This window comes from Euprymna scolopes, chromosome 5 (assembly GCF_053919585.1).
Source record: "Euprymna scolopes isolate OS-2025 chromosome 5, ASM5391958v1, whole genome shotgun sequence".
Lineage (NCBI taxonomy): Eukaryota > Metazoa > Mollusca > Cephalopoda > Sepiida > Sepiolidae > Euprymna > Euprymna scolopes.
This window is the reverse complement of record NC_136486.1, coordinates 66293040-66437218: the sequence shown is the minus strand read 5'-3', so window position 1 is coordinate 66437218 and position 144179 is coordinate 66293040. Positions and strand designations below refer to the sequence as shown.

Genomic DNA, 144179 nt, shown 5'->3' with positions numbered 1-144179 from the left:
TTGCATCATTGACCATATGCCTACGTTTTTTTTTTTAATTTTTACTTTCAGGCAGTCAGTGGTAAATTTCCGTTTGTTCCAGTACAATTACCAGATATAAATGAGGATGAGAAAATGATATATTTCATCATTTCTGAATATTTAGTAAACACGTGGCTCTATACTGCACATCACGATAAGAAATTGAAGCTGCAAGTATCTCCGGAAATGGTAAGATAAAATAAAACATACCTCTTATTCTATAAACTTTATTAAAAAAAACGATACCCAAAATCAAGAAAAAAATATTGTTACTGCTTCAGTTGGTTATAGCACGGTTACCTCCTCCGTGTTCCATCCGACTCGAATGCTTTTAAGTAAGCAATGATAATGTGCATATGATCCTAGAATATCAAGTATATTAGTGCACAAGATGCTGCAAAATGTATATTATAGTGCATTAAAGCAACACCATATAGAACTGTATGGCTTTTGACAGGGTTTGGCATGAGGGTCTCCTCAGGAAAATCAGATCATACGGTATCACTGGTAGAATACTGAACATAATTAAATCCTTCTTAGATAAGAGAAAAATCCAGGTTGTCCTCGACGGTCGTATATCTAAACAATATGATATAAATGCGGGGGTGCCCCAGGGTTCTATCCTTGGACCTCTATTGTTCCTGATATTCATAAATGACCTCCCCGACAAAATTGCCTCTGAGATGGGTATATATGCTGATGACACTACACTCTATGGCAGACACGACAGGATGACGAATGAACACATTTCTAAAGAAATGGCAGAAACACTAGAGGAAGACCTCCAATCTGTAATGGAATGGGGACAAAAGTGGTTGGTCGCGTTCAATGCTGCCAAGACTAAATTAGTTTCATTCAATAATTACAAGAAACGCTCTCTACCACCCATAGCAATGGTCAACGACTCTTTATCTGAAGGTCCATCTTTCAAACTCCTTGGCCTACCGTTTACAGGAAACATGAGTTGGAACAATTACATTGAAGGCATTGCCAGGGCCGCTGCAAGAAAGGTGGGCTCTCTCTACCGTGCTAGAAAACTACTAACACCCGAAAGTATCCTGTACCTCTATAAGGCCACCATTCGCCCATGTATGGAGTATTGCTGCCACATCTGGGCTGGTGAATCTGCTACTAGTCTCTCGCTCCTTGACAAGGTTCAAAAGGGAGTCGCTCACCTGATAGGCCCTGAATTTGCATCTAAGCTTCAGCCTCTGTCCAATCGACGAAATGTTGCATCCCTCTGCCTTTTCTACAAGTATTTTAGTGGTGAATGCTCTGACGAACTGCAATCACTTGTGCCCCCACGACGTGAGCACCATCGACAAACCCGACAGGCTGCTAAATCCCACCCCCACACTGTAGAGATCCCTAGATGTAAAAGATATTTTTACTCTAATAGTTTCTTCCCCAGAACCGCTAGACTCTGGAATTCTATTCCAGGTCCCTGCTTCCCCAACAGTACTGACGTGCAGAAGCTCAAGTGTAACGTGAACCGGCATCTTGCTGCCCAAATCCCTACATAGTACCTCAGTAGTTGTTGCCCCTCATAGTAGCCTCCTACACCAAAGTGGCAATTTGCCTTGTTTGGGGTGAAAATGTAATAATAACAAAAAAAGAATAACCATACGAAAGGTTACAAGTGAGGAAGACCAGGATTTGATGATGATAAAATAAGATTGATATTGTAAAATGTGGTTTGCTATGAATTCATCGGATATGTCTTCATGAAAGAGAAAGACATTTAATAGATTACAGCTTACTATTGTCGGCTACAAGTAGTTAGCATTATAAAATCGCTTTCTGATTACTAGGGCTATTACAACAGAATTAAAACATCAAGGAATACCACATTTCAAATAAATTTTACGTTCTTAGTTCTCCGAGAAAATGGCGGGTACCGATCACGGGCAATTCTCAGTCTTTAGTTAGTAGAAATTAATTCTATAAAAAAGGAATGGTTAGACAAAACTTGCTCTGTTATAGTATAACACTTACTTTTTATGAAAAATATACATACACTTTTAACTTCTCTTATCAATGCACAGAAAACACACACACACATATATATTTATATATAGATATTCATTTATATATATATATATATATATATATATATATATATATATATATACACACACACACACACACACACACATATATATATATATATATATATATATATATATATATATATATATATATATAAGCTTATTTATATTTTCAGTTTAAAAAAGAGGGGAAACGTAACATATTTAGAACGAAATGTCCTGGTTCAATTTGTATTGGCACCTTCTTTCCGAAAGTAAGTACATAATTTTTCTTAAATATTTCTAAAATCATTTTTTATTGTTATTGTCTACGTTGTGCATTCTGTAAAATAATATTCAATTGTTACCACACATAATCACATTCTCTCATTCGAATTAAATCGCTCCTTGTGTTATATATAATAATAAACAATTTTGCCAACAAATTATTGTTGGAAAATGTGTGATGCTGATATAAAGTTGTAACCCTATGTTCTTCACCGGAAAAACCATCAGAATAATCCTGATCATCCTGCAATATGTGTCATCTGTACAACATGCATGCGTATATTAAAATTTTAATTGTAGTCCTGATGAAAACACAGAAAATATATTTACGAACATATAAGATGTATTTTATTTTCCGCATTAGGACGTTTTAAACCATGTAATCACAAAAATATAGTTATGAAGCCCTCTTTGAGGAACTTAATTTAAGCCCGATTTAGTAAATTGAAAAAGTGGTCAACGAGCGAGTATGCATCATTTTTGTTCAATACTCCCAATATCTGATCTACTACAATGGCTTCATAAGTAATTAATTTTCTTCCACTTAAATGATACTTGCCAGTAACTAGGAGAAAAAGCACTACCAGCCAAAGCAAAGTTAGCTTTCTTCACTTGGTTTATATCTTCCAACCAACAGTGTTTGCCACTCTCTAGACTGATTATGACCGAAACATCAAAAACTTGTGTCACTAAGTGTGAAAAGTAAATATTTACAAAAAAAATAATAATAGCCAACATCTTTAAGACTTTTTCTGAGAAAAAGCGGTCAAGTAAAATGTAAATATTTCAAATATTACATGATAATTATATATTTAATGTATTCTTAATATTATCAGAAAACTCCATGTAGCTTAATTTTCGCAACTATATTTTCATAATGTAGTACTTTGCTCTAGGAATTAGACATTGTTGAAGTAAATGCTTAAAAACGTTACATCAAACGTATCTCATAATTGTTGTGTGGATAAATGAAATATTATATATGCATTATAAGAAAGTTATTCACTCTACACACGCACACACACACGCGCGCACACACAGATATATATATATTATATATATGTATATATGTTGATATATATGTAAATGTATATATGCATACATATATATATATATATATATATATATATATATATATATATATATATATCGACTTGTCATTATTTTAACGATGATTACATACGGCTATAAACGTCTCCAACCCACTCAATATTTTTCCTTAGAAACGTCGCACATATTTTTAGACATAAACTAATAAAGTAATGTTATTTATTCATAATTTTATTTATAAACAGTAATCTATGTGAACGTATTCAGCTTCGTCATCCAACATTTTAAATCAAATATATCTAAGTTAAAGAAAATCAAAAAGCGAAAATACACCATGAAAAATCCCTTACAACCCAGGGTGTTGATAAAAACGAACCCTTTCAATTTCATTTAACAAATAAAAGAAAGCATTGAAAAAATATTGCGTATAATTCGAAATACATCGTAAATTATCACAGCCACAATTAAAAATGAGCAGAAAATAAAAGCATTACAAATAAAATTGCATATAAACAAAGTCATGTTTATACATAACCAAAAAGAAGTTGTTTTTTTCTAAGGGAGTAACCGCATATCAAGGCCCGACAGTCACTCAAGGATAAGGTGGTCACTAGGGCAGTGTTGTAGTAATCACCTGTGATTGGAATTAGGTACATTTAAACTATTTACATGAAACCTTGCAACAAGAACATGCTTATATTAGAGTTGAATACGACCATGCTGCACTCAGCAGGAAAGGAGACCGGCGTAACAGTTCTATAGGCGGGCAGTCTAGGAAAAAGGAAAACTTCAGATTCACCTGAGCCGCTATTAGGACTGGTTAATAAAAAGATGGACCCATAATACCAACTTCTAAGATTTTGGGTTATTTGTATAAACGTTGTAATACCAAGTTAATTTAACTTGCGCAACGGAATTGGGATTTCATTCAGAAAAAGATCAATGATACTTATTAAACGAACGCAGACCTCATATAAAATTGTAAAGGATTGGCGATATCGGGCGTATCATACAATGGTATAAAACATACTTAAAAAACGCCACCAAAACAAAATAAAAAATGAACGCTACTCAGATGACCATGGGGGCACGTTACTTGTTAAAAATGATCCGATCGCGCCATTTTTGAGACGTCTGATCTCGGCCCATTCTAACTAGAACAGGAATGATTCGGGGGAAAAACATTGACCCACTTACAATGAACCTGAAGCATTAAATATATTAACGAGCTTTTTTATTGTGAAAGAAGGCGTGTGAATGGTGTGTTGTGGAAACTCATTCATACAAAAGATACGAACCACTGCGTACTGTATAAATATACCGAGAGATACCGGCTCTTTTGTGTATATTGACGCCAAGTGCTATGACTGTTATTCATTGCATATTCTGTTATTTTTGTCAATACAAATATCTTTTCCTAACCCTTTATTCGTTTTATGCCTTCCCTAGTGACACTTTATGCCACTAAGGTAGGTAAACTACGTTATTTAGAAATATCGGTTTTGCGTATATCAATTGTGTCTAACATATATTGTAAAGAAGGAGTTCGCTTAGGTCATATAATTTAATAAATAAATTCACATTTTATTCATTTTAATTTTGCAGATTTCTGAGGAGTATCCAGATAGCATGATCGCATTGAACTTCGAAACGTCTAATTATCCAAGTGCTCACTTCGAACCAAATCACATTCAAATAAAAGTTCCTGTGACCGCAGAGTTTTTCATACTTCGTCCAGATGAGACAAAAATAAAATTTCATACAGCCGAATTGGTATTATTTTTAATTACTTTTACTGAAGAAATATTTATTAAAAACTTACAATACATAATACAAAGACAATTATGAAGAGACATGAGTAACGACAAAAAAAAAAAGAATATGATAATGAACCAATCAAAAGCCACCGAAATACGGTGGCATTTGTAATATATATCATCACGGCTCGTGAGAAGACAACTGATGTCATCGCAAAGGTTTAAGCAAGCAAGAGCAGTTGAAGGGTTAGACGGTCGATAATGAATAATTTTTTTTTTTACGAAAACATTAAAAAACTTAAAACTTGCATTAAAAAGAGAATAATAAGGAGCACGATGATTCCTTTTGTACATTAGTCAATACGAATTCAAAATCGAATTCAACATGAAAAGTAGTATTTTATGCGTTAAATTTATTAAATATTTTGTTGTTTCATGGATTTAAAACTAAAATACATTCATTATTTACTTATGAATTACATTATAAAAGTGGAAAAGCAAGGCACATGAGTCAATATGTAGAAACAACGGAAATGTAGTCAACATAAATAAAAATATTTATATAAAATTACTTAAGTTTGAAGCAGAAAACAATGAAATGTTGTCAAGAATAAAGTAAGCAAATCATAATGATTATAAAATCAAATTGAAAATCAAATGATACATATGTTTTAATGAAAACAAGCAAAAATAAATTTTGTTAAAAGTCAAAATGAAGAACAATATATTTCATAAAACTAAAATTAACAATAAATCATTTTGACAGAAAAACTAGCGATAGACTGAAGGAAGAACGGTAAGATCGTACAAATAAAAATAAATTAAATTCAAACAAATAATATTAATATAAACACACCAAGTTCATAGTACAAAATATTTAAAAAATTTAATATTAAAATATTACAAAATTTATTGTAGAATTTAATTGAAAGTTTGATTTGTTAAATAATATTTTCATTCTGTTTTTAGGGATACAAATATTTTTCAACGGTTCCCTGTCGCCTTTACAGTTAAATAATCATAATATATCAATAAATAAATAGTAAATAATACATAATAAACTCTAATAATACTAAATAAAATCATTTAATTATTTATTTGAAAAATAATTAATTTTGGTACAGTTTTTTTCTTTATTTATCGTATGACATCTTAAATGTTACTAATAATTTACCTATTAAAACAATCTTACGTCGCTATATACACTTGGAAATAACTTTTCAATAACTTGCGATAATACTTTCTGTTAATTACCTTTATCTAACTGTAATGGGTGACGAAAACATGATGTATCTGGCGGGTTAAAATTGCGTAAATATTCGAAATAATAAACAAAATAGTAATAGAAATCCACCCAATAAGTATCACCGTAAGATATCAAAACTTATTAGGTGAATTGCTATCATTATTCTGCTTATTGGTTCGAATTTTGAGCCAGTTTCGACGTTCTGAAGACAGCGTGTTGTTCTCATTAATCTTGAATTCGTGTAAACATGACTTGGTCTCTCGGGGGAATTCGCGACAAGAGTAATCTATCTTTATTCGGTGTTGCTATTAAACGTTATCTACTTCTGGTGGTTTCGTGGAATCCGTTGCCAAATTCAATAGACAAAATTAATAACACCAGAAGTTTGCATGACTAGTTTCTCAGCTTTTTTATTATGAAGGCCATGCGAAATACGCGAAAGTCATCGAAAAATACTATTGTATGTATTATAATATTAATCTGATAAAAGTATTGCCGATTCGCCAGTTTTCTTCTGCATTTTATTTGTTGATTAAATAGCCTTATTGAGTGGTAACAGGTGTTTACCCCGTGTGCATTATCTATGGGTTAAAGTGAATACTCAAATAATAATAGAAGGGTGCTTGTTTTCCAATTTCTGTGACGTGATCCGCTAGTTCATTCTTGTTCACACGCCAGAAGACATGATACCTACTGATCAGGTCATCTCATGCCGAATTCATCGCGTAGAATATGCAAACTTCTACAATTGGTTCAGAGTCTTATAAGGTTCCTCATTTTCTGGGGGACATTCATAACCTTCTAATTAATTTTTACTTCACCACTTTATTTTTTGTTTTGTTTTCGATAAGGGGTAACTTTGTAAGTAAAAATGAAAATATCTTCACACTTCCTTGCGTTGAAAAATATCGCACCATTTGTTTTATTAAAAGTAGAAATGTTGTTGTTAGCTAAACCATGATAACAATTGTGATGAACTTTCAAAACATGTAAATCTTTAACATTTACATTCCAACCAGCATTATTTAATTAATTATGAGAGTTTTAATTTGAACATATAATTGCACAGTTCTTTCCCTGTCCTTTAATTGTAAAACCATGGCCGTTTAGTTTGTCTTTTTTCTTCCGCTCCAAATAATAACATAACGTAACGGAATACTTGACAGCTGGTAGCGATTTGTATATTAGTAAGCCAAAATAAAACTTAAATAATGAGTTTATCTTTTGATGGTTAAGCACAATTGATATTCATTCAACGTTTTGGGGGATTAGAAAAGGAATGTTGATTGTCTTTTTTCTAAGAACATGAGACTTACTTCACCCGGTTTTGCCCGTCAGAAATTGCCATCAGTTGTTTCTGATAAACGGAGAATAATTTCTCTATTCTGGCTTAACTATTTTTTTGAGTAAGTGCAATGAAGATGTGATAAATTTTCTCCTACTTTTCAAGATTATTTAACTGGCAATCTATTCTTGAGTCGCTTTTCATATTAACAGATTGTGAGTTATTTTCACAAAAACAGAACTTTTGGCCGATATTGTTCACCCGTAAATTTGGACTGTAATTACGTTTTATTATCTGTGTGCTCATCCTAAGCTCATTTATAATGTGATGAATTGTACTTACGATAATGTCACCATTCAAACCGTGAAATGTTTATCGGATACACAATACACACACGAACTGACTAGGAAAAGTAAAGGTAAAATTGCTATTCACAAATGTTGTTACAAAGTTGTTTCCTTATCAAACATACTGCTTAGCTAAAAGTCGACGCCACATACAATATTTTGTATTGTTATTTTCTTCTGCCTTTTTGTTCCAGTAACCATTTTTCCTGGCTTAAATGCTAGACACGAATAAAAGTAGATGCGTTTCTGGACAATAAGACTAAACCTGGAGGGTTGCAGATGATATGATCAGAGGAAAATTTATTATTTAAGAGGAAAGCCAGATAAATAGTTGTTCATAAACGACATGAAAACGATCATTCGGTCAGCTGAGATACAGTTACTTTGAATTGTGTTTCCTAAATAATTCTTGTAAAAATAAATTTGGAAATATTATTTTTTACTTTTAAGTAAATAGTAGAATTACAATCTGTTTTACATTGGTTGTAACTTAGGACAACCTCAGAGAGACTACTAAGATAATCAGTTGACAATCTAGGGACATAAAAACTGACAGAACATAAAGTCCAGCATATTGTGTAAACATTAATTTTGGAAGATCTTGAGTTTGTCTCAACCGCAGCATAAAACATCGTAGCAATAGATATTTTGTAAGTGAGGAATAACAAAATTCCCATAACATCTGAAAATTCCCATAACATCTGAAAATTTCAGCTATCCTTACTATGAATTTGATTGGAACGTTTGTAATTAAGTAAGATATTAATAGGTCTTAATGCATTTCTGTGAAATTGCCGTATCCTTTAAGCATGGCTATGCTATATATTAAAAAGCTTTTAATTTATTTTTATAGGTACTATTTTCTGAAGTGAATACAACAATTGCAGATGGAAGTATATTATTTACTGTCACTAACACAACGTACGTATATTTATTTAATCTTTTTACCCCGGAAAGCATATGTATCTGGGACAATCTGAGTACCGTTTACTATAATAGATTGACTGCTCCACCAATGACGTAATAATATGTAACTATCTTTATTTGCCAGTTTAAAAATATTTTGCAAACAATTCTAACATGTATTCTCATAATGTTTTTATACATTTTAGCAAAAATTAATTGAATAAATAAAGAGAAATCAGTTGGTAATATGAAAACATTACTACACGTAAATAGAAAATCTATTTACAATTAGTTATTCCTGCATGCTGAATATTATCAGCACAGTTTTAAACAAAAAATAAACATGGTTGATAATATCAGCAATATTATGAATCTATTATGAATCTACCTGATAATTTATTTGATAATATCTTTAGGACGTGGCTGGCATAGAAACAAATAAGAGAGATATGAAGGATTTGTAATGTGAGTCCTAAACCTTTTTGATGGGTGATAAAATTTTAAGAGTATAAGAGGGATGTGTGTACAACAGGGGCATTGAGTGGTTTTGCCTCATTGACACAATAGATAAGGGTTATCTGGTGTGTAGACGTGTAAGAGTTAAAAATACTTTATAAAAAGATAAAAAAGAGTGTTTGATACGTATGTGTTATCAATGTAACGAGTAGGATTACGTACTTATTCAAGAATGCAACCACATCCATTTTGTCTGAAATTGCATTTTTTAAACGTACGATTATCTATGCATTTATTACTCATAGTATTATCCGTTTTTCAGCATTCAGAAGAAAAATATATAAGGATGATTTAACTTCAAAAAAGAAATATTAAAGCTTCTTTCATTTATATTTTGATTCCTTTAAATGTTCAATGTATATTAATACAGTCGTTTCTAAATCTAGATATATTCCTGCTTTATTGATTGCACATAAGATAAAGTATAGAATACAACATTTAACTGTAATTTATGCGAAAAAATAAAATATAGCTTAAAAACAAAATATTCAAAAATTAAAATTCAGTAATATGAAAGAATAGAGTTAGGTTCACCCATGAAAACATTCTTCCGGTAAAAATAAAGGTACTATCATGTATGCAATCTAATGTTATTCATTCATTTTCACGACTACGGAATGTATCATTGGATACAGGTTTAATATCCATATAAATACAATGTTGGAAATTTAAATATATATATATATATATATATATATATATATATATATATACATATACATATATGTATATATATATACATATATATATATACATGCATATATATATATATATATATATATATATATATATATACTTTAAATAAACATATGTATAAATTAAAGAGTTTATTAATTTAAAAAAAAAATCCTGGTGGTTTCTCCCCCAAATTTCTTTAAAACAAAACATCGAAAACAATAATAAATCTGAAAGAAATTTTATTTTTTCAGTATCTTAGAAATATGAGTATAAATATTTATGAAAGAAATAGTTTTACAAATATATTATTTAAAATATAAAATTACAGATATAAAGTTTAAAAATATTTTATTTTGAATACTTGTATGGAAAATAAAATAGATATAATACGCTGACACTGTTATTTCTTGGTTCAGCTAGGAAACAGTGTTGATGCGTATGACGTGATTCTGTTCATAAAAGTATGTGATTTGAGTTGTGTAACTAAACAATATTTTTTTCTGTTTTCAGACAACAATTCTGTAATAAAAGTCATAAAATAATTTTGAAAAATGCGCGATGAAGACGGTTAAAAGCCTAGTTTTATTGTTACAAAGAAAACAGAACACGGAAATATTGTATCAAAATATATTAAGAAAAACAAAAATTTGTTTATCCTGACAAAGACGTGATGACATCCACAAGTTTGATTTATAAACAAAAAAAATGTTGTTATGTTTAAGAAATGCGTTAAATTTGTTTATTAAACTTAAATTTAAAAATTTAAACTAAAACAATAATTTTATAACGGATAGAAATATAACAAATCATTATATTACTTGCATATCTTCTTGATTGGATATTAGGCATTACACTGCCTTATTTTTCTTAATGACAATGAGTAAAGGACAATGTGTCTATCCCGATAAAACCGTTATCACGTCAAAAAGTTTGATTCATAAACAATCAGGTTTGAGTTTACTGTAATACAGTGCCAGCAAATAGAAAGTCCGCACTTCTATTTTTTTCCAAAACTGCAAATTGAAGCTAAATTTAATGTAGCATTTAAGCAACCCATACCTCATTTGATTGGCATTTTATTTCACAAGAATATAACCTGTTCATATTTGATTTTTAATTGAAATGTTCTAGTGGTAACATCAATGCAAAAAGAAAGTTCGCAGCAACAAATTCGATAAAAACTAACCCCTATTAGCGCTCCTAAATCAGTTTAAAATATACTCCAACAGGCAACAAAACATCTCTTATCGGAATTGTTGTTGGTCCACGTTATACAACGTACCATTAAGTTCATATGCCACTACTTTCTCTTAATGATGGTGAAAATCTCATTAATCCTCACTTTTCTGGTGTATACAATCGGGAAATCGGCTGCAGATTGAAATGAGATGAGAAAACGGCACGAAAGACTGTGCAAAATCACCAAAACAAATGCAGTGTTCGTGATGACCATACATATGGTTCTAGTAGAGTCACTTCTAACAGTGAAGATAATGCTATCAAGATCCACAGCCTAAGAAACAGATTTAAAACGGCTACTCAAATTCAACAACAGTGCAATCTTGTTAAAAATGTTCTCTTTCTACAGAACATATGATGGGAATGTAATTTGTGAGGATATGTTGCAAGACGCAAGCCAATGATTCCTGTAAAGGACAAAAAGCGGCGTCTGGACTTCGTCAGATGCAATCATGATCATGACTCTTCATATTGGCCCAAAGTGCGTTTTAGCGACAGTAACACGTTCAATAAGCAATGATGGTAGACAGTACGTCCGTCGGAGGAAAATCTTAGAATTTAATCCTGGGTGCTCAGTTTCAACACTGCAAGGTAGTGGCGAGTCAGTTTTTGTGTGGAGCATTATTAGTGCTAATCGTCCAGGGAATGTACCTCGCTCGCAAGGTCGAATTAATTCGACCAAATACATTAATATGTTAAATAAGCATGTTCTATCCTATTTGGTCGGAATTTGGATGAGAATGTCATCTTCATACAGGATAATGCTCCAATTCACACAGCTGGCAATGTCAAGAGGTTTCCGGAAGACCATGATACTCCGTGGTGCATTGGTCTTCACAATCTTCAGACCTCATTCCTTTAGAAAACGTATGGCATTACATCAAGCAACAGCTACGCCATGATAAAATTTCAGATTTGGAAGATCTTTGGATAAAAATTGAAGGAAAGCGGGATTCATTTTCCTCAGATTATTGCCGCAGTCAAATTCAAGGAATTCACAAATTGCAGAAGTGTTATGCTACTAAATATTAACTAGTTCATTGTGTTCCTTTCACATGTGCATGGCATTACATCCAAAAGTTACATTTAAATAACAATTTTCCTTGTGAAGGCTTCCTTTTTGTCTCCTCAATTTGGATTATTTTTTTAAATTGACGTGAACACTAGACTAATTCAATTGAAGGTCAAATATGAACAGATAAAATAATAGAAGAATAAAAGGTCAATCAAAGGTATAGTTTTTTAAACAGTAACATTAGATTTTTCTAAAATTTGCAGTTTTTGAAAAAATTACAAGTAAGGCCTTTCTTTTCGCCGACTGTGTAGATCTCAATCAAAAAGGATACTGATCTCTTTAAATTCTTATATCTGCTGCCTATTTGACCTTTCTTTTTGATTTTCAGATTTAAACTTAAATATTTAACACACACACACATGGTACTTTTCTTCAGTCTTGACAGACTATGCCTTTACGTCAAAAGTTTTGCAATCTACAAGAACACCTCTCTTTAGTCTGCATAGTTAAATGCAAGTGGCAAGCGGATGTTCAAGACGACTGGAAAGTATGCCGATAAAAGCGCAGAATAAATAGTTTTCTCAAATGGTCACCCATCTGTTACAATCTGGCAAAACGTATATTAACTTCAATGATATGATGAAATTTAGTTAGTCGCCGTGATTGTGCATATAAATATAAATACACACACACGCACCTCCCCCCATATATATATATATATATATATATATATATATATTATTTTCACTTTTTTTCAGTATCACAATAGAAAACCAACCAGACGATTCTGCTTCTTCTGATGTAAGTTTACTTTTTGCACTTAACACAGGAAATATATAATATATAATCCTTATATATTTTTACTCACGTTAAACTTTAAAATTAGGTTGTGTTTATTCTTGTTAACGTTCCTGAAAACCATAAATCTGCACATTTTCATATTTCCCTAGAACAACCAGAGCAATAATAGCATAGACATGCAATTTTCGATATTTATTTTTCGTTTTTTTTATTTGTTATCCTCTTAAATTTGTGGACTTCTTTCTCTTCAAGCAAGGCGTATTGCCATTGAGATGTAAGCGGTTTCTGTGATTAGGATCAGGATTTATAATGGGCATCCAAAGTTTATTATTATCAAGCAAGATGTTTATTCACATTGTATTGACATTTCTGCATGACGATAGGATCTGTGAAACAATAAAAAGTACATTTTATTAACCAGAAGCTGAATTTTGTAAATTTGGTGCTGATTTTTCATTTGATGTTTCTTTGTGATAGCTTTATCCTCAGTATATAATATATGGGCATTAACCTCTATAATTCATAATTGGCTATTTTTAATTTTAATATGAGATTGTTTATTGAATGCATGATTTTTTTAATATGAAAATGACAAATTTAAATTAAGGATAATTATTTGGAAATTGATATTTATTATTTTTTAGTTGAGCTTATTTAATTATTCTGTGATTTTTTGATTTCAAATTAAATTTATTACTGTAGAGTTTCTTTTTCTTAGCTGAGATTCAAAATTTAGAAGTTGATTAAAACTAAACTAGAAATGCACTTAATGTGCCAATTTAAATTTGAGTTTAGTATCTTTATGTTTAACATTTACTAAATCTAAAACGTACTCTTTTATTTATATGCTAATCTCGGTCAGTTTAAGGTTTATTTTTTAATTGGATGTAACTCAGTCTTAACAGCAGTTGTTAATTTTAAATTCAGCTGTGATTATTTGATGTCGATATTTTTCGATTTTATTTTAATATTTATCAATTAAAAAAGTAATTTTACTCATTTAAAGTTCGATGTTTTAAAGTTGAACTACAGACCGTATTTTGATAAATTATAATGTTGCATACTAAAGTGTTACAATATTACAATATTTCAGCTCTTTGGATTGAAAACTATTTTAGAAGCGCTTGTAAAACTTGTAGAAGCTATTTTACCTGGTAAGTATATATCTGTATATTCCTAACCATATAGTAATATGCATTTTACAGTCTTTAACAAATTTTAATATTAAATGTAATGACAACATGCCTATGTATTTGAAGGGTCTGTAACTAGTTTTTAGCATATGAAATGTTCTTTATAACATTTATTTCATAAAAAAGAAGGATTAATATATTGGTCATACAATTTACTCAGCTTGGATGTAATTGTTTTAATCACAGATTGAGTTTTCAATAATTTAAAATCTGAAAAAATGTAAAAACAAAATATCAACTTAGATTACTCCAGCTACATTTCTGTTTTCTATCTTCGCAAATTTGTCTTTATTCAAAAATATGTGTTTATATACAGTTTAGATAGTTATAAATAAACATGTAAGAAGTAACGATATTTATTGGATTTTAGAAAAATATATTTTGTATCGGTCATAATAATTATTCGATGACATGTTTCCATTGCAATTACAAAAATACATGTCCATTATTGAAATTGAAAAATTATTTTATATAATATATTGACCAGTTTTATCTTGATAATATAGCATGAGATATACTGGAATACTTTTAATTTACGAGGTTTTACTTTAATTTTTGTATTTGATATTTGCTTATAAATGTTAAATAGAATTATATAAACATAATTTGTTTTTGTAAAGAAGCGGTGCATTTTTGCTTTTTTGAATCGTTCATGATAAAGTTGGCAAAAACGTGTACATTCAAGATATTCTGTTTCATCATTTTTCCCACCTTTGTAAATATGTTTGCTGGAGTCTTACTTTTTTCTATTAACGTTTTGTCCCTGTCAATGCAATATTTGCCCGTTTTTTAATGTATGTTTTTTATTATTTGTTTGAATTTGTTTCTAAAATATCAGGATTTTTGTGCAAAACTACAAGGAAATACCATCAAAAATGTCCACATGCTTACCCAATAAGGCAATAAGTCCAAATACATTAAAGCTTATAGTTTTAAGACTTAATCCTCTAGGGAGAAAAAAGAGAAATTCTCTTTGATCAGAAATAACAGTTTTATGGATCATTATGGAAATACATTTAATTTGTAAGAAAGTTATACAGATAACGTGTTTGACTAGGGTAACAACGGTACTAATAGTGTTGCTCATAATGTTGATAATAATAACATTGAAGACCAAGTAGATCAATGTGCTTAGGTTGAGTATATGCATACTTCAAAACACAATGTGCAGCATATTTACTATATCTAGGTCAAAATTAACGCGTTTAATTATATGTTTTGCAACTTAGTCAATTTTAGTTCTCAAGAGAAACAAATGTAATTGTTCTTGGAGGGATAAATACATGTCTATTACAGTATTGAAATCACATTCTGCAAAAGGTTTTCCATAACCTCACTGAGCGAAATTCGCAAACACACATTCTGAAGTATTGGCATTTTAAAGTGAGTAGAACATTAGTGAAATCATAGAATTTACCGATCACATATAGACCTAAAAGAGCTAAAGTTTCGCCCCTAAAAATAGAAACTTGTGAAGGTATTTTGTAGCGAAAAAATACTATATCGAAGCTATTACATTTTAAATTAATGTTGAAGTCTGTTATGCATTACGATATAAAAACCTAGTTTGAAGCCACAAAATGCAGTCGCGAATTTGCCAAAACTGTCAGTGTCACGATTAAAAGTGAGCCTTACGAGATTTCTCAATTTTACAAATGCAGTACGCTGCTATCAAACAATGTCATGTCCAAATACGCACCACATTATGTAAAAATGTGCAGCTATTCTTGAACGTTTGACACGCAAATAATGTCTTCTAAATTTCAATCAAAATATTGCAGACATTCCAAGATACAAATCATGATATCCCTGCAGTGTAATATGCTGAATTAAGTCAAAACTCTTCTAACAAATATGTAGCAGAGCCTAACTTCACTGAACCTTGGAAAAATTAACTTCGTTATACCAGAATTTAAGATTTCTAGCAATAGAACTAAACAGCTGATCTATCGCCCCCTCAGCTTCCTTTTTCTTTTCTCTTCTACTGAATATATTTTAATTAGCATCTCTTAACGCATATATTATGCATGAATAAATCAGGGTTATCTATGCTCCTTGCCGTTGATATATTCTAAGTCTTAAATAATTTCTGGTATGAAGGGGTTTTCATAAAAATTCAATCATATTGTTTATCTTGACTTATACTTAACATAATCAAATCCTTCCTAGACAAGAACAAGTCCAGCTTTCATTGATCGGTATTCGTCGCAATATCATGTTATTAATTCACGTATGCTCCAGAGGTCGATCATCTGAACATTATTATATTTGATATTCACAAATGACTTTACTCATAAAATTGTTTATGGAATGAGTATAATTGCTGATAACATCGTATCCTACATTCGAAGCGTAGGAAAAACGAATGTACACATATCCAAGGTCATGGATGAAACTCTAGAAAGCGACATTCACCCTGCCGTGAAATGAGCCAGTAAATAGTTGGTAACATTTAATGCTACTAAAACAAACTTTCTTTGCTTTAACAACTACAAGATCTTCCTGAACAACCGATTGCCGTGACATATAACCCTATATCTTACAAAGAATCTATAATACTCCCTTGCCTAGCTGTTACAAGTACCATGAATTGGAAGAAAATAATGAGGATATTAATAAAGCTGATGCAACGTAAGTGGCTCATATTACCGTGTTATAAAATTACCCACACAAAAGGGCATCCTATATCATTACAAATTCACACTTCGTTCTTGCATGGATTATTGCTGCAACATCTGGGCTAGTGCGTCTACCAGTAATCTCTCACTGATATGGTAGGGTACCCAAATAGGGCAGCAATGTAATAATTTATACAATATCGTCCAAGCTCTTATCTCTGTCAATCACCACATTCGAGTTCCTGCGCTTTTTCTGAAATACTTAAATGGAATATGCTGTGATGAATTTATAGTGCTTTTGTCTCCTCGACGGACATAAATCTGATAAACCTCACACGCGGTAAAATTCCACCTCCTCACTCATGAAGTTCCTAGTTACCTAAAAGTCTTCTATTTAATTAGTTTTTTTTTCTTTGGGAATTGTTAACTCTAGAATTTCCATTCCTGTTTCCTTTTTCCCTTAGTGTATTAATATATAAGATTAAATGTAATGTAAACATATTTTGCTGCTCAACTCTCTAGGGCCCCTTGTTACTCATGATCTTAAATAGTCGCTACTTAAGTTTCAAGTGGCAATATAACCGGTAAAATAAATTAAAAAATACCTTTTCTCAGTTGATAAACAAAAGGAGATAAAACTTTGTTCATTGTTATGAGGTGTCTACCTAATGAATGAACTCATATAATCCCACACAGTGACGGCAGTTAATTATTAAAGAACTTATATTAAAAAACCGCATCATAGACAATAATGATTATGAAAAATAAACATATACTGAAGAAGTACGCTCACTCCTCCCAAAATTAAGGACTGACGAACAGTCATCCCTGGATTATATGTTACTCTAGAAAAGTAGCAACTCGATTTTGCTGAAGCTTATAAACTTCTAACAAACCGATTTTACCCTAAAATGTATGTTCAACAAAAGGTGGAAATGTCTGAAATTAACTAGAAAACGAAATGGAGAACAAGAAAAATAAATGAATGAACATTTCGCATCGGTCTGATGTGGGAAAAACACTCAAATGTTTACAAAATAATTCTAACCATTAGAAAATGAACCATATTAAACCCTACAAAAATTAGTTAGAAGATTGCTTAAGACTAACAATTATAAAGCAAACCCACATTGAAGGGTAAAAAATTGCTCACGTAAGTAGTATACATAAACTGATACATTTCAATTCTGGTTCAAAAACAAGTCAAACAAAAAAGATTTGCATCAGTGTGGTAGAAACAGAGGTCACATCAATGAACATCACACAAATGTCAACTTAGTCGTCTTGCTCTTGTAAAGCTCTTCTTTAGTTTGGAGATTGGTCATACTGTTTTAAAAATTGTCTGACTTGTAGGTAAATTGAGCATAATAATTCAGATTGCAGAATGAATGAAGAAAAACACTCTTGGAAATTCCAGAAGAACAGATGAGCAGTACTGCACGAATATATGAAAATACGAACAAGTAAATATCCTGAATAAGTACGCCAAATTTGCAATTACACGCTGGGTAAGATTTTCAATAATTCGCATACAGATTATCCCAACAATGCAAAAAAGCAACAGAATTGTTAGACCAATTCCTGGAAAATAATTAAATTCGAGGCTAAAATTATTGTCACCGTTACGTTTTATAGAAGTACTAAAAATTGAATATGTTTGTTAAGAAACGTCATTTGGAAAATACATGACTTAGTTTAATGTTAAAGATTTATCAACCAACACTTTTGACGACAAAAATATTAAGTTAGAGAAATTCCAGGAAATTAAAATCCACTATGCGAAATCCCTTTGAAATAAAACTATCTATGAAAAAACAGCCAATTACTTATCAAATGAAGTTCATAAAATTACTCAACACTGGCGCTGAAAAAAATAACGCATATGATTTAAACGACGTCGAGAAATAACGAAGATGTTAAGAGAACAATTAGAAAATGTTCAGAAATAAAAGTATTATGAACACAGAAGTATTACAAGGAAGTTGATGTAACAGTTAGTAAAGAAAGGTTGATGTTTAAAAATAAAGGATAAAAAAAAACATCAACCGAGCCGCAAAAGGCATTGACAAATAGGAAGTTCATCCGTCTATATCAGCTTCCAACTTTTCAGCTTCCTTGAAAATTAAATATGCTTGAGAAACGGAATTACAATATCATTCAGAATCTAATGAATATATATATATATATATAAAGTAATTCTAACCTTAAATTTAACTGCAACGGATTGTAGATATGGACTAAAAATCTGTGACCCTACACAAAAGTCTGCAGGTCTTATCTTGATATACTCTTGGATAAAAGAATACTTACATCCGTGTTAATTTAAGGTTATGGTATGCCCTTCCCCATTTATTAATGAATGTGTTTCTAAGTGATTAGAACACAGGTTATGCCCGAATCTTTAACTCATAGCAGTCGAACTGACGTGTAACCGTACTTTTTATTTGCTGTATTTGTTCTCCTGTTCAATATAGTTTGTTTCTACTAATTATCAAGTTGTGTCTTTCCTCCGAACCATTACAGAACCACGACATATATGTTACTGATTTCCGTCCAAATTATTATTCAAAATAATAAATACGTTTTATTTCATGTATCCGCTTACGCGTGTGTTAATCTGTCTATATTTTATTTCCATTTGGATGATTTGTTCAAATTAAGATAACTAAAAGTACCTAAGCAAAGCTAGGGGAATTTGACCTCACCTTAATTGCTCTTTTCTGTATTGAAAACAGTTTTACTTCATTTAGCATAAAATTTAATGTAAATCTATGCACTTAATACTTATTTGAATACCTCCTTAAAATAACACTGGAAAATGGAAAATAAAAACGTAATTAAGACCTGAGACCGTATCACAGGATCTTAATACATAATGCCACATAGACCTTCCAGCTTTTACCAAAATGTAGTAATATAACATAAATTCATTCTAATATAGTTAAAAAGATGGAATGCGTGTTATTATCGATTGACAAACCTTCTGTGAAACTATTTTTATTATTATTACCAAGCTTCCCGCATTATCTTGGCGTTTATTTCGATATTTCTATTAATGCATGCATTATCATAAATCCAATTTTCTATAAATTATTATAGTGTTCCCATCATATAATACTGATTTTAAGACTTGGAATGAATATAATTTGGGTAACATCAGCTAGATTAAAAACAAAGCATTAGGTTCTCTAACGATATTGCTATCATCTCAGCTAAGGGCACATATATAAACATGATATAAATTAAGGCAGTTCAGCATCAAATCTATACTTTTGACCCTTAGCAGCATTTATTCGAACTAAACACCAAATGTATATGTCCAAATACTTTATATATCAAGTGTCAATCCGTAGATCAAATTCGAATAATAATCTTGTAAATGTTCTTCCACAGACAGTCAAGTTCACTTTTATAATATATACGTATTATTCAATAATATGATATTCTTCCCCACAATTTATTAAACTTTGTAAAGCTGAGACAACTATTAATCCTTATATATTTTTAAAACGTTACTGTTTTCCCCTTTACACCAACGGATGCCACATACAATTTACTTAATCCTACCATATTAGCCAGTATTTTATGTAACTTTATAAAGGCATTCCCGACACAGCCAGTTTGCAAATAAACACCAAGATTCCATCGGAGGAGCTACAGCAGCACTATCGCATTAACCTACAGAGAAAGTAGTCCCGATTTTCCCCTAATGCTGAAATCTTCCTATGGATCCCTATAAACACCGCTAGGGTTTATATACACGGTATGGATAATGTGGTTACACATTCTCAACTGATTCATAAACTAATAGCGCAAACGTAAAATTCCATCTGTCGATTCGAAAAATAATAAATTATCCCGAACAACATTGTTGCTATTCTGATTGGATCAGATCAGACCGATCTCTTAGTCCAGATTACAATTCTCTAAGCTTGAACTAACACGCAAGCAAGTCGTTATCCTATATATTTTCAACCGATACAGGATTCCAGAATTTAAAATAAATAAAGCGATTACTGAGTCTCAACAAAATTATTGGCTATAATTCTGTAATTCAAATACACTAAGAAAGTAAAAGTGAATGGAAGTGATGTTATACATGAGTATATGTAAGCTAATGAAAATCGATACTTTCAGAAACGAATGTAAGGAATTTGCTTACTGTAGCCAATGTGATATTTTACATCATTCATATGGTTCGAAACTTGTAATATAAATACAATAATATTTTTTTAAAAAGTGTCGATAATGTGAGCAACTGTTGATGAAATACACACTGGTATAATATAGAAATAGTATATAACAATTCTGATAAAAGTATGTCACTTATCAAAAAGTATCAAAATAAATGTGCGTGGGAGTACTAGTATATTATACGTAAGTGAATCTTATATCAATTCTTCTAAAGACAACTTTCTTAAATTTAAATCTAAGAATTAATGACATCGAATGAAACAGTAGCACATGTCTCGAGACTAGTATCAATAATTGACGTGAATCAAAGCTGAATCAGATTTGCATATTTATTGTAATAGAGAGTTATAACTGTCAATAAAATAGAGGACAATTTTGCTTCACACCTTATCTAAAGAAATACAATGCCATGTGATGTTTTTTTTCATCGAGGAATATATTAGGATTATGTAAATATTACTAATCAATTGTAATATTCGATTTTATTTTCAGGTCAGCAATTTCCTCTTGTGGTGCCTTCCAACACGTGCCTCTCCAATTCAAACATAAAAATCGTAAAGGTAAATTTTATTTTGTTTCAATTTTTAAGCTCAAAGCTCTTGTGCTACGACGACGTAAATACCCCGACTAACTCGACAAGCAGCAAAATATCACCACTACACTGTAGATATCCTTAAATATCGGAACACAATATACTCAAATATTTTCTTCTCTCGAACTGCTAGAATTTGAAATTCACTTCCTGATGATTGCTAAACTGACTGTTCAAATATACAGAAGTTAATGTGTGACGAGGATATATTTTCGCTTCTGCACTCCTTATATATAATCATTACAATTTTGTCCAAAACTGTAGCCCATTAGATCAAAGTTTCAATGTTCTTTGCGGTGCAAAAACAATCATACAAAATTAATTTATAATGAATAATTAGATATATAAAACTTAAATTCAGTTTTGGAGATAAGGTCACTAAGTATAACATATATTTCTCTTGTCTCAGATCGGCTGAATACTACTACTGCTTTTTCTAATTTGACATTATAAATAATAATTTATACTACTACATTACAATTAACTAGTTCTAATCCTACATTACAAATAAATACTTTTAACGAGTTCTAAGGCTATATTACAATTAACCAGTTCTAGTACTGCATTACAAATAACAATTTATCATACTACATTACAAATAACACGTTCTAATACAACTATAAACAATTAGTCCTAATACTTTATTACAAATAACTAGATCTAATGCTACATAACAATAACTAGCTATAATACAACATTTAAAATAACAAGTTCTGATATCACATAATAAATAATTAGTTCAGATACTATATTAAAAATAACAACTTCTTAGAGCACATTACATATGACTAGTTCTTATATTATATTCCATATAACTAGTTCTTATACTACATTATAAATAACGATATCTTATACTAAATTACGAATAACAAGTTCTAAGACTGCATTACTAATAAATAGTTCTCATACTACATTTCTGATAACTAGTTTCAAAACTACATTACACACATCTAGTTTTAATACTACATTAAAAAATAACTACTTCTAATACTACATTACAAACAACTAGTTCTAATACTACAAAGCGAAATACCAGTCCTTATACTACATTACACATAACTTGTTCTTATACTATATATAAAATATCTAATGCTGGTATGAGGTTACAGATAACAAATTATAATACCACGTTACAAATAACTAATTCTAATACTACATTACAAATAACTAGTTCTTATACTATATTACAAATAACGAGTGTTTATACTATATTACAAATAACTAGTTCTTGTACAGTATAACAAACAACGAGTGCGCATTCTATACTACAAATAACTTGTTTTAATACAACATTACAAATAACTAGTTTTAATACAACATTACAAATGACTTGTTCTAATACTACATTGCAAATGACTAATTCATCTATATTTCTGTTATGTTATATAAGGAGCATCCTTATGAGAACAATGTTTGTTTTATTGGAATAAACAATCTTCCCCCTATTCTTTATTTGTAAATATCAAATATGTATTTCACAGGTGCTCAGATATTTACGTGGTGACCAGGCTCCAGTAGAAACAGGGAATAATTTGGAAAAAATCTTTTAAGACCAGCATTTTTATGATTTCTTTTTTATCTGAGTAATTACTTTTTTATTTTAATTCACCAGTTTTGACGCCTTCTCCTGTGAAAAATACAATTCAATCAATCATATTCTTATAATAAAATAATTTCTAGATATATAGTTTGTTTGTTTTCTTCAATTAATATAATATTACACTACTTTATTTTAAACGTATACATTCTCTCGTGGGTTTCTACCGCTTTTATTATAAATAAAAGTAATTTGATCTTGCTTTAAAAGAGTGAGGAAAAAACACTCACCTGGCATCCTCTTTCCCCCTATCTGAATTAATCACGACTATGCATAAAAATAAGGTTTATTTTAATAATTGCAGCATGCCTTATATAGTTACCTACTGTCCCTATTAAAATGATGTTTATTTTAAACATTGGAACTTTGCATATTCTTATGAATTTGATTGATCTTGCTATACAATAATCTGTATGTTTCATGCTATTTCTGGAAATATATATTGATTATCATTATTTTTTTATATTTTCAATATTTTACTTATATCATAATTTATTATTTTTTATTTTTTTATTTTATTTAGTTATCATTATCATTATATAATTCTTAGTTTTACTAATATATGTGTTGATATTATTATTTCTGTTCTGTTAGTCGTTATAATTATTACCATTATTATTTTTATTTATTTTTTTTTATTCAATTTTCACCCCAAACAAGGCACAGCGCCACTTTGAAGCAGGGGGCTACTATCAGGGACTTAATTAGCGGGGTCATTATGAAGGGAGATGAGTAGAAAGATGTTTGTTGACATTACACTTGAACTTCTGCATATCGTTGCAGTTGGGAAAGCAGAATCCCGGAAGGGAGTTCCAAAGACCCGCAGTTCTGGGGAAGAAACTATTGGAGTAAAAGGCTTTGTTACACCTAGGGATCTCTACTGTAAAGGGATGAGACTTAGTAGCTTGTCGGGTTTGTCGGGGGTAGTTACGTCGGGGAGGTACAAGTGTTTGCAGTTCGTCAGAGAATTCACCATTGAAGTATTTGTAGAACAGGCAGAGTGATGCAACATCTCGTCGATGGGACAGAGGCTGAAGCCTAGATGACAGTTCAGGACCTATCAGGTTGGCGACTCTCTTTTGAACCATGTCCAGGAGCGAGAGACAAGAAGCAGATGCACCAGCCCAGATGTGACAACAGTACTCCATACATGGGCGAATGGTTGCCTTATAGAGGTATAGGATACTGTCAGGCGTAAGTAGTTTTCTAGCATGGTAGAGGGAGCCAACCTTTCTTGCAGCAGCCTTGGCAATGCTCTCAATGTATCTATTCCAGTTCATATTCCCTGTAAACGTTAGGCCGAGGAGTTTAAAAGAAGTACTTTCAGGTAATGTGTTCTTGGCCATTGCTATTGGTGGTAGAGAAGGTTTCTTGTAGTTATTGAAGGGAACAAGCTTAGTATTAGCAGCATTGAATGTGACCAACCATTTTTGTCCCCATTCCACTACGGATTGGAGGCCATCCTCTAGTGTTTCTGCCATTTCCTTGGATATGTGTTCATTTGTTTTCCCCTCATATCTGTTATAGAGAGTGGTGTCATCGGCAAATATACCCATCTCCGAAACAATATTATCAGGGAGGTCGTTTATGAATATCAGGAATAATAGAGGTCCAAGGATAGACCCCTGAGGTACTCCCGCATTTATGTTGTATTGTTTGGATGTACGACCGTCGAGGACAACTTTGATTTTTCTATTACTTAAGAAGGATTTAATTACATTATGAATTCTTCCAGTGATTCCATATGATCTAATTTTCCTTAGAAGACCATCGTGCCATACCCTGTCAAAAGCCTTAGATATATCGAGGTCCACCGCTCTACCTTCCCCTGTTTTATACAATGAACGGTATATACGTTCAGAAACTACAGTTAAGATATCTGCTGTTGAACGGGCTTGCCTGAATCCATATTGCTTGTCAGTCAGGAGTTTAGCAGCTGTTAGGTGCTGGACTAGGGCTTGATTAACTAAGGACTCAAATATTTTGGCGAAAAGCGGGAGGAGGCTAATGGGGCGATAATTTAGTGGGTCAGTTCTTTCACCAGAATTCTTGAAGACTGGTACCACAGAGGCGGTTTTCCAGCAGTCGGGAAAACAAGATTCGTTAAGGCATTTATTGTAAAGTTTGGACAGAACTGGAGCAACCTCGGCAGAGCATTTTTTTTAATAGCACAGCCGGGATGAGATCTGGTCCACACGCTTTTGAGGTGTCTAGGTTTTTTATAATAGCATGCACCTGAGAAGGGGTGATTTTTAAATCGTCTAGTGAGGCGTCTGTTTGCAGAGGAAAATCAAGGAGTGAGTGGTGTAACGAGTTCAGTGTGGAGTTTGAGGCAAACCGACTGGCAAGCAGATTAGCCTTGTCAGTTGCCGTGCAAGCAACCTCATGATCGTTTGATAGTGGGGGAATAGTTGACTGTCCATTATTTACTACGCTGTTGTAGATTTTCCAAAAATCCCGGGTTCCTTATTTCTGTGCTTCGATGCGTTTTCTGGTGGTTTCAGAGTAATCTGTCTTAGCTGTCTCTATCACTCTCTTACAATTATTTCTAGCTTCTATAAACCTCTGTTTATTTGAGCTGGACTTATGTCGGTTGGATCTGCGGAATGCATGCTGCCTTTGACAAATGGCAGCTGCACAAGCAGAAGTAAACCATTGGGGGGAGTGGGTCTTGCTATAGAATTTCCGTGCGGGAACATGTGCTTCAATAGCAGTTTTGAACCATTCAGTGGTCTCATTTGCACACTGTTCCGCTGGAAGAGTAAAGCTATTTTGCCATGGGGCATCTCTGATGAGCTCCCTGATGGCTTCTCAATCAGCCTTTTTGTAATACCTCGTTGTTTTGAGTAGTGGGTCTTCAGTTTTAGGGCGAGAATTTAGGCTGATTTCTACCATTATCACAGCGTGATCAGCATTCCCGAGTGGGCTGTGAGCATTTGTTGTACAGTCATTGGGAACCGTTGTCAGAAAGAGATCTAGAAGTGAGGCATGTTGATCTTGCTGGTCTGGGAATCGTGTCGGAAATGTAACCAACTGAGATAGGGAATGGGATATAAAGAAGCTATGTGTTGCGCTACCAGCTACGTCTGTGTGATTAGAGAATCCTAGCCAGTTACTGTGGTGGACATTGAAGTCACCAAATACATGTATTTGTGCGCTAGTATCGAGGGAGAGTGATATATCTATGCTGTCTGAGACTTTGTTTATTAAGGTACAGTCTTGCTTTGAGGGAGAGCGGTAGAGAAAATACAAGTAGCTAATATTGTGTTGCATATTTAGTCTGAAGCACATAAAGGCATGGTCCTTTGATTCTAGTTTTATTTCTCTAGTAAGGGGGAGGGTGTTACGAATATAGACTCCAAGTCCATGCATATGTCTGTTCGAGTCCTTACGGTAGAGTGGGAGATAACCAGGCATGTTAAAGTGGTTAGAGTGAATGGAAAAGTGAAGGTTGGTTTCACTTAATGCTTAGCTATCCGGGGTGTTTACAGGGAGAAATGACTCAACATCATCTAAGTTAGTTCTAAGCCCGCGGATATTAGTAAATGCAAGCCTCAAGGGAGGAGGCAGGTTGGTTTTCTTTGAGTTTGGTCCTGGTTTAAACGTAACTTTTGCTTGAGCTGTCATTTCATTTTATTTTATTTAAAAGTTTCAGTTAGGGTGAGTGAGTGAGGGGGTGCTGGACAAGTAGTTGTGCAGAATACCAGACATGCAATACAAGTGGACCATCAGCTGTCCTCATCCACAGGATTGTGGCCTCATGAAAGCCCACCGAGAATGAGTGCAGGGTCCCTATTCCATGCGCGACATGGCACTACAACCATCCCGATATTTTACAACTGTTGATGGAGCAGCCGCTCTAACCGCTACCAAAGAGTTAGGGCTCCTGTACTATCAGTCGGAAACAGCAGCCAGGAACTATCAATCCGGTACCCTCAATCCATTAGGCAAAGCCAGCTCAGTCCAACTGCACCGACATATATGGCTGGTAATTTTATTTGATATCGCAATAGTCGTGTACCATCGATTTCCAGTTGACAATGATTTTCAATATTGTAACAATTATCATTGTAATCATTCATTATATTTTCTATATTATTATAATAATTAATTTATTTCATGATTATTAATGATATTATTTTATTGTTATTGTATAACGCTGTAAAATTAAAGAAATATTATTCAGAAATTATTAAATGTCATTATTTTTTTTACTTTTTATGAGTTATTTGTTAATAATTATTGTTATGTGTAGCATGCTATCATCAAAGCATTTCCAATGATAATAATCTGTTTTCTTAATAGTCTCAGCAACAACACATCTCACCGGTATTTTAGTACTTTTCAATTCCTGGTAGTTTTATTTGATATCGCAATAGTCGTGTACCATCGATTTCCAGTTGACAATGCTTGTGATCTTCAATAAGATGTAGGTGGAAAACACATTCCTGTTCTTCTTCTTCTTTTTTGTCTTCTTCTTCCTCTTCTTCTTCTTCTTCTTCTTCTCTGCATTATCCTTATGCTTTTCTTCTTCATCATCTTCCTCTTCCTATTATCATTTTTAATATTGTTGTTGTTGTTATTATTATTATTATTATTATTATTATTATTATTATTATTATTATTATTATTATTACAAGTAGTATCAGCAGTAGTGGTAGTAATGAAAGTAAAGTGCGGTTGGTGAGTATGGCCAAAGCGAATTCTATGAATTATTTAATGTTTTATCACCAGTAAATATAAGTAAGTTTAAATTTAAATTTGTAACCCAGCTAAATTTCAACTTACTAATATCTATTGTAAATTATTATTTTTTTTTGTAAACTGGCACAATCGTCTACCTTCTGTTTTATTTATTGTGTATTTGTTTTGATGTCTGGCACACATATATATATTTCTTGATGAACTTATATTTTTGGATTTATACTTTCTCATTATTTTTGTCTTAATTCATTCTTTAATTTATATCTAATTTTTATTATCATTATTAATATAATTAATGGTTGTATCTGTCTGGTGTGTGATTTTCTATTTTTCTTTTTGTTTTCTTTTTTTTTGCCAGTTTTTTTTATTAATATATATAGTTTGTGTACTTTTAGTAATTGTTTTATGTACTTTTAATAATTGTTTTATGTACTTTTATGAATGATCCTATATGGTTCATGTACTTTTCTTAATTTATGGTGTTGTTTTATACCTGCACTAATTCCCCTTTATCCGTTTTTTTTCTCACTCTTTCCTTATTTTTCGTGTTTCCGTCTTTTTCTTCCCTTTTTATCCCATTTTTTATTTTTCACTTTCGGCACACATCTTACTCTTCACCCTTTAATTCCCGCTTATCTCACGATAATAAACGTTCTTACTACTTCTTAAGAACATGTAATATGAATTACTGGTAATTATTTTTGTGATTGCTCAATCCTTGAATATTTCCATTACATACAAAGCTTTTGTATAAGCAACATTGCCAGAAGACGTCTCGAATTACTAGTAGTCGGCTGACCGAAACATACACATGAATGTGTAGCGACATGTTAAACAAATAAAAAAATATATCTTGTCCGACTACTCTGGTATTGAGCACGCTTATATATATATATATATATATATATATATAAGTTAGAATTTTTATATTTAATTATTATCTAGAAAAGTATAATTTTCAAAAATCACATTTATTGTCTGAAAAACAAATACAATATTCGAAGTAAAAAAAATATTAAATTTTGCGTTCGCAAGAGACATCTCCTTTCAATCTAGATATTACATCGAAGATAATTGGATTTTTCCTTGAATGTTGCAATCTTCACCGAATTTTTTAAAAATATCATTTAAACACTTACCCTGTAAATTAGTAATCTACTCTATCTTGTATATTGACTAATTTTATAAAGTTGGGGTTGTCTTAAATAAAATCTTACCCCCTGAAATATTTTGTAAGATATATATATATATATACATATATATATATATATATATATATATATCAAAATGATCTTCACATATTGATATATATTTAATTTCTCTAATGCACCTTCTATATAATAAAATGAAATCATGCAATTATCCAAAGATAGAAATCAATAATGGAAATTTATATACATTTGCTCATTATTTTACTTGGTAAAGTACCATAAATTTGAACCGGGAATAAAGCTTTTTGAAGCGTGCACTTCCCACGCTCTTACTCTCCAAATTCTAAACCCTCCTCTTTGTAATATTCTAAAAAACACACTTGGATATATAAGCGTATACATATAGACATATATTTTTACCAAATGTATATTAATACATAAAGATGTGTCAAATCCGTTAACAAGCACGCTTATATATTACAAAAAATATTCGTGCATACACACGCACCCACGGACATTACATGGTTGAACTTAAGCTCAATCACATTGAAACGTTTGACATACAAACTCTCAGTATGTAACCACGTAGTAAATATAACACATTCATGCAAGTTACATATATATATATATATATATATATATATATATATATATATATATATATATATATATATATATATATATATATACAGGCATACTTTCGATGAAAATTACACTTACATATAATCCAACATACACTTACCTACATAAAATAAATGGCATTAAACCATTATAAGCAATAAAAAAATCGGACAAGACGTCCTTCTCTACTTTAATTGTGTGAACAACAGTCAATATAGAATAATCTACATCGTCTACACATGTTACTATATTTATCAATAAAGTGTAATTAATCGAGGTGTTATTTAATTAATTTCAACAACATGTAATTAGACATTTCGAATGGTACCTATATGTTATGATCCTGTTATATGATTCACAATGAAAATAAAACATTAGCATAGAGTAATAATATGTATTGACCGGACCATACAACAATGGGAGTTGTTCGCTCAGTCAACGAACGATCCTGTTTGGTCTAACGGGTATTCACTCCCGCCTTCCTGCTTCGTCGATATTTGTTGTGTAGGGATCAGTTTATTATTAGATAACACAGATATCCCGCCACAAGCTTATCAAACAGATTAAATATTTCGCCATTATTTTACTTAGCCAATCACAACGTAAATTAATTTTTTAATATCCACATTATACACATACTAAATCATACATAATATATAAGTAAATTTGGATAGTGCTGTTACTAAAAAACATGATCAATATTGGTTTTTATATTCTGTACGGTACAATGAGTGTGATTTTTAGATGATGAACATTAAATATTACTTTATAATTAATTATTATGGTGCAACGAAAAGACTCAGAAACATGGAAATTAATAATATATTAAATAGAAAAAAAAAACGATGATAGATTTTTTAAGAATCAGTCTTAACTGAAGGAGAAAGTAAAGTTACGACTGCCCATCTCTGGCTTTGTTAAGACTACTGAAAAACATGATCTGACCATATGAAGTGACATCAGGAATAGTCCATTGTCAGAATTTGTAGAAGTGCCACACGACTATCCTCCTTCAAAGCTTTTTCTTCGTAAAACTGTGAATATTTTATAATTTAGGAGCGGACATCAGTGGATCAGTGATATACCTTTTTCCAAACTGATCGTCGTTGTTCGGGTGTTCATTGGGGAGGGTCGAAACCGAATGACTCAAAAATGGAATAAATGTATTCTTCCCCCAATGTTGGTGTCGCTGTTGCCGTCCAAGCAACATTTTTACTTGGTTCTGGTGGCGTGTATATGTATGTCTAGGCCATTGTCCGATATATACGATGTCTCCCGTCCTCCTAGTGAACGTATCTACATCTCAGATTGAAATGTTAGTTTTGTAATTCTAGAAAGTTTTATCCATAGTTGAAACGTTTACTAGGTACGAAAATAGTCACTTGCGGTGTTGTTTTATTCAATAAGAGTTTGTAAAAAAAGGTCCTCACATTTCGTACGAAAATGATTTCTGCCGGTGAGCCCATTATTGGAGTGTTTGGACTCGTTATAATTCTATACACGTGCAAGAAATGTTGGGGGCGGCTGAATCCGTCGCTGAAGCTTCAGCCTTCTTCAGTGCCCTTTTAAGAGTACCGTCGAATCGTTCCGACTACCCATTCCAGCTATGATGATATTGAGGAGCGGTGATGTGATTGATCTGGGACGTATCGCAAAGGCTTTTGAACTCTGCAAGTGTAAGCCGACTTCGTTTATCGTTCATAATGCTGTCTGCTACACCGAAACGTGCAAACAGTTCATGTTTCATAGTTTTCCTATTTTGAACCTTTTTCTCCTTAATTTCACAGGTCACTTGGTGTAAGTATCGACTACGATTAAGTAATTGTGATCATCGAGAGACCTGCAAAATCGATGTGGGTCTTCCGACAATATTAAAACGTGATGCGAGGTGCTTTTGCAGCTAGGAGACAAGCTTTGCAAAAACTACTCCTCTTCCTTATGTCTTTGTCTATGCTAAATCAGTAGACGTAACTTCTCATTACGTTCCCATTCGATTTTCCCAGGTTGTCTCCTTTGAAAATCCTGTAGAATTATTTTCTGGAGATTTCCGGAATTAACCTTTCGCTATACAGTAAAAGCTCGTCGCAAAACTATAAAAGTTCTGAAACGTTGCTGTCTTTCATAGCGATTATGATGTTGCTATCACAGATAAAGTCGTCGTTTTCAGCTTCTGTTTTGGTTTCGAGTACTGGAAGCTCTCTTATTGTGTTGCATACTATCCTTTTTATTTCGTAATTGGTACGAAGAGCAGCAATTATGCCATACTCAAAATGCTCCTTTATCTTTTTTTATTAGTTGGGATATGCCATTAGTATGGCTAATGCATTTTGATGACACGTACTCCAGCTGAAATTTATAATTGAGTAGAATTACCTCTATTTTACGAGTCTGTTGGCAATATACACATGTTTTTTTGTTATTACAACTTGATAGTATTTTGCAAGTCACAGAAAGGTTTGGAACGCTTGTATATTATTGAAAGCAGGCATGCTCTTTATAACGTCTGCCTACTCAGAATCGGAATGTATTCCATTTTTATGAATTATGTAACTTTGGTACTTTATATCGTTCATGAAAAAGTAACACTTGGCTTCTTTTACTTTAAATTCAAAGTTTTCAATTCTTTTAAAAACCTACTGTCTATGCTTGCGATGCTCGCCTGCGAATCTACTGACAATAAAGATGTCATCCAAGTAAGTGTATGTGAAGCCGATTTCGAGCAGCATAGTATTCACGACCTGCTTAAAGGTCTCAGATGAAAGCTTGCCTTCGAAAGCTACCCTCTTAAACAGTTAGATTCTCTAGTCTGTATTCCTGCAAATAAATTTAGATCATTTCCTCCTCAACGGAGATGTGTAGATATGCGTCACTTAAATCAGCCCTTGTCAGATAGTGTGCCCCGGTGAGATCGTTTAATACCTTCTCGTGTGGGAAAGCCATATATAGTGATAATCTTTCAGAGCCATATTCAGTCCCCTAAAAATTTGCACCGATACGGATTTTGTTGCTCTTTTACGTAACGTATACCGTATAAGCAACCCATTGACTAGTGCTTAATTTCGATAGTATTACAACATTTTAAGCCGATCAACTTCCTTATCAATTTCTATAAGGCTCCAAAGAGGGCGTTTCGCTTCTTCTTGAAAACGAGTAGAGCGTTTTCCTCAGCTCAAATCTGACTTCGTACATCTTCAGGCTCTCGATTTTTAACCCCTCCCTTTAATTGTTGTTCCTCATTAGACAAGTTGTCTAAGTTATGGCGGATTATTAAAAAAAATTCCCACGGCTTATATCTTTCTATTCAATCTGTTTCCATGAGATTTTAATGTGTCTTTTGCACAAAGACTCTTAATTTTCTTGGTACCATTTAATGCCATAAGTGTATGCTATCTCTTACATTTTATTTCATTGCCTGTCATTGTACGAACTGATTTGTTAGTTCTTATCATGGGTGTTTTCAAACTTTTCCCCGATATGGTAATCCTTTTGGTCTGTTACTAGTCATTTGCACGTACGACAAGCCTGATTCCTCGATATTTCCTGAGTAGTTCTTTTTTACGCTGACTATGCGTTGTAAATTTTCCGCAAGCGTTTAGAGTGTGAGCCGATGTTCGCGATAGAGTTTTGAGAGAAGTCGTCTTATCTGGGTTTTTTTTTTACCAAGACAAGAGTCAGTGCAACAATCAAGCATGTTGAATCATCCGATGAAAGTACAGCCAGAAAAAATCGTCAGTGTTTGTTAACAGTGGGCATGAAGGTGAGATAATCTTGATCGTCGTGTTTCGCTGGGTTGAAAAACTTTAATCTCTTGTGAGAGTGTGTCGTATTTTGGCTGAAAAAGTCAGATGAGAGCTAGCCGGAGAATTCCAGTTCGCTCGTTCTCCAGGGTAGTATATAGTCACCGCACGTATCATGTTCTGTGGCCCTTAGTTTCCTCAAAAGACAGTAAACCGGTTTGACATTGCTCCACCCTTCGCAATAAATAGTTAATACGTCTTCGAATGTTCTTTAAAAAGTATTAGGATTCCATCTGGTGATGCGGGTTCTGTTATAACTGTGTACCGTCCTGTTCAACATTAAACAAACTGTTCCTCTTATCCTCTCTGTTTAAGTAAAAATTTCTACTCCAACATGATTTGTTTGTGTTGCTGTTTATTTTCATTTTCTGGCAGTCTCTCTTGTAATATTCTTTCTTGCTCCGTGTGAAACTGCAGAAAAGTTGTAACTGGGACTCTTGTTGAGATTGCAACAAGAACTACTTATTTTTTTCTTTTTAGTTTTCCTCAGTAAATGTATGATTATTGCCCTGAAATATTTCACCTTTAATATCTTCTCCAAGAAAACGACCAAAATAATTACTTCACGTTTAGAATACTGGAAAAACTCTCGAAAAGAAAAATGCCTTTTCATGTGTGTGTGCGTGTGTGTGTGTGTATGTGTGTGTGTGTGTGAAGGCTACACTTTTATTATCATTTTGAAGTTTTCAGAGATAAGCCTTTAAAATAAAAATAAAAATGGGGGCGAAAAATTTCTATCTTTAAAAAGTTTTACTGTAAAAAAAAATGGACCTACTGTTTTCTAGATTAGAAAACATGCATATTTTCATAAGTAAATAGTCATTGCAAACCCTTGAGCACAAAAGTTCATTTCTTTTGCTTCTGTAACTGAAAACTAAAATGATCACTTTCAACAAACAGTTAGGAAAAAAAATTATAATACATTTCAAAAACCTGAGTCGATAAAACTCTAAAACACAAATGTTATGTTTACCTTTCCTACGTTAATTTTCGACAATAGCAGAAAGTCATTTGCATAACATCTCAGCCCAGCATTTTTTTCTTTGCAATGAATTACTGGGCGAAAATAGGTCATAACTTTAAGAACGTGGGCGAAAATAGGTCATAACTTTAAAAACGAACAGTGTTTTGCCTCATTTTTTCTTTTGCCACATAATTTAAAATTTCCCGGATAAAAAAAATGCTTTCTTCAAAAGCCCGGTTTCTTTCTTTTACTTTTCCTCTACGACAAAACAGGAGTGCACTTACAATCTAAATATATATACAAATAAATATGCTTTTCTTACGAGTTTAACGCTTCGTGATTTTTGTTGAAACGTTTTTCCAGTTAATGTCAGTTGGTGTGTTCTTTTTTTTTAATTTCTCAAGTAGTTTCTTTTCAATATTCGTCAGTTGTTATGGTTAGGTTCGGATCCCGTCGTCGCCAGTTGTTATGTGAATACTGGGGTATTCTAAGTTTATGTGCCCCCTAATGAGTTTTCGAAACGTCGACTTAAGTTGTAATTAGGGAAATATTGTATTTAATAATGAAAAAAATCGGAAACAGTGAAATGAATAATATATTAAACAGAAAATATCAAAAAGCAGGTTAGTATAGTAGAGAATTCTGCTGAACTGAAGGTGGCAGTAACTTTACGACTCCCCCCTCTCTCTCTCTCTTTCTCTTTCTCTCTCTCTCTTCTCTCTCTGAGTTTTGCGTTCATATTACTTACAAAAACCTGGTCACCGAAACGACATTAGGAATATTCCATTGTTAGAATCTGTAGGGTGGCACCTAAACATAATTATAGCGCTGATATAATACATATATTAATTATTAACTGATAATTAATTCTTCATACATAGTAGGTATTTCAATATATACTTTCCATGATATATAATATTTTATGTGATTTAAATATTATACCTAGTAATTCAAGTTTATATGAAGTGCATATTAACTTATTAGTTTTCATATTAAAACCAATCTGCCTATTATACTTCGTAATATATTCATATAAATATGTATTTAAAATTAACAAAACTTTGATTATTTTGTTTCTTTTTCAGAATGCCATTATTGTTGAAAGTGACTTGGCAATTACATCTATTTAATCTACACCATGTGGAAGTGGAATAATGAAGAACAACGTTTCATACTGTAATTTTATTTGTTAAATTTTTTTGTTTTTGGTTTAAAATAAAGTTTATGTCAGGATATATATAATAACATATCTTTTTATTGATTGTTTTCTTTTTAATGGAAAAAAAAGTTCCGACGAGTCATGAACTCAGGATATGTAACGAAATAAAAACTACTGTTTTAAGGTCAAAAATTTACTAAGGGTGTTATATGGTAAGAATATATACTGAAAATCCATTATCTATTTTCACTATGTTCAAGGTGATAATTTATTGACTTAATTAAAGTGTAGTATTTTAAATAAAAATTCTTTATTTATAAAATCAGTTGAATAAAATAAAATAATTCACGTTTATATATTTGTTTAGAGATTATTGTTTTGTTTCCTTTTCTTTTATTTGAGTTACCTTATTTTGCATTTTCCAGTAAATTGTCTAAATATATTTTTAAATGAATGGTCAAATAGAAACTCGCAAATAAAGGTAATACTTAATTTATTTCCATAATCCATTTGGTAAAAATGATTTAGGATTTACGCAGAGTTTATTATTTATTATTATGGTTTCATATATGAAACCATTTTATCATACACACATGGCTATCTATGTAAATATGGTTGCATATGGTAAAATGAAATATTAAATCATTTAGAACTGCTTTAAAGCTTCGCCGCTTACTCATTGTTCGACCAACTTTTAAACTATTATTACAGATTGTAGATCACGTTGCCATCTATATTGGGAAAAATACAATTTTCCTTCTGTAAAACAAAAAATATGACCAGTAATTACCAGAAATTTAAAAACAAAAATAATTACCAGTAATTACCAGGAAATTTAAAAAAAACAGGCATATACATAAATTATCAAATATATATATATATATATATATATATATATATATATATATATATATATATATATATATATATGTATATATACATACATATACGTATATATGTGCATATATATGTATATATATGTGTGTATATATATATGTATATATATATATATATAAACTAACATAAAAAACATATAACCTATGTTTAAAATATGCCAGGACGTTCCCTACTAAAATAGCACACACACATGAACGGGTCAACCGGAGATCGGCAGTAATTGACCGCTCATTGGCTGATAAGGAATGGTTCGGTGGAAACTAGAAAGCTGATTGGTTTACTAAAAACACAATAGAAGGTGCGTATATAAAAACGCAAGACAAACAAAAAAAAAGTCGCATAAGCCTGAAAATTCCTAGCGTGGATGAAACGCAGAATATTCTGTGTAGCTTAATCCCTATATATATTTTATAACTGACTATATAGCTATATTGAAGTGGATGAAGCGGTTTTATAAAATATTTCTGAGATAAGTAGAAATACAGCACGACTTTATGGTCGGATTTTTCTATTGAATATATATATATATATATATATATATATATATATATATATATATATATATACACATTCGTATTCTTGTCTGTTTGTTTGTTCACAATTTTATTTATATATACAACAGGTTCCTTTCTCCACTATTCCATTTATTTCTATATATGGTATAATTCTTGCAAGCTATACAATTAAGAGATCATCTCATGTGCATATTACATTAGGAAAAATCGCTTTTATTAAATAGTAATATCTTAATGAAAGTTTCTAAAATTTCTGACGAGGGTTTTGTTTTAAGTGTTCTCTTTAAAAATTTTATTTATTATATTTTAAACAATAATTGTATTGATAATGTATTTAAATTAATTTGTTTGGACCTATTATTCCAGCATTGTTTTTCAAACATGTTTTACACTCATTCGCCCATTACTATTCATCAACTTACATAATTTGCTAAACTAAATATGTTTATCGTTTGAAGAAATAATTCCCTGTAGATGAAAAACTATTTGGCTTTTATTGTTTTCTTTTTAAGATTCAAACAAACAAAAATACTTATGAAAAAAAAACTGAACATATTGTATTTGTTGTTTTCATTATCCTTTAAAAAGCTATACAGACATCGGTAAATTTTTACGATGTAACCAATCGGCGTTTAACACCTTAAAAATAAAGACCTACTGTCCCACTCTAAATTCCACAATGTACATATTTTTATTTTATTAACGTAAATCTCATTGATTGCAAACTTTACTTTCTAATAGAAGAAAGGTATTTTTTACGCCGTGATACAGCGTCGTTCAGCCGCCCCCCCCCCAAAAAAAAAATTGTGGGGGGCCCAATTCCGTTAAAACAGCCTTAATAAATAATATGAAAATAGAAATTTTGAAAAATAATAACATTACAGCGGGAGGATAACTTTTCTAAAAGAATTTTACATAAAATGAGAACCAGCTTTTTTGCCACAATTCGTTCACCGAGACATGTCATCTCTAACATGTTTTCAAGTTTGACGCTTGGGGGAATTAGTTTTGCTAGATATTCATTTTTTAAGCGTTCTGCCTACAAGACTATATTTCTTGCGATCGAATAAGCACGCGCTGAATTTTTTTTACTGAATCAAAAGTTGTAATGATTTATTTTTAGTTATTTATCTTTTTTTTGCGGAACGAGTTTTCTTTGCAGTGCTTAATATCCGAAATATCTGGTGGAGAGAGTATCACGCGCTTATTCTTTTTTTTCTGCAATTACATTTACATGTCTTAATCTATTTTTGTCATTTTTGGAATTGTTGTGGGTGTATCTATTTTACCATCAGGAAAATTGTTAGTATAGTAGAGATGTTCCAAACGGAATTCATGTCGACCGAGGCAACGCTGGGTATGCATGCTAGTATATATATAAATATATATATATATATATATATATATATATATATATATATATATATATATATATATATATATAATCAATCTGCAAAATATAGAATAGATCAAATCAATATTTTAAATATCGGTTCGAGTATGTAGAAGTAAGCTAAGACCAAAACGTATTCTATAAAGTTCATGAGTCATTTAAAGGTGCTTAAACCATACAAAATTAAGTATTAAAATAGAAATAAGTGCTGCATGAACAATGGGATACGTCAGCTGATTCAAGGAAAAATGTGACTTTGAATTTTTTAGAAAACCGTTTATTTTATCTGAACATGTTATACATATCAGGAGGGATGAAACCCCAATGAATATCCATCACAAAGAAACTTGGTGTCACTCTCTTTTGCCTTGCAATATAATAATATTTGTATGATACCCAGAAAATATTCAATTACAACAATATTAATTCCTGTATACATATGATTCATAAATTTCTTATGATCAAAACATGATGTATATGCTATCAATTAGACACGCTCTGAAAGTAATCTGGTCTGAGGTTTAATTAAAAAACAATTTGAAAGTTACTAAGACAGGAATAGTACTATTAAAACGAGCGACACTTTGTCCATTTAAATTCATACTTCTACATAGCAGCAGCCATTCTTAATTGCACGTTTACTAGCGATGAAATGGTGGAAAACATTATTCGCACACTAATATTTAGAATGCAGCCATGATTTTTTGTGATTAAATACTTCTTGACATTTTACACGTTTTTTGAGGAGTATCTCCAAAATTTAAGTTTAGCACTTACATCGTTATTCAACCAGACACAATATATATATATATATATATATATATATATATATATATATATATATATATATATGTGTGTGTGTGTGTGTGTGTGTGTGTGTGTGTGTGTGTGTGTGAGTGTGTGTATGTGTATGTAGAAGGCTATCACAATGCCGAAAATGAGTTATAGTCGGTGTTGATGAGTGGAAACAAAAACAAGTGGCAATTTAAAAATCAATAAGTACATATATATACAAATATATATACGTTTATATATACATATATTTATTCTATTATATTAAGTATAAATGTCTTGTTATGTCTGTGACCATATCCAGTATATTTCGGGAAAAATTCCCCTTTCAAATGGTAGATGTGACAGTTCGTTTCAAAGCATTTCGAATGAATATATATATATATATATATATATATATATATATATATATATGAGTAAATACAAAAGACTGTTTAACGCGAATAGAGATGCAAAAGATTCTTGCTACATTTTTACGCCAAATTATATAAACTTACAAAAGTACGCTCTATATTCGAATAATTACTATGATTATTATGTGTTTATATGTGCAGAGTGAGCAAACGAAGACATACGCTACATCTCTATTTTATAGCTCTAAGTGGAAGTGAAGAAAATTAAAGAACATTTTCTGTATCAACGGAATACAACCTAATATATATTTTTTTATATTTACATATATACAAATATATATATATATATATACATATATATATATATGATTTCATACATGTACCTTACATATTTTTGAATTCTTCTATTCTAGAATTAAATGTTATTTTACAACCATACGATCGATGTAATCTCTGATTATATACAGATGCATATGGAGACTCATATCTGGATAAAGTTATTGCAAAATCGAACTTTTCTTTAAGATACAATATCAGTGCAGGTGATTCTCAAAATACAATTGGATTTCATTTAAGAAATCTAATTAATCAAATATGATGGGACGGAAGCAGTTATATCCTGCGAATTAAATGTCTTGTTCGAAGTCATTTGCAAATTCCCGAGTTTGACACAAACATTCCTTATTTCCAGAGAAGGATTTCCTAGTTTGACAAAATACACCTAAAGATGCTCATAGTTTAAATAGCATTTAATCTGTTAAAATAGAATTCAAGATGAGGTAGGTAAAATCAATCTTCATTTAAAAACAAATCTGCTCTATGTATGTTCAGAGAATAGATGTTTAAAAGTATATATCTACAAAACAGTAAATGTTATTTATGACCAAATAAAAAAGATAGAGTCACATCTATTTACAATCTAATTCTATGTATGATAGAATTCAGATTGTGCTCCATGCCGGCGACTGTCATTTTTTTTTTTTACAAAAATTGCTAGAATACTGTTTAGACAGTAATATGTGCAAATTTTAGCTGACGTTATAAGAAAGGGATATATGATCAAAATGGTTTCCCGTGTTTATCTGCTAGGAATGTTATTTGTAAAAGCATGAATCGAAAAGTAGAACATCGCTTATTCTCATAGGTACGAAATGCACTGTTTTCATACACACCGATAGTTTATTGTTTTCATCGGCAAACACACCAATCAAATAACTCACATTTCATCATTTTTCATACTTCCTGGATATGTTACTGATTTCAACAGTAATTTTTCATGATTACCCCACATAATTCACCCCGTCCTTCTAAAGAAATAAGTCTAAGGCTTTTTCTCGGCTGTTTATGTCATTATAAAAACAGAAATAATATAACTTACATATCATAACTTTTCATAATTCTTGGATATGTTACTTATTTCGACAGTCATGGTTCATGAGTTACCCAACATTATCGACCCCCTATAACTAAAATAATACATTTGAGAAACTGTCTGGGCTGTCTATTTAATTACAAACATACTAATAAAATTACCCAGCTGTCATCATTTTTCATAATTCTTGAATATTTTACTAATTTCGATAATCATTTTTCTTGAATTAACACTAATTATAGCCCCGTTCTTACTAAAATTATAACTTTAATACATCATCTTGTCTTTCTATTTTATTAAGAACACACCAAACAAATAACTGAAATTTACTCATTTTTAATAAATCTTGGATATGTTACTAATTTTTACGATCATTTTTTATCATGTAACCCACTTAATTAACCCCTTCTTATTAAAATAATAACTTTCAGGCTATATATAGGTTGTTTATTTCATTATAAACACATATACATTTACGACTATATCTTGACTGTTCATTTCATTATAAATCACTTTTCATATTTCTTGGATATGTTGCTAATTTCGAAGATCTTTTTATTTCATGATTTAACCCACATAATCCCCTTCCTCTTACTAAGTTAATAACTTTGAGACATTGTCTGGCTTTTTTTTTTCATTACTAAAAGACTAACTTTCAGAGAATATCTGGGCTGTTTATTTCATAACAAACACACCAATCTAATAACTCACAGGTCATCATTTTTCATAATTATTGGATATGTTACTAATCTGGACAATAATTTTTCATGATTTTACGACATAATCACCCCATCTTCCTATAAAGGGTATTCTGTTATCACAATCCACCTATCTTATCCGACCCCAGGTATTCTCCTAGGAAACAAACCTATCTCATCCAATCCCAGGCAATGTAAGGTATTTTGATAGTACATATACCCACCTGTCTTATCCAATCACTGGCAACGCTTGGTATTCTGCTAGTACAAATATCCAGCTATGAAGCCACATAAAAGAGAGTTCACTGGCATAATATTACAATGATTGTATATTAATCTAATGGTATTAGACAATAAAGCAACATTTAAGGGATGCCACTTGCATATTATAGTAATGCTTGCATATTATTCTAATGGTATTCTACAACGAAGCTACATCCAAGGGAGATCACTTGCATAGTTTAACAATGATTGTATATTATGCTAATGGTATTTGACAATGAAGCTACACCCAAGGGAGGTCACTTATATAATATAACAATGATTGTATATTAATCTAATTGTATGTGACAATGAAGCTACACCCAAGTGAGGTCACTTACATATTATAACAGCAATTGTATATTAATCTAATGGAATTCGACAATGAAGTTAAATCCAAGGGAGGTCACTCGCATATTATGGCAGTAATTCTTTATTTTTCTAATCGTTTTTCATGATTTAACCCACATAATCCCCTCTCCACTTGCTAAAATAAAAACTTTGAGACATTGATACTGGTTATTTTATGATAAACACACCAAAAAATAACTCACATTCTATCATTTTTCATAATTCTTGGATATGTTACTAATTTCTACAATCATTTTCGATGATCTAACACGCATAATCGCTCCTCTATTACTAAAATAACAACCATGCGACATTGTCTAAGGTGTCTATTTCATTACAAATATGCACATTAAATAACTAACATTTAATAATTTTTCATAATTCTTGGATATGTTACTAAATTAATACATTTGAGACATTTTCTGTGATGGTAATTTCATTACAAACACACCAATCATATAACACACATTTCATACTTTTTTTCACTTTTCTTGGATATGTTACTAATTTCTACAAGCATTTTTAATGATGTAACCCACATAATCGACCCCCTCTTAAAAAATATTAATTAACTTTAAGACTATATCTGGACTGTTCATTTCATTATAAAACGCCAATCCTATAACTTACATCTAAACACTTTTCATAATTCTTGGATATGTTACTAATTTCGACAATCGTTTTTCATAATTTAGCCCACATAATATCCTTTTCTTTGCAAAAATAATTATTTCTGACATTGTCTGGCGGGTTTTTGCATTATAAACACACTAAAAAATAACTCGCAGTTCATCATTTTTCATAATTCTTGGATATGTTACTAATCTGGACAATAATTGTTCATGATTTTACGACATAATCACACCATCTCCTATATGGGGTATTCTGTTAGCACAAATGCCCACCTATCTTATCCGATCCCAGGAATTCTCCTAGGAAAAATCCCACCCATGTCATCCAATCCCAGGCAACATCGGGTATTTTGCTAGTACATATATCCACCTTTCTTAGACAATCCCCGGCAACGCTGGGTATTATGCTAGTACAAATATCCAGCTATGAAGCCATATCCTAGTACGTTCACTGGCATATTACATTGAGTGCATACTAATCTAATGGTGTTCGACAATGATGCTACATCCAAGGGAAGTCACTTGCATATTAAACCAATGATTGCATATTAATCTAATTGCATTCGAAAATGAAACTACAGGCAAGTGAGGCCAATTGCGTAATCTAATGGTAGTCGACAATGAAGTTACACCAAAGGGATGTCACTCGCATGTTATAACAATGATTGTATATTAATCTAATGGTATTAGACAACGAAGCTACATCCAAGGGAGGTCACTCGAATATTATAACAATGATTGTATATTATTCTAAATGTATTCGAGAATGAAGCTACGTCCAAGGGAGGTAACTTGCATACTATAACAATGATTGTATATTATTCTAATGGTATTCGACAACAAAGCTACATTAAAGGGACGTCGCTTGCATATTATAACAATGATTGTATATCAATCTAATGCTATTCGACAATAAAGCTACATCCAAGGGAGGTCACTTGCATATTATAACAATGATTGTATATTATTCTAATGGAATCTGACGGTGAAGCTACATCCAAGAGGGTCACTTGCATATTATAACCATGATTTTATATAAATGTAATGGCATTAGAGAATGAAGCTACATCCAAGGGAGGTCACTTACATATTATTGCAATGAATGTATATTAATCTAATGGTATTCGAGAATGAAGCTACATCTAAGGGATATCACTTGCATATTATGACCATAATTGTATATTAATATAATGGAATTCTAGAATGAAGCTTCACTCAATGGAGGTCACTTACATATTATGAAAACAATTGCATATTAATCTAATGGTATTCGATAATGAAGCTACACTCTATGGAACTCACTTGCATATTACACCAATGGTTTTATATTATTCTAATGGTATTTTATAATGACTATATATCCAAATGAGGTCACTTGCATATTGTAACAATGATTATATATTAATCTAATGGAATTCGACAATGAATCTACACCCAAGGGGGGTCACTTGCATATTATAATGATTGTATTATTCTAATAGAATTTTACAATGAAGCTACATCCAAGGGAGGTAAATTACATATCACAACAATTATTTTATATTAATCTAATAGTATACAACAATGAAGCTACATCCAAGGAGGTCAATTACATATTATGAGAAGGATTGTATATTAATCTAATAGTATTTCACAACGAAGCTACATCAAACGGAGGTCACTTACATATTATGGAAATGATTGTATATTATTCAAATGGAATTCAACAATTAAGCTACACCCGAGGGAGGTCACTTACATATAATGACAATGTTGTATATTAATTTAATAAGATTGTATATTAATTCAATGAAATTCGACAGTAAAGCTACATCCAAGGTAGTTCACTCACATATTATGACAATGATTGTATATTAATTTAATGGAATTCGACAATGAAGCTACACCAAAAGGGACCTCACTTGCATATTATAACGATTGTATATTATTCTAATGGAATTTGACAATGTAGCTACACCCAAGAGAGGTAACTTACATATCATAACAATTATTTTATATTAATCTAATTGTATACGACAATGAAGCTACATCCAAGGGAGGTACCTTACATATTATGACAATGATTGTATATAATTCTAATGGTATTCGACAATCGAGCTAAACCCTAGGGAGGTCACTTGCATATTATAGCAATGATTGTATAATAATCTAATGAAATTCGACAATAAAGCTACACTCAACGGAGGTCACTTGCATATTGTAACAATGATTGTATATTAATCTAATGGAATTAGACAATGAAGCTACACTCAAGGGAGATATCTTGCATATTATAACAATGGTTGTATATTAATCTAATGGAGTCTGATAAATAAGCTACATCCAAGGGAGAGTACTACCTTCTAAATTTTTCAAATCGGAACTGTAATGCACAATCACATATAACATTTTCAAATCGGACATATACTTCACAAGGACCTTCTAAATTTTGGAAATTGGACCTATACATCACAAGCACCTTCTAAATTTTTCAAATTGGACCTATATTGCACAAGCACCTTCAATTTATTAAATGGGTCCTATACTGCACAAACACCTTCAAAATTGTCGAATGGGGCCTATACTGCACAAACACCTTAAAAATTGTCAAATCGGTCTATAATCCTCAAGCAGCTTAAAAATTTAAAATCGGACCTGCACAAGCACCATCAACATTTTTCAAATCGGACCTATACTGCACAAGCACCTTTAAAATTGTCGAATCGGACATATACTTCACCTATATCATACAATCCCAGGCGACACTTGGTATTCTGCTAGTACACATCCACCTATATCATACAATCCCGGGCAACGTCGGTTGTTCTGCTAGTGCATATACACCTATTTATCCAATCCTGGGCTATGCCAGGAATTTTGCTAGTACAGATATCCACCTATGTAATCCATCCCGGGCGACGCTGGGCATTTGGCTAGTACATATATCAACAATTTTTTTTCCAATCCCAGGCGTCGCCGAGTGTTCTTCTAATCCCAGGCCATGCCGGGTAATCAGCTAGTATATATGTCGTGCTAGTGCTATGTCATACTATTACTGGCGACGCTGGGTATTTTTCTCGTACATATGCACCAATTCTGTCCAATACGCATCTTTTTTTTACTTGGTCTTTAGGCTAAGATCAAAGTGTAGTATATGTTCTTAGAAATAAAGCGGTTTAATCTTGCGCCACCTCCTCCCACTAACTCATAATATGCCTCTCACCTTCCTCAAAAATATATAATACGCATTTTTTAACTTTGTCTTTTGGGTAAGATCAAAGTGTAGTATCTGTTCTTAGAATTAAAGCGGTTTCATCCTTCTCCCCCACCCCTACTAAGAAAATAAGGAGAGAAACAAACGTCAATCGAAAATAAGGATGGCCTTCTGTGATTTTTGGAATATGATATCTAAATATAAATTATGCATCTTTTTTTCATAGGAGATACTGCTCGACAAAAAATTAAGCTGTATAAGGCGGTTACTTGGTTTCTTGGCTAAGATAAAAGTGTAGTATCTGTTCTTTGAATTCAAGTGGTCTCATCTTTCGCCCCAACCCCCACTAAGAAAACACGAAAATAAGGAGGATGTATGTCACCAAATCCATTAACTCTCAAACGCTGATTAACTCATGCCCTCCCTCTTTCTCCCTCTCAATAGAATTAGGTCGTAGTCTTACTAATATAAAAAAGAAAATTGCCTTTTTTTTTTGTTTTTCAAGCGGCCTCCCCCCTCCAGTTTAACAGAGGTAGGAGGCCACGTGGTTATAATACAAAATAGAAAATGGCTGTTTATTTTTAGCTTAAATATAACGATCGGTTTTTTATCGGTGAATATTTTAAGCTGAATTTTCCCCCCCTTATCATTTTTTCTTGACATTTTTCGTTAAACTCTCGTATAATTACTAATATTAACCCGTAAATCACGTTGGAAACATTTTCATAACGTGTAAGATTAGATATACTGACATTGTATGATTCTCGCAAATTTATCGATAAGAATTGTTTATTTACATACATCTCCATTACTGAATGGTGACGTCACGTCACGTGACATGACTAAGCGTTTTTTATTTAAGTATAAATATCATTAGATCATCACATTATTACTACATAAATACTCATAATATGTCTCCCATTTCCTGCCTCCCACCTTCCTCCCTCTCAATAGAATTAGGTCGTAGTTTTACTAATATAAAAAAGGAAATTACCGTTTTTTTTTGTTTTGTGTTGTTGTGCAAACGGGCGTCGATCGTCTCAAGCCTAATATTTTTAAGCGTAATTTTTTTATTTACATATCATTTTTGCATATTATTTTTGGTTTAAGTCTCTGATTTTACTATTTGTAACTTGCTAATAACTTTGGTAACGTTGTCATAGCGTAGATATTTATAGTTTAATTTTTATTAGGGTAACATTTTTTTACCGATAACAATGTTTTTATATACATATTGCCATAACAGCTTGCTTACGTCAGGGTCACGTAACATGACTCAGCGTTTATTAAATTACGTATAAATATTATAAATATGTCACTTTTTGGCCCCCCTGCAGAAACTCGATCAGTTAACGCACTTCTGATGGTCCTTTTGGGCTAATTTTTCGATATTTGTCGTCCGGAGTGTGAGGCTTTAATAGGATACCAAGTTTGTGAATTTTTGTTCCGTCGGTCAAAAGTTTTTTAGCAGGCACACAAACATATACACATTCTTACATGCATACATGATGATTGCAACGTCTTGTCAGACGAGTGCCACTCCCTCAGAAACTTAAAGTCCATGAGCTCAAATGCCTGATGGAGTATCTATACACATATGATGTTACAGAGGCTTAGCTTTGTACGGCAGCTAAGTCTCTCTCTCGGTTCAAAATGTTTAGATCCAGCAACAATCAAGAGTAAGATAGCCAGCAACAAATTAAACTGCAGACCAGCTTAATGCGGGTACTGGTCTTCCGCTTTATGGTTTTTTAAATCAGAGATTTGCTTTTCCTAGAAAGGTTGCTTTCACCACGGCTTACGGGAGCCCTCTCTGCCCCAAACATACATACACACATACATACATACATACATACATACATACATTTTCGCTTTTATATATATGGATACATATATACGAAGGCGGTAGTAGCACCAGTAAAACAGACGGCTTTATATTCTCCAGAATGTATTTTTACCAAAGTCTCCCCATTCTCAATACACTATTACCAGCGATAAGATAGCTGTGAATGTGCATCTGAAGAACACTTTTTAATACGAAGGTTGTTCCAAAAGCCAAGTACCTCATATCTGTAAAAAGACCAGCCTGATACCATCAAAGTACCTCATAGACCAGCCTGATACCATCAAATTAAGCACTCATTTTTGCTGCGCAATTTATTTTTTACATAGAAATAAACATAGAACGTCATCCTACATAGTTAGAAACATAGAACCCCATCCTCCGACGTAGACCCCTACTACCAGGTCTCCTTTTCTAACATCAGCGGTCTATGTTCCAACCTTCGAGAGGTTGAAACACAATTACAGAAGACAAAACTGGACATATTTTTTCTAAGTGAAACTTGCATAGGGACAACCACTTCCCTAGACGAATTCATAATTACGGGATTTTTTTTACACGGTGGTCATCACTTATCAAGGCCCGGAAGCGACTCAGGGATAAGGGTTATTGCAAGTACACTACGTTAGTGTGGAGATTTGATGAAGTGTTTACTTAAGCGGGCGGTTCATTAGGAATTTGTTTACGTTGGACTTGAAGACATCCAAGTTGTAGTCAGGTGGGAAGCAGGCAGACGGAACATAGTTCCACAGGCGTGCAGTTCTAAGAAAGTAGCTTTGTTCATGGAATCCACGTTTTGATTCATGCACAGATCAAGAGTGGGGGAAATTTTTCACAGTAGATTAAGCTAGACGGGTATTTTCAATGAAAGATTTGCGAGGGGAGACCAGAGATTCGAGTTCAGAAGAGCACCTGCCATGGAAATAACGATAAAACAAAAATAGGCTCGCAACGTCTCTTTTGTGAGAGAGAGGTTGCAGGGTAGAGAAAAGGGAATCCCCACCTGAGCCACGAAGTCTATTTTGTACTCTGTCAAGGCAGGATAGGCTGTTTTTAACAGCTCCTGTCCAGATATGGCAGCAGTATTCCATCTTTGGGCGTACTTGGCTTTTATATAGATAGAGAATTGCATCAGTAGTGAGATATCTTCTGGAGCGGTAGAAGGATCCCACCATCTTTCCAGCGACCTTGACAATAGACTTGATGTACGTGTTCCATTTCAGATCAGCAGTAAAGGACACACCCAGAAGCTTGTCAAAACACGGGGCTTCTCCCAGACGAGAGCCATCCATTTGATGCCATTGGATCAGAGCGTTGATGATGTAAAGATAGGAGTTTGGTTTTAGATGTATTAAAGGAAAGCAGGCACGACTTTCCCCACGGAACCCCGCGCTCGAGATCAGAGGAAGGAGAATCAGAGAGAACTTTGTCATTTACAGCCGTTGATGTGTTGCCGTAGATGGTCGTTTCATCAGCATAGATGGCAACGAATGATTTAAGTATGTGTTCATTGATGTAGATCAGGAAGAGAGTTGTGCCCAGGATTGACCCTTGAGGGACTCCAGCATTAATACTGCAGGTCCCTGATTTTTGTCCTGATAGGTTCATAAGAGCAGTGGTTGATGGGCAGAAATCAGAGGCCCACAGTATTAATACTGGAGTCCCTCAGGTGTCCATCCTGGACCCAACTCTCTTCTTGATCTACATCAATGATCTCAGAAGGCACACACTTTAATCATTTGTTTACATCTATGCTGATGACACGACCATCTATGGCAACACATCAAAGGCCGTAAATGACGAAGTTCTCTCTGATTCTCCTTCCTCTGATCTTGAGCGCGTGGTACAGTGGGGGAAGAGGTGACGAGTCACTTATAATGCATCATAAACCAAGCTTCTATCTTTACATCATCAACGCTCTGATCCCCATAGTGCATCAATTGAAATGGATGGCTCTTGTCTTGGCAGGTTCCATGTTTTGACAAGCATCGGGGTTTGACCTTTACTCCTGATCTGAAATGGAACACATACATCAGGTTTTTGCAAAGGACGCTGGGAAAATGGTGGGATCTTTCTACGGCTCCAAAGGATATCTAACTACTGATGCTATTCTCTATCTGTATAAAAGCTAAGTACGTCCAAGGATGAAGTACTGCTGCAACATCTGGGCAGCAGCTGCTAAAAACATTCTAGCCTGACTTGACAGAGTACAAAATAGACTTCGTGGCTTAGTGGGGGATGCCCTTTTCGCTTCCCTGCAACCCTTCTCGCACAGAAGAGACGCTGCAAGCCTATTTTTGTTTTATCGTTATTTCCATGGTAGGTACTCTTCTGATCTCCAATCTCTCGCCCCCCCCCCTCGCCAATCTTTTACGGAAAACACCCGTCTAGTTGAATCTACTACACAAAACTTTCCCCACTATTTATCTGTGCCTAAGTCCAAACGTAGATTCCATGAGCAGAGCTTCTTTCTCAGAAGTTCACGACTGTGGAAATCTCTACCGTTTGCCTGTTTGCCACCTGACTAAAACTAGGATGTCTTCAAGTCTAACATAAACACATCCCTGACAAACCGCCCCCTTATGTAAGACACTCTATCAAATCTCTAAAACTGATGTTTATTACAATACTATTTCATTGATTTCTGTACACGCACTAACTCTTGTACCTGAGTGGCCTCCGGGCCTTTATAAGTGGTGCCCCCCATGTAAAAAAAAACATTCTTAAGGCAGTTTTGATATGAGTTCAATTGAACATCTCGGATTCTGACGCACGTCAATCCCAGGGTTATATTTTTGTAGAGTTTCACATCGCAATATCTGTATAATATTGGTGATGTCATGAACACATGAGTGCAGTCATTGTAACATTGCAAATGGCTTCTCATCTGGTCAATTTGATTTAGCTCAACTTTAGGCATTACTTTTGTTGTTTTTTATATTTCTGTTTATTTCATTGTTACAAGTTGTCATCCGCTTTTTTTAAAGCATTATACGAGTTTTTTGTCTGTAAGTACTATTATAACACTGATACTACTACTAATTTTTCATTTTATCAAATTAGGACAGTATGTATAAAACATTAGTCAACTGCAGCTTCGACACGGACAAACAATTTAGCTGTTTCAAGTTCGCATCCAGTTTATTCCACAGAAACAATTTTATTTAGAATGCTGACTACTTTCATGTATTCCGTTCTATAAGTACTCGACTTTTTTCATCAAATACTGATAACTAGAAATTTATTAGGGAAGCCAATGTCAACAATAGAATAGTCTGATTCATACGAAATACATAAAAAGAGGAATCCCTATAATGATTGTTTAAAAATAAGAAGATAATTCTGCAAATGTGTCTGACTAGCAAGCCGCACAAAATAGAAATGCACTTAATAAACAAGCAAAAACTGTACGTATTATGATGGAATAGAACAGTTTTGTTTAATGTTTAATGGTTCCCGATATTTGTTTTTTTGTTGCAAAGTATTCATAGACAAATACTATTTTTCAAGAAAAATTGATTTTTTTATCTCTTAAAAGTACAGCAATTTATTAATCAACACATTTTAAAAAGAAAGATGAACATGTTTTTTTTTAAACTGTAACTTGTTGAATACACGTACAGTGTTTATTTTTTCGAGAAATTAATCATTATTTTTATCATTGCTCCATTTATTTTTTTGTTTCAGGAAAGCTGAAAAATTTGTTTGTGAGCGATCGAGCAAAAGATTAAAGATAGAAGAAATAAAAGTTTTGTTTGTTTTATTTTAAGGAAGCAGAATCGTAAATGGTTAGGTAAGCGAGAAAGTGAACGTGAGAAAAATAAATGTTTGTCTTAAAGGTGAAGCGTGATAGAGAGAAAAGGAGAGAGAGAAAAGGAGAGAGAAAAAAGAGAGATAAAAAGAGTTGATAAGAATTTATACAGCAAGCGAATCTAGTAGATCGCGGGGTGTAAATAAAGTATATATATGCACGAATTATTTACAAAAAACGTAAATCTGGTGGAAAAAAGTATAATGGATTACCAAAACAAATGGTATAACTGTGTGAACAAGCTATTTAGTAATCTGGTACTATAAGGTATGATTGCGACGCTATATTTACATGGTACAGTACCGTTTGTTAAGCATGCTAATATCGATAATCTAAAAATAGGAATAGCCTGAGAACATCCAATTATCATAGGAGAACGTTTTTTATCTAACGAGGAATGGAAGGATTTTGTAATTCCAATCAGTTTATGATCCAGTTACGACGGTTGACCCCCCCATATATGTTATAAGTGCAAAATAGCCCCCGCTGATGATTGCGGGCGGTTAATCTACTTATTATTTAGAAGGGAAAATAGGAACTACTTCGTATAAAGATTATTGCGATTTTGATGATATTGCTCCAAGGATGTAACGTAGTATATAAGTATAACGACTAAATGTGTCTATTATGTTACGTGACATATCGGGTAATAGTATATACATAATAATTTTCTAATGTGGCATCTGTTCCTAGGGTATTTTAGTCCAGAGGGGAATTTCCACAACCAATTTATTATATAGACCCAATATATAGTAATTTATTATATAGACCCAATATATAGTAATTTATTATATTGATCCAATATATATGAATTGTTTTTAAAAAGTTTTTAAAAAATAACTCATGGGCCGACACCAAGCATCGGAACCAAAGCGTTTAGCCTAGGATTTAGTTTTCCTTTGATATTTATGCCAAAACTATGAACACATGGTTTCTGCAAGACATGCAGCTATAGATATTAGGTAACGCATTTATCTTCGTAATTCCGTTGATCAACCGTAATAAGGGCAATTCTTTTTTTTTTAATTTTCACATATCTGAACCGATTTTACCCAGCTAGAACCCAAGTATAACATTGCACATGGGTTAGAATAACATATGTGTACAGTTCCATGTCGATAGGCTAAAAATAATCAAAGGAGCTTGTCAGGATTTTTGTAAAAACAAATATATATATATATATATATATATATATATATATATATATATGCACATGTATATATGCATATACGTACGCATAAAATCAATATATATATGCACATGTATATATGTATATACGTACGCATAAAATCAACATATATATAAATATATATATATATATATACATGCACATGTAAATATGTATATACGTACACATAAAATCAATATATATATATATATAGAAAGAAATTTGTGTTTACTCTAAGATCTTTACGCAAATATTACGCAAGAATAAATTATGCAAAATGTTAGAATTAATATAATTATGCGTAATAGATGACTAAAGAGCATCATCTCATGAGAAATAGGAAAAACTTTAAAATGAATTAATTAAAATTAGTATTCAGAAGAATAAACAAATTACATAGATCGTTGGTGTAGATAAATTCTATTGCGCAACCAAGGCATAACAAAGTTGAAATATATTTATCGATTAATAGAAAAACAGGGTTTTAACATGAATATCAATATACCAAGTTCATATATAGATGGTGCCACTCATGTATACAAAACTTACAGTCGATATTTTTAATATTTAAAAAAAATCTAATTATACGTTTCCATCACATTAAGAGCGATACCCACGAATTCTTATACAGCTTATCATGAGTGATTGACAAATGAAAATAACTGGCGATGTTTTCTGAAAACCAAGTCCCCTCGGATTTGTAGCTGTTTTTATCTCTGTTTGCTACCGATCGCAAATTACTCTGCACTATTAGGAAAAAAAACTGTTTAACATTGATTCGTTGCTGGCAACGACCATTGGTTTTCTATGAGTATTGTGTCCTAAAATCCGTCACAGTTTAAACCTTGGTCTTTTTTTTTCTTTGTATTGTTATCTTACTTAATGTTATGCGGCTATTTTATGTTATATAAGCCGATATGTATGCTTTTGTGGGGTCTATATTATTTTATATGGTTTCACTGCATTCTCGGTCAGATTGTGCTTAATCCTTGTTTCTTTTAACATTATGTTTTCAATGTCCTGTTGGCTACTTAGTATTTGCCGTTTCTGCAGGTCCATATTCGCATTCAAAAGTGTTTCCTTCCGATGTATTCTGTTTTATCAATGTCGGCAGCTTTAACTATGCTTCACATTTCTACCAGTTACTCCCCCAGTTTTTTTTATTTTTTTAAATTTATATTTTATACTAACGATCGTAGTTATTAAACATACATTCTTCATGTTTTATACGCCTTTATGTTCTTCGAGATGTTCCATGATTTCTCATTGTAATTTCGATTTTCTTGTTATTTTTTGCTGCTCGGACAGCAAAATTGCAATTTAGGATTTTCTGTTTTGTAAAGTATTATATAGTTTTGTATCCTTGTTTGTTTGAATAAATGCGTTTGTACTCTCAAATGCTATTGCTTTTGAAGGTACCAAATACAATATAATATATTTATAAATATCGTTTTCAAGTAATGATTTCGTAGGTATCTGTTTAAAAGGCAGACGTGTGTATTGTTCCCGTTTAACAACCGCACCCAGGCAACCGTATATCTTTTGGTATACTGTCGCGACTGTTGCAATATCTTTGATTCATAATGGGGTAGAGCAGTTATTTGCTGCTCACTTCAGCAAAATGTGGCACAAGGCTGGAAAATGGGGATCCAGCAGGTTCCACTAAAGGAGGGACACTCCTGCAATTGCAAAAATTGCCTGAGTAACGCCGTCGGCATTCCCCGGTTGGGGCGCCTCAGATCTTAAGCGATTAACTTACTCCACCCGAAAGCCCAGTGGCAAGGTCTGGGAGGGTGGACCTCCTAGGTATTACGCAGGCGGTGTACCTCAGTCCGACAGGTGCTGGGCCGGTTCCCGGCCCCTCATCTGTCGGGCTAAGTGTCAAGTGACGAATCCTTGACGAGTACTTCTATCGTATCTCCCTGCAGCCAAAGCCGCTAGGAGACACATCCCATCATGAGAGATTCATGATGGGATATGGTCCCACACAGTCGGGCGATTCTATTTATAAACGATGCTGCTAGGAACTGACGAACCGAATTAATTCACGTTCTTCTACCAACCAATCAGCAATCAGAATTGCTCCAGAAATATTAAACCTTTTCTGTAGCAGTTTCGCATGTTTTTTTCCGTCTCGACACAGTAAGAATCTTTTGCTATGTGGAAGTGTCTACTGCAAACCAGTCACCTCTCAGGACTTGTGTGGAACAACGAACCATCGGCAACTGTTCTGTCTACTGCAAACCAGTCATCTATCATTACTTGTTTAGAACAACGCACCATCGGAAACTGTTCTGAAACTAAACATGGCTTACACTTCTAGACGTTATGCGCCCAGCGTGCGTCTTTATTTCGATGGATCCGAATCAAATTCGAATTGGGGCAAGTTAAATTCCTAGGACATCTATGAAACCAAAAGCTACACAAAGTACTTCAAACTCAACCTGAAAACAGAAACGACCCCGATTTCATTGAAAAGAACGCAACTGTCTTTGCGGGAATTAATACAGTGTTTAGATGACCGAAGTCTATCACTGGTAATGAGAGAAGCCCTGGGCGATGGCTGCAAAGTATTGAACATATTGAGAGAGCATTATTTATCGAAACGAAAACCCAAAATTATTTCTTTATATACAGAACTGACCTCTCTAAAACGAATGGAAGCCGAAACTATTACTAATTATAAGAGCCGAAACGACTGCAGATTCTTTTAAAAAATATCCGGTGAAGTTATAAGTGACAGTATGTTAATTTCCATGGTCGTTAAGTGATTTCAAGCCATTTACCACCGTGATAACCCAGAAAGAAAAACCCATGAATTTTAGCCAATTGAAGGTAGCATTCAGAAGTTACGAAGAAACTGAAAAAATGATCACAGAAAAAACGAATCCACCAATATAATGAAATTTAAAAATACACACATAAAAGCACCAAAATTAAATTATACCCATGCTAGAAATAAAAACTGCAACTTTGCCAAAAACAATTTTTCTCCTGAGAAAAGTACAAAAATGATTTGCTATAATTGTGGACGACTTAATCACAAGAGTTTCCAATGTAGATACAGGACTCAAAATGGTGACTCCATTAAAATGTAGAGAGCTCTGTTAGCAAGCATACCTTTTTATTTTCGTGTACTTAGTCTGTTTTAATAAAAAAATAATAATTTTCTTGTCGATTGTGGAGCCACGACACATGTGAATACAAAGGAATCTGATTTTATCAATTTTGACCTCGACTTTAAACCACAAAATCATTTTGTAGAACTAGCTGACGGAAGTCGAGTAAATGATATAGTTTTGTAATAGAGGCGATGCTAAAATTTCGCTAAGGAACAATAAAGGTGAACTGTGTTTCTGTATTCTAGAAAACTCTCTTCTAATCCCAAAATTAAAACAAAATATATTTTCTGTACAAGCTGCCACTAAACAAGGTGTAAAAATAAACTTTAGCCCCAATAAATAAAAACTGATATACCCGAATTGAACTGTATTCTACGTTAAAGAAAATGGGAGACTATATTATTTAAATAGCGTAGTCTCATCAAAAACCGCCTGCCATGATCAACAGACATGGCATAAAATTCTTGGAAATTGCAATATTCATGATTTCCAAAAGTTGCCGACTGTAGTTGATGGAATGAAAATACAAACATCAAAAAACTTCAACTACGACGTCTGTACGCAAGAGAAAATGACAAACTATCAAAGCAAGATACCATACAAGAAGGTAAAAAAATCCTATCAACGGTGCATTGTGACGTGAATTGTCCTGTGGAACCGATGGCCAGAGAACATTATAGATATGCGTTGAATTTCGTATATGACCATTCAGGTTTAATAATGGTTTACTTTTTAAAGAACAAATATGATACTCTGCTAGCAACTAAAAAGTATTTAGCCGACATGGCTCCCTACGCTGAAATCAAGTGTATTCGCTCTGACAACGGTACGGAATTCACCAATACAGACTTTGAACTGTTACTAATTAACCATCATTTTAAGCATGAAAAATCAGCTCCTAGATCGCTACACCATAACGGGACTGCTGAACGTGCGTGGCGGACACATTTTTGAAATAGCAAGATGCCTACTCATTGAATCAAAATTCCCCAAAAATCTCTGGAGGTACGCACTTATGGCGGCAGCCTATATACGCAACAGGTGTTTTAACAAAACACTATCTAAAACTCCACATATATCTTTCTGTGGTAAAAAAAAATCGAAGCAGAATGCGTATATTTGGTTCAACTTGCTTCGCATATATAGATAAAAAGAGTAAATTAAATATTAAAGCCGGCAGAAGTATATTTCTTGGATACGATAAAAACAGTCCAGCCAATTCAGTATTTTTCAGAGAAAATAAAATAAAAAGAATCCGATGTGCTAAATTCACAGACCCGTTAAATTTTACAGAAGAAACCCCGTCATATGAAGGAGATGAAATTTTATTTCCTCAAATAATTAAAACAAACGAAGACAATAAAATGACGAAGACAAGAGTATCCATTATGATGATGATGATGATGATGATGATGACGAAAGATAATCCAAAATAAATAGAAGGAGACCCGATTTTTTGTGGTCGACAATATTAAAGATTACCAAATCGACTATTGGTATTCAATGGAAAATGCGCCAAAAATCTTAAATTAAGCAATTTATTCGGAAAATTGTGATGAATGGAAAAATTGCCATGAAAAACGAAATAGATGCCTTAACCGAAAATGATACCTATACGGTAGTGCCTCTCCTAAAAGATAAACATGTTATTTCTAAAAGATGGGTTTTTACAAAAAAGACTACAGCATCAGCCGTAGAATAGTACAAAGGTAGATTTGTTGCTAAAGGGTACTCTCAGATTTGCGGTATAGAATATTTTTTTACCGACCACATACCTAACGACAATCAGAATTTTACTGCAAATCCCATCGCAATATGACCTAAACATCCATCAAATGGACGTAAAAAATGCTTATTTGAATGTCCTAATAGACTGTGAAATTTATATTACCCCTCCATAGGGATTTATAATGAAAAATAAAAATGGCCTGTGGCGACTTAACAAGTCATTATATTGTCTAAAGCAGAATGCTCAGTGTTGGAATACAGTATTTCATGATTATATTATTAAACAACAATTCAGAAAATGCGCCGTAGACCCCTGTTTATATACCCAACACACAGACGATAAACTACTGATTTTGGTTTTGTGGGTCGATGATATTTTAATCGCATTTAATTGTGGCATGATGTTAACCGATGTTAAGAAGAAATTAGGTAAAAGATTCAAAATGACTGATCTTGGCAAAATATCTTGGTTTCTGGGGATATAATTTACTTAAAGCAAAGGACTTGTTACAATGAATCAATCTAGATACATCGACAAAATACTAATTAAATTTGGAATGAGAGAGTGCCAGAAACGCTCTACACCGGTAGAAAATGATATTAATAAAAGTATACACACAGAATCTGAAATAATAATTGATAAACAATTCCGCGAAATTATAGGTAGTATTGTCTTGTATAGTCTTGTATGTTTAATGACTGCGACCAGACCCGACATATGCTATACAGTAACAAAACTGTCAGAAAAATTATCACGACCGAAAACGAAGGATTTAAACAGAGCTAAACAAGCACTGCTTTATTTAAAAGTAACTAAGAACACAAGTTAGTATTTAAAATATCAGAAAATCCCCTAAAATTAAGATTTTATGATTCAGATTAGGAAAACGACGAAGATCGAAAAAGTATATCTGGATATTGTTACTGACTCTCAGAAAATGGGCCTATTATTTCATGGAAATCTAAAAAGCAACAGATTGTATCTCTCTCTACGTGTGAAGCAGAACACACGAACCAGGAATCACTCTACCTTAAAAATATCCTAAAGACTATTTTAGAGCCAGAATTTACTACATGCCCCGTAGTAATTAATTGTGATAATCAAACCAGTATAGTCTTAGCACAGAACGCGTTAATCAACAAAAGATCTAAGCACATAGATATAAAACACAATTTAATACAAAACAAGGTGGAAAAGGAATCCATTATTTTTAATTACATATCATCAGAACAAAATATCGCTGATGTGTTCACGAAACCCGCAACAAGAATAAGGTTTAAGCGTTTTTTCTCAAAACTTGTTGGGGGATTCGACTGAATTTTTTTTCACGGCCCTGTATGTATATAAATTTCTATATATAAAAATAAAAAAGTCCTGGACAAGACGTTAAACTGTATCCATTTTATTTGTATTAACAGTTTAACCTACTAATGCGTAACTTATACTTTTGCAATTTTCTTTTTAAGTCACCTTTTAAAAACCTCTTCTTTGTAATTTTCCTTTTCGACAAATACTTTTTTCATGCTTATTTAAAGGAGCACAGAAATTACAATTGATTTTTATTTATTTATTTTTATTTTGGTGCACATTAGTTTCCTTTCTTACTTTTAAAATCTTTCCTATTTTTTGCATTGTTTTAATTAAAAAAAGAAACAAAAAAGAAACAAAAAACAAAAAAAACTCTTTAAAAGGGTACTATTGCATGAATTTTTATTTTGATTGTATATTTATTTATGTCTGCATTTTTTCTTTCTGCTTTTACAAAACTGCATAAGCAAATTAAAGAAATGGCTTCTTTTTCACATACTCGCCCTTTTTAATGTAACATACCTTCCATTTCTTTTATTTCTCTTCTCTGCACACATATATCTGTTTTGACATTTGAGCACAATTAAAATGGCGTCTTTTTACATACTAAAATTTTAAGATTTAAATTATTTCTAATTGTTGTTATGTATAATTGAATATAATATATATATATATATATATATATATATATATGTGTGTGTGTGTGTGTGTATTTATATATTTTTGAGCCGAACAAACACAAGGGACTTCCCCATTATAAAAAAAATAGTGATGATGTTGCAATATTTTTTATTCATAATGGGGTATATATTTATTTTCAGAAAATATTTACAGAAAAAAAAATTTTCAGAAAAATTTGGCACAAGGCCGAACATGGGGGAGGGGGAAGGGCGGTCTTCTTTGACTAAAGCTAACTAATCTAACCTAACTAGTTCCTACATTTACTCTACTTTCACCACAATACCACATTCATACTATACATCCGTCAGCGTATACATCCTTCGTCGTTCACCATAAGAACATCATACCATGATAAACTAATTAAAACCCATAAGAAAAGGGGGGGGTATAAAAATTTTATAATACAAAAAAAAGAATGATATATACAATGTTAGTAACAAAAGACCCCCCTGTTACTAATCTGTGGCAGGTGCGCTGATTCGCCAGTCGAAAATGTGATGCGGGTCCGAACGCTTTATTACAACACCTCTTACGAAAATTTCGAAAAGAAACCCGCATCTCTGGCGAATCAAGCGATCTGTCACCTAAATTGGGGAGGGAACGGGGCTAAAAAAAAAATTAAAAAAAAAAAAAAAACGGGACAAACTTAAAAAGGACCTAATGATATTTATCACACACTAGTTAAGTTATGAACACAGGAGTCTAAAAAATGGTCCTAACCTAGCCTAAACCGTGCCCTACTCTGGACGTTAAACGAGTCAGGGCTGACGTTCGTTTCTGTTACCCAAAATTCTTTTCCTAAGGGACATCCAAGAACCAGTCAAGACTTGCTTCTCTCACCCGACACACACGCGCAACTGACACCCACCTTTCAACAAAGTCTGACGAAGAGAGTCTAACTCTCTCGGCCTTGATACGACTCCTCAAATGATAACGGAAGGTTTGTATAAGGTCGAGGGGAGCGAAGTCCTCAGATCCGTAGACCACTCTCATACGTGTTTTCCAAATAACACCTCTCATAACTGCTAGCAAGGTCAAACACAATTCTTTTCTAATCCTATCCGTTGTCGGAGCCCAATTGCTACATACATTGATAGGAACCAAAGTTAATGACGATATGTTCAGTATGCGAACCATGAGACCTGCAACAGACTCAATCAGCGGCACCACGATGCGGCAGTAGACGAAGGCGTGACATAAAGTCTCGACCTCATCGCCACATCGCTTGCAAATAGGCGAAGTTGCCAAGCCAGCTGAGTGAAGTCTCTTACCTACCCAGAGAGCATCCCGAATTACCAGCCAGGTCAAGGATGCCTCGTCATTAGTGAGGCAACCCGACCCAGGCGCCCAAGGCCAGATTGAGCGGAGCTGTCCCTTCGTCAAAGGGAGCCCCTCACCAATAACATCCCTTCCGGATCCCCTCACTAATACCCGATATAATGCCTTTCGGGACAACAGCAGAGCGTTGGAGAGGCTTTCCTTAACTCTTAAGAAGAACTTCAGCGCGCGCCGGCACTCGCGGTAGAAGGGGCATTAACCTCGGGGCAACCTGTGTGCCTCGCCCTGAGACTCGTGCACCCCTCTCAAAGCCGAAAAGGCTTTCTTGGTGTCCTCCATCCAGAGGGCACCGTCTTCCCTATCTTGTGTGCACATTCGATCTAGGTAGTAGAGCCGTAATGTGTGGAGCCGAATCTCCACGTTTGGCATACCTAGACCGCCTTCAGAAGGATGTAGGTAGCAGACATCGCGACAAACCATAGGGGCCCTTCCAAGCCAAAGAAAGTTGAAAAGAGCCCTCTGCAAATAAAGCAGTGTATCTGACGGGATTGGAAGCACTGATAGATGATAAATGAAGATTGGATAGATGTGGGTATTACACACCTCCGCTCTCCCCTTTAATGAAAGGTTTCTACTGATCCACAGCGCAGCTGCGGATCGGACGGCTTTCAGAACCTCCGACCAATTTTTCTCCAGCTGGAGGGCAGGACCAAACAAGACGCCGAGTATCTTGCAAGGCCCGTCGCTCCAACTAAAGGGCCCCTGAAGGGGCATACCCCTCCAGGCACCGATGTGCAAACCCGAAGACTTGTCGCAGTTAATTTTGGCCCCTGTTACCGTTTCATACAATCTGATTTCTACACCGACGACACTAATCTCAGCACTGCTCGTTACAAGCACAGTTACGTCGTCGGCGTAGGCAGAGTACTTTACCTGGGCATCCGCACCTGGTAAAGTGATTCCGCGTAGGACCGGGTTCACCCTTAGCTTGCGCAGAAATGGCTCTATTGCAAGCACGTACAGCATGGGTGATAACGGCCACCCTTGACGAATAGAACGTGACAAACTGAAGGGTCTCGACCTCCTCCCATTTACTTCTACCATCACCGCGGGGTTAGCATAGAGAAGATGAACCCACGAGCGAAATTGCGGGCCAAAACCGGCCGCCGACAAAACAGCCCCCAAGTATCGATGATCAACCCTATCGAAGGCTTTGGACTGATCTAAATTGATCAGCGCGGCCTGTGTCGACTTTTTCTATCATCAGGCGTATCGTGTGCAAGTTATCCTGGATTGTCCTGCCCTTCACATCACACGTTTGCTCCGGGCTAACTAGACGAGCCAGGACAAGCTGCAGACGATTTGCGAGAATCTTGGCCAAAATCTTTAACTCTGCGTTAAGCATCGTTAAGGGCCTGAAATTACCTAACCCATCCCTACCATCTTTGCTTTTACGAACAAGTTTTATCACACCCATGGTAAAGTACTTGGGGATTGAGCCGTTCCTAAACCATGAGTTAAACAAAACCGTCAGCAAAGGGACAAAGATGTGCGACAACCTCAAATACACTTCGTAGGGCAGACCATCGATCCCCGGAGACCTAATGAGGCCGACCCGCTGTAAGTCTTCAATGACTTCATCCTCCGTTATGCCACCTTCGCACCTAGCCGCTTCGGTCGTCGAAAGACGAGAAAAGTCAGCCAAATAAGTGTCGAACTGTTCTAATGACAGACCGGGTTCCATGGAAAAAAGCTCCTGGAAATGAGATCTAAACGCCTCCAGCACACCCTGGTTTGTGGTCACGGTACGCCCGTCCGGCAATGTGACACGAGCGATGTGCTTATCGGCCGCTTGCCTCAGTTCCTCTGCACGCAGTTCAGCGGCCATGTTTGTTGCTTCCTGGGGCATTCTTTTAACCTAGCCCTAATCACTAAAGATTGGTGCTCCTTTTCAGTAAGGGAGGCAAGCTGAGCCATAATTAAATTAACGCTAGCACTATCCCCCTCCTCCACCGCCCGATCTAATCTAGATTCTAGTGTCGCTTTAGCTGCCTAGATTCTAGGTTGAGTCTTTTGCTAAAATTGGCAGAAAAGGACCTAATGGATTCCTTAATTTTTACCCACCACCTATTCCCTATAATTGCCCCTGTCAGTTCCCGCTGTATGGTTAGTAATAGCCCTTCCCGGAAGCCCTTCACATCGAATAACGACGTGTTGAACTTCCAGTAACCGGCTAATCTAGGCTTAGGTCTATCTAAGTTTACCCGTACACGGACAAGTCTGTGATCCGAGTAAACTATGTTGTGGAAACTTGGACAATTCAATACCCCTATATCGACTCTCCTAACTAAGAACCGGTCGATATAACTCGAGAGCTGTACCGAACCAGAGCCGCGTCTACCTGTCCAAGTCCACACTAAGTCACGGGGCTTTCATTTCGGAATTTGTCGATAAGATCAAACTTATCCACAAATTCACGAAATAAAACAGCATCCCGATCTCTGTTAGTACCCCTAGTAGGTAACCCAAGACGATCTAACTCGGGATCCAGGACCGCGTTCCAGTCCCCCGCTAAGATAACCGTTCGAGAAGTATCCATGAACTGCTCGATTCGCCGAAAAAAGGCAGCCAGCTCAACGTGGCTATTGGGCGCATAAACCCCAATAAGACGTAATGCCCTACCCTTTATGGTAACATCCAAAACGCATAGTCTTCCCTCCGTATCCATATAGCACGGGTCACACGACGCATCTAGAGACCTTTTAACTAGCCAAGAGACCCCTCTAGAGTGAGAATTAAAGTACGCTGAATAATCCTTAAAGGTCTTATACAGCGCATGTAAATGGTCACCAGGAATAAAATGGGTTTCCTGCAAACAGCAGCAAATATCCACTCCGAGGTGCTGCAGGTCCAAACACAAGCGTCATTTTCGCGAGTCGGCCCTTAGCCCTCGGACATTCACACTTGCAAGCTTGACATCCATGATTGTGCCTTAGGGTTGAGTACCAGAAACGAACATCGCGGTCGTGAGCGTGCCGACAGCTCTCGTGAGGGAATAGGTACCCATCGCAGTATCGATGAGTCCGTCACGAGAGATACCGCCGACATGCAGAGGATAGGTTAATTTGGCTATCCTATACAGGGAGGGGTGCATTTTTACCGGGACCCTCCCAACACAACATTTTTTTAAATTTTTTATATCAGTATCTCTAAAAACAACTAGGGGAGGAGAAACGTTAAAAGTCTGATTTGCTTCCTCAAGCATTGACCACAGGTCCCTTGCTTCTTCCTTTTTCCTTATTACTGTCAGTAACCTTTTTGCTTTAGGGAAGTTTGTGGGTATGTCAATTAGTTTCCCACCTACCTCTTTAAATTCAATCAGCTTGGACATATCAACCCCTTTAAAGTTTTTGTGATTGTTTAGTGCTGCGTTATTGATAATGCATATGTCTTTTCCCGGGAGGTGGAGGGTTTTTTTCCTTTCTAGGGAGGGGCTTTTTTCAATCTCCATGGTCGTGTGTGTGTTGGCGGATGATTTTACAGGTGAGGCAGAAGGAGTAATTGAGGTTGAGGGAACAGGAGAAGCTGGTTTACTGTTTTTTGCCATCGGGCTAAGAGGAATTAACTTGGGAAGTTTATGGGGAAGAGGAGATGTGACAGGAGGGGGCATTCTAACTGGAGAGCGAGTTTTTACTTTTGTTGGAGACTGTGTGTTAGGGTTGGTAGGGAGTTTAGGGCTTTGTTTTGGGGGAAGGGGTTGTGATTTACAAGGGGAGGGAGGGGGTATTTTGATGTTGTTTGTCTTTGAGCGTCAAGTTTGTTTTTAAGTTGCACGATTTCAATGTACTTGGCTTTGCCTGGGTCGTTTTTTAACATGGCCTCCTCTCTCATATTTTCAAGACTCAGGCGTCCAGGAGTTTTTTTACCCGTGGCGATTTGCCATGGTTCTCCTTTAAGTAATCCATCTGGGGTGTCATTATTAGTCTTTTCATGGGGGAGGGGGTTGGAGTCATTAACTGAGCGTGGCATTCCCAAATGCTGACCAATTCTTGTTTTGGGGTTCACATGGGGTTTTTTAAGGGGGCACTCTGAAGTGAGGTGACCAATTTCACCACAATTCCAGCAGGTTGGCCTCCTGCCTGCTACGATGATGGGTATTTTCTCCTCTCCTATTTCGAGGAAAAATGGTATGTTGATGAAGATGTCTTTATCTAGCAAAATGTCAAAAGACCAAATGCCGTGGAATTCATCTACTTGAATAGATATTGTTTCTCCGTATTTAAGGAAAAAGGCTCCTATTTGTTCCCCTTCTACATAGTGTGGGACGTGGAAAACGGAGACAGTCGTTCTCCGTTTACCCATGTATTCAGTTCTTAGTATGTGGTTTTGCGTGATAATCTCTTTTTGGGATAATGCTAAACATTCCTCCGCCGAGTTGAGCAGAACACTGTTATATCCCTTGCATTTTATAATGTGTAGGGGTCTGACGCCAGTTGAAGCCAATAGGTTAATGATAATATCTGCTGTGGCTCTCATTACTCTCTTGGTTTTCCGATCTACGACGAATAAGGTTAAACATCTCTTCTGTATTTCCTGTAATTTGGGTAGGTTTATGGTTATCCCAGTTTCTGTAACATACTCCAAGCATTGTTTTGCTTTCTCTATAAAGTCCTTGACGTTAATTTCAACTTTTGGTGGTTTCTTCCATGATCTGTTGGTCTCAGCAGGTGTAGTATATTCTGCTTCCATAGTGTCGACTACAACAGGCGTCTGGCTCGCAGAAGCGGCCATAGCCGAACCGTTTTAAAAAACGGTTAAAAAAGTTCAAAAACTGTTATAATAACTGTAAAAACAGTAGGAGAGGGGAAAAAAGTTGTGTAGAAAAAAATCCGGCTCAGTGAAGAGGAAGAAAAGGAAAAAGACAAAGAGGAGATAACAAACTTACAAAATAATCGCAGCGTATACTATCCCACACAGTCGGACGATTCTTATTTAGAAACGATGCTGCTAGGAACTGACGAATCGAATTAATTCACGTTCTCCTACGACCCAATAAGAAACCAGACTTACTCCATAAATATTAACCTTTTCTGTATCAATTTCGCATGTTTTTTTCCGTCTCGACACGGTAAGAATCTTTTGCTCTGTGGAACTGTCTACTGCAAACCAGTCACCTCTCAGGACTTGTGTGGAACAACGAACCATCGGAAACTGTTCTGTCTACTGCAATCCAGTTATCTCTCAAGACTCGTTTAGAACAACGAACCATCGGAAACTGTTCTGAAATTAAACATGGCTTACACTTCTAGAGCGACTATATACCATATATGTGTGAAGGTTAATCGGGACTAATGTAAGCGTGTAGCATTCTTTACCAGTAAAGTTGTCGGTTTTATAGTGACGTTTTGATTTTATATTTTCTATATAATATCTTGATTGCATAAATTCCCCTCTGGACAAAGTACCGTAAGTTCCGAACAACTAATTTACGATTTTCGTAAACAATATTCTTAGCTTTTCTAATTAAAAAAAACTGCTTTAATTAATTAAAACAATCTTGAAAAAATAAGAACTGTACCTACATAAAAAATACGGTTAAAAATAAAACAGTAATCTTTTCCTGAAAACAAAACTGTTGATAAATAACCTTCCAAAACAATCGTGAAAACAATAAACAAAACAGTTCTATTAAGCCACAATACGGAAGGTTTTTGCTTTTTTATTTAGTATATTTCTGTTTTTTACTCGTTGTATGATTGTTTTAAAATTAGTCTGCGGCTGTTATCGCGCTCGTCTTAATTTGAATATTACCGGTCGCCCGATCCATTATTGACGAGATATCCCGGCCATCTAGATAAAATGCTCTTAGGCTACTTGTTAAAATACTTTCTTTTTTTTTTTGCTTCCATACTTTAATTTCCTGACTTTCACGCACGTCTGAAATTCACGGTCTTGTTTTAGGCGCAATTACCGATTTCTTTATACACACATTACCTGAACAACAGTTTTGACATACATTTCCTTGCATATGGATCAGAATTCGGTGGAGTATTTTTTTTTAATTTCTTTTTTTCAGACTGATTCTCGAGATTACGCTCATGTGAAGTTTTTTTTTCCTGTGGATAAATTTATGAATTAGGTAAACCTCAACAGTGTGTTTTTAAATGACCCATTTATTAGGTTTTAGACTATTCTGATTAAGAAAATCGTATTCAAATTGTGATGAGACAAGTACTTAAAGAGATATAAACACCTGTATTATTCACTGCATTTTGTTGTGTGTGCGCACGCGCGATAAACAAATATAATTCACTTTTACTGACAGGGCTACCCCACATTTCCTAACATTTGCGATTAGGTATGATTAGAACGATTACCACAGTAAAATTTAGGAGAATGATTTTACCCTCCCCAATAAAAGGGGGTGTCTAGTAAAAAAGCGGTTATTTACGTGAAAATATTAAGGGAATCTCTTCCCACAGCAATTCTTACGATGAAGAGGTGGTGGGCATCAATTGCGAAAGTCATTCTTTATATAGGGAGTGTGGGATGCCTATTCAGGACGCCGTTCTTTACATCACAATACTCAAAGAAGTGGGGTGTAAAAGTCGTAATTTTTTGTTCTACACGTTAAAAAAGACGACATAAAACTGAAATTTACTTTAATACTATTGGTGGTCCAGTTTCAAAGAAATTCACTTCGGATGTTACCATGCAATTTGGATGTTTACTTTTCTATCCTTTTTTTTTTACCTTCCCTTACTCTATGACTTTTAATTACTCAATCAATTTTTACTTGTGATTTTCCATGTCTCACTGACTTTAGCGAATAAGGTGTAAACCATTATCACTATTTGCTAATATTTTCTCCTCTGAAGAAGTGGGAGACATCGAAATCCTATAGGATGAGGAGTTAAATAATTCTAATGTAATCTTTGTCTTACATAGAATAATAACAATCTTCTGATCTGGAACTCAAACATTTCACGTCCTAATTGTTTAAATAAATTGAATGACTAAAATTTGTATATATATATATATATATATATATATATATATATATATATATATATATATATGGGATGTATCGAACAGGTGTAGCTACATATATTTATTTCAGTCAATAGCTCTGTCTCTTCTCTCTGTGTCTCTCTCTTTCTCTCTCTCACTCCCTCTCTTTGTGAGTGTATACCTATAGTGAAAGGAATATTATTTTAAAGGATATTCAGAGTGAGAGTAAAATAAATTAGATCGACCAAATTTCAGTTTGATTCATACCATCTAATCTTTCTACTTTTTCGAATATTTTCACTATTATTATTCATAAAAATGTAATTCTAATCAATTTCCGTAATTACATATTCAGACCACCAAATAATTCTTTTGGAGTAGAAAAAGGGTAAGGTATTTTTTGTCATGACATCCCGTTTGTTGGGGGTTCTCCTTCCCTTGCATAATAGAAACTTTCTGCTGATCACTTAAGTTTAATTTTTATGCTTTTAAATGTTGTTAAAATCAGTTCATTATTTCAAATATTAAAACTATTTAAATGTGAATCGTTTTTTTTTTTCGCTTTAGATTGCATATAGTGTAATTTTATAAAGGCTTTACATAACGCATAAAATATATGTTTTTTTTAGTTGTTCCTTACTTCTAAATTCCATTATGTATATATATATATATATATATATATGTATATATTTATAATTATATATTTATATATATATATACATCAGAATATATATATATATATATACATAAGAATATATATATAAGAATATATATATATATGTATATAAAAATTATTTCACTTCGTATATGTTTTGTCATTTTATTGATCATTGTCTGTGTCTTTGTTGAAAATCCATGAAAAATATTCATCAGAAAGGGTACATTATACAGATACCACAGGTGTTTAAATTATTTTAAAACTTTTTATATATATCAATACTTATTATATAGCCACCCGAGGGCATCATTGTGCATATTGTTTGCGAATCAATTAATACGATGATGTTATGTTTATTCGTTTTATCGGTATTGGCCATTTCTTCGGTTTAATTATGTTAACATGTAATGTATGTATTCTTCTATTTTAATAAAATATTTATTGTCAAACTCCGGAATATTTCCGCAAACCCTGTATGCAAGCCACAACCGTAGCATGTTTTAGCTCCGTTTATCATGGCTCTGTTGAAGTCATAATTTTAAATTATATTTTTGAGTATAGATTCATTCTAATCTTGTTTATTTTTTGTCTCAGTTGTTCACTATTATCATCCAGAAAAGATGTAATTCCAATCACTTAAGCTTGACTTTTTGGCTTTGCAAATGCTGTTAAAATCAGTTCACTATTTCAAATATTTAAACTATTTCATTGAAAATGGTTTTCTTGGTTTTAGATGGAAGCTCACTAAAATGTAAGTTTCAATTGATTTATATGAAGTACTCACTCCACTACTCAATGGTTTGTTTGATATTCCGTGGTGATGTTCAAATTTGAAGGAACTATTTCCAAGTTGAAAAGAAAGAGTCCTGAATTCTATAATATATAACTAAGAAAGGTCGGAGATTATATCAACGAAAATGTTGTAAAAATTACACTCCAAATGAGAACAGTAGCCCTAAGAATCCAAAAAATATGAATCCCTTTAAAAACATTTTTTAAAGACACATGTAATGACTATGATATATGTTATTTACGTCACTAAATGGCTCCCAATTCCTATTATTATGAGTTGATGCTAAGCTATGATTACAACATTTAATACATGTTTAATTCCTCATACCTTGGTGAAATGTTACATCGTTGTTTATATATAATAGTATCATGTGCAAAACTGTTCTTTAATCTTACATATAATTTATGTAACGAAGTATAAGTTACCAATTCATTGCCCCTTCTTTTTATGGGTGTCTAGTTTACATTTTCTAGTGAAAAATGACGTTAGCTATCTATTTAAATCTAAATATCTAGTTTAAAAAGTCAAACAAAAATAAAGCCATTAAAATCAACAAAAATATGAAATACATGTAAATCGACAACATATATATGTGTATATATATAAATATATATGTATGTATTTACATATATACATATATAAAAGCAGCAATCGTTCATTCATGTATATATATTCATTTATTTATGTACTTATGTTTAATTAGTGTAGCAAACAAAATGCTTCATTACAATTTAACATCAAGATAAAGGGAACTACACTTCAGCAAATTTTAGAAAAATTCGATCAACAATCAAAGAAAAGGGAAAAATAGTAATATTGCTCAAAATTAATTGCATAAAAATCTTCTTCAACTTTCCAGAAAATCATTGCATAAAAATGTTATTCATCATATTCAATTCATTTAATGTTTTAAAAAGTAAATGACAGAAGATTGTGGTAGTTTGGTCTTGAAAATCTCTCATTTTCCAATAAAATGAGAGATCGATCGTTGATTAAATTGATGAAATAACGAAGTCACTGGAAACAATTAAGGCACGCTGAAAGATAAGAATATAAATTATATATAAATTCTTAATTAATACTTATAATCTGAACATCGTGTAAAAATTATGTTATAAAAGCAAAAATTATATATATATATATATATATATATATATATATATATATAATGCAAACCATAAGAATTCTACAAACCAACACGAATAGCTAAATCGAACAAAGAAAATATGGAATAATAAAAAGATAAATCAGTTACAAAAAAAGAAATCATACGAATATATTAAAGTTATATAATTTATGAATTGTATGCCAATACACATATACGCAATAATAATGTTATAACAATACAATTTATTAGTAATTGATTAACATACCAATCCATTCGAATTATATTTACGTAAATGCGCTAAGAGAATTGTTTAATACTCATGTGAAAGTTATATAAAAGTGATATATGAAATGCTGTACAAGTTAGATGAGTTATATAACAATGAAAGTAACAGAAAAAGAATGATGATGAGAAATAAATTTTGGAAATATGTTTCACTCGACAGCCAGTATTATATAGAAAACCGAATTCCTATTGGTCTAAATTTGAGGAAAAGGAGAGGAAAGGTCACTTAATAAGCAAAATACATGTTATATTTAGTTTTTATTATCAGTATTCGTTTTCAGGTATGAAATAACTTTCTAAAGTCAGCTGCTCCAGGATACAATTTGACTTTATAACTATTACTGATAAACGAACGCGTTTTCGTTTTCAAATTAATTCATATTTGACAAACTTATTTCAAACTGAGTAGATCTAGTAAATAAAAGGTTATGGTGTTTTGCCGCTGATAAGCGTAATAAAAATCCCTCGTCTTTTATGTATTTCGCTAAATTGTCGTTTCTCTTCTATTTTATCACTAACATACTATACTCACACAAACATTTTCAAACGATTCTAAAGAAAAAATAAACGGTTATTCTCTTTAAATATTGATTTACTGCAAACCATTTTTCAAAACCTCTGTATGCAATGTAATCTTCCACTTTAGTTTCGGATTAGGCAATACCTACCCATTAGTTCGATCCTCTATGATTCTACAAATATTTTCGAGTGCAAAGTAATATTGCGCAGCTACTGTTTACTTTTCTGGTATCGTAAAGCTATATTTTCTTTTGATTTAGCTAAGTAGTCTTTTCTAGTTTTGTTTTGCACAAGTCTCATTGCAACGGCGTCATTTTATTTCAAATCTCATATGACTGGGACGAATCATGTTTGTTTGTGTTTATACTCTTCGACTCTTTAATATTTTCTGGATGTTCATAAACCACTGCTGATTTCTCAAATATGGCTTGCCTTTCCTTTAATTCTAATTTACTGTAATATTAAATATTTAGATTAATTGAGCTATTCTTATTGTCTAAAGCAATATTTTCACAAAATCTCGCTCGCGTCAGCTCCGATTTACTTCGGGGGTATCTTGCCGAACTAATGTATCTTGAAAGATTCCTGAGTTCGACATCTGAGTATTATCGAGCTGAACAAGATACACCAGAATCAAAATCGGAGGTTCCATCCGCCGAAACTTTTGAAAACTTTACCCAAGATGAGAATAGTAGCCTGTGAAAATAAAAAAAAATGTCTAACATCATCTCAACAAATAAAAAACATATTATCCTATTACATTATTGGCAATTCTTCAGTTATGTTGCTAGTATCCATAACATAATTGCTTTACGCTAATTTCTATGTTTCATAATTCTTTCAAATTGTTTTGTGGTTTAGTACGGCTTTCAAATACGATTCTATACTAAGTGTCGCATATACTGTTTCATTAAGGGCAATTATATTGGTTCGTTTCAGTAATAAATCCTGAGGTTTATCATCGCAACATTTTCATCGTATTTTAAACATATTCTGCTATTATAAATTCATGAAAAACATAATTTAAATTCAACAAAACACGATATGCAAAAATGGCATCGACGAGAATAGAATTCAAGATACTTGTTTTATAATTATGAATAATCGAATAATCAACCGATCGCAGACTTTCATTTCTGAAAATATCAAGGTGGAAATTCACATTTTTGATTTAGGATAATTTGAACACCTTTTAAATGCTTTAAGATTTGAATATATTGTTTTTTACTCTTTTTCACAAGAAACAAAGCATACTGCCAATTGGGCGTTAAAGGTTACTATTTGGCAGCGTGTCTAACAGGTAACTGTGAAAGTTGAGTATGGATATGTTTCCTCACAGTACATTTAAACTTCTGCAGATGAACACAATAAGGGGCACAGGAGATAGTTTCAAAGCATAACAGTTCAATGGAAGAATCGTTCGAATGAAAGGCTTTCCAGCATCTAGGGAAGTCAAATGTCAAGAGTGGGATTTATTGCTATGATATTACACGAGCATTGCTAAAGTCCACAATAGATTCATGTTGCCGGTGAATGTAAACCGAGCAATTTGAAATATGACCTCTCAGGTTGTGTGTTATTTAGCATGGCAATCGACGGTTTACAAGGTTTTTGTAGTTGTGAACAAAAGCTTGGGAGGCCTTTGTAGCATTAAATTTTACCAGCCATTAACAAATCAATTCCACTTCGATAATCAGTGTAAATTGTTCTATGCTCAGTATCTAGTTGGATTGGTCGCATTTAAATGTGGGAAATACATTTCACAGTATGGTTTTACACATTGACAAAAATACATAGCATCATTTATTCAGGAATCTATCGTTGATTAGAAGCATATTTACCGATACTTATCTGATAAATCTTCTCGGAAGAAATGCACTCTAGAGAACATTTGACGTTCGACGATCACGGCCAGAATTTTACAATGTTTTATTTAGTTGCAATCAATTAATTAGTTAAGCTATGTGAATTATCTCATAAGTGCACAACTACTCTAATCATTTTTATTAGATATACATTTCTTGACTGAAGCTTTATTCAGGATAGATGACTCCCTATAATCATAAGTAATCTTTGTATACGTTACGGTCATATTCTAATAATATGTATGAAACATAATTAAAATAACCAATTAGTAATTGAATACATATGAAAAACTGCTGCCGATAATATCTTATAGCGCATTATATCTTGCAATATACAAAAACAAGTGCATCTGTGGGCACAGGAACTCACATTTACGGACACACAAGCATACACACATACGGACATGCAGTAATAAAATTCTGTACTTAGTAAACAAAATTATATATATATATATATATATATATATATATATATATATATATATATATATATATATATATATATATATGTATTTATTTACCAGTGGTGAAAAAACCGGACTAAAGTGCTCAATGTGTAGTCAGAGCAGTATATAGGAAATTTATTACTGTGAGTCCAGAATGAGTTTACAAATTGTTTCAGCTAGAGGAAAATCCTCAAAGAGAGGAAAGATCCAACTAGCATCATCAGAATTAATAGATGGACTAAGTTATAAAGTCAAATATAAATGGAAAGATCGTAGATAAAGGGGAGTTAGAAAAGAAGGGGGAGTGGTGGGGAGAGGACGTTGGAGTTTAAAGTAGTAGGAGTGTATTAAAAAAAGAGAGGGGTTTATAATTAAATATTAATTATGTGTAAATTCTTATATACGTGTTTTTAACGGTTTAAACTTAAAAGACGCTACTTTTGTTGATAACGGCATAAGTAACAGTTAATTTAAAGGACCACAATGGCAACAGGTTGGAGAGTTAATGTTAGTGAAGGAACGGGTTGAAAATGGGGTTTAAAGTAATTTAGCCGGGCGGGGAGAGATTGAAAGATATTTATTGTTTATAAAATGGAAAGAAAAAGAAAAGGAAAAATAAGTTAATGAATTATACTTTACAGGTTTATTTTGATAGTGTAATGATATATATAATTAAATATAATATATATATAAATAAATTAGCCGGGCAGGTAGAAATTATACGTTACAGGTTTATTTTAATGAAATAAAATAAAATAGGTGAAAGCTTAAGTAAGTAACTTAAATAATAGAAAAAAACATTTTTAATAAGTAACACACAAATACAAGCACACGCATAAATATGTACAGCAAATGCACATACGTAAATGGGGGAAAAGCACATGCGTGATCACACATACATATATATATATATATACATATATACACAAACATACATATACAAACACATATTTATATATGTACACATACACAGATACGTAAAAATACACGCATATATACATATATAAACATATATGCAAATACACATACATCCAGATGCAAACACTTACACATACATATATATATATATACATATACATACACATACATATATAAATATAAATTAGCTGGGGGGGATTGAAAAATATTTTATAAATAATTTTTAAATTTTCAGGCGTTGTAGTTGAAGGAAAGAGAGAAAGAGAAAAATATAAATTAATGAATTATAATTTACAAGTTTAGTTTACTAATATAGAAATAGGTAAGAATATCAGTAAGTTAATCAAATAATAATAAATTCATAAAATTATTAGGGAGATATTTATAATAAGTGAATAAAACACATACACACAGAAAAACACACACACAAATATACATGTAGAAGATACGTACACAAATACAAATATATATAAACACATACATATACACACATGTAGAAGATACGCTTAAACACAAATACATATATATATATACATACATATACACACATATATATACACACATATAAATGCATACATACACACACATATACATACATATACACACACATACACTCATTCATATATATATATATATATGCACATATATATACATATATATATATATATATATATATATATATATATATATATATATATATATATATATATATATAAATTAGCTGGGCAGGGAGAGATTGAAAAAATTATTTTTTTGTATTTAATTTATTATTTATATTTTACTGGATTGTCGGGCGTTAAGTTGAAAGAAAGAAATGAGAAATAGAAGGGTAAATAGGTGAATTATACGTTATAGGTTTATTTAATAAAGTAAAAAAAAAGGAAGGGTATCAGTAAGTTAATTAAATAATAAAAATTAATATAATTATTAATAAAATGTAGATAGTAAGTAGATAACAAAAACACACAAATACATACACATGAGTACACATGTAAAAAATACACACATCAATGGGGGAGGAGCATGTGCTTGAGTATATGTACAAACACAAATACGAAAAATATGTGAATAAGCTTCGTGTTAAAAAATATGATATTTATTATTGAAAGAATTAGTAAGAGGAAAATATAAGAGAAAAGTGTATTATATATGTTATATGTAGATGGTAAATTAAATAATTAATTAAAATAGAAGGTAAGTAAATGATTAAATGTTAACAAGTAGATAATAGACCGAGAGGCAAGTCAAAGGATACCAATTGTGATAAGTACGTAATTGAAATAATAGAAATCGAGACCTAACTATGGAAATAGCCAATAAGAAACTATGGGGCGAGAACCTTTAAATAATGCCATAATGAGTGATTAAGGCAAATGGGGGGGGTACAAAAATGAGTTTGGTAAAGAGAGATGCAGCTAAAAAATGGTGGGATAAATAGGTGGGGGTTCTGTAGAGGGGTTCTTTTAAAATGAATGGGGGACTATATAGTTTAGGTTGTAAATAGGGTGTGTGTAATTCGTTAGTGTTAGATTTTAGGGGTGGGTTATAGTTATTATTAGAAGGGTGAGAAGTTGCTTAAGAGGTGGGATTTATAATGTTTACAATTAAGTGAGGTTTCAGTTTTTTTATTTAGAAGTTTATCTCTATCTCTAAAATTAGTAATCAGTAATTTTTCAGTTAAGCATAAATAACATGGGGAGTTTAGTGATTTACAGGTACTAGCTCTATTAAGAATTCCCCAGCTAATAATTGGGGTGAGGTTGTTTCGGGTAAGTAGTAGATAGTGGTTAGTTAATGAAGTACTATTGGGGTGGTTGGGGTTATTTAGGGAGCATTTATGCACTCTAAATCTGTCTTTAAACGTGGTGCTTGAGAGGCCAATGTAATTTTTTTTGTTTTGTGGGTCTTCAGCAGGGGCAATAGTTGCTTTGTAAACTACATTTGTTGAGAGACAATTTTGCTGGAGCGGGCATTGGGGTTTGTTAAGATAGTTACACTTATTTTGACCATTGTTATTATAGTTGTGGTTATTTAGTATTTTATTGTTGTGTTTTTTAATTTTATTTTCTAGATTATTTGTGCAACTGTAGCTAAGCTTAACAGTGTTCTTATTAAAAATTTTATGTAGAATATTACTAGGGGGGAAGTGGTGATTAAGAAGCATCAAGAATTTTTTTACCTAATTTAGTTTTTATCATATTATTATAGGGAGGGTTAAACCAGAGGACTTTGCAGGATCTGTTATTCCTATTTGTATTGTTGGGTTTATTAGGGCCCAAGTATGTAATATTAGGGTTGGAATATCCAGATTCCTTTAAAGCATTTTCAAAGAAGGGTTTGTGTAGGTTAAAAATGCTGGAGTATGATGAGTTTGTGCTAAGCCTTTTTTCTATTCCAACCCTAATATTAATTTGCCTTAATCACTCCTTATGTCATTATTTAAAGGTTCTCGCCCCATAGTTTCTTATTGGCTATTTCCATAGTTAGGTCTCGATTTCTATTATTTCAATTACGTACTTATCACAATTGGTATCCTTTGACTTGCCTCTCGGTCTATTATCTACTTGTTAACAACTAATTATTTACTTACCTTCTATTTTAATTAATTATTTAATTTATCATCTACATATAACATATATAATACGCTTTTCTCTTATATTTACCTCTTACTAATTCTTTCAATAATAAATATCATATTTTTTAACACGAAGCTTATTTACATATTTTTCGTATTTGTGTTTGTACATATACTCAAGCACATGCTCCTCCCCCATTGATGTGTGTATTTTATTACATGTGTACTCATGTGTATGTATTTGTGTGTTTTTGTTATCTACTTACTATCTACATTTTATTAATAATTATATTAATTTTTATTACTTAATTAACTTACTGATATCCTTACTTTTTTTACTTTATTAAATAAACCTATAACGTATAATTTACCTATTTACCCTTCTATTTCTCATTTCTTTCTTTCAACTTAACGCCCGACAATTCAGTAAAATATAAATAATAAATTAAATACAAAAAATTATTTTTTTCAATCTCTCCCTGCCCAGCTAATTTATATATATATATATATATATATATATATATATATATATATATATATATATATATGTATATATATGTGCACATATATATATGTGTGTGTGTATGTGCGTGTGTATATGTATGTATATGTGTGTATGTATTTATATGTGTGTATATATATATGTGTGTGTATATGTATGTATATATATGTATTTGTGTTTGTGCGTATCTTCTACATGTGTGTATATGTATGTGTTTATATATATTTGTATTTGTGTACGTATCTTCTACATGTATATTTGTGTGTGTGTGTGTTTTACTGTGTGTATGTGTTTTATTCACTTATTATAAATATCTCCCTAATAATTTTATGAATTTATTATTATTTGATTAACTTACTGATATTCTTACCTATTTCTATATTAGTAAAATAAACTTGTAAATTATAATTCATTAATTTATATTTTTCTCTTTCTCTCTTTCCTTCAACTACAACGCCTGAAAATTTAAAAATTATTTATAAAATATTTTTCAATTCCCCCCCTCCCAACTAATTTATATTTATATATGTATGTATATGTATATGTATATATATATATATGTATGTGTAAGTGTTTGCATCTGGATGTATGTGTATTTGCATATATGTTTATATATGTATATATGCGTGAATTTTTACGTATCTGTGTATGTGTACATATATATATGTGTTTGTATATGTATGTTTGTGTATATATGTATATATATATATATATATGTATGTGTGATCACGCATGTGCTTTTCCCCCATTTACGTATGTGCATTTGCTGTACATATTTATGCGTGTGCTTGTATTTGTGTGTTACTTATTAAAAATGTTTTTTCTATTATTTAAGTTACTTACTTAAGCTTTCACCCATTTTATTTTATTTCATTAAAATAAACCTGTAACGTATAATTTCTACCTGCCCGGCTAATTTATTTATATATATATATTATATTTAATTATATATATCATTACACTATCAAAATAAACCTGTAAAGTATAATTCATTAACTTATTTTTCCTTTTCTTTTTCTTTCCATTTTATAAACAATAAATATCTTTCAATCTCTCCCCGCCCGGCTAAATTACTTTAAACCCCATTTTCAACCCGCTCCTTCACCTATTTTATTTTATTTCATTAAAATAAACCTGTAACGTATAATTTCTACCTGCCCGGCTAATTTATTTATATATATATTATATTTAATTATATATATCATTACACTATCAAAATAAACCTGTAAAGTATAATTCATTAACTTATTTTTCCTTTTCTTTTTCTTTCCATTTTATAAACAATAAATATCTTTCAATCTCTCCCCGCCCGGCTAAATTACTTTAAACCCCATTTTCAACCCGTTCCTTCACTAACATTAACTCTCCAACCTGTTGCCATGGTGATCCTTTAAATTAACTGTTACTTATGCCGTTATCAACAAAAGTAGCGTCTTTTTAAGTTTAAACCTTTAAAAAACACGTATATAAGAATTTACACATAATATTTAATTATAAACCCCTCTCCTTTTTTTTAATACACTCCTACTACTTTAAACTCTAACGTCCTCTCCTCACCACTCCCCCTTCTTTTCTAACTCCCCTTTATCTACGATCTTTCCATTTTTATTTGACTTTATAACTTAGTCCATCTATTAATTCTGATGATGCTAGTTGGATCTTTCCTCTCTTTGAGGATTTTCCTCTAGCTGAAACAATTTGTAAACTCATTCTGGACTCACAGTAATAAATTTCCTATATATATATATATATATATATATATATATATATATATATGATGTATAGTTATGTTTACGAAGACAATATATAGACGCACACACATATACATATATGTATATATATATATATATATATATATATATATATATATATATATACGTTATATCTATTAGTAAATTGTAAACGATTGACTGCCCCTTTATTTTTTAATCTGCATTAATCTGGAAAAAACAGATTACAATCAGTAGTGATTTTCGAATACAGTCGTTACAATCTTATATGGCTTCCCTGATTACTCGCTTTGAATAAATATATTAAAAAAAAACCTTTAACAACAATTTGAAAAAACACTTTTTTAACAATACTCTAAATATATAAATTTTACAGGAATGCATGAACTTAAACATGGCAAAATGTTACTCTTGCTATCATGACGTAAATAAATATTTTGCTTTTCTATCGCACCAACCCATCAGAGTTTATGAACGTGTCTTTCTATACTTCTACTTATTACTTATATTTCTTATTACTATACACTTCTTTGAAACATAAACATTGTTATTTTTTACAGTGTGGAAACTGTAAATAATTGTAAGAGATGAAATAAAGTGGAGGAGATGTAAAATTCTTTTCACGGATTTTCTTTAAATACTTCTGTAATATCGCAACAAAGGCAAAATAATGAATGTGGAGTTCTTTATCCGCCGTAAAACAACAGCAACAACAACAACAACACAGACTGCAATTCTTTTTACGTTTAAGATCGTTCCTGATATAACAGCGAACGATGAATACGATACAAGATTAACCGATATGACGATATTATTTTATATGATTTTTATTTTATATAGCGATATATGTTTTAATTTTGTAAAAAACATATTAATTAAAAGATAAACCACATATACTCATTCGAAAAATAATAAATATCTATAGATTGCATTTACGTTATCATAAACACTACCACATGTCTGCACTTTAAAAAAATTAAAACATATGAACGTTTTTTTTTTAAGGTGTCGATAATTTAAACACGATACAGAATGCTTTCATGATTAAAACACTTTTATATACATATTCGGAAACATTTACAATTGCCTTAATCTGCGAAGAATTCTCCAAAAAATAAAAATTCCAGATAACAAAAATTCCAAAATTATTTGAAAATGAATACGTTCAGAAGTTTATATTTCATAGTCCGGATTCAATTATTATTAGCGCAATCTAGGAAGACATTTTTATACAAGAAAACATTTCAGATAAGGAATACTGAATAATTTACACTTTGTTATATATACTTCCGGAACATTTATAATTACTTTAATCTAAGAGGGATTCTAAAATAAAGGCAAATTACTTAATACGATACTCAATGAATAAAATAGTTTAATATAGAATTCGGTACATTCACAATTTTTCCTGCTGAATACGTCCAAAACTGTATATTACTTCGCCAGAACAAAGTGATTGCACGTATCATATCTATCTATCTATCTATCTATCTATCTATCTATCTATCTATCTATCTATCTATCTATCTATCTCTCTGTCTATATATATACATATGTATATATTTATATATATATATATATATATATGTATGTATATAGATATATTAAATAAGGAAACATGAAAACTAACGATAAGCAAATAAACTAAAACAGGTTTCCTTATTTATTTCGGAGTAATTCTCCAACAAAAGACAATAAAATTAAACCGAATAATTTAACGATTTTCATAAAACATTTAGATATTTAAATTACTTTAAACCTGAATACGTGTAAAATGTTATATTAATAAATCCAGACACTCTTAAACCAGGAAATGTTACAGATGAGTAAAATCGAATACTTCAAATAAGTTTATATGAGTATTCCGTGAGAATGTCTTGCTTAGGGTGTATCCTCAAATAAATAAGAATTACATATACATTTTTAAACGACAACATTAACTAGTTACATTTACATTTACAAAACAATGAAAAAAGTACAGATGACATGAAGTAAACATTATAAAACTTCAATATTTTTATAATCATTCATGAAATATTTATCAAACTTAATGCCACGTATGCCGAATATATATATATTTATATATCTAGTCCGATTTATGCATATATATATATATATATATATATATATATATATATATATATATATATATATATACATATCTGTGTATGTATATAGTCCGAATTGCGCACTCACACACACACACACACGCACGCACACACACACACACGTATATATATATATATATATATATATATATATATATATATACATATATATATATATATATATATATATATATATATATATATATATATATAGTCCGAATAGCACGTATTCCTATACGTCAACACAGAAAATAAATAGAGAAAAGACATCAGGATTTATATATTTTTTGTATTGATTTTTAGTCGTATATATATGCATATATACATGTTTATATACATACATATATATATATATATGTTTAATTTTAACAGAAAACAGAGTATAAAGAGGAAATGAGACATACGACATATAATCAATTATGTAAGGTTAAAAATGTACGATTAAATAAAAGGCAATTTGCCTATATATTACTTCCACGGGTAAGTACACACACTCAACCACAACCACACATACACACACACAATATATATATATATATATATATATATATATATATATATATATATATATATGTAATTAAGCATCCGCACACATCTTACATCTTCGAACATTACTACACGAAAATTAAGAATAAAATCGTTTTTTGTAAAGGCTCTTATGCCGTAATACTTTTTACCCACCTTCACACAACGCAGTACGACAAATAAATAATTTTAATAAAATTATGCATCTGACAACAGCATAAAGCACACGCAAATTTCTAGTTTATCGAAAAATGTAAGAGACCCCCTAACGGTTGAATATATATTTTCCCGCTAGAATATCTGTCTGTTGTCTGTCTCTCTCTCTTTATATATATATATATATATATATATATATATATATATATATATATATATATATATATATATATATAAAAGTGAAATTGTGTGCGTGTTTCTTTCTGTGTGTATACCTTTCCCTATCAATATACTCTATCAATATTCAATCTATATACTCGAAATTTGACATAAAATGTATTGAGATTTCAAAAACCTTCTAATCGCTTTTCGGCCAGAAATTTGGCTGTTAAGGGCGCAAAGCTTTACGATGTGACCGTTGAAAACTCTACCAAACTCTTCTGCTAATTTTGGATCTACCCGCTTGAAATTTTAGATGTAGGTTACCTTGACACGAAGCAAACATTTTAATATATATATATATATATATATATATATATATATATATATATATATATATATATATATATAAACACTAGATATGGTCCGAGGAAAGCTGAACTATATATATATATATATATATATATATATATATATATATATATATATATATATATATATATATATATATATATATATAGTCTAAGAAGCTTTGAATAAAAAATAAATGCAGAAATAAAACTAAAGAATGCAGTTTAAATTTCCGGAAGGACAAAAAATATTTTAACTTTAACTTATTGCAGACTTAGCACCTCATCCGACTTCTAAAATGTTTATAATGACAAAAGAGGATTCATTTATATAAGGATGAAGAAAGAAAAAAAAAGCCTTTACTAAAACTGTTTCTTAGCATTTCCATAGGCTGATTTCGTAAATATATATATATATATATATATATATATATATATATATATATATATATATATATATATATATATATATATATATAGTCATCCCCGGAAAGACCTGTTTCTTTGTATCTAAACTCATCAGTTAGCCAAGAAAAGAAAATACCTCAAGCCAGTATCAAAACTGGAGAGTCGGCGATTCTCACCTTTACGCTATTCAGCAGCTGCTATGCTAGGTAGTGTTTAACAATATTTTGATACACACACACAAACATATACACACACACACACAAACAAACAAACAAACAAACACGCACACACATACACACACATCGCTTAGTTTCGAGTGGCCACCCAGTACCTGTTTTACAATTCGTCCCTAAAACGATTTTTTTTTTTGTAAACTGTTTTCATGGTTTTTCTTCAGATTTCTATCGTTTATATTATTAATATTTCTTTATGAAATTAACAAATCAGTCTATAAATTATACAGCTTATCTGACAAAAGTTTATTAATGATAAAGCACGGAGATGGGGGGCATGACAAAGTTGCCAGTTATATTTCTGTGCTGGCCAGTAGGCCAAAACATAAATACGTTTTACTTTAAAAACTCTAGAACCTGTAGAGATTACTGCTCTAAAGTTTCACATGGCTTCATCCCGGATAAATTCATGCTCATTTTTGTAGGTGTAAATTTATGTTTCATCAAATATATCTTGGCATTTATAACTGTTCAAGTTACATTTATATTGTGTGATTCATCTCTTCTCAGTAGCTTTCATGCATCCCCAAATATTATTAGATAAATTTTCCTCTTTAAAAGTGTTCTTGACATATTTGTACTTCTTACGTATTGATATGAGGTTGTTTTTACCAATATGCGGCCCCCTAGATTGCATTTATCTGAGTGGATAATAATATCAAGTTTCTGTTTTGTTTTTTTGCTTTAGCAACATGCGTTATTTTTAATAGTGTTCTTTCATAAGTCACACATCCCTGTAAATTATATCTCCTTAAATTTATCTCACGTATAGGAAGAGATATACTTACAGACAAATCTTTATTAGCAAGAGACATTTTGGCCATCAAATATGAGTGTTTTAAAAAACACCCATATTAAGGGAGCACCTGTTTACCTGATTAATTTAATTAAAGTCTTCTTTAATCTCTCTCTGTCAGCTTTCAATTTTTTATAGCTAGTTGGAAGATCCTTACTTGTTCCATAGACTACATATTTTGTCAATATTTTGTCAGGGTTGATCCATGCACTTCAAACTGTTTAGCTATGGACTTAAGTGATTGGCTATTTACCTTCCTCATAACAATCGATTCCCCTATTTTCATTGGTGTAGTTGGCACTTTTATAATTCCTATGAAATATGAATTTCGAGAAAACAACGAGATTAGATTAGTGTAATTCTAGAAATATTAAACTAAAGAGGGCTGGACCCATTTTTTACCCTTATTTTTTTTTAATTAAAAACAAAATATTTATTTGCTTTCTATTACAAGTTGCTAGGAAAATTTTAATGGTTATCGCATTTACCTCTGATATAAATATCACAATCCGAAAAAAAAGACAACAATTTTAAAATAAACAAAGTTTTGAGGGAAAATTTATAAAAATGTACAAGGTGACCACTCGAAGCTGAACAATGCCGCACACACACGCACACACAAACATATATATATATATATATATATATATATATATATATATATATGCATACAAGTATATATATACACACACGTGGGTACTTCCATATAAATAATAAACAAATATATTGACACAGACAATATATATACAGTGGGCAAAATAAGTGTTGAACACATCACATTATTCTTTATTTAACACAATTTCATGCAGCGAATGACGCGAAAATTTAATAAGAAATAGTTCCTAATTTAAAAATAACAATTAACTTTAGAAACTGGAACCTTTTAATGCATAATAAAAATGATATAATAAAAACTAGAATAGCCGGAAAAAATATTGGACACACTAACACAATTTCATCTAATATTTAGTTGAAACCCCCTTATTGGCTATTACAGCTTCGAGACGTTTTCTATACGATGAAACTAATTTGTGACAAGGCGAGATTTTGGCCCACTCTTCAACATATTTTCTTCAAATCCTGAATAGTACGTGGATCTCACTGATGGACTATGATTTTGCGCTCTCTCCATAGATTTTTTTATAGGATTTATGTCTGGTGACTGACTGGGCCCTTTAAGAACATCTATTTTGTTCTGGACGAACCAATCGGAGGTTATTCTAGCAGTATGTTTGGGGTCATTGTCTTGTTGAGAGATCCATCCATGTCGCATAGCTAACGCATTGGAAGCAGACAAGAGAGTATTTTCAAGAATTTACCGATATTTGGCTGTATTAATCTTTACATCTATAATATGAAGTGGCCTCGTACCATTTGAAGAGAAGCATCCCCAGAGCATGACATTTCCACCACCAAATTTACAGGGGGGGGGGTGTTTGGGATCGTGCGCTGTGCCATCCCTTCTCCATACTCGAGCTAGAGAGTTAATGCCGAAAAGTTCTACTTTCTTCTCATCGGACCAGATCACATTCTTTCCAGTAATCATGTGTTTTCAATAAGTGGTCTCTTGCAAACTCCAGACGAGCATTAACATGACATTTTTTTAGTAATGGTGTCTTTCGAGGTGTACGCGATTTAAGACTGTTGCGTCGGAGTATATTACTAATCGTTGGTTTCGTTACTGCTATTCCTGCTTCTTCCAAATCTTTCTGAAGTTCGCCTCGTGTGGTTCTCGGTTGCTGCTGAACTTTTCGTACAATCTTTCTCACTGCTCAATCCGAAAAATTGCGAGGAGCTCCTGTGCGCGGACGGTTCACGGTTGAATCATGAACCTTCCATTTCCTAATAAGGTTTCCTATAGTGCTTACATGGATTTTGAATTGTGCAGATATACGCCGATAACCAATTCAATTCTTGTGCTCAGCAATTTTATCACGGACGACTTGAGAGAATTCTTTACGTTTACTCATCCTGAGAGCCTTCACTCGTGGTGGCTTACTGGTGACTAACGTGTTCCAATATGACGTATAGTATGGTCTACAACAATCGAGAAACTTCTAAAGCGTATAATAGTGACGGCAAATTAAAATGCAAATAACAATTTCCAGCATTATTTATAAAAAAAGAATAATAAAATATTATTTAAAACATTGTGTCCAAAACTTTTTCCCGGCTATTCTCGTTTTTTATGATATAATTTTTGTTATGCATTAAAAGATTCCAATTTCTAAAGTTATTTGTTATTTTTAAATTAGTAACTATTTCTTGTTAAATTTTCGCGTCATTCGCTGCCTAAATTATATTATAAAGAATAATGGGAGGTGTCCAACACTTATTTTCCCCACTGTATATATTTAAATATATATATATATATATATATATATATATATATATATATATATATATATATATATATATATATATATATATATATATATATATATATATATATTGTGGTTATATAAGTACGATTTAATAAAGATGAATAATACTTGTGAAATATAAGTGCCTCAACTTTTATGGTAAACTTCACGTGCCATTTTTCCTACCAAATATAATTTTGTTTATTCCAAACGAAGCGAACTACTTGTGTGTTGACGTTTACCGACGTAACCCCCTTCTTTTAAGTGGCATGTGTATTAAACAAAATTTTACTTTCTGGAAGTTTATGGAAGAAATTGGATCAAATAATATTATCCACCAAACAAACTGACAATTCTAAAAGAAATAAATGTTGTATTTATCTCTTTAATTTGGTTGGATGTGTATATTTAGTAATTAACAAACCAGAATCAAACATAAATATTGCGATTCATATAATTAATTCATTGTTAATTATTAATCGAACATTTACATGAAAGTGAAATTGATGTTTACCTGCGCGATTTCAAACTTTGTATGTTCAAGCATAGTGTTGGAAGGTAATGTAAGTGGAAAATTAACACCTGAAAAAATGAAAATACAGTAATACATTTCTATTAGTTAAAACAAAACTCCCTAGAGTATATCTTTTTTTAGATTATATAAAGTAAATTTAGATTTTTGTCTATTTATTTTAATGATATAGCTTTTTATATTAAAACGCTGCACATACATGCTATTAAAAGTTAAATTTTTCACTAGTTTGGAGACGGAATGCGTTGTTGTGATAAGTGATTTTCTCTACTAATTCGCACTTTTTATTTTAAGATTCAAATATTAATAACTACATTTTATTTCAGAATTTAATTTATGTATTTCTGTTGTATTAAATGCTAGCTTTTTTTTTATTTTTATTTTTTTTTTCTCGTACATAAATGTTTATCTACCAAGTTGATCTTAAATATTGTATAATCAATCCATTATATTATCATTTTCAGTCCCCCACCCCTAATTTCTGGCTCCCATCTTATCTCGCAATTACTTATAACGTCACCAACTAACTTCGGAAGAACCCCCCCCCATCCGATTTTGTTTTATATCATAAGTTGCTTAAAACGTGATTAGTTAAAGTTCAGAATAAAATCACGCTTTCTCTTAACGGTTAATTTTAAAAAAAAATCTTCTGAACGCTATTAAAAGTTAAATTCTTCACTAGTTTGGAGACGGAATGCGTTGTTGTGATAAGTGATTTTCTCTACTAATTCGCACTTTTTATTTTAAGATTCAAATATTAATAACTACATTTTATTTCAGAATTTAATTTATGTATTTCTGTTGTATTAAATGCTAGCTTTTTTTTTTTTTTTAATTTTCTCGTACATAAATGTTTATCTACCAAGTTGATCTTAAATATTGTATAATCAATCCATTATATTATCATTTTCAGTCCCCCACCCCTAATTTCTGGCTCCCATCTTATCTCGCAATTACTTATAACGTCACCAACTAACTTCGGAAGAACCCCCCCCATCCGATTTTGTTTTATATCATAAGTTGCTTAAAACGTGATTAGTTAAAGTTCAGAATAAAATCACGCTTTCTCTTAACGGTTAATTTAAAAAAAAAATCTTCTGAACGCTATTAAAAGTTAAATTCTTCACTAGTTTGGAGACGGAATGCGTTGTTGTGATAAGTGATTTTCTCTACTAATTCGCACTTTTTATTTTAAGATTCAAATATTAATAACTACATTTTATTTCAGAATTTAATTTATGTATTTCTGTTGTATTAAATGCTAGCTTTTTTTTTATTTTTATTTTTTTTTTCTCGTACATAAATGTTTATCTACCAAGTTGATCTTAAATATTGTATAATCAATCCATTATATTATCATTTTCAGTCCCCCACCCCTAATTTCTGGCTCCCATCTTATCTCGCAATTACTTATAACGTCACCAACTAACTTCGGAAGAACCCCCCCATCCGATTTTGTTTTATATCATAAGTTGCTTAAAACGTGATTAGTTAAAGTTCAGAATAAAATCACGCTTTCTCTTAACGGTTAATTTAAAAAAAAAATCTTCTGAACGCTATTAAAAGTTAAATTCTTCACTAGTTTGGAGACGGAATGCGTTGTTGTGATAAGTGATTTTCTCTACTAATTCGCACTTTTTATTTTAAGATTCAAATATTAATAACTACATTTTATTTCAGAATTTAATTTATGTATTTCTGTTGTATTAAATGCTAGCTTTTTTTTTATTTTTTCGCACTTTTTATTTTAAGATTCAAATATTAATCACTACATTTTATTTCAGAATTTAATTTATGTATTTCTGTTGTATTAAATGCTAGCTTTTTTTTATTTTTTATTTTTTTTATTTTCTCGTACATAAATAAAAGTTAAATTCTTCACTAGTTTGGAGACGGAATGCGTTGTTGTGATAAGTGATTTTCTCTACTAATTCGCACTTTTTATTTTAAGATTCAAATATTAATAACTACATTTTATTTCAGAATTTAATTTATGTATTTCTGTTGTATTAAATGCTAGCTTTTTTTATTTTTATTTTTTTTTATTTTCTCGTACATAAATGTTTATCTACCAAGTTGATCTTAAATATTGTATAATCAATCCATTATATTATCATTTTCAGTCCCCCACCCCTAATTTCTGGCTCCCATCTTATCTCGCAATTACTTATAACGTCACCAACTAACTTCGGAAGAACCCCCCCCCATCCGATTTTGTTTTATATCATAAGTTGCTTAAAACGTGATTAGTTAAAGTTCAGAATAAAATCACGCTTTCTCTTAACGGTTAATTTAAAAAAAAATCTTCTGAACGCTATTAAAAGTTAAATTCTTCACTAGTTTGGAGACGGAATGCGTTGTTGTGATAAGTGATTTTCTCTACTAATTCGCACTTTTTATTTTAAGATTTAAATATTAATAACTACATTTTATTTCAGAATTTAATTTATGTATTTCTGTTGTATTAAATGCTAGCTTTTTTTTTTTTCGCACTTTTTATTTTAAGATTCAAATATTAATAACTACATTTTATTTCAGAATTTAATTTATGTATTTCTGTTGTATTAAATGCTAGCTTTTTTTTATTTTTTATTTTTTTTATTTTCTCGTACATAAATAAAAGTTAAATTCTTCACTAGTTTGGAGACGGAATGCGTTGTTGTGATAAGTGATTTTCTCTACTAATTCGCACTTTTTATTTTAAGATTCAAATATTAATAACTACATTTTATTTCAGAATTTAATTTATGTATTTCTGTTGTATTAAATGCTAGCTTTTTTTCATTTTTGTTATTTTTATTTTCTCGTACATAAATGTTTATCTACCAAGTTGATCTTAAATATTGTATAATCAATCCATTATATTATCATTTTCAGTCCCCCACCCCTAATTTCTGGCTCCCATCTTATCTCGCAATTACTTATAACGTCACCAACTAACTTCGGAAGAACCCTCCCCCCCATCCGATTTTGTTTTATATCATAAGTTGCTTAAAACGTGATTAGTTAAAGTTCAGAATAAAATCACGCTTTCTCTTAACGGTTAATTAAAAAAAAAAATCTTCTGAACGCTATTAAAAGTTAAATTCTTCACTAGTTTGGAGACGGAATGCGTTGTTGTGATAAGTGATTTTCTCTACTAATTCGCACTTTTTATTTTAAGATTCAAATATTAATAACTACATTTTATTTCAGAATTTAATTTATGTATTTCTGTTGTATTAAATGCTAGCTTTTTTTTTTTCCTCGTCCATAAATGTTTATTTATCTACCGAGTTGATTGCAAAAATAGATTACCTAATTGTACTCATTTTTAGTTCGTGGGAGGGGAATCTATCACCATACTTTCCCTTAAATATGTCCGTTGGACTTTTATTAAGTACAATACTTAATATTTTTTTTTTAATGGAGAGTAGAAAACGCATTGTGGATGTGTTATCGGCAGCTCCTGTTACTCTCGCTTCTTCTTATTTGTCCCTCAGTCCTCATTTTTTAAATGAGTGATTTTTCTGACAAAGGGAGAAGAAAAAGCTGTTTTCTAGGTTGGCAGTATTTTTGCGCGAACAGTTGGCAGAGTTGGTGGAAATTTTCTGTTTCTATGTCTATCCTTGTAGCCATGTCACTAGTAAGGGTGATGGAGGTAAACGTTTTGTCTGGGCTGACGTTATCCGCCTGATAGTCAGGGACCCGAACCTTGGATTAACCACTAAGGAGGCTGTCCTATCAGCAGGTGCAAAGTACTGGGGCTGCTGTATTGCCATTTGGTGAATGGAATCTGGACCATGCAGTAGCTTCTGGTGGGGCCTCTCGATGCCATACTAGTGGGTAATTGTTACGGCTTTACCTTATCATATGGTACAAAAAAAAATTCTTCGTTTCTTTTTCTCTCTTAGTTTCCCCTCTCTGTCCTGCTCTAAGTAAATCTGTCGACCTAGTCCACAAATTCCAAAATTTCATCATGACAAGTTTCAAGAAAAAATACACGATTAGACCCGGTTCTCCAACTTCCAACGTAGACCCCTACTACCATGTCTCCTTCTCCAACATCAGGGGTCTACGTTCTAACCTTCCAGAGGTTGACACCCAATTACAGGAGACTAAACCAGACCTTTTATTTTTAAGTGAAACTGGCATTGGACAGGCTATTTCCCTAGATGAGTTTGCAATTACAGGATACTCTAACTTAACTTCTAAATCTGACCCCCAAGAGCGCCATGGGCATGGAATATGTGCCTATATTAAAGATAGCTTTCCATGTGGGAGGGACATCTCCAGGGAAGATCCTAACTTACCCTATATGTGCTTCCGGGTTGCTTTAGCTCACACTACTGCATTTATATTTACTCTCTATCGCCCCCACAACAGCGGAGTTACTATCTTTCAAAGCATATCTGAGAACATTGACCAAGTCCTTTCTACTTATCCTTCAGCTAACATTCACGTATGTGGAGACTTCAATGTTCACAACGTCGAATGGTTGACCCACCAAAACAAGACCGATGATGAGGGGAGGTTCTGTCATGATTTCTCCATTGCCTATGACCTCACTCAGATTGTTCAGGAACCTACCCGTGTGCCCGATAATGACGGCCAGTATGCGAGCCTACTAGACCTTTTTCTCACAACTTGCCCTGAACTATGTTCAGTTTCTGTTCTGTCGCCTCTTGGATCTTCCGACCACTCTGTTGTATCAATTAAGATAAAAATGAAATGTAATAAGTCCCCAGACGTACCTCTTCATCGTACAGTATATCGATACACTAAGGCTGACTGGGATAGCTTCCGTACATTTATATCTGATCTACCTCTGCATTCCATGTTTAAAAAGGATGTGTCCTCTATAGTATTAGACCTAACTGAATGGTTAATTGTAGGTATTGACCATTTCATACCCTCTAAAAAGTTTCAGCAAAAACCTAACAGCCAGCCATGGTTCTCTCCAGAATGTGCTGCTGCCATTGCGCACAGAAATCACTTTTTCCACTGCTTCAAACGTAATAGATGTATGGAAACTAAAGCCGTTTTCAGGACTGCCAGCAACCATTGTAAGAAAGTAATAAGGAACGCAAGAGAGTTGTATGCTCAATCTGTTAAGTCCAAAGTAGCGGCTTGGTTCCCACCAGTTTTGGCAAATAGCAAACAGAATCCTGAACAGAAGCGTGTGCTCCATCCCAACTATTATCAATGGACCTGAGGTAATCTCGTCAGCATCAGACAAAGCCAAACTCTTTGTCAAGAACTTTGCAGCTAATTCTACCCTTTGCGACCAAGACCGCCAACCCCCAATATTTCCTCTTGTATCAGAAAACACGCTATGTGATATACGTATATTTGTACGTGATGTTGCCAAGCTAATCAAAAACCTTGATTCCAGTAAAGCAACTGGCCCTGATGTATTCCAATTATAGTACTCAAAAAACTTCAACCTGAACTAGCGCCCATACTTACAAAACTGTTTAAACGTTGTCTTAAGGAGAATAGTTTCCCATCTCCCTGGAAAATCTCATCAGTATGCCCTGTATTTAAGAATTCAGGTGATCGCTCATCCCCCTCTCAGTACAGGCCAATAAGTCTCCTGTGCGTCATGAGTAAGTTGCTAGAATCTGTATTAAATACAGAAGTAATCAAACATCTCAACAAAAATAACCTTCTTAGTGACACTCAATATGGTTTCCGTTCTGCTAGATCTACAGCAGATGTCCTTACAGTTATATCGCATAGGATTAGCAAATCTCTCGACGGTGGCAATCTTTCTAGGGCAATTGCTCTTGACATATCTAAAGCCTTTGATAGGGTATGGCATAAAGGTTTACTTCATAAGATCGCTAGCTATGGTATAGCTGGAAAAGTCTTCTCAATTATTAAATCATTTCTTTCTGATAGGTTCATAAGAGTAGTAGTTGAGGGGCAAAAATCAGAAGCTCACAGTATTAATGCCGGTGTCCCCCAGGGATCCATCCTGGGCCCAACTCTTTTCCTGATCTACATTAATGATCTTCCAAATCATATCCTTACATCATTTGTAGACATTTATGCTGACGACACTACCATTTATGGTAGCACATCCGAGACAGTAAACGACCAAGTTCTCTCCAATTATCTCTCCTCTGATCTTGAGCACGTAGTACAATGGGGAAAGGAGTGGCTGGTTACTTTTAATGCATCTAAAACCAAGCTTCTCTCTTTACATCATCAACATTCTAATCCACATTTGTCTTCAATTGAAATGAATGGCTCTCGTCTTCAGGAGGCCTCAAGTTTTGACAAGCTTCTGGGCTTGACCATTACTCCTGATCTTAAATGGAACACGTATATCAAATCTGTTGCCAAGGCCGCTGGAAAAATGGTGGGATCTTTCTATCGATCCAGTAGATATATCACTGCTGATGCTATTCTCTATCTATATAAGAGCCAGGTACGTCCAAGGATGGAATACTGTTGTCACATCTGGGCAGGAGCTGCTAGAAAGGACTTGTCCTGCCTTGATAGAGTTAAAAATAGACTTCGTAGCCTCGTAGGAGATGTCCTTTTCTCCTCCTTGCAACCTCTATCTCACAGAAGAGATGTTGCGAGTTTGTCTCTGATGTATCGTTATTTTCATGGAAAGTGTTCAACTGAGCTTCAATCTATGGTCCCCCCTCGCCAAACTTTCACAAGAACCACTCGTCTAGCTGTAAACACTATCAATAATTTCCCCCACTCTTTATCTGTGCCTAAACCTAAACGTAGATTCCATGAACAAAGCTTCTTTCTTAGAACTGCACGCCTGTGGAATTGTCTTCCGTTTTCCTGCTTTCCGGCTGACTACAATATGGTTTTGTTCAAGTCTAAAGTAAATAAGTTCTTGATGAGCCGTTCCATATAAGTTATTAAATTTACCAAATTTTCATTACTAATGATTACTATATTGACCAACTTCTACTGTACACTCTTTAACCCTTATCCTTGAGTGGCCTCTGGGCCTTGATAATGTGATGATGCATTTGTAAAAACAAAAAAAAATACCGATTTGCCTTCCAAGATGTTAATAATTCGTTTTGTTCCCTTTACTTAATTATTATATTTTATTTGGACAGACAAATCTCATAAAAATATCAGAAATCAGATGAAATGCCAACTCTCATGCACAGATATCCTACTGCTGAGGCCTATATCGATTGAGCACATTTTTCATACGAAAAACATTGTAGCACCGTTGTAATATTAAATATTCATAACTTTGGAAAGTTTAATTTAATAATTTAAAAATTATATCTTGCATTGTCTTTTAGCGGCATAATTTTATAGAACTTTTTCCTCTCGCGAAAACAAAGCGGATAAAAATCGTCGTCAAATTATTTATACGTGTTAATATTTTTCATTTTTCATTTAAAGCAGAATTAAACTTTGTGAATTATATAATGCATGTTTAAAATATTTCAAGATAACACCAGTTGGATTTAAGTAATTGTTTACAAACATTTTCTGTAAAAACTATCTATTTAACTTGACTGACAGATAGCGGGTTGAAAAGCAAAATCTTTAATACATTTTACATTTTAACATTAATACCTTTTACATTTTGACATGCCAGAATAACAGACATTCAGATTAGCATGAGTTGATAATGTTATAGATGTTTCCTAAAATACACTGACGTATTCATTTTTTTTTTATATTTGCGTTTTTAGTATTAAATAAAAAAAGCATTTCCCAGTATTCTTCAATTTTAAACAAGCATTTCCCGGTTACTATTTAACATATCTAACATTAGCAACCACCTGTGTTGGTCTGAGATTATAAAAAAAAACATTGCCGTTTATATATTATTATATATGAGGGATGTAACCAATAAAATTCATTAAACACAAGCAGAATGTGAGGGTCAGAGGATATAATTTTTCTATATATGAACTGGAAATAAGAAAACACTTTAAGATTAATAAAGTCCTAATAATTAAAATCTTTACCCTAAACTTCCAACTCGCCAACTATATGTTGGCTATACTTCGAAGTAAACATGCAGAAATAAATAATTTAAGCGATTTTTTACATATAAAATCTTTTGGTAATATTTGCCGTTTAAATAGAATGTGTTTGGAGAGGAAATCATTGGGGTGGTCCGTCCTATATATTAAGATCACGTGATATTGTAAATCGTGTTTTAACAAAATGTCTACTGAACATATCCTGATCAAATTTGTCACATGCCTCTATATTTTAATATGAAAAATATTTTCGATTTTTTTCGGATAAAGTAAATCGTTGAATATATTTATTTTTCAAATAGACTTTACATTTTAACTAAGTCAGTAAAATACAGATCTTTTACGGAGTTTTGCTATAATTCATTCTCGTTTCGATTTATCAGTTTCAGTGTTTGCACTTATTAGCTTTTATCGTTTCCTTAATTATAGTGGTCCTGGATATGACCTTAAACTATATCCAATGGTGAGGCCCAGCTTGCGGACTTTGGGAGTGTGGAGCCACCCTTTAATTACCATTGCTCCAGGTCCACTCTGACCGGGAGTGGTAGTACCGGTTAGGGTCCCAACTATGAGTTAAATAGAAATCGACTTGAAAACAACAAATATATTCTATTAAATTTTTTTTTCTTCAAAATCTTTGGATTTCGGCATTAAATGACCCAAAAATGGTTGATACGCCGTAAAACAAATAAAACCAACCAACCTTAATTACATATTTCTATCTTACATTCTATTGTTATATTCACATCTGTGTATTATTTAATCAACGTAATGTACAATTTAGTCATACAAATATTGGAAGTAGTCCAAAATTAATAAAATTAAATATCACGCTGAGGAAATTAAATAGAACCTGAAGGCCAGATGCAAAGTGAGAAGAGGAAAAAAAAGAGCAAGAGAAATGTAACTTTACACTCACGTTAACATGCAGACACCCGGCACATAACGCGGTGTAACAGAGTAAGCTGTAAGGAACTTTTGACAAGTAATACCCCGACATTTTTATTTGTTGCAACGACGTTTAAGTCCGGTTATTTTACCGAATTAAACGTGATTGTGCTGCTTCACTCTGACCTCTATCCTGACGAACATCATCGTCAGTTTGTGCAGACGTTCTTTTCATAGTCCTTTGTTTTGTCACTTCACACAAGGCTTCATATTTGCATACAGAGAGTAGGAGAGAAAGAGAGAGAGAGAGAGAAGGAACAAGAAAGAGAGAAAGAGACGAGGGGATAGATTTTCTGTTTATGTTTTATATTTAACCATTTAGCAATTTCAATGTTTCTTGGTTAAAGCAATACAAGCCTAGCACAATGGGTGTCAACAGGGTCGCAATTCTTTTCTAATTTATATAAGATTAGCCGAGGTACCCGGCGTAGCCTAGGTGTTTGGATGTGTGTGGAGGGAAATAAATCAAAACAAAATCCAAAAAAAGAATAAGCGAAAAAAAAAAAAAAACGATATTAAATCTTTAAAAAAACGGCTAAAAAAAACAAAAATAACAGCGAACGTGCTAGAAGAAAAACGAACGTATTATCGAATGATGTTTACACTTTTTAAAAAAGCGGAAAAACAAAAACAAAAAAATAACAAAAAATAAGCTTCTTAAAATGTCGGAAAATAAAAACAAAATAAAAGAACGAACAATAACCCTGTTTCGATACTAAAATCGTAAAAATCAAAAAAAAAAAGTTTTAACATCATTCGCTACGTTAGTTTTTTTCTGATATTTTGGAGGAGTTTTATGACGTTGTAACATCGGTTATATATATATATATATATATATATATATATATATATATATATATATATATATATATATATATATATATATTTATTTACGGTTATTACTTTCGATTATTCTTTATTTTCCATTTTGTTTTGAATTACCTCCAAACACCTGGGTATCCCCGCTACCATAAGTGCTCAGGATTTTCCGGATGGTTGGAGGTGTGTGGGAACTAGGGTTGGATCAAATACAATTGTATTTGTATTTCAATTGTATTTAGATACAATTTTAATGTAATTGTATTTGTATTTGTATTTTTAGATTTAGGAATAAATGTATTTGTATTTGTATTTGTATTTTTAGACTTAGGAGTAAAAGTATTTGTATTTGTATTTGTATTTCTGGTAACCTAAACGAAAGTATTTGCATTTCAATTGTTAAAAGTCAGTATTTGCTGCTGCTAGTTGAGTGACGATAAGTCTGTGAGTCAAGTAGCTTCAATTCAGGGTTGCCAGCTTGGCTTTGTTAAGGCCAAATTTCGCGAATTTGGCTTTTTTTGAAGCAGTTTGGCTTTCAAAATTTTTGTTTGTTTTTTTTCAAATTTATGCTTCAAATTTGGCCTTTTTCGGATAATTTTATATAAATATTTATTAAATATGTATTTTTAAAGAAAAAGTTATAATAAAGTAATTTAAACAGTTGTTTGGATGTCTAAACTTGTAGATTTAAAAAAAAAAAACTTTTGACCTCCCACTCCCATTCATGGATTTACACCCTCTCGCACTAAGCGAATCTCACACCTAAATGTTTAATCCGGTTTCACAGTTACTTACTAAATGTCTATATCGACCCTTTCAAAGAGTTCACAGTTGAGTATGAAACCATTTTGGGGGCATTTTTTAGTGCTGGCGCCTTGTCCCTGCCAATTAGGTCACTGAGTATATTTCCTCTGAAATAATTAATTCTTGTATTTTTCGTTTGAAATTCTTTAAAAGTAGTGTTTTGAAATTAATTGAATTAATTTATTTTCAATTTATAGAAATTTGAAAACTTATAACTATAGCTATGTAAAGTTGTATTTAAAATGAATATTTTTAAGTATTCATATACTTTTTCCTGAGTAGTCCCAAAAGTTTAATTAAAAGTCAATAATTATAGATTTTATAACTATCTTGGATTAATAGACACATTTGCCTTAATAATGACGCATAGATTGTTCTTGGAAACAAAGTCTAGTTTTAGAGTTATGACTAAAATTAAATTTATCAATATTTTAGAGATATTTTAAGTTGATACCTCCAATCATCTTAGAAATCTGTCGATTATACTCGCATGTTTACTCATTGTAAGTGTTTTCTTCAGATTTCATGTGTAATACTAAATAGATTGTAACTCCAAATGGTTACTAATATCATAATTGTAAAAAAAACATTTATAAACATCTCTTTTATGTAATCTGTCCCCGTTGTCAGTCAATGCTTACATTAAAGTGTAGTGCCTGCTCTGATGACCTAACTTTATCTAGTCTGTCCTTGGTCGATGAAAGAAAAATTCTTCTAAATTGGGGTATATATTTTTGGCTATGGGAGATAAATTCTGTGCCTTTTACTTTTTAAGGCAATTTCATTTAGTTTTACAATTTTGCCAGTCAGACTTAGAGATAGAAAAAAGTTAACTACCCTAAAAAGTTATGATGGCCCGAAAATGAAAGATCATTTTATGTATAATTTATATGCGAAACTAATTACTTAATTTAAATTATAAAATATTCCTTTTCTAGATGTTCACAAGTAATCTTTTGAAAAAAAAGTAGAATTACATTTTAGGAGGGATAGCTGAGGGTTCTTATCTACTTTAAAATATAGATATAATTTCATTTTAATTTGACAAACTTCTTAATGTTATCCTGGTGCTTTTCCCTAAAAGTACACAGGTGAAAATATCACTTGCAAATAAATTAACAAAAAAACTCTATGATATAATTATGCATTAGGCAAAAATATGTTCTACACCAAAAATCTTATCTCCCCAATTTTATGTATTTGCAAATCATAAAACTATGATAAAATAATTAAAAATCCACTCAATAAATATCCTAATCTTTAAACAAAAAACAAACAAAATAAATTACTTATACCAAATGCAGTAGGACTTAATTATCTATCGACCGTATAATTTTAACATGCTGCAACTCTTAATTGTTTTTATACTTCAAAATGTTAATATGTGTTCTAAATGATCTTTACCCAACATTCCTATTATTATTAAACGTTTCATTTACTTATTTGTAAATGAACATTTATAGATCAATGTTGACAATTTTCTGTACAATAACATGTTTTTAACAAATAAAAATTATTTTAGTACAGAAAAATTAAAAGCAGCGGCTGCCAGCGATTAAATCGTTGAATGAAGTTTCTATTTTCAAGATTTTAAAAAATTAATGAAATTCAGGTAAATATGGCAGTGGTAAAATTTTATTTGGGCTTTTTCAGATTATTACAAATAAATATCTATAAAATAATTATTAAGTAAAACATTATAATTATTTTGTCGGTACTTCTACAGAAATTGAACCTAACTTAACCAAGTTTTAGAGTAATGAGAGATTAGCCAGCACTTCTCGAACGGTCCTACTTTTCCGTTGTTAATGTGCCATTTTTACTTATTTATTCACTTTTGCCATTTGTACAAGTGCCATTTTTATTGAGCACCCTTTATATATATATATATATATATATATATATATATATATATATATATATATATATATATATATATATACAGTCATCTCATCCACATCTGGTAGTTTCGCTATTTACAGCTCATCAGTGCGGCTAGACCACCAAATGCCAAAAGCCATATATATATCCAAACTTGGCCCGGAAACTTTCAGAGCTCTAATGATGATAAAATGCAATGAGGACATGATGTAGAGTGTAATGTAGATGTCAAATTTGGAAGGAAATATTTCTTCTTTTTTCTTCTCTTCTTCGCATATTTTCAGATTGTTTAAATCAGTTATTGTATTTTTATTTGTATTTTGAGATTGAGGAATAAAAGTATTTGTATTTGTATTTGTATTTTTAGCGTTAGTATTTGTATTTGTATTTGTATTTGTATTTTTAGAGTTAGGAATGAACGTATTTGTATTTGTATTTGTATTACTGGTAACCTTAACGAAAGTATTTGTATTTGTATTTCAATTGTTAAAAGTCAGTATTTGATCCAACCCTGGTGGGATCAAAAAAAGAATGTGGATGTGTTTAAACAACGTGGTAGAAGTGAGGGAGTAATAAAACAAAACAACATCGGCAGCTCATGTGGAGAGAGGTGTTAAAAATGGTAGAAGTGGGGGCGGGGAGGGCTAAGATGGAGCGAGGTGTTAACAAAAAGTTGTAGTAGGCTGGCAGGCTCGAACCCATGACGCGAAGTCGGAAAAGAAAATGTAAAAAAATCTGACGCGTTACCGATTCTCCATCGTCTGACCCGACCATAAGAAAAATCACTGTTATTGATACGTAGATACGATGAATGGCACAAGTAGAAAACCGGTCCGTCCACGGGGAAGGAATTACTGTTTTCAGTTTCGAGGTTTGTTGTCCGCCGAAGGGTCGGGATTTAAATCGATACCGGTTTAGTGAAATACCATCGCCTCGGTCTAAAGTTTTATCGCGACATGCAAACCAACATACACACACACACACACACACACAAACACACGCATATTTTACCTTTTATATATAGAGAGCATCTGGTAATAGTTGAGAATTTTATTCTACTTTATATAAGATCATCTATTATATTTGAGAATACAATTTCGTTTTCATCAGCCATTGTACAACTTCTTCGAGGAAGTTTATATCTCTTAAACTTTTGCTACATACACTTTTTTTTCATTTTTGCTAACAGTGTTTCTTGCATCATTAAAAACTACTTTATAATAAAAGAAGTTGGATCGATCAATTATATACAAAATATAATAAAAGTTGTGATGAAAGTAAGTTGATGCAATGCGGATAATTTAACGGGCTAGAGATAGAGCAAAAACGACTTATTTGGAATTTGAGTTTTACCGACTTTCAAACCATAATTCTTCCCAGTTTCGCATCTCAACTAAATAATTAATCTCACGGACCACATATTTTCAACATTATATATATATGAAACTGGATTAAGGGCTATGAGTGAAAGATGATATTCGGTGTTCATATAATATTTTTACTTCTATGAAAACATTATCAGTTATTAATCGGATTCTTCGTACTTCTGTTCTCATCTGGAATGTTCTTACCACAACTGTCGCTCTAACTATCGGTCTTTCTTCAGGTGTATCTTGCCAAACTCGGAAATGCTTATATGAAGTTCGAAAATCTGCACAGAATTACGAACGAAACTCTTTATTAAATCCAGCACTGAGTCGAAGTCCTAAGTAATTCACAATTATATTTATATTGCCCGCACTAAGGATTGCACCTTCACCTTCTAGAAGATGGTAAATTTCAACTTTATTTTACCAAGATTTTTATCCATAACATCAAATGTCCTCGTGTATAACTATTTGTGAATACAATTGCGAATTACTTGTGACATTTACAAAGACATGATTGACGTAACGAGAGCCTCCTGGTCCCGTTGATTAATGAATTGCGTTTGAAATTGAATGCAAGTTTTCGAGTTCGGTAGAATGACTCACGAGTTCGACTATGGTGAACTTTAGAAATGCTAAAGGTTACTTCAATTAAAGTGTTAGGAAAATAAAATTCGAGATAAGAGCAATGGTTGGAAAGTACGGACAAATACGACTAATCAAGATTGAGCAATGTCGTAAAAATGTCCTCGATGTGTAAGCTCTTATCCCGTTTAATCTGAGAACATATTTAAATATTAACGTGAATATTATAATTATTATAATATATAAATAATATAAATAAAAACGTTTATATTTATTTCTATGTAAATAACGTTTTTACTTACCGGGAAATGTTCCTTGAAGAATTGGTACAACAGAATCCAGAAATTTCTTAAATTCTGAAATATATTAAAATGACAACCATGAATAGAAACTTTTGTGTCATCGACCCAACGTTTATCAGGTTTGATCCTGATAATAAAACGTGTACTTCAAATTGAAACCTTACGTAAATCATACGCGACTACAGTTTACATTAGTGGAGTTTAAAATCGAGTAAATATAGTGTGACTTTATATGTGAAATAATTTATTTAAAATCAGGAACAGCTTATATAAGTAACACTCTGTCAAGTAAGCAAGTATTTACTTAAAATTAATGTGCTAGTTAATTACCCACACAAGAGAGTATCATATATAGTTAATAATCACAATCTTGCCATGCATGGAGTAGTATTTCCACATCTGGGATAGTGCATCCTTTGCGTGTCTCCCACTTTTAGTGAAGATTAAAAGAAAGAGTCTCAAAAGTAATAGCTTATGCAATATAGGAAGAGCGGCAAGCTCTTCCCCATCGTCCCAATTTTGCTTTGATGTTCTTGTTTACAAGTAATTTAATGGAAGGTGCTCACATAACCTCCTTGTACTTGTGTTTCCTCTACGTAATAGTCAGGAATAACTCGACAGTCAGCAAAATCTCACGTTTCACTGCTGAAGTTTCTTTGATGCCAGACGAATTCTATGATAATAGCTTCTTCAATCTGACTGCTAGATTAAGGGGTTTGCTACGTGTTTCTGTTTACCTACTGTAATAACTTACATAAGTTTAAATTTAATGTAAATTTACATCTCCCGGTACAACTCCTAAATATTGTTGTTTATTGTTGAGTTAGAAAGGGTGTCAGTCGCTGGATTGAACTTATTTCCCCCCTACTATTTGCATATATTTATGTAGTGAAAATTGTTTGAATAAAATTAATTCATTAGTTAGTTAGTTAGTAGATAGAATTAATAATTTTATAATTTACATAAAAATTAATAATTTTATAATATCATAATTAGGATCATTTAATTCTTTCTAACTCAACAATAAACAACAACATATGCAAATAATAAATCAAATATTTATCAATATTCAAATTTTATTTTTAGCTGCAATATTTTAAGTCTAAAAAATTCTTATTTTTTACTTTACTAGAATATCTTGTTCTTTACTTTTCCAGGTTGAATTTCTTGTCCTTTACTTTTCCAGGTTTAATAAAATCTTAAGAATATTACATTTCATGCGCGCATTTGCCCATATAATCCATGATTTTTCCAGGCATTGCTATTGTATTAATATATAAATGTATAATATTTATTAATGATTGTAAAAAAAAAATTATCTCTCAAACACACATTTATGCAATATGTATCATTCAATCACAGTAGTTCCGAGCCAGGGTCTCTACCGAGACTGCGGTTAATGAATTCGTTGTCTGTATAGAGGGGGCAGAGGTTTCAGGGACATTATGAATGGAGAAAAGTAGCAATATGTCTATTCACATAACACTTGAACTTCTGCATTTCAGTACAGTTGGAAAAGCAGAATCCGAAAGGGAAATCCAAAGTCTAGCAGTTCTGGGGAAGAAACTATTGGAGCGGTAGCTTTTCTTACATATAGGGTTCTCTACTTTGAAGTGGTGAGATTTAGCTGCTTGTCGGGTTTGTCGGAGGTATTTACCTCGGGGAGTAAGAGTGCTTGTAGTTCATCAGAGCATTCACCGTCATACGTCGAGCTTATTGATAAGGCTGCTGCAAAGAAAGTGGGCTCTCTCTATCGTGCTGGAAAGTTACTTACCCCTGAAAGTATCTTGCACCTCTACAAAGCCATCATTCGCCCATGTATGGATAACTGCTGTCACATGATGACTTGTTCATCTGCTACTAGCCTCTCGCTCTGGGCAGGGGCCAAAAAAAGAGTCGCCAACATAATAGGTCCCGAACTGTCATCTAAACCCACCGACGAAATATTGCGTTCCTCTGCCTGTTTTAAAAGTATATTAATGGTAGATGCTCTGACGAACTACAAGCTTTTGTGCCCTCTCGACGAAAATACCCACGACAAAGCCTACAAACAGCGCAATCTCACACCTATACATTGAGATCCCTAGATGTAAGAAAGACTTATACTCTAATAGCTTTTCCCCAGAACTGCAAGAATTTGGAATACTCTTTCAGTTTCCTGCTTCCCCAACTGTACTGACATGCAGAAGTTCACGTTTAATGTGAACAGACATCTTGCTGCTAAATCCCTACATAGTACCCCTGCAACTTGATAATAGCCCACTACACTAACGTGTTAACGTGCCTTGTTTGGAGTGAAAATGTAATTTAAGAAATACTTGTAGAACAGGCAGAAGGGTGCAATATTTCGCCGATGGGACAGAGGCTTAAACCTAGATAGCAATTCTTTTTTAATCTTGTCCGAGAGTGAGAGACACGTAGCAGATGCATCAGCCCAGATGTGACAACAGTACTCCATACATGGGTTAATGGCCGCCTTATAGGTCTACAGGATACTTTAAGGCGTATATAGTTTTCTAGCACGGTGGAGAGATCCCACTTTCTTCGGAGCAGGCTTGACAATGCTCTCAATGTATTTATTCCAAACCATGGTCCCAGTCTTCTGATGAACAGACAGTCTTCATGGGAATATTCACCCAGAAGTGCCGCTTGTTTTTCAAGCCGCGAATTGTCTTCCGATGAAAACTCAGCCAAAGTAGATTTTATGTTCGGATTTTTAAATGTAATATACATATAATGGTCTGGTAAAATATGGCTGATCAATTATATTTCACTCATTAGCTATCATTTTATTTATTAAGCTCGATGAACGTTAAATTTTACTGAAATATATATAAAAAATTAACGGTTAAAAGTCATATTCAAAAGTAAGTTTTGTTAATTTTACCGTTTATTTCTTCCGGAATGTTTAAATTTCTTTTTCGTGATAGCACCTATGTAAAACTGCAGTAATTATCACAAAATCATTATGTCAGTCTTGTGAATATTTTCTCCTTGACTCGTGGGAAGACTAAGATACATTAATTAAAAAAAAAATTAGCATTACTGTATACATTAAAAAATCTGAGTGATAGTTGCAATTTTGTTTTATGATATTTACTCGACATCTTTGATTTATATTTTAACAATCTCAAAGAAAAAACAGCACGACAAATATCTTAGAATTAAAATTCTGTTACACACACACACACACACACACACGTATATATATATATATATATATATATATATATATATATATATATATATATGGGGCGCGATAATACGAAATAAAAAATAGAGATAAATAAATACGTTTCGGTCAATTCATCTACAATATCCATTGTGTAAATTAATCTTATTAAAGAGAATTCACCCTTTTATTCCAGTAAGCCTGGAAGAAAAACAAATTTTACAGAGCGTTAGTAATTGAAGCAAGTAAAAAGGGACGTAAGAAGAGGAGAATTTTCATTTAACTGGAGATAATATGTAATTACAATCCTGTCTCGATTGCATATACTTATCGCGAATAATTCCGTTACCTAACATTGTTTACTTTCATGTTCGTTTTATCTTCCTACAATCTTGTTTCATGTTATTTCTTTTAAATTTTTATTTCCATCAGGCGATCTTAATATATTTTTGTTAGTTTTTTTTTTACTCTGTATTTACCACTTTATTATAATTGAGATTTTTTCTTCTGATATGTATATTTCTATTTTTCTACAATTGTTTTATTATTTTTTTAAATTTTGAATCCAAATTTATGCATATGTATTTTTATCTAATACTTCTACTCACTATTTTGTAAACCACCCTTATAAATATCCTCTACTAATCACATTCCAAGTTTTTTTTTTCTGTCTTACATTTCTACTTTCTTCTCTCGTCACATTAAACGTCTAAATTCCGTTCAACTACTTTCCCTCCATTAAGATTTTTGCGGAAGGTGCACGTATACGATATCAAGTTAGGTGTAAGAATCGAACAACATCGTTGCATTACACGCCTAATAGATGACTGTATCAATCCGTACGTTAGTTTACATGTCTGAATAAAATCCACACAAACACTGGCTCTTTTAATTAAAAAAAGGCATATTTTAGTCAAATAGATAAAATAAAATCTGGCCTATTTTTACTGATGGAATGTCTAGAATCCAAGTTTACTTATGTTATCACAATCGGTCGCTTTACTTTTATTATCTATATTTTACGAACATCAGGACAAGTGCATCTTCTTTTTTTAGTTCTCGGTAATTAACTGCGAGGAAAGAGTTTTTGTCTGAAATTTATGTAATTTTCATAACTTTTGCCAGTTACCTCATCTGAACCTTTATCTACAAATTTGCCACAATAACATTACAGTTATGTAGCAATATCGTTAAAAATCTTTTACTACGTTTTCTTGCTTATACTCATTTTAAAATACTAATATTCCATATATATATATATATTTACGTAAATATATATATATATATATATATATATATATATATATATATATATGCATACATGTATCCATATTGCAGAGCCATAGTATATAATACACAACTATATATTAAAAAACAAAACAGAAACTATTTATTTGAAAAAAAAGTTTAATAATGTTTACAGTTCAGAATCACGAGAAATGTATACCACATTAGAATGTGTACGTCGCCACAATACATACACACGTCTGTGTGTTTGTGTGTGTGTGTGCGTGTGTGCGTGTGTGTTATTTTAATCAAATTCCGTAAACAAAATTACCATAAGTCGCTACAACAAATTCATTGCTTCAGATGCGTCGGTAAATAAAATGATCGGGAGAATTATTTGCCTGCTTGCAGGTCATTAGGTAGACAGCTTAAGGTTTAGTGGTAAATACCAAATATGGGATGTTGGGACGAAGACGAACATTCTATTTTCTGATGAGAAATAGTCCATGTAGATTGTCCACGATATTGCCATAATGAAATCATTCCTCCTAAAATTTTCCCCACACATCCTATTTATGGAGGATCTCTAATTGTATTGGGTTCCCTTTCTAACAGACGGAGCATGGAGCTACAAGAAGTGTAGGTTAGGCAGATCGTAGCCAGTTATGTTAGTATGCTACAAAAAGCATCGTTAATGACGAAGAGCCACGTTTATGTCGGGATGGGTCGGTATTTCAGGGGGATAGTGCGCAATACACGTACCTTTACTTTAAATAGGACCCGTCTCTTGGGACATTTTGCATGCTCACCGGATCTGAACCCAATAAAAAAAAGTTTGGGGAAAGATGACAAGAAATGTTTATCGAAACAGCAAACAATATTCCACAAAAAATTAACTATGTTAAGCAATTTTCAGAAGCTTGAGTAATATCTCATGCACCTTATTTGAAACGCTAGTTGTAGACTGCGCCAAAACTTGTCATCAAAATTAGCGGCAGGATAATTAATTATTAACTTTGATTGTTGAATCCTTTCACACGTGTTCGTACATTTCCGTAAAATTAATATTCTTGGTTCTTTAATTTTAGTCAAGTGTAAAATGCCTCATTCATAAAAATGTAAATTAATGAACAACATAATTAAGATGTAGATTGTTTTCATAACCTTGTACGTTGTATTATTGATAACCTTAATTTGGAGAAGTTTAAAATCAATCCTTTAAATAGGTTTCGTTTAAAAATTTCAAGTGGTCTATTTTTTTGGTCAGACGTATATATATATATATATATATATATATATATATATATATATATATATATATATATATATATATATATACTAGCATTGGTCCCCGGCGTTTCTCTGGTATTTGGAGGTGTAGGCTGAGCAAAAAAACGGTCAATTTATTTTTTAATTTAACCCCTATTATGACCCCTTAAGATGTATTGTTTTGGGCTCAAATCATGTTATTAAGTTAGATCCATGTCAAAGGATTCTATATCTAAATTTTCAAGAGTTTCAAGTGTTTAGACCTAAAATTGTCGGAGTAGTTTGGTAGAGTTCTCAAAGGTCATATCGTTGAACTGTGACTTCTTAAAGCCTAATTTCTGGCCGAGAACCGATCACATCGATTTTTCCAAATCTCATTACCTTGTATATCAAATTTCGAGTCTGCAGACAAAAAATTGACAGAGTTATTGCGTAGGGAAATGTACACAGAGACACAGACACGTTCACTTTTATAGATATACTAGCATTTCAGCCCGGCGTGTCACGGGTGTTTGATGTGTATGTTGAGCAAAAAAAAAGTGGTAGTAGGAAGGCAGGCTCGAACCCGTTCCGCGAAGGAGGAAAAGAATGGGGGAAAATACCTGACGTTTTTGCAGTTACGACCACCGCCAAATCGTTAGTGACTTATGGTTAAATTAAGTATAGACAATCAGAAGGAGAGGATAACTTTTAAAAATATCGGCGAAAAATCGACCCCCCCACCCGTAGAAACGTGCTTAGTTGGAGGTGAAGGCAATGTTGTTAGCCAATTTTTCGATATTTATAGTCTGAAAGGTCGAACTTATAAACGATAGTAGTGTTGGTAAAATACGTCTACTCTGTTGAAAGTTTTAGGCAGATATGCAAACAAAAATACCTACATTTATATATTGGTAACTAAAAATTCCCGACCCTAACGGATGAAAAAGCTTGCCTTATTTCTGAATACCCTTTATGCAAATGTTCAAATGTTTAGGCCATACATTTTTTGAGTAATTTGGTAGAGACCTCAGAGGGCAATTTTTTAAAAACTTTGTCCCCTATTATGTCCGCTTAACATTTATTGTTTTGGGCGCAAATTCAGCTAATAAGTTTGATCCATATCCAAGGTACCTGTATCTAAAATGTCAAGTGTTTACACACAAAATTGTTGGAGGAATTTGGTAGAGTTCTAAAAGGTAAAATCGTTGAACTTTTATCCTTTAACAGCCAAATTTCTAGCCGAAAACGAATCACGTCGATTTTCCCGAATCTCAGTTCCTGTATATCAAATTTCGAGTCTGTAGACTAAAAATTGACAGAGTTATTGCTAAGGAAAATGTACACACATACACACAGAAAGCCACACAGGCATATATATATATATATATATATATATATATATATATATATATATATATATATATATATATGTACTTGCATAGGTGGCTGGCTTTTCCCGGTGTTTGGAGATGTATGCTGATAAAAAATAACAAAAAGAAAAAGGTATTTTTTTAAATGTGACCCCTATTATTACCCCTTAACATTTATTGTTTTGGGCCCAAATCAATTTATTAAGTTAGACCCCTGTCCAAGGAACTATATGTAAAATATCAAGTGTTTAGACCAAAAATTGTCGGAGGAATTTTGTAGAGTTCTCAAAGGTCAAATCGTTGAACTTTGTCCCCTTATTCTCACAATTCCTGGCTGAAATTCAAGCACATAGATTTGTCCAAATCTCAGTACACTGTATATCAAATTTTGAGTCTGTAGACTTAAAATTAACAGAGTTATTGCGAAGGGAAATGTACACAGACATACAGAGAGATAAGCACACAGACACGTTCACTTTTATATATATATACATACATATATATATATATATATATATATATATATACACACACACATTTCTGTGTACTTGTATGAGTCTCTGTGTTCGCTGCCAATATAAAGCTTAGAGAATCAGCAATAATATTTAAAGTACATTTCAAAGCGTAATTTACCGGGGAAGATTACATAACATAAGCATAATCTTCAACTTAACGCCTAAGGAGAATTATTATATAATAATCCATCGACAAATTCTCATATATATGTTTATTTTTAAATTTAAATCATCTCTATAATTATTTCGTGCGGAAAAATTGGAAATGGTGCTAATCTCAAATGTGGCAGACTTACTTTCTTCTTTTAGCCGAACTGTAATATATTTTATTTTCATAAAAGACAATAAACCCCCAGACTTACTCGAAGCCAGTAATTTAACTGAAATGAATGTTGAATAAACAAAAGTACCAAAAAAATAAAAAGACAAGGAAAACACAGGTAGAAGGCTTTTGGAGGAGGTTTTTTTCAATTATGCATTGAGACGCGTGTGTTTTTTAATGAAGGTTTAACTAATTTAATCAATTATAATTAAGACATTTTCCATTATTTAAATTATGTTAAAGTGTCTAATACGTTACGTGACAGGAAAAAAAAATAAGTGAATGCTGAATATGAAATGGGCAAGGAAGCTTGGTGTTTTTGAACTGTCTTTTTTGCTATAGAAGGCAGCGTTTAATTTATTAAACTTAATTTGACTAAAACAACTTTCATAAATTCGATATATAAAAATATAGTGTATGCATATAACTATTATTTTTGAATGAAGTTTAATTATTGTATTTTATTTGCACTGAGGAATATTATATAAATATATATATATATATATAAATTTAAAGGAGATTAGAATAATAGTCTAAAGAGCTAAGTGTATTTTAATGTAATAGTGAAATTACTAGTTTAATTAAAATACAGGAAATGCTCGTTGTAATTTAGATATATAATAAGTTCGATAGTTAAATGTCCTAGAGCTAATTCAATATTAAGTAATGTGATTTATAATTTAAAAATAAAAAAATAAAAATTTAAATTTAAAAATCATATTTTAATTAAATTAAAAATCAGTTTCATAAGAAGGAACAACAACAAAGTCAATTATCTGGCCCAATAAAACATAGAATTTCAACGCACAAACATTCTTTTAAAAATAACTCTCTATCAAACCAAACTACTCTATCCAACTATATTTGGCAACTAAAAAATAGCAATATTTCTTTCAACTTAAAATGGCAAATAATTGAGACTTGCAAATCATATAAACCAGGAGATAAATTTTGTACACTATGTACAAAAGAAACCCTAAAAATTTTAAAATATGAAGATATAAAAAGCACAACCAAACAAGTAAATTCAAGACACGAGCTTCTAACATGTAATCATAAACGTTGGTTTAAATTAAATAAATATAAACCACCTTAAATCATTAAAAATTACTCATTAGTAAAAATAGATTACATTTTTTGTTTAATAAATTAAGTTAGACCAATTACCGCCCTTAGACCCGTAAATCAAATAATAAATAAAGCCAATAACACATGACAATTATCTCCCCTTAAAAACTTGCAAAATAAATATTCTCTCTATATATATTAACTGTAGCGTCTTTAAATCAAAATACGCTAACGGAAACAATTTACTGAACGAGCGTCGCCCTTTTAAAATTCATCATTCAATAAAATAAAAAGCTATAGCAAACATCTAAATGACTACTTTAAACACAGTTCCTGATTTCAAAAAAAGAAAAACTAAAAGGTAACTATCTCTACATATTTTTAAATCAAATTTATTATGTAAATTCAAATATATATATATTTTTTTTTTCTACTCATTTCTATCTCTAACCTATACTAATTTTCTTATAAATTTTAAATCCAAACCTTTTATTTCGATTTTTCAGATTCATCTGCTTTTAATGCTAGGTTTATTTTTGGTGTCTTTTAAATTCAATAGAAATCCTCCTAAATTTGCTGATGAGGAGACCGTGCTTACCAAAAAAACTATGTATAATTGTTCTACGTGACTTCATGTATACCACAAATAAAAAGCACGGATTTCCGAAACGATCGTACAGATAATTGACATTGCTGTTGTTCCTTCTTATGAAACTGATTTTTAATTTAATTAAATTTTGATTTTTAAATTTAAAAATTTTGTTTAATTTTTAAATTATAAATCACATTACTTAATATATATATATATATATATATATATATTATATATTAGAAACAGTAGATTTATCCATAATTATGCAAAACATAGAATGTTTAGTTTCTCATGATAAAGTTTAATAGCATTCTAACATAAAATTCTTAATTTTATTTCTAATTATTTTTTTATCAAGAAAATTTAACCACAATTATCTTTAAAAATAATTTGCAACTATTATTTATTGACACATTTACTCCTTTTCTGTTTATATATATATATATATATATATATATATATATATATATATGTATATATATATATATATATATATATATATATATATATATATATATATATTAACTAGCAGTAGTACCCTGCGTTGCCCGGGTATTTAAAGGTGTATATTGAGCCAAAAAAAAGCGGTCATTTTTTTAAATTTGACCCCTATTATGACCCTTTAAAATTTATTGTTTTAGGCTCAACTACAGTTATTAAGTTAGATTTATGTCCAAGGAACATATATCTAAAATTTCAAGTGTTTAGGCCAAAATTTGTTGGAGGAGTTTGGTAATGTTCTCCAAGGTCAAATTCTTGAACTTTGACCTCTTAATCGCCAAATTTCTAGCCGAAATCCAATGGCATCGATTTCCCCAAATCTCAGTACGCTGTATATCAAATTTCGAGCCTGTAGACTAAAATTGACAGAGTTATTTCGTAGGGAAATGTATACACACAGACAGACACACTGGTACACAGACATATACACAGACACGTTCACTTTTATAGATAAATAGATTGAACTCTCATCATTTGTACAAGATATATTAATGACCATAGGCTATTATCCAATGTTTCTCTCATATCTATATAAGACTTTTAAGCACACATGGAGCACTAGATGCTGTTTCATGTAATCATATTCTTGTACAATAATTGTAATAAATTTTTCGTTCGTTTTTATTTGCATAAAATTAATAATAACACTTTGTTTAAAATTTAGTTAGTTATTACAATTTATTCATTCTAATCTTATTGCCTTTATTTAATTATGATTTTGGTTTTCTGTAATCTGTAATATGGTTTCCAAATGTGCTTTTATTATTTCTCATATATTTCATTTACAATCATATATACTATAGAGTAATCCTATATCTCCTTATTCATATATTCTACAATAATACAAGGTACTCAATTAATAAAATAACATGCCATTTCAGAGTAAGATACTGTTCATATGTTTATCAATTATCTTACAATACTGATTATGTGAGATATGGTCTATTTTTTATGTACATTATAAAGTGTTCATTCTATCTACCTAATTATATCTCTACATATGTGATAGCATGTGATCCAAAAAAGTTTCGATATTTTTTTGGTACAATAATTTGAAAATGCCGTACACATTTGAAAAATCAGTATATTGTTGATATACATGTACACCCCTCTCCGCCTCTCATTCAATTTGCTCCATCACAGGGACTTAGGTTGCTGGACACGAGCGCATATTCTACATGGCGGTGGGTCATGCATATGTATATATATGTGTGTGTGTGGGTGGGTGTGGGTGTATATATATATGTATATATTTACATATATATATGTATATATATAAACAAACGAAAGTGACAACAAATATAATATATAATATATATATATGTATATATGCATATATACATATATGTATGTATGTATATATATATATATATATATATATATATATATATATACATATATATATATAAACAAACGAAAAGTGGCAAAAATATAATCTGAGAAATTTGATATATAAATGTATAAATCTATTAAGGTACAAATTACAAAAATAAATGTGACATAGCTAAAAAAATATATAAAAACGCAGTAGTTCTGGTATTTTAAAAATAGGTGTAGTAAGATTAAGAAAACTAAAATAAAATGAACGATTTACTCCGTGGTTTGAGATGGAAAAGCTGACTTAATTTGGCTGAACTGCTCCATTGTCTACGTAATTTCAAATTGTCTGAAATATTGTTTTCTGACATTCTCATTGCGATTTGTATAGAGTTGCACTACCTGCTTATAGTCCCTTTCTGTTTTCGTTCTAAATAACTACACATCCCCCTCCTTCTAAAAAGGAAATTATCTCTCAGTCTTTATTCTACCTCTCTCTAATTTTTCATACATACTCCCAACAAACAAATTAAAATAACACATTTTCTATCCGGATAACAGCCGCAAAACTTTTCCCTCCGACTTTAAATCAGGCTACACGTTAGACATAATAATTTTTTTTTCTTAAATTATAAAATGTTATTAAACTTTTATGGTTTTTATTTTTGACGAATAATGATACAAAAGGGTCTGCACATCGTAGCAAGATATGCCTATATTTACAAAAAAAAAATTTAAAAAGATAAATAAATTTAATTTCTTGGACTAAGCACTATCTTTGTTGGAACTCAAGGATTCGAATCTTTTGACTAATTGCAACTTGGAATGTACATTATGATTGGTCAAACACAAAATATTCAACAAAATATCTTTTTAAAATGTGACATTCCGTAGAATATCTACTGAACTCAAACTAATGCAACTTCTGACGGTTGGATATATGTCATATATATTCCATTTTAAATAACGTAATCATTAATTGCATAAAAAATGAGAGATATTACAGAATAAGCCTCCACAAAAAAATACGCATATTCAGTAAACTAGTCACATAAAGAAACAAATACTGAGGCTATTTTTATTTACCATGAATAAAACATTCTTAGCTCGTTATTGATCACACTGGCAATACCTTCTCTACACAAAAATGTAGTCATCCATGAAGTGTTTCGCTTAATCACAGCTTCTCAATGCTAATATATTAGATTACATGGACATCTACAATTAAAAATATGGCGGTTATGAGTTCTAAACTACGGAGCTCACTCAGTTGGTTAATGATCTATTAACGCTTTTCTATAAATATTGACTAAAACTATAAAGTGCAACATTTGTTTAATAGAAAATACATTTGGAAGTAGTTTAAATAAGAAAAATTTGAACTGGTAAAACTAACATTTTTCTTGATTTATTTTTTCGCATTTGAATTCTGACCCCCTTAGGATATTATATACATCCAAACTGTTTCGAATGACCCAGGAAGTTAAAAGAAATTGTAAAACCCATACTTACCCAAGTACTCTTTGGAAATATCTAACATCCACTGACAGTTGAACACCTTGAATACCTACACTCCATATTAACCCTGTACCGGGAACGAGTGAAACATCACCGGATGGCATGGCAACATGGCGGGTTCTTAGACTTTAAAAGTAAAAAAAGCAATATCGATTTATGAATTGGTCAGGTATTTTAATACGTTGTTACAATTGAACACAATAATAATAATAATAATAATAATAATAATAATAATAATAATAATGTATAATAATAATGTATAATAATAATAAATAAAATTATATAATATATTATATAATGTTTTCAAATAAAATACATTACACGCACGTACCCATCTCTCTCTCTCTCTCTCTCTCTCTCTCTCTCTCTCTCTCTATATATATATATATATATATATATATATATATATATATATATATATGTATATATGGGTGGGTGGGTGGGTATATATATATATATATATATATAGAGAGAGAGAGAGAGAGAGATAGAGAGACTTTTTTCAAGTAACTTTTGTTCTGTTAAAATGAAAATAGAGAAATATTTTATACTATTTGAATATTACAATTTTAAAAATAATATCTGATGTCTAGGTTCGACGTGCAATGTTAAGATAACGACGCTTCCACTGCCCTGAGCGAAGTTAGGTCGTTTCTTTTTATAGGTAAACTAATTCAAGAAAGAACGTTTTCACGTGTTTTGCTAAAAGGTCATAAAGGAACCATTTCTGCTACCTCTCCCTATATAAAAGTGCCCAGTTGAGGTTTAACGAATAAATGTATTAAACCAATCTTTCGATATTTGTCGTCCGAAGTTTTGCGCTTCAAAACGATATCGTGAACATCTATTACATCTGTGGAAAGTTTAAGGCAAACATAAAACATCCATACATGCATTTTAGCAGGGGTTTCACCTTTATTTTATAGACTAGCCTGGGTGCTCGGCGTTTCCCGGGGTGGGGTTAGGTGTGTGTTGAGAAAAAAACGTTGTATTAGGCACACAAGCTTGCACCCGTATCATGAAGGCGGAAAAGAAAGTGGAAGTGCGTGTAAGGGTGTTAGTTGGGTAAAAGTAAGGAGAATTGCGAGCCAAAAACTGTGGTAGGAGGCACGAAGTCTCGAACCCGTTACGCGAAGAAGGAAAATAAAGTGAAACGAACAGTAACGCGTTTGCTGCTGCGCACATCGTCAAACTGGAAGTTACGAAGTTAAATGAAGGCTCGCCAATCAAGCGACATTAAAAGAAATCCAAATCTTTGAAAAACTTCAAATATTTCAAACGAACTAATCAAGAGAAGTAAAAAAAAAACACAACAAAAAAAAAACTACCTGTCAATTATACCGTGGGGACACAATACAAAACAGATACATCAAATTACACTTAAAAAGCAGTTACAATCTTTACAGAAAATCCTCGGTTGAATTGTATGAGACACAAGGTGATAATCTGACATTTATTGTAATGTCGCATCCCCTACTAATCAATTTTTACACCCATATAAATACTCTTGGGATATATTACACGAAGCATTATATATATATATATATATATATATATATATATATATATATATATATATATATATATATATAGTCATCCACATACAGTACTGTTTCGCTGTTTCACAGCTCATCAGTGCGGATATATATATATATATATATATATATATTACTTGTTTTTGATACAATCACCACAATTACCGATTTAGTTCAAAATACCTGATACCAATGAAATTACTGATTTCCATATTGTAAAAATTTGTAAATATTTAATTAGAGATGTGTTTTGTTTTTTGGTTTTGTTTTTGTAATTCTTCGAAATACTGTAAAAATATCCGTAAAATGCCGAATATATGTTTACAACCATATAAATACTCTTGGGGTATATTACACGAAGCATTATATATATATATATATATATATATATATATATATATATATATATATTTATATATATATATATATATTTCAAAATGCCTTAGCTGCTGATACATGTAACATATTAGACGAATAGAGATTGGTTTTAATTTTAAACAAAGCCTATTCGTAATAATTCCCCCTTATTAAAATACAACCCTATTTTCATGTTCTTATAAACAATTGCTAATATTTACGATCGGTATTAAAATTATAAATACTGTTTCGAAAGGAAAGTCCACTCCCATGATACGGAAGAGTTTCTAAATCATGATATGGCTATTTCAAACATGAAAGAAACGATGATTTTGTAAACTAGTATCACTTTTCCATATACGAAATAATGTTAAAGGCTTTGTTCTGAATTATACAACTTTTGGCGGTTATTATTTTTATTTGTTTTACTGTTAGGTGATTCCTTAATCATTTTCATGATTCGACGAAACAACATACGAAGAAATGCAAAGCCGGATACAGATATACTAATACACATGAAAGAATCAATCAGATAATGTGCATGGATGTACATAAACTTTTCAAAAATCAAGAAGGAACAAGAGACGCTTATTAACACATCCAGAATCTTCAGCCAGGATATCCGATGAGAATCCGGTATGGAAAATTACGCACTGTTGATCATGAGAAAAAGAATTTGATACAAGAGAATGCATGGAATTTCTCAACGGAACGGAAATGGGGGCATGAGATTGAAAGTAAAACTACAAATTTTTGAGAAGTTGAAGCAGATACCATCAAAACAACAGAAATTAAATCGAAAATTGAAAAGAATTCCGAAGAAGATTCCCAATACTTGAAATCAAACTATCTAATTAAAATATAAATACGTAGGCAGTGTCGCTAGTAAAATTCTCTGGATCGAAAATAAGTTGTACTAAAGATGTTATGAGAGATCCCGACTAAAACTGCACGCCTGTGATACTCTGTTCCGTCTGCCTGCTTCCCACCGGACTACAACTTGGATGTCTTCACGTCCAATGTTAACAAATTCCTAATGAACCGCCCCCTTAAGTAAACACTTCATCAAATCTCCACACTAAAGTAATGTACTTGCAATAGCCCTTATCCCTGAGTGGTTTCCGGACCTTGATAAGTGGTGATCACTGTGTAAAAAAAAAAGACTAGAAAACTCCTGGCTATGCAAAAATCACTACACCTAGACGATAATACTAACCAACTCTGCATGAAAAAGAAAAACGGAAGAACGGGGACTGATTTGTATACAAAGCTTGTATAAAGGACAAAAAAATAATAAATACATAATGCAGGACACCGAACGGATAAATTCAACGAAAGGAGACACTGTGGAAATAACGACGATTCATAGTGATGGCAAAAGATAAAGCTAACTAAAACACTTGGACATGGCTACGAAAATGTGAACTAATGAGAAAAACTATTAACAACCGCACAGATAACACTATTAGAACAACAACGCCAAAGCAAAAATCACTACGATTCCAGAAAACAGTAAATGCAGACTCTGTGGACAAAGACTCAAAAGGATAAAACACATGATAAGCGAACCCGCAAACCAGCTTAAGAAAAGAATATAAAAATAGACACGAGCAAGTGGAGAAGAGTGTACACTGGGAATTATGCAAAGAACTGCATCATACAGACTTAGACAAATGCTACAAGCACAAATCGGCAACAATGCTTTAAAATTAAACTCACAAAATATTACTGGAATAAAATACATTAACGGATAAACCAATCCAATCAAGAATACCTGATGTCAAATAGTCAATAAAATGAAAATGTTCTGCAAGATTATAGATTTTGCCGTTCAGCAGACAACAGCGTAAAGATAAAGGAGACAGAGAAGCGGTGCAAATGTACAAAACTGAACGGGAAGCTCAAAGAAATATTGAAGGTGAAGAAAGCTGAGATTATACCAATAATAAGAGTAACACTAGAGACTATACCAAAATACTTTGAAAAAAGAATGAAAGAGATTGAACTCAGAGGAACTGTTGAGAAGAAACAGCGGATAACAATAATTACAACAGCAAAAGCTCTTGAATGCGCAGATTAATACACATGCGCCAGAGGTGATAGCCGGGCATACGGAAAATGTTACAGAAGTAAAACACAGATAGAATTACATAGAAAGAAGAAAATTGAAGCTATAATAGTAAGTTAACACCTACCAACATTTAAAAAAGGTGGATTGGCAATAACAGACAACACATTAAAAAATTGAAGATGGTCGAGAGGATAGAACCACCGAAGAGAGAAAACATTTGAAAAAACTCACTTGACGAGTGCGAAGAAATCTTGAGTGGTTTTTCGCCACCCAAATTCCAGTGAAAGCCAATGATTGTTGCCAACAAGTAATCGATTGGTAAAAGTCTATTGCGATAACGCCAAGTAACCTGGGAGATTATTGAAATCTGCGGAGAAAACACCATTAGAGAGAATAATTTTAAAAGTGGGCATAGACAGAGAATAATTTCGTAAAATATCATCATTACAAATTTTTTTTGTTTTCATTTTCAGAAAATTGTTCCCACTAATACTAAGATATGTGCTTAAACCTAAACGTAGATTCCATGAATGAAGTTTCTTTCTTAGAACGGCACGCCTGTGGAACTGTCTCCCGTTTGCCTACTTTCCAGCTGACTACAATAGGTTTGTATTCAAGTTACTACATTGTACAATTGACTACTGTACACACTTGAACACTTATCCTCAAATTGAGATTTGTCATTGAAAAGTTCTGATTCCTATGTAAAAAATAATAAAAGCTCGACTGACGAGTTCTTAACACCATTAATAATAGTTGAAATTTAGACCTCCTAAAAACAAAACACACAGAGTTTATATCTTAAGGAAAGTATTTTAAATAGATTGCAGTTTTCGAGAAAAAAGAAAGTAAGACGGCAGGTCGACTATTGAAAGTTTTATAAGTTTACAGACATCAGAATCAGGTGAGTTTAGTACAAGAGAAATTTATACCAATAAAATGAATGTGCGCCTGCAAGATACGTCCATGAGTGTAATATCCACGTTTCGATCAGTAAAGAGAGTGGGACTCTGGACCTAAAGACCGACTGACATGAATAATCAATCTACCAGGTCGCTTGCTGGTTGAGAAGCAAAATTTAGCTGGCAGACACGGAGTGCGAATGTATCAGTTTTTAATGCGTTTAAGCATGGTTAAGGTAAAATTTACAAATTTGGATAAACACCTTGAGTAAATCGTTTTAACAAAGTTTGGAATTGACAGTATTCTACGAATCGAAATTGTATTCCTCAAGATCTATCCAGAACCTAAGAGTATTAACACCCTATCACGAACACAAATTCAAGTTGGTTTAGCAGTGAACGAGAAGCGTCAAGATCCTGCCCGAATCATTACGAGATTATGCTCCGCAGAGATAGGAAATCTCTGATGAGATTGGAGAAATATTAAATGATAATAACATTATTTGAATAAGCTTACGTAGGTATCGAAAGACCGACGCCGAATTTTTATTCGGGCCTGTGATTTCATAATGGACAGCTAGCGATTTTGAGTACGGAGATAGTAAGGTAATGAAGAAAAATCGAATGTTCGAGAAGGTACAAAGGATAAGAGCAAAGGCAAGAAGCGTAGAAAGAAGATGAACATAATAAACAGCAACATGCATAAAAATAACCGATTATAAGCTCAAACGAAATGTGTTGAACATACCAATGTCGTAGTCTCGGGCGAAAAGATTTACGAATAATTGGGAAAACAGCCGGGAAATGGCCGAAAACGTAAGTTTAAAACGAGGAATGGTGATAAGGGGTGATTAAGAACTGGCATACTGACTTCTAGTGATTTCAGATGATTGAAGCACTAGTATATAGATGAAAGCTCTCTAATCTTAAGAGATCATTTGTATTGTAGACACCGGGGGACACTGCACTGATTTGTTTGAAGATGTGAAAATCAAGAAAATCTCAGAGATTTGCTTAACTGTTTAAGTTGTCATAAGTTGACGAACGTAAAATTCACGAGAGTTAACTGCTACAGTAATCCAGACCATGAAAATGGCTGCCCTTTGAAAGAAACAGATTGATAGAGTAATGGCCAAATTGCGATAAGTAATAGAATGATAGATAGATAGATAGATAGATAGATAGAAATCGCAACACGAGGCGATGTCTAGAGGAAAGCAAGTGATTGGCAAAAAAAGGTCAGGACCCTGAAGCCAGTTGATGTTGTATCGAGACAAATCGTTTGCTGGCTGCTGCAAAATGAACCCTGCCTAGAAGATTCCGATTGAACGTACATAGTTATATAATGGGAAAGGCGTATCGAGTTTATAAGTATTCAGTACTTTGTAATCAGTTTGGAAGAAATATCGCACCCACATCACCTAATAAATTAATTTTACGACACCTAGACAAAGAAAAACTTCTCACGTTGACTGTTAATTAACTGAGTTAACGAATAGAAATTGAAATCCTCAAACCCAATTTACAATTAACGGCAATGAACAACCTAAGTCACGAAAGGTTTTGAGTTAATGTCATGGAATTCCAGCGATATATATATATATATATATATATATATATATATATATATATATATATATATATATATATATATGCCAGCGGCAATATTTTTCGGACACTTTGCAAAAGTACTTAAAGCTAAGTACTAGTACCAAAAATCTTTGGGATTGTAAGTACGTAGTTAAGGAGTGAAAAGCCACTACTAGTGTCGTTATTTTCTAGGTTTGTTTTTGATTATTATAGTTTTTTGTGTTTTTTGCGGAAACCTGCGCGACACTATTTTTCGAAATGACAAAAAGCCTATTTTATTAAGAGCTATGTTCATGTATATGTTTTGCGTGCAAATTTTAGGCTTGTGTACTTAGATGTTATCATAAGAATCAATTATATGTTCCATCTTACTGGCAAATCAATTAAGTTTAATCAGGTAAAATGCATTCAAAATAAGCCGTTTGTTTGGCAGGGAAGAAGTGGAAGAATGTCCTCAGCATCCAAAGGATTGCGATGGCCTTGAAGCCATCGAAATAAACGGTTGAATACATGCTGATGACAAAATCGGAAAAAGAAGAAAGGACAGAAAATATCAATAGGCAAAAGACCTGCAAACAGAATGAAGAGGACTGCGGCACGGCTTTTTACATCTGAAGAAAAGTTACAGCAAGAAAAGTGAAGGAGAAATGTGAATTGGATGCAAACGTCGGTACAGTACAAAGAACGCTGTATAGGATCGGTTTGCAGTATGCAAATGCTAAGAAAAAAAATTACACTAACCAAGAAACAACGAGGAGCAGGAGTGGAGAGTGCTAAAAGGTGGCACAAAGCATGTTGACTTTAAGAAGGTTGTATTTACTGATAAGAAGCGTATCAATTTTGATGGACCCGACAGATGGTGTACTTGGTCAAGAATGGGTGAGCTTGTTGTACTGAACAAACGACAGATGGGAGGAGCAGTTATGGTTTGGGGTATGATCTTTGCTAAAGGAAATATATGATTGAAGTGGCTGAAAGGACGACAGAACAAAGAAAGCTGCAAACGTTGGACGAGAATGTCGTACCAAGGATAAGAAGATAGATGGAGAATGCTTTCGGTCTACAAAAAGACAATCGCGGCATCCATGTGTCAAAACTCATGGCAGAATGGATGCCTAAAGTGAATATGATTACTTTAGAATCGCCTGCAAAAAGCTAAGGTCTAAATTTAATGGAAAATGGTTAGGAAATGCTCGCGCAATTTGTCTATGATGGACCTGAAATAACGAAAGACTATCAACTATGGGAAAGAATACTAGATGCAAAAAACAATTAATAGAAACACGTAGATATGGTATTTTGCATATGTGTGACCATTATGAAGAGAAAGTGATAAAAGTTATTGAAAAGAAATTTGATATTACAAACTATATACAGTTTTTCAACGATGTCCGAAAAATAATGCCGCGTGTGTTTTGTACAATATGATGAAAATATGTTTTTTCCTTACCGATGTTCTTCTATTTTTATTACAGAAATCGTTTTTATATGTTCATGCTATTCTACTGAAGGAATTTCGCCGACGTATGGTACTCAGAAAGTTGAATACTAAAGTGTCCAAAACGTGCTTAAATATGATACTTTGAGTAAGGCAGATTTTGTAGTTATTATCATATTATATTAGACCTATTATATTGTAATGATTTAAGATGTTAAACAAATAAATGATACGAGCGCCGCCACCGAGAATCGAAATTAAAACCTTAAGCTTTCGATTTACTTTTTTCTTTGACGTTTATGCCTGAACTATAAAAACATGCTTGCTGCAAGACTAAAAATTAAAACGTGAAGCAATAGCTATTACTTTACGCATGCATATTCGTAATCCCGTCGTTAGACCTTCACCTGACAAATACCTTTTTTTTTTAATTTCACAATTTTGTGACTGATTTTCCCCGATTAAAACCACAATATAAAGTTTTCAATGAGTTGGATACCCTATATATAAAGTTTAATGTATTTAGACCAAAGACTGACAGATGAGTTTTGTAGGAAATTGTTTAAACAATTATATGTACGCATACATAAATATATACAGAAAGAGTATTTTTGCTATAACTTATTTTACTCAAATATTACGCAAGTATATATCATGTAGAATATCTGCATGAAAATAATTATGCGTAATAGCTAACTAAAATTATCATCTCATGAGAAAACAGAAAAAAACGCAATACGGAATTAATTAAAATCAATGTTTTAAAGAATGTGCAAATTAACATTTTCTAGAGAATGCTATTCCACGAACTATATATAACAAATTTGTATTTTTATTTTTTTTTTAATATGAATATTAGTAAACAAAAAAAAACAAGTTTATAGGATTATAGATTGGGGGAACAATAAATATGTCGCCCTACAGAAAACAACACTATAGATTTATTTTAAAACCTTTATTGAAAAATCAATTCAGGTAAATAATTATGTAGTAGTGATTACATATATTAAATGGAACCGCCTTTTATCTTAATCATCGCTTTGATACGTGTCCAGAACTAGGATCATGACTTTTCTAAAAGCGCCGGCGGGATCTCGGCGTAAAGGGCAAATTCGGCTGGCTTTGTTGTTGTGGGAGGTTATGTTGATGATATTTTCGACATATTACCACACGAAGTATTCCAGCATGGTTAAAGCTGGGGGAAGAGCAAACCAGTTAGTAAAGGTACAAAGTCGAAGCCTTCGTTGAAATCAAGCCTTGGTCTCTTTAGACGTGTGGGCTAGTACCGAGTCCGCTGTCAACCATCGCGTTTGCTAGCGACCACCTGATTTCCTTAGGGGACCAACACGCTCTACAGTATACCAGGTATATTTCGGTGTAGAATTTCAAGCCAAATTCGAAGATAAGGTGGCATGATGTGGCTCTAATTGAAACCACACCAAAAAGCATAACACTGATCGTAAACTTCAACCTGTAAACGTAGTGTTTATTGGTGTTAATCCCGCGATGCATTTTGAGGGTATTGGCAATAGTCAAGTTCTCGTGATTTAGATAAGTAGAGAGCATCAGTTGTACATCAGTGAATCTCCGATCTCGATTGTTAAACATTGTTCCACTTTCAGACATGGTAGATTACTGCTATCATTCTTGGGATATGTACTGACCAACTAGAAGATGGTCCGCAAAACCGGTTTCTTAAATAGGAAAGTAATCGTGCCATCTTTTCTAAGGCGACAATCTGTTCATTCCACAATGTATATAGATATATGTTTTTTACATATACACACACACACACACACACATATATATATATGTATATATAAGTATATATATATATATATATATATATATATATACATATAAATATGTGTGTGTGCGTGTGTGCAATGATTTTTGCCGTAAAACTGAAGTGTACTTAATTGTTCAAAAACTAAGAACCAACTCTTCGATACAATTAACTGTCATAAAAACTTCTGCAAATTCAGGGAACAAGCTTTTGTAAATTTATCGAAAACACATTCTGCTCATAGACATTTAACGATACTTACAGTATACAAATTATGCACCAGAATATCAATTTTGGGGGGAAGTTTCATTAGGTTTTATTAAATCTTTCCATCTGACTCGAACAAAAAAGACGCTAAATACATCTAGTGTTCATTTATTTTGTACATTTTTCTTCTATCCAGCATTTTACTATGCAACATTTTTATATTTTACTATTGTTTCTAATGTATAGAGTGTTACAAAATATTATATAAAAAGCTAATATATATATATATATATATATATATATATATATATATATATATATATGTGTGTGTGTGTGTGTGTGTGAGTGTGTGTGTATGTGTATGTTGGGGGATGCACATACACATATGGTCTACTTTAAGTATGCGAATCTTGCGCTTACCATCTCTCACGTAACTTTCACTTCAGGTGTTTGCAATGACTTTAATCTCTTTTCTTCCCTGTAAAATATTAATAACAAACACTTGTCTTGATACAACCTATGGTACAACTTCCCTTTACTCACAATCTATATACTAAGCCAAAATTCTATGGGCAAAGTTCCTTTTCAAGGGATGTATGCCTGTGGAAGTATTTCGTGGGACTTCTTCGTAACTGGCTATACATTCATCTATTTCAATTTCAACGAACACACGTTCTTTTTCAGTCGTGTTTTTAGATTATTAACCTTTAGCCAATGTCCCGCACTACTAATTGCCTACCACTCATTAACACTTATTCCCAAGTCACTTCTATATATATTGACATAAGCGGTGACTGAGTGTATAAATCTACAACAGAAATAATAACAACTGCCGTCAAAATATCGAAATAATTTCTTACAGGATTGTCTCAGGATGATAGGTATTGCACTTAAATTGTAGTCAAAGAACAGTGTGTGTAATGATGTATTCTAATAATGAATTGCATTGTTGGTTTTATAATATTTTTAAAATTCACTGAATGTGAGCGTAGAATATGTACTTGAATATATATGTAAATATGTTTACATTTAAGAAACGGGTTATGTAGAAATGAAACAGTTTAATCAAACTATTAGGATCAACAAAATATTCTAAAAATTATATTACTTCAGAAACGTATAAGAACTCCTTGAATATGTCGAAATAGTATAGTTTTTTAACTATTCGTACATTTTGTCCAAACAAAATTCATTTACTGAAAAAGAAAAGAAATGAATATTAGCAAAGTAGAAAATAAGTAAAACAACAAAGGATATGTGTACGCAGTAAACAATGACGATATTATTTAAACATTTAGTTTAACGATGAACAAGGATTGTAATTGCAATGTTCCGAAGCAAATTTTATCGAAAATATGAGCTATTAAAGTTTATCTGGGACCAACGACGAGTAAGAAATGGCCAAATCGAAAGATAACAACGTGTTCGTTTAACACATAATTCCTGAGTGAGTCTCTTAATTTTTTGGAATAATAAAAAGTCTGGCTTATTTCATATAACGTGTCTTTAGATAAATTTTCCAATTTTCAGAACACATACATCACTTATCCTTACAAAATAGTCAACGGTTTCCACAAGATTGTTTATAGTAAAGTTGTTATTTTAGGTAGTTTAGTTTTATTATACAATAAAGCAAATTAGTTTATTAAACTTAGATATACACATTTTTTATAAGCCCCTTTTTAAAAAAAATAACTGATCTCGAATACAAACAGTGATGAATTGTCGCCGTACAATGTCTTCTAAGACTAAAACAATTAATTTATTACAGTGACTTATGATAATAATTTTGTTTATCTGCATTGAATAAAATAACACACAAAAACATACACACACAGCCGCCGATTAGCGTAATGGCTCTCGTACAGCCGCCGATTAGCGTAATGATCCACGTACAGGCGGCCGGGTTTCAATCCTGGCTTGAGGTCTAGCCGAACTGATGAGCTATGAAACATCGAAACAATACCCTATGTGGATGACTATATATATATATATATATATATATATATATATATATATATATATACACTATATTGGTTGCTCGCGTGTTTTTAGGTGTGCGTTGCGCAAGAAAAAAAAGTGGTAATAGGTAGGCCGGCTGGAACCCGTGCCCTGAAGGAGGAAAAGAACGGGGAAAACGTGACGTCTTTGCTCTTACGACCAGCGTCAAACCAGAGGTGTCGTATGTTTAAATTAAGACTAAACTATCGAAAAGAGGTGATAACTTTAAAAAATATCGGCGAAAAAAGCGATTTCTCCCGATAGAAAAGTGCTCAGTTGAGGGTGAAGATATTAATGTTTTTAGCCAATTTTTCGTTTGAAAGGTCGAGTTTAAAACGATACTGATCATGTAAAAATCAGTCGTCTTTGTCGAAAGTTTAAGGCAGACATGCAAACATACATGACACAATTTATATATTAGTAACTCAAATATTCGACCCAAATCATTAAAACGCTTGCCCTATCTCTGAGTACCTTTTATGTCAAATTTCAAATGTTTAGACCAGCAACTGTCTGAGTAATTTTGTAGAGACCGCAGAGGTCAATTTATTTTCACTTTGATCCCTATTATGACACCTTAAATTTATTGTTTTGGGCTCAAACTAAGTTATTAAGTTAGATGCATGTCCAAGGAACCTATATCTAAAATGTCAATTGTTTATGCCCAAAATTGGCAGTGGAGTTTGGTAGAGTTTTGAAAGGTTAAATCGTAAAACTTGACCTGTTAACAGCCAAATTTCTGGCTGAAAACGAGTTACGAAGATTTTCCCAAATATCAATGCCTTGTATGTCAAATTTCAAGTCTGTACACTGAAAATTGACAGAATTATTGCGTAGGGAAATGTACACAGACAGGCACCCCCCAGACAGGCACACAGACAGCCACATTCATTTATATATATATATATATATATATATATATATATATATATATATATATATATATATATATATATATACTAGCATGGGTGTCCTTCGTTGCCCGGGTATTTGGAGGTGTATGCTGAGCAAACAAAAAAAACAAAAACATACGGTCAATTATTTTAAAATTTGATCCCTATTATAATCCCTTATTTTGGGCTCAAATAAAGTTTTTAAGTTAGATCCATGTCCAAGAACCCTATATCAAAAAATTTCAATTGTTTAGACCCAAAATAGTCGGAGGAGTTTGATAGTGTTCTCAAAGGTCAAATCGTTGAACTTTGACCCTTTAACAGCCAAATTCCTGGCCGAAAACTGGTCACAAACATTTTCCCAAATCTCAGTACTCTGTATATCAAATTTCGAGTCTGTAGACTAAAAAAAGACAGAGGTAGACACACAGACAGACACACAGACACGTTCACTTATATATATATATATATATATATATATATATATATATATACACATATATATAATATCTCGAGCCTAACTGGTAGACATGCAGAACCTTAGTAATTGTCTGTATTTTTTAGATGAGGTGTTTTCATTGATTGAGATTGTCGGACTGACAACAACCATGATGAGGAAGTCAGTCCGACAATCTCAATCAATGCTGAACCTTGTTTAAATTTGTTATTATAAAAAAAAATATTTACCGTAATCGAGGCCCCTTTTCGTTACTTGCACTCGCATACCTGGAGTAGCACGGCAAATACTGATGTTTAGAATGAAACACACGGCAGTCGTCAATAGCATTGGAATCAAGAATTTTTCGCATGCCATTATAAAGAAATATTTTTGTTTCTCCTATCTTTCTGTGAAATGTTTATGATTCATGATAAAACATCTACATTTTATATAAATCAATAATCAAGCAATTTATGCAGTTGTATACATTAATTAATAAATATATGTCTTTAATAATTTATTCATAACACAATACATATATTTGTTCCAAGCAAATAATCATTTGTTTATTTTCATTAATTTTTTTCAATAGAATCATGCTACATCTCTTTCTTTGTTGGTTTAAAAAAAGCTTGTCAGAACCCATTCATATTTTTTGCACGTTTGTCGCTTTGTTCAATGGACAAAACTCGTCGTCGAAGGTATCTGTTAACGTAGAATACTACGTGATGAGATTTACACATTTTAGCAGAAAATATAATTATAGGCATATACCCTAGCGATACCTGTACTTCGTTATGTCATAGACAATAAAACTTATTCTACGCAGATTTTAGTCGGAATAAACCCAAATATTCAATTATTTAGTCCACGAACAATGAAAACATAAATAGAAACTGCATTAAAGTGAGTATAAGCTATCAGTATACCAGCGCCACAAGGAACATACTATCCTACATATATTTCAACCTCATAATATACATCTTTCTCATTCTCGCTATTTATCTCTCTCTCTTTATCTCTCTCCATATATATATATATATATATATATATGTATATATATATATATATATATGTGTGGGTGTGTGTATATATATATAGTTATATATACAAATATGTATATATATATATATATATATATATATATATATATATATGTAGAGGGAGAGGTACAGGTAATGTGTTTATATATATATATATATATATATATACATATATAATATATATATATATATATATATATCCCATCATATATATATATATATATATATATATATATATACATATATAATATATATATATATCCCATCATATATATATATATATATATATATATATATATATATATATATATATATATATCCCATCGTATTATCCCATCTACACAGGAATTGCTCAATATACAGGAAAGTGCAAATAAAGAAAATTATAGTGATTCAATGAAATTAAAAAAAAAAAAAACTTTATTCAAATCAAGGATTATTTATTAACCCAAGTAAGACAAAGAATACTTTCGAAATTTTATCTCTTTATCCTATAGAGTTTCGATGCCTACCATATTTTCAGAGGAGAAAATATTAGTAAATAGATATAACGGTATTCACCCTATTTGCTAAAGTCAGTTAGACATGGAAAATCAAAATCAAAAAATTATTAATATAGAAGTCACATAGCGGGGGAAATTGAAGAAAATGATGTAAACGTTTAATTCCAAATTGTGCGGTAAAATCCAAGGTAACTGTCCTACCAAGCAGTGAGGTAATGAGATCCAAACAGTGTATTGTTTAATCCACATCATAGAGTAGAAATCAAAGTTGGGCATATTTCTGAAGTAATTCTTCTTCATGGGCCGATGATTTTTTTTTTTAACATTGGATGTTACCGCCCAATTTTGAATTAAACGTTTATATACTGTTCTTCAATTTCCCCCGCTTTGTGACTTCTATTTTAATCAATTTTTGATTATGATATTCCATGTCTAACTGACTTTAGCAAATGGGGTGAATACCGTTATATCGATTTGCTAATATTTTCTCCTTTGAAGAGATGGTAGGCATCGAATCCCTATAGGATAAGGAGATCAAATTTCGAAAGTATTCTTTGTCCTACTTTGAATAATAAAAACTCCTTAATTGCATAAAGGTTGTTTTTTTTCATTTCATTGAATCACTATAATTTTATATATATATATATATATATATATATATATATATATATATATATATATATATATATATATATATATATATATATGTTGGCTGTACCCTGCAACGCGTTGCTATGGCTCAATTTGATGTAATGAAATATCTGATAAAAAAAAACGAGAAAACCAGTGTTTCTTATATTCTTATTACAGCAATTCGCTACAAAAATTGAAAAAAAAGTGCGGAAATAAAAATAATTTTACTCTTACAGAATTTGATCCGGAACCTCGGGAGTTTCGTCAATCATGGCTTGGGCTCGATCAGCAATCACTGGATTAAGCCGCTAAATGTTGAAGCAGCAAATCGATTTTTTTAATTGTGTTCCTTTTTTTTGTATTCAAAGATCTGTTGTTGTTGTTTTTTTTATAATGTGGTCACCACTTATAAAGGCCCGGAAGCCGCTCAGGGATAAGGGTTATTGTAAGTACATTACATTAGTATGGGGATTTAATAAAGTGTCTACTAAAGGGGGCGTTTAATCAGAAATTTCTTTACGTTGGACTTGAAGACATACAGGTTGTAGTCAGGTGAGTGGCAGACAGAGGGAACAGAGTTCCACAGGCGTGCACTTCTAAGAAAGGAGCTGTGTCCATTGAATCTACGTTTTTATTTAGGCATAGATAAAGAGTGGGGAAAATTTTTGACAGTGGATTCATCTAGACGGGTGTTTTTCGTTAAATATTGGGGAGGGGGACCAGAGATTCGAGTTAAGACGAGAAGCTCACATGGAAACAATGATAAAACAAAGATAGTCTTGCAATGTCTCTTCTGTAGGAAGGAAGTTGCAGCGAAGAGAAAAGGGCATCCCCACTAAGCCACGAAGTCTATTTTGTACTCTGTCAAGGCAGGATAGGTTGTTTTTAGCAGCTCCTGCCCAGATATGGCAACAGTATTCCATCCTTGGGCGTACTTGGCTTTTGTATAGATAGAGAATTGCACTAGTGGTGAGATATCTTCTGGAGCGGTAGAAGGATCCCACCATCTTTCCAGCGACCTTGGCAACAGACTTGATGTACGTGTTCGATTTCAGATCAGGAGTGAAGGTCAAGCCCAGAAGCGTGTCAAAACATCGGCTTCTCCTAGACAAGAGCCATCCATTTCAATTGATGCCATATGGGGATCAGAGCGTTGATGATGTAAAGATAGGAGTTTTGTTTTAGATGCACTAAAGGTAAACAGCCACGTCTTCCTCCACTGAACCACGCGGTCGAAATCAGAGGAGAGAGAAGCATAGAGGCCTTTGTCATTTACAGCCTTTGATGTGTTGCCGTAGATGGTCGTGTCATCAGCATAGATGCAAACGAATGATTTAAGTATGTGTTTAGGGAGATCATTGATGTAGATCAGGAAGAGAGTTGGGCACAGGAGGGGCCCTTGAGGGACTCCAGCATCAATACTGCAGGCCTCTTATTTTCGTCCATCAACCGCTACTCTTATGAGCCTATCAGAGAGAAATTATTCAATGATAGAGAGAACATGTCCAGTTATACCGTAGCTGGAAATCTTGTGAAGTACGCCTTTATGCCATACCTTGTCGAATTCCTTTGATATTTCAAGAGAAATTGCCCTAGCAAGGAAACCTTTGTACAGAGATTCACTTATCCTATGAGATGTTACCGTTAGCACATCTGCGGTAGATCTTGCAGAACGGAAAACATGTTGCGTGTCACTAAGGTTATTTATACTGAGGTGGTTGAATATTTCTCTATTTAATATCGATTCCAGCAGCTTACTCATGACACACAGGAGACTTATTGATCTGTACTGAGAGGGAAATTACTGATCACCTGAGTTCTTATATACAGAGCATACTGATGAGGTTTTCCAGGTTGTTCGAAATCACTTCTTTTTAAGGCATCGCTTAAACAGTTTCGTAAGTATGGTAGCAAGTTCTGGTTGAAGCTGTTTTAACACTATAATTGGGATGTCGTTAGGGCCAGTTGCTTTACTGGAATCAAGGTTCTTGATTAGCTTGGCGAACTCATGCACAAATATGTGTATGTTACCTAGCGTGTTCTGTGTTATAGGAGGAAATATGGGGAGGTGTTTGCCTTCGTCACATAGGGTAGAATTAGCTGCAAAGTTCTTTGCAAATAGTTTGGCCTTGTCTGAAGCTGACGAGATGACCTCTGGTACATTGATAATGGTTGGAATAGAACGCACACTTCTGTTCACCATTCTATTTGTTATTTGCAAAAACTGGTGGGAACCAAGCCGCTGATCAGTTACTTTGGATTTAACAGACTGGGCATATAGCTCTCTTGCATTTTTTGTTACTCTTTTACAGTGGTTGCTGGCATTCCTGAAAGCAGCTTTAGTCTCAGTGCATCTATTATGTTGGTAGCTATGGAAAAAAAGTGGTTTCTCTGCGCGATGGCAGCAGCACATTCTGGGGAGACCCATGGCTGGCTGGTATATTTTTGCTGGAATTTGTTAGATGGCATGAATCGGTCTATGCCTAAAATTAACCATTAGGTCAGGCCTGATACTATAGAGGACACATCCTTTTTAAACATGGAATGCAGAGGTAGATCCGATATAAATGTACGGAAGCAATCTCAGTCAGCCATCGAGTATCGGTATACAGTACGGAGGAGGGGTACGGCTGGGGACTTAATACATTGATTTTTATCCCAACTGATACGAGGGAGTTGTCGCAGGACCCTAGATTAGAAAGAACGAAACATGAACATAGCTCAGGGAAAATTGAGAGAAAAGGTGTAGGAGGCTTGCATATTGAGCTGTACTATCGGGCACAGTGGTGGGCTTGCGAACAATCTTAGTGAGGTCATAAGCAATGGCAAAATCATGACATAACCTCCCCTCATCATCAGTCTTATTTGAGTGGTAAGCACTTCCACGTTGAAGTCACCACAGATGTGGATGTTAGCCGAGGGATGTGCAGACAGAATGTGGTCGATTTTCTCAGATATGTTCTCACATATAGTAACTCCGTTGTTATGGGGCCGATAGAGGGCAAATATAAAGGCAGTGGGATAAGCAAGTGCAACCCGAAAGCACATATAAGGTAAATTAGGATTTTCTTTGGAGATATCCCTTCCACATGGGAATCTGTATTTAATATAGGCACATATTCCATGCACATGGCGATCTTGGGGGTCAGATTTAGATTTTAAGTTAGAGTATCCATTAATTATGAGCTCATTTAGGGAAGTGGTCGACCCTATTCCAGTTTCGCTTAGAAAGAATAGGTCCGCTTTCGTCTCCTGTAATTGGGTTTCAACGTAGACCCCTGATGTTGGAGAAGGAGACATGGTAGTAGGGTCTACGTTGGAAGATGGGGTTCTAGAATTATTCGAGTTTCTTTCTGGAGATGATCATGTTGAGGTTTTGGGATTTGTGGAACAGGTCGCATACTTGGTTAGAGCAGGATAGAGAGGGAAAGTGAGAGAGAAAGAGACAGGATTTTTTTGTAGCACATGAAAAGGTAAAGCCGTGACAATTACCCACTAGTATGGCATCGAGAGGCTCCACCAGAGACGACTGCATGGTCTAGAATCCATTCACCAAACGGCAATACAGCAATCCCAGTACTTTGCGCCTGCTGATAGGACAGCCTTCTTAGTAGTTAATCCAAGGTTCGGGTCCCTGACTATCAGGCGGATAACGTCAGCTCAGACGAAACGTTTACCTCCAGCACCTTTACTAGTGACATGGCTACAAGGATAGACATAGAGACAGAAACATTTCCGACATCTCAGTCTACTGTTCACCAAGTACTACCGACCTTTAAATAGCTTTTTCTTAACTCTTTGTCCGAAAAATCACTCATTTTAATGAGGACTGAGGGACAAAAAAGGAGACGCAAGACTTACTGGAGCTGCCGATAACACATCCACTGTATTATCTACTCTCCATTAAAAAGAACGGGGGGTACAAGGGGCTTATTAATATCTACTTTGTATAAGTGCGGTGCTCAATTATCAATCTAGGAAACTTTTGAAGATAATCTCCCCTCCCATATTAATGTGGGGATGTTTTTGGCGTTATCTATCTCAAGTTTGAATCATTCGAGCTTCAACTGATAATTAAAATTCAATAATGAACTTTTATCAATTTGTGAACTCGGCTGAATATTAATTTACATTTGAGTTTTGATAATTATTCAAGATTTTAATTTGGGATGTTCTCGTTTTCATAGGTGACGTTTTTTTTTTCTTTGTTTTACATGTAACAAGACAATATTGGTTAATAACATATATTGACAAAGATTTCAGCACAACAAATGACAAGATAGGTAAAACTTACTTACGAGTTTTGAATTCAAAGCTGTAATAAGAACACAGTGTGCGGTAATTAGCAAAAATTAGGTTCAAAAGTTAGATAGAAACATAATTTTAAGCTTAGTTTAAGAGTCTGGAAACAGCGACTTGCCCATCTAAAGGTCATATCGGAGTGGGAAGCTGGCAGCATTTCATTCTAGCTACAAAAAAGATATGGTGGGTGTGGGTGTATGTTTGGGGGGGTAATGATTTTATTTATTTATATTTTATTTTACTTTATTTTTTTGTCTATTTTTTTATTTTTTGCTCTATCTATCGGGTTGGAATCTTCGAGCTTAACCTTATAATCAAAATCCAATAATGAACTTTTATCAATTTGTGAAGTCGGCTTAATATTAATTGACATTTGAGTTTAGATAATAAAAGCAATAAAAACGAATAAACGTTACATCGAAGAAAAACACTAAAAATGTCTTCGATAAAATTATTTGTTATATATTTTTGGGGCTATTTTTACAACTTAAACCATGCAAAGCTCAAACATTTTTATTACTTTAGTATTAAAGAAATACATGTGTAGAGAAATGTATTAAAAGTGAACAATTGAATTCAATTACAGTTTTATAATGAATCATTTTCCTCAGGTGTTCAGCAGTCGATAGTTAATATATAGGAGATGATTTATTTTTTTATTTAGAAGAAACATTCCATTATGAAATAAAAAAAAACAAATAAGTACAATAACATAATAATGAAGATAAAACATTGAAAATATAATTGAAACTAGCAGAACGGCCCCCGGATTTGCTCAGTCGTAAAATACGATTAAATATGATATTTTAATTTGCCGTGATTTCGTATATATGCTATTATGGAGACAGACAGACAGACAGACAGATAAACAGACAGGCGTATAGACTTTTATACATTAAATTTATGTCTTCATATTTTCAATCTCTATCCCCATCGAAATTAAAAGTGTAAAAGTGGTGCTAGGTGCCTCAACTGATTTGATATTTAGGGGGGTCTTCTTTTATGACTTTTTACCCGGTTAACCTTTTTGAGAGGTCGAAAATTGAGCAAAATTTAAAAATTCTTAAGACTTTTGCACGTCTATCTTGGGTAATATTTAATCAGCTTATATGCGTTTATCGCTTGTACAGTTGTAACACCACCAGCTTTGAATTCTATTCATCCGGTTTCGATTCTAGTTGATCGTACTCAAATACTTTTTTTTTAACTTTCGAAATCACGACAATATATACGAAATCTTGACAAATCAAAATATCATATTTAACCGTATTTTATGTCCGGCCAAACCCGCGAACACTCTCAATCGTTAGGAATATATACAAAATCTTGACAAAATTAAAATATCATATTTAAGCGTTTTTTTACGCCTAGACAAAGACAACAACCGCTAGTCTAATATATAAAAGTTTATTTGTCTGGCCGTCTCTCTCTATCTCTCTCCCTCTCTCTCTCTCTCTACCGAAACTTGAAATCGCAGAGCGGCGCCAGGCCAACAAATGATCTTGTCTTTAGCTGGTTAAAATCATTTCAACAACTGGTCCAAATTGAAAATATCGTCATACATTTTGTGCATTAATATGTGTTTATTTTAAATCAGTTCGTGTGCGTGTTACGTTGGTATAGCGGTAACGTTTCCAGCTTAAAATGCTGCAGCTTGGGTTTTGGTTGGAGCTGATGGCACTGAAATGCATTTTTTTTTTTACTTAAGAAATCACGACTTGAATAGAATCTATGCTTTTAAGAATTTTATTGTTGTTGTTGTTTATTGATATTTGTATGTAAACGCATTTTTCTATTTATTTAAAAAAAATACATCAACTTTGTTATATATGACGTGGAATTGCATTTATCTAAAAATGATCTAGCTAGTTTGCATATTCTTTTAAACATTCATTTTTAATAACTTTCCTTGTAGGTTTTTCGGTATACTCATGGGATGATCATCTTTAGTAAACTATTGCGTGTAATTATATTCATGCAGATGTTCTAGAAGATTTATACTTCCGTAATATTTAAGTAAAAGTTTATAGTAGACACAAACCTATTTCTAGTTATATGTATGCATGCGTGTAGATATATACTTTTTAATTTTAAAAAAAATGCCTACTACACTCCTTTATCAGTCTTTAGTCTACAGACATAAAACTTATTATCTAAGGTATTCGAACACATGCGAAACTTTATATTTGTGTTTTGGGTGGTGAAAGTCACTACAAAGGTGTGATTATTAAATAAATAGAAATTGGCCAGGTGACGGTCGAACGACTGCATTACGATTATGCATGCGTAACATGATATCGATCGGTTCATGGTTTAATTATATCTTTTCAGTAAACATATGTTCAGAGTTCTGGATTTAACGTGAAAGGAAAAATTACATCGAAAGCTAAACTTCATGCTTTCGACTCTCGGTGGTGGCGGACGATTCAGTTCTTTAAAAAATGTTTAAACCGTTAATATATATTGGGGCAATATAATATAATAATAAATATGATACCTGTATTAATTAATCAAAAATCGTATTTAAGCTTATGTTGCGACCAGAGAAAAAAAATATATATCTAATTCTGACTGTTCAGTTTTTTTGTTTTTTTTCTCTTACTAGTTTTCCAACTGAAACCAATTTCCCTCTTTCCTCATTCGATTCTTAGCTTTTAATTTATCATTCTGACGTTTCCTCTTAGAGGGTCAGACGATAAGGCCTTAAGGAAATTTTAACAATTCCACCTGCCCGTTTTTTTGTTTCTTTGTTCTTTTTGATTTAAATTAAATTATGTTTCCTCTGAAATTTCTCCTTCCATTTTGCTGTACCAAGAATTTACTTACATATTTTCGAGGTCGGTACAGCTCACAATTTATCAAAACGTTAAACAAAGTTATACGTATGAAAAACAAAAATAATAAGTTAATCTTTTTGAAGTGTAGGATGGAATTTCTTAAATCTTGCCGCCTAAATCATGTAGCTCCCGGTTATATCTCTAAATTAAATGTAGAAATACATTGGCAGTTTAACGTGTATTCTTACAAGACGAAATCCTATTTAACTCCGATACATATACTTCGTTACATAATAAACACCTTTTACTTTGGGCTATGGTTTGGAAAGAACTATCTTTCTTTGATAAACTCCGTTTTTCCAAGTTTTTATCCAATGGCGACAATTTTACCCTCAATAAATGTACTTCTTCTTATGATAAATATTTAAAAAAAATAATTACTAAGAAGTTTGGGATTAGAACAAATTCGGATAAACATATATTTAATTATTCTTCTTATGTTTTGTCCAATACGGAAGAGTTTGTTTTATCTGCTGGCTTACAATTTTGCGTTCCTCCCCTTTATGTTGATAAAATTTCAATATTTAGTGAAATTGAATCATTATATACTCAAGTAAAAGAACATTCGCCTATCTCTACTGATTAATTAACTAATGTTAAAATTCAGTTGGGCGAATTAGGTCGGAGGTTTTCTGCCATAAACACTAAATCTAGCGATTTTGTTTGGCAGAAAAATCACTTTGAAGCGGCAAAATAAATTAGGTCTAATTCCGACATTTATCTTACTCGCCCAGATAAAGGATCGGGCGCTGTTATACTTAACAAAACGGAGTATATCTCCAAAATATTACAAATTTTGGACGATAAAAATAAAACTCTCCGGTTTGGTGATTTAAGCCATGATGACACTTTTCGAATGGAAATAAAAATCCAGAAAAGATTTCTTCAACTTTATAAAAACGGGTTTATTTATAAGGAGATTTACGATAGAATCCGACCCATTGGCTCTCAAAGGCATAGAATGTACGGTTTACCCAAGGTTCATAAACCTAACATTCCTTTGCGACCCATTTTATCTATGTTGGGTTCTGCACAACACGAACTTGGGAAATGGTTAGTTGATCTTCTTAAACCTGTGCTTTCTTTTTATTCGGTCCATTTTAACTCTGATTCTTTTCAATTTTTTTCTCATATACACAAATTATCTTTATCTAAGAATACCGAGTTCTTGGCTTCCTTTGACATAAATAGTCTTTTTACTAATATACCTTTGGATGAAACCATTGGTATTTGTGCTGACTATCTATATCGTGGTCCCTCAAAATCTCCACAATTTCCTGAACGAATTTTCGTTGAACTGATGGAACTTACCACTAAATCAGTTTCAAAAACATTATGTACCGGCAAATTGATGGGATATCTATGGGTAGCCCTCTTGGTCTTTCGCTAGCCAACATTTTCGTTTGATTTTTGGAAAACGAATTATTTTCCAAAATTACTAAACCAACATTCTATACACGCTATGTTGATGACACTTTTGCATGCTTTCCCTCACGGAGTGAAGCTGAACAGTTTCTTCGTCTTCTTTGTAACTTGCATCCATCGTTACAATTTACTATGGAGGTCGAGGACTGTGGCTCTCTTCCATTCCTCGATGCTCGTGTTTCTAAAGTTGGTTCTACGTTTGAGACCTATGTATACAGAAGACCTACATTTACAGGGTTCTATCTTAATTGGTTTTCCTTTGCCCCTCAGTCTAGAAAAATAACCCTCATTAGCGCTCTTACACATCGTGCACTCATGATTTGTTCACCAAACCGTCTTGATGCGGAACTTGGTGAAATCACAAATATTTTTCTCAGCAATGGATATCCCATTAATATAATAAAATCTACTATTGAACTAAAATTGCTACATTTAATAGTGTTAAACGTATTGGCCCATCACGTTGTCCTATTTATTTAAAATTACCATGGTAAGGTCCTGATGGCCTTCATATTGTTGAAAGGATTTATTTTGCTACGCAACGTTGTTTTCCAGCTACTATGCTTAGAGTAGTTTACACAACTCGAACCTTTTTCTCTTCTTTTCGTAAAGATGTTTTGCGAACCATTCAAAATAATTTTGTTGTTTATAAATTTGTTTGTCAGTGTGGAGCTGACTACGTTGGCAAGACATCCCAAAGATTGGAAATGAGAATATCCCAGCACATCCCTCGGGATAATCGATTACACCAGGTTTCGAGAACATCCGGGCACTCCCAAGCTCATGAGTCCGCTATCGGTAATCACCTGATTAGTATAAATAGGTGTTCTGACCAATATTCCGATGGTTGTTTTTCTGTTTTATGCAGTGCTAGGTCGAACTATCATCTCAATATCATTGAGGCGTTAGTCATTAATAACTCTCGACCTAACCTGTGTAGACAAAAGATTTTGAAACATCAGTTGGAAATATTTACTGATTTAAAACCAGCTGAACAGTGAGAATTATATATATATATATATATATATATATATATATATATATATATATATATATATACATTTTTTCTCTCACTGGTTTTTTAACTGAAACCAATTTCCCTCTTTCCTCATTCGATTCTTAGCTTTCAATTTATCATTCTGACGTTTCCTCTTAGAGGGTCAGACGATAAGGCCTTAAGGGAATTTTAACAATTCCACCTGCCCGTTTTTTTGTTTCTTTGATCTTTTTGATTTAAATTAATATATATATATATATATATATATATATATATATATATATATATATATATATATATATATATATATGCATATATATTACAAACGAGTCACAACTTATCAAGGTCCGGATGCAACCCAACGATAAAGGTTAATGAGTGTACAGTAATAAATGGGGACATGTAGTTATTATAAGTAGTATAAATTTGGTAAATTGGATTGCTTAAGAGGATTGCTCATCAATAGTTTGTTTACGTTCGACTTGAAGAAAATCATATTGTAGTCCAATGAAGAGCAGTAAAACGGAAGTTGTCCATAGGCATGCAGATCTAAAAACGAAGCTTTTTTCATTGAATCTATATGTAGGCTTAGCCACAGATGGAGAGTGGAGAAAATTATTGAGAGTAGTTTCAGATAGATGAATTATTTTCATGAAAGTCCTGCCAGGGAAGGTGAAGGTCAGGCGAGCTCTTGCCATCAAAATAACGGAAAAAGAGACACTCTCAACATCTCTTCTTTGTGAAAGAGGTTGCAGGGTGGAAAAAACGGCATCCCCTACTAAGATACAAAGTCTATTTTTAACATTGTCAAGGAAAGGTAAAGTTTCTTCTAGCAGCTTCTGCCAGGATGTGGCAACAGTACTCCCTCCTTGGACGTACTTTGCTGTCATGCAGGTAGAGAATTGCATCAGACACGATATATCTACTAGAGAGGTAGAAAGCTCCCACGATTTTCCTGGCGGCATTAGTAACGCATTTGATGTACGTGTTTCATCTGAGATCAGGAGTAAAAGCCAGACCTAGGTGTTTTCCAAACATGGAGCCGCCCCAAGAGGACACCCACGCATTTCAATTGCTGCTAGACGAGTATCAGTGTTGATGATGTAAATATAGAAGCTTGGTTATAGATGCTTTGAAACAAACTAGCAACCAGCTTCCCCATTACACCACGCGATCAAGATAAGAACAGAGACAATAAGAGAGAACTTGGTCGTTTACTGCTTTTGAAGTGTTGCCATATATGGTAATGCCGTCGGCATCAATGTCTACAAATTATCTTGGGATTTGATTTAAGAAATACTTGATGTAGATCATGAGGAGAGTTGGGTGCAGAATGGACCTTTGAGTACTTCAGCATTAGTACTGTGAACTTTGGATTTTTACCCACAAACCAGTACTCTTATTTACCTATCAGAGAGAATTGATTTAGCTATTGAAAAAAACACACCTTTTTCATCTATACCGTAGTTGCAGATCTTGTAGACTAAACCTTCATGCAATACCATTTCAAAGGTTTTTGATATTTCAAGGCAATAATCCAATAAATGAAGCCTCCGTAAAGAGATTCACTTATTTTATGAAATATAGCTATCAACACACCTGCTGTATATATAGAAAAACGGAATCCATATTGCATGTTACTAGGAATTTATTTCTGCTGAGGTGGTTGACAACGTCTCTATTTAACACATATTCCATCAACTTTCTCATGACGCACTGGAAACTGTTTTGTCTGTATTGAAAGGGAAATGATTGATCACCTCCATTTTTTTTACACGGGACACACTGATGAGGTTTTCCTGTGTGGTGAGAAGCAACTCTGTTTAATACAATGCTAAAATAGATTTATAAATATGAGAGCTAGTTCTGGTTAAAGCTTTTTAGGCACTATAAAAAGAATACCGTCACGATCAGTTTACTTACTTGCATCGAGGTTTTTAATTAGCTTGACAATATCACGCACGGTTATTTGTAAGTCGCGCAGCGGGTTTTCAAACAAAGAATGAGATGCGGAGGGAATTGGCGGCCCTTATCGCATAGGGTAGAATAAGCTGCAAAGTGTTTGGCAAAGAGTTAATCATTGTCCGATGCCGATGAGATTACCTCAAGACCATTGATGATGGTTGAGGCAGAGCACACGTTTCTATTCAGGACCCTGTTTGATATATACCCAACCTGGTGGGAATCAAGCCGCTGCTCAGCTACGTTGAACTCGATGGACTGAGCATACGACCCTTCGCTTTCTTTAGTAGATTTTTCCAGTAATTGCTGGCAGTCCTGAACGTGCCTTTAGGCTGAGTATATCTATTACTTTAGATGCAACGGAAATATACATTTCTGTGTGCAATGGAAGCCGCACATTCTGGAAAGAACCACGGCTGGCTGTTAGGTTTTTGCTTGATTTTTGCGGGTGGTGTTAACACCTATAATTAACTATTCTGTAAGGTCTGATTCTATAGAGGATTCATTGCTTTTTAACATAAAGCCAAGAGGTAGAATTGATATGAATGTGTGAAGCTATCCCAGTCAGCCATAGAGTATTGATATACTGTACGATAAAAAGGTATGTCGGAGGACATATTACATTTTGTGTTTATCTAACGGAGACAAACGAGTGGTCGGAAAATCCCAGTGGGGACAGAACGAAAGACCAACATATCTCAGGTCAAGTTGTGAGAAAAAAATTTGGGAGACATGCATAATCGCCATCAATGTTAAGCAGTGGTTCGTTAACAATCTGAGTGAGGTCATTAGCAATATTGAAATCGTGACAGGACCTCCCCTCAGAATATTTCTTGTTTGAGTAGGTTAACCATTCCACGTTGTGAACATTGAAGTCTCCTAAGACGCGAATGTTAACCAAATAATGCGCAGACAGGATGTGGTCAGTTTTCTCAGATATCCTCTTAAATATGGCAATTCCGTTGTCACGTTATATTTAAGCGTATTTTACACCAGGGTAAAGCCGGGCACCTCCTGTTGGTCAATTATATTAAATATTGTCTATATGAAAACTTAGTCTGTTATTATATGCATTATAAGTTTCTGATTTCGGTATAACCGTCCATATATAAAGTAATTATCACATTGAGAAGTAGTTATTTATAATAATATTGGTAATAATAAATTGTATGAATGTTAATATTTACCTCATGTACAAGTACGACTTGATAATTATAAAGAATCTATATCGTTATGAAGTTACGTATGTAATACATAAACGTATATATTTTTGTCTGTGTGTCTGTGTGTCTTTCTCTATTTCTGTCTGTCGATCTGTCTCTATATTTTCAAAGTCTATCTCCACCGAAATTAAACTCGCAGAGCGGCACTAGACTGCTAACGATATTAGATTTTTTAAGGGGCGTTCTTTTAAGGGATTTTAGCCAATTTAATTACGTTTAGTGGTCCAAAATTTAATATATAAACGACTATGTCTTCCGTCGATCACTCTGTCGGATCTGTCTATCTGTCTGCCTGTCTCCATATTTTCAAACACTACCTACTGCTAAAATAAAAGTTACAGGGCGGCACTACAGGTCTCAAATGATTGGATTAAAAAAAAAAATTATTGGGCTTTAACCGCTTAGAATTATTTAAAGGAAAAAATGTGCCAGAAATGAAAAAAAAAAAAACTTTAAACATTTTGTACATTTATCTGAAATTATTTTTAATTTTTTTTTTCCGTTTTACGTTGATACCGTGTTAACGTAGTCAGTTTTGAAAGCTCCGGTGTTCGCTTCGATTCTAGCTGATGGCAGCTAAATCTTTTTTTTTTTTTTTACTTTTGAAATTACGACACTATAATAATATATACACATTATGAACAAATTAACTAACACATTTAAGTATATTTTACGTGGGGGCACCTCACTGCAAGTCTAATATATAAACGACTATATGTCTGTGTGACTGTGGGATTGTCTGTCTACATATTTCTAAACTGTATCTCCTCCGAAGCTAAAAGTCCCAGAGGTTTCAAACGGTTTGGTTCTTTATGGATCGTTTTTTTTATTGACCTTTAGCCGGTTAAAAGAATTTTTAAGACGTGAAAAAACGGGTCAGAAAAAAACAAACAAAAAAACATTGTTATACATTTTGTACATTCATCTTAATTTATTTTAATTTTTTCATCGTAAACCTCTTCAATACGTGTCACGTCGCTACAGTCGTAGCCTCACCAGCCTGGCATACTACAGTTTCGCTTATGAGTCTAGCATCTTGCTCACAAATACTTTTATTTTAAAGTTTTGCAATCAGTCCTCTATAATAATATATACAAACTCTGAAATACCATACTTTATTTTATTTTACGCCCGGGTAAAGCGTCTCCACCGCTAGTGTTATAAAATGGACTATTCTAATAATAATAAGATCATTGGGTGTAACCCTCTGCTAGTAGAATGATCGCAATCCAACAGTCGTACAAGTCCACAGCGTTTACTTTGTGCTAACTTTCATGTACACTATATTATTATTTTTACTTAAATC

At 32.7% G+C, this 144179-nt stretch overlaps 1 protein-coding gene and 1 long non-coding RNA gene across 3 annotated transcripts in view; one reads left to right on the top strand and one right to left on the bottom strand.

Moving 5' to 3' along the window:
- LOC145276829 (bactericidal permeability-increasing protein-like) overlaps nt 1-36134 on the top strand; it is a 101613-nt gene extending 65479 nt beyond the window's left edge. For both annotated transcript variants that reach the window (XM_080128182.1, XM_080128183.1), the window contains 8 exons: nt 52-210; nt 2246-2323; nt 4992-5159; nt 8875-8942; nt 13134-13176; nt 14270-14330; nt 21674-21741; nt 35693-36134. In XM_080128182.1, coding sequence (XP_079984308.1) covers nt 52-210; nt 2246-2323; nt 4992-5159; nt 8875-8942; nt 13134-13176; nt 14270-14330; nt 21674-21741; nt 35693-35737 — 690 coding nt within the window. In that variant the 3' untranslated portion in view covers nt 35738-36134. The remainder of the gene's footprint in view (nt 1-51; nt 211-2245; nt 2324-4991; nt 5160-8874; nt 8943-13133; nt 13177-14269; nt 14331-21673; nt 21742-35692) is intronic.
- A 34393-nt stretch (nt 36135-70527) lies between these two features.
- On the bottom strand, nt 70528-128352 carry LOC145277096 (uncharacterized). Its single transcript, XR_013868106.1, has 4 exons — nt 128197-128352; nt 101877-101930; nt 87186-87253; nt 70528-70662 (listed from the first exon to the last, which is right to left on the bottom strand). It is a non-coding gene; the product is annotated as an uncharacterized LOC145277096 (long non-coding RNA).
- Between the last annotated feature and the right edge of the window lie 15827 nt (nt 128353-144179).